This window comes from Equus przewalskii, chromosome 6 (genome assembly GCF_037783145.1).
Source record: "Equus przewalskii isolate Varuska chromosome 6, EquPr2, whole genome shotgun sequence".
NCBI lineage: Eukaryota > Metazoa > Chordata > Mammalia > Perissodactyla > Equidae > Equus > Equus przewalskii.
Genome location: NC_091836.1, coordinates 53,540,456 through 53,682,896, shown reverse-complemented (window position 1 = coordinate 53,682,896; position 142,441 = coordinate 53,540,456). Strand labels below are relative to the sequence as shown.

Here is a 142,441-nt window from a genome sequence, read left to right as displayed (position 1 = left end):
AACACCGCTGCCCCCTCACCTGCGCTGAGGGGATGCCCTCCAGCAAAACACTGATCATGTCCTAGGTGGGGCCAAACACCGCGGCTTTGACTGGTGATGTCGCCCCCACCATCTTGCACTTCCATCCTGCCTGATCCGAGCTCCAAGCACCTGCAGTCCAGGCAGTGCTGGAGGCTGAAGAAGCAGCACTACAAAGGAAAAGCACTGGAATGGCTATGGGAAGACGAACTAGCCGTGTGACCTTGAATGAGTCCCTTAATGTCTCCAGATCTCAGTTTCCACATCCATAGCATGGGACATAACAAACCCGCCCTGCCTCCATCGTAGACTTTTTGAATATTAACTATGTTAATCCATGTGAAAGTGCTTGGGAGTTCATGATTGATCATCATGCAGCCTGGTGATACGTATGGTGCTGTAATTACTAGTTTTTTCTTGGCCATGCAGGCGCAGGCACTTGAAATTGACATTATCTTGCTGAAAATAGCCCAGTACTATGCAGGAACCATCAGCTTCTAAGCTGCTTGAATTGTATGTCAAGCTGGGTGCTAACAAATATTTGAGGGTGTAATTAATACAGGTTGTTTAGAAGGGACTGGGAATAATCCAGAAAAGGCCCCCTAACAAAAGAGCTCCTCTCCCTCCACCCCGCTACCCAACAAACCACGTTGCCTCATATTCAACTATTAAGGCAGTATTTGCTTAGTCGAATTATTGTCCTTGGGAAGCTTTGAAATGCAAATATTCCTAGGAAAAGTTAACATAGTGACTGGTTACCAGTCTCTAACACCTTAGTCTGAATTAATCTAGCCACAGATTCCTCAGGTACTGCTCTTAAAGTCCCCAACCAGGAGCTCCAACCAAGGGAATTGAGGGGTAATATTGATAGTGGAGAAAAGAGAGAATTTTGGAGATTGAGTCCCTGCCTTGAGAGGCAAACGTGAGTGGAGTGCTGCAGTGGGCTCCAATAGGGCCCTGGGTGCCTCATGGGAGGTAAAAGTTCTAAACTAGTGAGATGAACACTAAACAAAGGAATGGGAGAGAGCGCTGAACCAAATTCACTTTGTTTTCTCTCAAGGTCTAAAAGGGGAAGAATTAGATCCCGTGTTCCTTTTCCTGATCTGACTTCCTCTTTGGGCCAAATATTTGCCTTTTCCTCTGTGTAGCAGAGTGTAACTTGATGTTGCTCCAGGTAATGGAAAAACAAACAAAGCTCATTTAACATCCTTGACTACTGCTCATCGTAAATCATTATTTATTCTAGACAAGTGACTATCTGCAAGGCTCTCCTAACTGTACCATCTTTTTATCAAAAGTCCTTTAAAGTGAGTTGGAAGGCTTTTGTCCAATATAAGTTACCTATTTTAAGAAAAAGCATTCAGAGTTCTAAAAAAAGATCTTCCAAGGCTGTAGACATGGGAAGTGTTCTAGAACCCTTCACTAGTGTAACATGCTGCATCAGTTTCCCCAGAATGATCAGTGCCTGGAGAGCTGAAGACAGGACAATGAGAAGACACACTGATCCAGGCAAACCCAGAATGGATAGCTCATGCTTCTCTGATGGACCCTAATCGTTTCTCTTCCCCAAAGCTGCACATCTGTGAAACTTTAAACCAGCCAGCTCATCCACATCCCAGCCAGTCACTGGTCAGTGGACTCAAACCACCCAGGGCATCTGTGGCAATCACCCTTGACCCCACCCTTGCTTCAAATCCCTGTGTTCCTCCAGTTCTGGTGGATTCTAGCCTCACTGGTCTTCCCTTCCAATTCTGGCCTTACTCTCATCCATTGCACTTGACTCCTGAATTTAGATCCCAAATTTGATGCTCAGAACTCTACTCATTGTAGTAGATTGGATTTACTCATCAGCAAATATTCTGATACTCCTCCCTGTGAGAGGATTATGAAAGCCTACCCATGGGGCTGGCCCAGTGGCATAGTGGTTAAGTTCACACCCTCCACTTCAGTGCTCTAGGGCTTGCCCATTCAGATTCCGGGCATGGACCTACACACTGCTCATCAAGCCATGTTGTGACAGCATCCCACATACAAAATAGAGGAAGATTGGCATAGATATTAGCTCAGTGACAATCTTCCTCAAGCAAAAAGGGGAAGATTGACAATCTCCCTCAGAAAATAAATAAATGAGTAAATAAATAAAAGCCTGCCCTGTTGAACTCTGGAGTAGCTATGGGCTCACTTGGCCAATGAAAAGTGGACAGAAGTGTGGCTGGCCTGGTGGCATAGTGGTTAAAGTTCATGCATTCCACTTTGGTAGCATGGAGTTTGCAGGTTCAGATGCCAGGCACAGACCTACACACCAGTCATCAGCCATGCTGTGGCAGGCATCTCACATGTAAGGTAGAAGAAGATTGGCACAGATGTTGGCTCGGGGACAATCTTCCTCAAGCAAAAAAATGGAAGATGGCAACAAATGTTAGTTCAGGGCCAATCTTCCTCACCAAAAAAAAAATTAAAGAAAAAAAGGAAAAGTGGACAGAAGTGACGCTAAGAACATGGTTTGCCATCTTTCTTTTCCCTCTGTCTCTATGACATGAAATGTTCCATGGGGAGGCTGCTCCATCAGCCTGGTCCCAGCATAGAGATACAGAACAGAGTGTCAGCTGACCATTTTAGACATAAAAAGTGAGAAATAAACCTTCATTATTATAAACATTGAGATTTGGGAGTCTTATTAGCTACTGTAGTGTAACTGATTCACACACCCTTGGATTCCTACCTCTTACAGAAACTTTAGACAGACAGACAGACTGCCAGACTGCCAGGCTGACAGACTTGACTCCGGCCCCAACACACCACAATGTTCAGAGAGGGAGGATAGACACATCAGCCAGGGAAAAGCAACATACTCTTGCATTCTACGACCATTCAGCTGGGCAGCGGGGTATAATATTCTGAGTCCCTTGATTTCATCTGTCTTTCTGGGTTTAAGGCTCTTAACAAAAATCTCATCCCAGAATCTAGCATCCCACATGATACTGGGGTCCCCTTTGGATAAACTAAGCATTATCATCTGAGAAGACCGTGATGGATCTCACAACATGGGTCTCTTCCAGCCCTTATAAGAGGAGATCACCCATCTGGCCTTGCCCAGGCCATCGACTTATCTAGAAAATTACCAAACTCTATCCAACACTACAGAATTGAATCTCTAAAAACCCAGCAATAATCATTACAGGTGTTACCTTCTATGTCAAATTTTCTTCAAGTATGGGCTTTCCTTTCTTCTCTTTATCACCTTCTCAACCATGAAAATACGGTGACAAGGTCGAAAGACCGCTGCTCTAGGGCCTGACAAACGTAGGTCCTGATTAGGCCACGTTCCCCTAGTGTAACCTTGGGAACCTTTGTACCCTCCCAGAGCTTCCCCTCCTTGCCTGTAAGTCGGGGATAACTCTTCAGAGATTGTGCTTGCCATGAGGTGGGTCTGACGCTGAGACAGTGGGCCTTCCCAAAATGGGAGTTGCTCACTCTTATCCCGTTTTCCAAGCTCTGGATTTCCTCCTATGGATAACAGATAAACGCCAGGGAGATATATTTTGGAGAGGCATTTCCTTCATTAAGTTAAAATGTTAAAATTGTATATTTCTGTGTTTTCCCTCCTACCCAACCCCCTACTCCTCCAGGAGACCATCGTACCTTGAGGATGGAGGCCATGGTAAACTCAATTAGCCACCAAATGGCTCAAACTGTGATATACATACAAAACAGGCTGTTAAATAAGGTAATGAATGAATTCAAAATGGTGAGTCTTACAAAATAAGTTACTACTACTTCTTTCCCCTTCATTCTCCTTCTGTTCATACATCTATCCTGTGTTCACTTGTGGCAACCATCAAATGAAGGGGATGTGTGTGTGTGTGTGTGTGTGTGTGTGTGTGTATGTGTGTTACACCCTGAGCTCTTTAGAAGAGGCATGTTACATCAAAAAAAATGTGTTCAAGAATGTATTCCGTTGAAGTAAAATTTGAGGAGAGCTTCTGGCCCTCTGTGGCTAGTTAGTGCTCACCGCGCTTTAACTCAGCTGTGCCCCAAGGGGTTCAGCAATGAACAGACTGGTTCTGCTGTGCTGGCTGATTTTTATTGTGTTCAGGGTGTACACAATTTATTAGCAGGAGTTACAGCCATCCAGTGATCTAAATTATACATGAAATCATAATAAAAATTTTAAAAGGTAGCCAACATCTCTGCCTGCATTCGATTTTGTAGATTGTGAAAAATAACAAGCTTTGGGTTTTGTTCTTAAATAGATCTGAGATCTTTCCCTTACCTGGCCTCCATGTCTGTCTGGTGTTCTGCTGGTTCCCTGCTTTGGTACATCTGTAGTGGGACTCCTCCACACTCTCTCCCAAAGCTTGGGATGGGTTCCAGAAGCTTCCAGGGGATTTAGGTCCATGTAGGGGGGAAAAATCTTTATTATTATCAGTCAAATCCTCATTTTGAAGTGCTTTGGAAATACAGGGTAGTTCTCTTCCCAAAAGCACCTTCAGAAAGAGTAGTAAAGTGCCGTGCTTTGCAAATAGTGTTCTATGACCACCTGCCTCACCATCCCTGGGATGGATCGGAATTTCAGAAGAAGCACAGGAATCAATATTTTTAATAAGCTCCCTAGGAAAATCTTCCATGTATGAAATTGGGAGGATCACCAGTGTATCTGTTCAGAGCATGGGTTCTAGAGTCAGATGGGTCCTAGTTTGATTTCGTACTGGCTATCTGTCCTTAGGCAAGTTGCTTCACTTCCCTGGACCTCAGTGTCCACGCGTCTGAAAAACTACCCCTGTGTGTTGGAAAGATAAAATGAAATGAGATTACGCATGTAAAGCAGTGCTTCTCATACTCCACGTGCATAGGAATCACCCGGGGGTCTTGTGACAATGCCAATTCTAATTCAGTAGATGTGCATTGGAGCCTGAGATTCTGACTTTTTCTAGCAAGCTCCCCAGTAAAAGAAATGCTGCGGGTCCTCTCTCTACACTTTGCGTAATTGCCAGATACATAGTAAATTCTGAATAAATGTTAACTATTCCATTATAAGAACTGGCTTAGCAAGGATGGAAAGAGAGAGACAGTAGTGGTTTTCTGAAATCCTGATCATCCATTATAATCACTTGGGTGCTTTGAAAGAATGCAGATGCCTGGGCTCCCATGTCTGAGGATTCTGTTTCAGTATGTTTATGGTAGAGCCCAAGAATCTATGTTTTTAAAATGCTGCAAGTGAGCCAGGATTTAGAATGACTGAATCTAAAGTAATAAACATCTTGGATGAAATTTATTTTGTAGCTGCTGAGAAAACATCAAAATGTACCCCTAGCACAAAACTTTTATTCACCATTGCTATTGACTGAATGTTTGTGTCTTCCCCAACATTCGTATGTCGAACTTCTAATCCCCAAGGTAATGGTATTTGAATGGGCTTTTGGGAGGTGATTGAGTCAGGAGGGTGGAACCCTCATGAATGGGATTAGTGTCCTTATAAGAAGAGGCCCAGAGAGCTCTCTGGCCCCTTCCACTATGTGAGGATGCCGTGGAAAGACAGCCATCTATGAACCAGGAAGCGGGCGCTCATCAGAAGCCGAATCTGGTGGCACCTTGATCTGGACTTCCCAGCCTCCAGAACTGTGAGAAATAAACTTCTGTTGTTTATAAGCCACCCAGTCTATGGTATTCTGTTATTGCAGCCCAAACAGACCAAGACACTGTGACGCCAGTCTAAAGTATACTGCCTGAGTCATGGCCATCAAAAGAGAGAAAACATTGGTCTTATCCCCTCTACTGCTCAAGCAATTCATTCCAGGGCCAGTCTCAGTCGCTCTTCCGTTCTTTACTGTATAGAGGAAGAAGGGGTTACAAGAGGCCAACACCATATGGAATCCAACTCCATCACTTACTAGCTGTGGGATCTCGGGCTTGGTACGTTAGTTCCCTCCTCCTCAAATGCATCTGTAAAATGGAGGCAACTTCTAGCCCACCTACCTCATAAGTTTGTTGTAAGAGACAAATGAATATTCAATAACCTTGCTACTCAAAGTATGGTCTATGAACTGGCGGTATCAGTGTCACCTGAGAGTTTACTTGAAATGCAGAATCTCAGATCTGCTGAATAAGAATCTGCATTGTAACAAGACACGCCCCTCTCCCCCGCTACCACTCAGTGATTCCAATGCAAAGTTTGCAAAACACTGCTTTATGGTACTAAAAGTTGTAAGGAAGTGTTATAAAATGAAATAGCCCTTACCTTTTAGGGTCCTACGGTCTCATTGGAAAGGAGCAAGCCTTATATAACACACAAACAATTAGAGATGGGTACAAAGCCAACAAAATCAAGTGATAAGTAGTCTCCATACTTTTCCAGAAACCAGGACTATAAAGAACAAGAGCAGCAACAACAACATTATTTGACATTTTTTCCTCTCTCTGATTATAATAATCAGTGCTCTCCAAAAGTTTTCATGATCAAGGAACAAATAAAGAATGATAATACTTGCACATCACAGTGGGATAAAAGGATGGGGTTGTTCAACACAAGAGGCAATTGTCTTGGGCATGGCTTCTGACACTTAAATGGGCAGACAATCACTTAGACATCTTGTGAAAAGGCAGATTCTGAGATGAGGGCTGAAATTCTGCATTTCTAACAAGCTCTCAGAGGATGCCCAAGCTGCTACTCCATGGACAGTACTTTGAGGAGTGAGGGTTGGGGGTTCAGGCCACCTCGGCCCCACACCAGCAGCCCTGAAGGCCAGGGAGGAATAAATATCTCACTATACCTTAACACATCCGTGGCACAATGGATGGAAGCACTATCCTCACTCATATTGATTTGAGTTAACCTATTATTTATTTTGGGACCAGAAAGTTGTTCCTGCACCAGGGACATCTTTAGTGCCTGCTACACACAGGTTAGGGTGGATGCGAAGACACCTGCCTCAGTGCATACGTATAGCATCACTTTGTGGTGAGATATGTGTCAGCCAGTACTACAGAGAGGAAGGGAAATAGCTGGTGATTATATGGTTCTGCAAGCTGGGAAACTTGTCAAAGTAAACCTTTCTGATTCTTCGGAACTGTGTAGTTACATTCATTTGCGTGTCTCTCCTTGGAGCAGAACAACGTGAGTGCACAGCTTCCAGGAGCTGCACAATGTTCTCTTCCTGGCACTTGCTTTATGCATACATGTTTAACAGCTGTGTCAGCTTAGCCGTCTGTGAACCCCCGAGGGAGCTGGTTTCACAGCATCTTGCCTTGGGTTAGCATCCCTATCCCCCATATTCCTGAGACTGTATGTTTGATGGGCCAGGCAAGGCTGTACCACCTTCTCTACCTCGACTCAAGATATAATCCTTTAGGGGAAAATTTATCTACAAGAAAAGAATATACTTAGTCAACATTTCTAAGAAAGCCTGAGCAAGCTCAATATTCAAAGACTCATTCACGTAACTATATTCTTATTAGAGAAATAAAAAATCACCAGGGAAAAATGAATAAATTTGACTGCATAAAATATAATTAACTTCTTTTTGGCAAGAACGAGGCTGCAAGACAAATGGAAAACTGGAAAAAATATTCACAATTTAAACAAAGATTTAATACACAAAGAACAAATCAATAAGAGAAATAATCATAATAGAAAAGTAGACAAAGAGCATAATCTAGGAATTCACACAAACAATGCATGTACAAATAGTCAATAAATTTATACATAAAATATGCAAATAATCCCAAAATGCAAATGAAAAGAAAATATTTTGCCTATGAGATTACTAAAGTAAAAAAGTATTGACAAAACCCCTTTTGGTGAATGTGAAGTCAATGGTACTGTCATGTACTCTGTTGATGGAAATACAAGTTGGTCATATGTGTCAAGCACATCTTTAAAATTCGTAACCTTGGAGTCAGCAATTCCACTTCTAGAAATCTACCCTAAGGAGATAATTGCACTAGAAGATGAATATTCGTTCATTCAACAGATTCACACTGAGCCTTTATATATGTAGGCATTAGATTAGGCATTAGGGATACAGCCGAGAACAAAACAAGCAAAATTCCTGCCTTCAGGGAGCGTACACTGTAGACAGAGGAGACAGCTGACAAACAAATAAATTGTGTGTGTGTGTGTGTGTCTGTGACGGGGGTGGTGATAATGGTAAGAAAAATAAAGCAGAGTAAGGGCAATAGAAATGGAATGTGCTGCCCCTGTCGGGGCCTGGAATTGGCCACCCCAAGATATGTCTCTTTGGCATGAGGATTATTTGGGGCTGATTGCTTTCAATAAACTGCAGACAGGAAAGGAGGCTCTGAGGGATGGAACTTGCTTGCCCTTTGTTAGGAGACATTTACATTGTAAAGGAAATCTCCATCTGTAAAGGTGCCTCCCTCTCTGTACCAGGAAAAACAGGTGGGGATGACCTTATCTCTAGAAACTCTTAGTGTCAAAGGCAAGGACTTAAATCTGCATAATAATCTTATTCCTGTTTCTGGTAACCTCCTGTAACTGACTCCCCCTACCCCCAACATCCTCCTTTGTCTTTAGCTGGATAAGACATTTAAGGTGGGGGCTTCAGCCATTTTGGTGAGTTGCTCAGCTTGCCTGAGCCTCTCCCATGTGTACATGTTATAAAGCTTTGTTTAATTTTCTCCTGCTATTCTGTCTCATGTGAATTTAATTCGTTCTCCTGCCAGACGAACCCAGAGAGAGTAGAGGAAATGTCTTCCTCCCCTAGACTCCTAACAGGGTAGTTAGGAAAGCCCTCTCTGATAAGAAGACATTGAGCAGAGGAAGGAAGGAAGGAAGGAAGGAAGTAGGCAAGCCAGGCATAGGGATACCTGTGGAAAGATGCTTCCAGGCAGAGAAAAGAGCAGGTGCAAAAATGGCAGTGTGTGGTGTCTGAGGACCAGCATGGAGGCCAGTGGGACTGGAGCAGAGAAGAGGGCAGGAGAGGGTAAAGTGGTAAAAGCTGAGGGGATGGTGCTCTGAGACCACTTAGGGTCTTGTAAGTCACAGCAAGGCCAGTGGGGCTTTCTCATCATTGAAACAGGCAGAATTGGAGGGCTTTGAGCAGAGCAGAGAAGGTCTATGACTTGAATTTGTAAAGACTCTCTCTGGGTGTTGGGTGGAGAATAGGCAGGAAGTGGGCATACGCATAAGCAGGAAGACCCCTGGGGATGCAACTACAATAATCCAGGTGAGATATGATGGGGGAGGGGGACAGTGGTGATGGTTGAATTCTAGAGATGTTCTGAAGGTAGAACCATCAGGATTTCCTGACAGTAGATGTGAGGTGTAAGAGAAATAAAGTAGTCAAGGATGACTCTGAGATTTTTGGCTAGAAGTATGATATTTATTGAGATGGGGAAGCCTGTAGAAAGAGAAGTTGGGTGAGATGAAGACAGAGAAATCAAGGGCTTTCAATTTGTCAAGTTTGAGATGTCTGTTAGACGTCTGAGTAGAGATGTCAGGTAGGCACTTGGATTAGCAATCTGGAGTTCAGGGAGAGGTCTAGGCACATGAATAGGATTTAGTCTTGAGACCAGATGAGATCACCTAAGGAAGGAATGGAGATGGAGGAAGAGAAGAGCACTGATCTGAACACTGGGATGCTCCAAAATTTGGAGGTCAGGAAGACATGGAGAAACAAGCACTGTGGCCAGTGATAATCAGTGCAAATAAAATAGGAGAAGACCAAGAAAGCGGTTTTCTGGAAGGCAAGTGAAGAATTCCAAGAAAGAAAGGAGTGGTCAAAATGTCAAATGTTGCAAGAAAGATGCAGATGGAGGACCAATTATTGGGGTTGACAACATGGTGGTCACAGCTGACCTTGATAAGAGCTGTTTATGGAGGACTGTGGATGAAAACCTGATTGAAGTGGATTCAAGAGAAAGCTGGAGGATAGAAGTAAGGCTAGCAAGTAAAAACAACTCTTTCAAGAATTTTAGGTGTCTAGGGAAACAAAGAACAAAGGCCGTAGCTGGAGGTGGAGTGACATCAAGGAAGATTTTATTTTTGAAAGATGGGAGCTATTATCTGATATCTGTTTGCTAAAGAAACGGTATGGCAGAAACAAAAAAATGACAAAGGAATTAAGGTAGATGAGATGGGATCCAATTAACAAAACAGCAGATGCCTTGGATAGAAGCAGACACACAGAATTTGTTACACAATTATTTATGATGGTAAAAAAAACTGGAAATCAATTAAAAATTTATCAGTAGGAACTGGGTACGTGATTTAAGGGATCTAAGCACAATGAATAAAACACAATCATTAAAATTGATAGCGAAGATTCTGTATTTATCTACATGGTAATATATCCACAGTAAAAAACAAAACAAAACAAAAACAGTATTGTAGAATCCTGACTAAAAATGGTTAAAAGTGATTTATCTAGATAATAAGATTTGAAGGTAATTTCTGCTTTCTTATTTAGATATTCTGTGTTGGTTAATTTTTTTACAATTAATACGTATAATTTGCTTAAAGGTATTTTCTCCACATAGAGCAGCTGCCCTGACACGGTGAGGCCCTGAAGCCCTTGAAGACACTTTGCTTGGTGATTTACCATCTAATTTTAGGCCCTTTCAAGACTCCCCCTTTTCCCATTGACTCCCTCCCCAACAAAGATCAATTCAAATCTTGCGTCTGTCACTTATTTGCTACTTGCTTTTGGGCGATATATTTAACCTTGATAAGCCCATTTCTTCACTTGCAAAATAATGATTTCAAAAATGTGCCTCAGAAGGCTGTTGTAAGGATCAAGGAAGACAATGTAGGTAAAATGCCTAGCCCCGTGCCAGGCATACAACAGGTGCTAAACACTAGGCTGTTGTTACCTGGATGTGCTACCTGTTTGCTTCCCCAGGACAGGCCCAGTCTGCTATACACACTTAGAGAAGATGAGGAGAACCTGCTCTTATCCATAGCAATGCGCTGCCTTTGCTTTTTCCTATTTCTGGTGACCCTCATCTCTCTTCTCCTGTCTAATGCAGGGGGATTTGTGACAGCAAGAAAAAAAATTCCCACGGTTTCTCTATTGCCAGCAAATATTCCAAAATTTGATTAATCTGCCCTCTAGCGGTAGATATTATAATTTCCACCAGTTTTCCCCGCAATTGGTGTTGAAACAGAAAATGCCCTTACAGGGCGGCATCTGAGGTGTTTGCCTCACCTCCCACTACTGGTCCTGCCACCATCATGTAAAGGTAGGAAAGTGACTCAAACTGGCCCATTGCTCACTTCCCTGTGGTAAGGCTTTGAGGGTCCTTCTTAAAATGCAAACCTTAAAATGCAAACCTCCTATGCCTAGGAGGCAGTATCTGCCTATGAACCCTTCAACTTGAATTAAGCCAGCCTGAGGAATGGGACTCTGAGGTGAGGATCAGGAAAGTCCATGGGAAGTTAGCCATTAAACTGAGCCATAAAGGGGCCCCCTGGCTATTTCAAGGGTGACGAGCAGAAGGTACAAGTCCCCAATATGCTTCCTCTCCTGCCTCAAAAATTGTAATCATCTATCTAGGAGTAATAACTCAAGACAGAGGTTAATGTAATAACACTGGAAATTAGGGCTTGAAGGAAGAGAATGCAAAACTTTCTAGCATGAAAGATGACTCTCTTTAAACGTTCATATGCATTCGCTCTGGCCTAAAGAACCTCACATTTTGGGTCAGAAGTCCAGGGATGGAGTGCCACTCTTGCCATTTACAAGATGTGTAACAGCAGGCAAGCTGTTTAGTGTTTCTGAGCATGAGATTTCTCATCTGTAGAATGGACACGATGGTGCTAATTCTGCACTCAGTGAAATGCTTGATAAACCATGGATCATTGTCATGGTTTTGTTTGTTATTTTAAGTCTCCCTGAAAATGATATGTTGTGACTAGTGTTGAAGGTGAAAGAGGGGCATGTGCTGAAAAGAGACATCCCTCTTCTGACCTGGGCCTGATGGTCCGATGATCAGGGGCTAGATTATGAAGTCCTTAGGCTCTTTAGTAAAAGCTGAGGAGTGAGTGCAGGATGAGTAGATCCCTATGAGAAGATTTTTGGGAAATTCTAGTAAAGTCCCAATAGTGAAGTCTTAGGAGCAAAGATGGGAGGGAAGGGAACGAAAAAGGGGAAAAAAGAACATAGAAGCTTGAAATCTGAGAAAGCCTATTGGAGACAAGAGACAATTCGCAGAAATAGGATAAGGGCTTTGTCTAAAGGAGAAAGATCAACATGAGCCCAAATGTGGAACCCACAGAGATGATCTGAGAGAGATGGAACCTGCTGGAAGGGGCTCTAGGAGCTCCAGAAAAGATGGTTTTGTAATGGATAATGTGTGACTAAAATGGTGATAAAACCATTCTCAACTGATTTGCCTTGAAATTTGGGCCATCAAGTGCCATTCAGTTAGGAATAAGTCAAGTAAATAGTGGTACACCAGGAAGAACATTTCATGGTCAAAATTTTATTACATCAGGGGCTGGTGCCATGGCTGAGTGGTTGGGTTCACATGCTCTGCTTTGGTGGCCCAGGGTTCATCCCTTTGGATCCTGAGCATGGACCTGTGCACTGCTCATCAGGCTGTGCTGTGGCAGCATCCCACATACAAGAACTGGAATGGCCTACAACTAGGATATACAGCTATGTGCTGGAACTTTGGGGAGGAAAAAAAAAGAGGGGAAGATTGGCAATGGATGTTAGCTCAGGGCCAAGCTTCTTCAGGGAAAAAAATATATATTTTACTACATCAGACATAGAGGGAAAAAAGAATCCCTGCTAATCAATGAATTTAAAGCCCAGACTTATTTTCGAAGCTAGATCATAATAATCAGAACACAGATCCGAAAAAAGAGTTTAATGTCTAATATGTGTGGCTGAATACATTCTTTCACTTGTTCATCTGCTATTTATTGAGGACCGTCTTGGTTCAAACATTGTACTCTACCCAGCCCTGAAGGAGTGTAAGATAAATTAGATGTGGCAGTTTCCTTCAAGGTGTTTACAGTCTACCAGGGGCTGTGGTATAGTTACAAAATGATTATGAATCTAGATAGAAGATGTCATTAATCTTGAGCAGAGGAAGTTCGGGATACAGTCTGATCACAACTGGCTGGAAGGAAAACACAGAAAGTAGAGAGCATTGTTCATACAATGCTCGAGTCATCGGGGTCGAGTGAAAAACAGTGGAGTGAACAGAGAAGAATGGGAAGAGTATGGACTTTAGTGTCAGAAATATCTGGGTAAAAAAGGGCTCTGTCAGTTAAGCCAGGTAACACTGGGCAATGTAAGGTCTCAATAAAATGGCACCTATTAGAATGTTTAAGATGACCTCAGCCTTGAAAGATGGGTAGGTTGTAGATGTGTGGAAATGAAAGGAAGGGCATTTGTATCCCATTACTTATCAAGCACACACTTGGCTTAATGCTCTAAGCAATCATCCTTCCCATGAAGAAGCTCACATTATAAGCAAGCATAGCAGCATGCTAGGAAAAACAGAGCAACCCTGGGAGTCACACGACATTGGTCCCACACTAGCGAGGAGCAAGGAATCCCACACACTTTGTACATCTATAATATTACGATTTTATGCTATATAGTTCTGAATTGTGAGCTGTGGACAAACGGAGTTGTTTTATGTACTTCACAATCCCCACGCTAGCTTCAAGAGGAAGTGTTAAGGGTTGAATTGGGCTCCCAAGAATCCATATGTGGAAGTCCTAACCCCACTGGACCTCAGAAGGTGGCCTTGTTTGGAAGTAGGGTCATTGCAGAGGTAATTAGTTAAGATGAGGACATACTGTGCAGAGTGGGACCCTAACCCAATATGACTGGTGTCCTTATAAACAGGGGAAATTTGGACACAGACATGCACACAGGGAGAACACCATGTGAAGCTGAAGGCAGGGATCCGAGTGGTGCTTCTACAAGTCGAAGAACTACCAGAAGCTAAGAGAGCAGCTTGGAACATCTTCTTCCCTGGTGTCTCCAGGGGAAACGAGGCTCTGACAGCACTTTGATCTCACACTTCTAGCCTCCAGAACAGTGAGATAATAAATTTTTGTTGTTTAAGCCACTCAGTTGGTGGTACTTTGTTATGGCAGCGCTAGGAAACTAATACAGGAAGGCTTTGAGGGTTTTGAGAAAGAGGAGACAATGTTTAGGGTAGAAATAAAGGTCAGACCCCTGCATGAGGAGTGGAAGGCAAAAAGGCTCATAGTAAAAATGCAGGGAAATGGCTGAAGAGAACCACACCCAGAGATGAGCGTCTGAGGCCTGGAGCAGACGAACAGAGGATACTAGCTGAGAGGGCGGAAGTACGAGAGATAAAATTTCCTGATAAGAATAAGTTTGGAAAGCAACGGGTAATACTGACTCTAGGAGCTAAGGATACAACAATGCACAAAAAGGCAGTGTAGACAGGTGAACAGGCTCTTAGGCTACTGAGTGTCAAGTCCAATAGCCTGTTCATTCCTTACATGCCTGTATACCCAGTCAGTGCCCTGTTCGAGCCTAAAGTGGGGTTCCCAAATAACTGGTGAACTAGTGAGGGGGCCACCAGAAGTCTGTAGGCTTCCTGAGGGCTGGGGTTAGCAGAAAGAAGGGGGCGGTGACTACTGGGGAGACAACTGATGGGTCTGCCACACCAGAGATCTAACGGATATGATAAACACTGGTAAAAGCTGGATCAGTTAAACCAGGTCAAATGATAGTAACAAAGAAACTGCAGTGTAGAAGTTGCCTGCCCTGAGCCTGGAATAGGAGACTGGAGCAGATGGGTCCACCACCATCCAACCAGAAAATAAGATCGCAGTTAGGAAATGCCATCAATTGATCTATCCATTCCAAAATGCAGAGTATAGCATCGAGCTTGTGTGTTTGACTTTGGAATAAAAAGTCCTAATTTGGAAGTCCATTGCTCTCACTTCCTAGCATGTGACCTCTCTGAGTCTGTTTCTTCCTTTGTCAAACGAGGCTAATAATAGTCCCTGTCATGTAGGGTTGTTGTGAGTTGTGAAAATTGAACACATAAAGCACTAGCTCAGTGTCCTGGATGTGGCAAAAGCTCAATAAATATTAACTGTTTTTGCTTTTCAGAAACTGTTGGTGATTCAAAGAAGCAAAGGAAAGTGACAGCATTCAGGTGTTTGTCAATTTCTAGTCATCTTTAAGCCTCAGCAAAAACTTTAGCAAATCATGGAAGCCCTTCTCTGCCAGCCTGAATTTTATCTCTTTTCTCTTCATTTCCATAGGAGCCCAGGCGTGCCTTTATCAGGGCTCCTATTACTTCCTGTCTTAGCCTGTTCAGGCTGCTATAACAGAATACAATAGACTGGGTGGCTTACAAACAACAGAAATTTATTTCTCACAGTTCTGGAGGCTGGGAACTCCAAGATCAGGGCAGCAGCACATTTGGTATCTGATAAGGGCCTGCCTCCTGCTTCAGAGGATGGTTGTCTTTCCACTGTGTCCTCACATGGTGGAAGGGGCAAGGGAGCTCTTTGGGGCCTCTTTTATAAGGGCACTAATCCCATTCATGAAGGCTCCACCCTCATGAAGTAATCACCTCCCAAAGGCCCCATCTCCAAACACCATCACATTGGGCGTTAGGATGTAACATATAAATTTAGGTGGACACAAACATTCAGTCTATAGCACTCCCATTGTAATTATCTGCTTGGTCATCTGGCCACAAATGGGAAAGTGATCATCTTTCCCAGGAACCATGAGTACTTTGGGAGAGGGTTCCTTGTCTTGTATCTCTTTATTCTCTCATTGTCTAGTAAAGAGCCTGGTAATGAAAGGTATTCATTAAATGTTGAGTTAATGCATCTAACCAGGGAGAACAATCATCTCATTCAGTAATAAACAAATAGCTAACCTGTGTGACACAGGCTCTAGGTGCAACATTTCCTAAGCGGGAGAAAACTATGGGAGAAGACTTCATGGAGGAGATAGGATGTGACCTGGACCTGAAAGACATGGTAGGGTGTGAAGAGCACATGCTACAACAGTGGCAGGAGCAACAGCAGCAGCAAACACAGAACACTTACTGCAGGCCAGGCGCCGTTCTAAGGGCTTTACACCAGTAACGCATTTCATCCTCACTAGAGCCCTGTGAGCAAGGAGTTACCATCCAGACCCCAGGCAGTCTGGCCTCAGGGTCTGTTCTCTTCCCACCATGCCGGGCAATGGCATGAGCACCGACTTGGAGATGGGAATGGTCACAGCATATTGTGGCCCAGCTGAAGAGCAGCAGAGGGGTGTCCTGAAATTAGGCTGGTTGGATAAGAGCACCACAATCACCATAACATCCGCATAGCACTTGGCGGTTTACGAAGCGCTCTCACACTCATCGTGTTAGACGCTCACACAGTTTGGCATGGTGGACGTTATTATTCCTATTTTACAAATGAAGAAACTAAGGCTCAAAGCTATTCGTGATAAACTCAAACCCTGAGCTCTGGTTCTTTTTAGTTCCAAATGATAGAGGATCCAGAAAGCTATTGAGACATCTAGAGTTGAAGTATTACGTGAAAGAGAACCACTGTACATTTTAAGCAGGGCAGAAATGCTTATAGAGGGATGTCTGGCTGAAAGATTGTCCCATGTCACCACTTTCTGGAATGTTGAGCAAAAAAACAAGTCCAAACAAACAGAGATTGAGGCAAGATAAATTTATTCTGTCGACTGTGCTTGGCAGTATTCTAGAAGAGCAGAATCCCCTTCAATATGCCTGCTTCACCAAACTATAATCATTTAAATAAATATTTTACGCCAACACACAATGAGGGCACATGCATTATATTATCAAGATACTGCTCCCTTTGAAATTGCTAGAATATCTTGGATCCCCAGCTGTCTTCTTCCTGGTGCCAAAGATTTATAGCTGGAGTTCCTCCTTTCTAGAAACGTGGAGTGTTTACCGTACCCGTTGGATCTCTGGTGTGGCAGACCCATCAGTTGTCTCCCCAGTAGTCACCGCCCCCTTCTTTCTGCTAACCCCAGCCCTCAGGAAGCCTACAGACTTCTGGTGGCCCCCTCACTAGTTCACCAGTTATTTGGGAACCCCACTTTAGGCTCGAACAGGGCACTGACTGGGTATACAGACATGTAAGGAATGAACAGGCTATTGGACTTGACACTCAGTAGCCTAAGAGCCTGTTCACATGTCTACACTGCCTTTTTGAGGGCAGGATCACGTCTACCATGTGCATTGTTGTATCTTTAATATCTGGTTAGTCACTTTATCCTCAACCAAAGTACCTGGCACTTAGTAGGTGCTCAGTGAATATCCATGAATGAATAAACATAATGCAGCTAAAATACTTATTAGTGGGTAATGACCATCTTATTAAGATGGCCAGGACATAGACACCTCCCAGGTTTCTAGGTGAGAGCTCCCATGAGGAGAAATATGACACAGCATAAAGATAACACCAACTCATCAGGTTATTACCCTCCTGGACACACACCATCAAGGGAGATGAAAAAACAATGGGTTCTCAGTTCTGTGCTCGATGCTTCGTGTAAATTACTGATATCATAATCCCCACTTTATAGGTGAGAAAATTGAGTCTCAGAGTGACTGATTTTCTAAATTAGTAAACGGCAGAGCTAGGGTAAGAACTCCGAATCTACTATACTCTTTCTACACCACATACCTTTACCATGAAGTGACCAAGGTCTACATTAGTAAAAGGAACCACTACCCTCATTTTGGATGGTGCCATGGTCTGCCTCTGTTACTTATCCATATTATGACCCATTTGCTTCCCCTTTTTCTTCTTATTGGATATAAATTACTCTGTCCTAAATTTACCTCACATGGGGCCTTGCGTAGAGCAGTGCTTCTCAAACTGTAATGTGTGTATGAACTGCCTGCAGATCGAGTTAAAACGCAGATTCTGATTCAGCAGATCTGGGGTGGAGCCTGAGAGTCTGCATTTCTGACAAACTCCTTGATGATGATGATGCTTCCGGTCCTTGGACCACACTTTGGGTAGCCAGTGTGTAGATGACTGTTATGTCCATAGGTAAATGGAAATAATTTTGGATGAAGAGAACTCTGACCAAATAGTGCTGATTCTTGTTGTGTAAAAGCTGGATCAGTTAAACCAGGTCAAATGATAGTAACAAAGAAACTGCAGTGTGGAAGTTGCCTGCCCTAAGTCTGCACTGGTGGGCAAATTGTACTATGATCTTTTATAGTTTTTATATACTTTTATGTGGGATATTTACAACTTTTTCTTTCTTTCTTTCTTTCTTTTTTTTTGAGGAAGATTAGCCCTGAGCTAACTGCTGCCAATCCTCCTCTTTTTGCTGAGGAAGACTGGCCCTGAGCTCACATCCGTGCCCATCTTCCTCTACTTTATATGTGGGATGCCTACCACAGCATGTTGTGCCAAGCAGTGTCATGTCCGCACCCAGGATCCGAACCGGCAAACCCTGGACCGCTGAAGCGGAACGTGTGAACTTAACCGCTGCACCACCAGGCCGGCCCCACAGCTTTTTCTATTTGGTCTTTACAACTGCTCTATAAGATAGCATGGGTATTAACATTCCTAGGATATACACTGCCCAATAAATGTTGGATATTTTTATCCTCATTTTATAGATAGAGACTGAGCCTCACAGAGGTTAATTATTGGTCAAGCAGATGTTCAAATCCACATTTTCTGACTCCAGCTGCAAAACCGTTCCCCACCCCACCCAATCCTCCTCAACTGTTATGTACTGTTCTGGGTTGTAAATAATCTCCTTTTTTCCCCGTTTTCATTTAGACTTCTGTGTCTTTTTAAGTATATAACTCACCATCTCCACACTATGGCTTAACAGATATTAATAATATGAATAAATATCATATTAGTAATGTGCTGCAAAAGATTTAAAAGATGAAACAAAATCAATTTCCCCATTCTCTCCTCTCATTTCTCACTCTCCTTCAATAAATGGTCCAATTCCTCCCCACACTTGGACCTACCCACACACCTTTAAAAAAATATTTATAGCTTTTGAAAGCCTTTCCCAGCCCATCTTTTCTCTCCTGCTGGATGCTCTTAATCTCACTCCTGATGGCAGCTCTAAATTATCCTTTTGAGATACTACCATTTGTTAAGCCCCGTGGTGTTTATGCCAGAGAGAGGGCAGGCGGCAGATGGTCAGATGGAAGTCTGAATATTTCTGTTCTTGCAGAGGTTCTCTTTCTTCTGGATTTTATACATGAGAATTATTGAGGGTCCCCTGGCCGACTTTAATGTCAGCCTCTTGTATTGGATGTGGATAAAGATTAAAGAGAGCTCAGAACAGTGAAACTGCTACCATCAGAGAAATGAGTTAAACGGCTCCAATCCCCAACACCTTCAGTTGCATTTTGAGAGGGGCAGCATTACATGGCGACTGCTCACGCTAATGTCGTTACTGCCTAGGGCAACTCCTCCTCCTGATCACTGCTTATTAATATTCTTCCTGGTGGGATAACCACACTGGAAGCTAAACATACATGCTTCTCCCTAGGCCTAAAAAGTACAAAAGGACCTAATTAGAAATTAAACCAAAAACACCAATAAACACATTTTTTTTGCCTCCCTATGGTCTAAAATGAATGTATTTAAAATAAAAGCCAAAAAAAGATAATATTTATTGCACACGTTGTGCCAGGCACTGGCTTAAGAGCTTTAAACCTCCCAACAACCTTTTGAATACTTTTCCTACATCCTTTTAAAGATGAGGAAACCGACTTTACAAGAGGTTCAGGAATTAGTTCAAGGCCACAGAGTTTCTAAGCCAGAAATATGAATCCAGGCAATTGGACTCAAGGTCCAAGATCTTAACTTTTATTCTATACTATTTCCCAAGATGCCCAGAAGTTGTTTGTCTATGAGAATTTAAATGTAAATCTAGAGCCTCTTTCAATTCGCAAAAAAGAGAAACTCCCATTCAAAGCAGCTTAAGAAGGGAGGATTTAATGGCTCCTATCAGCAGCTACAGAATGGGCTCACCTCAGGGACAGCTGGATCCAGGGACTTGAACACTGTCAGAACTCTCTCTCTGTGTTCTTGCTGAATGTCAGATTCGTTCTTTCAGACTAGCTTGTGGGGGGCTACATGGTGGGGAATCTCACTGGAGAAGCTCCAGTTCCAAATCCTAACATGAGCCCAGAGAGGAAAATATTCATCCCTGCTGGCTCCAGTAGGAAAAACTCCTGTGAAAGACTCTGATGGACCCCGTTTAGATTATGGACCCATCCTTGCATCAGTCCCAGTGGTGAGCAAGACAGGGAACTGTGATTTGCCCAGTCTGGGTCACAGGTCTATGGCCTGGAGGGCTGGGTCTGTACAGAAGAAGAGAGAAAGGTGCCAGACAGAAAATATAAAGTAACTGCTAAATTACCTAACATGGGTATATCTCTTTAGAGTTTATAAAGGGCTCTTGTATGATTCAGGCCTTTTGAGTCTCCAACCACCATGTGAAGAGGGCAGGTCAAGTATTACTAAGGAAACTGCGATGGCTGCAAATGCTTTATCACTCTCCCCACTGAGAGATGGAGTTCATTTCTCTTTCACTTGAATCTGGACTGGCCTTATGATACTTTAATAAAATGTGGCAGAACTTACTATTACTACTTTTCAGTCTCGCCTTTAAAAGAACTTGCAGCTTCCACTTTCTTTCTTGGGGAATGCTTACCCTTAGGACACTCCCTCTCGAAACTCAGCTAGTAAGAAGTCTAACCCACATGGAGAGACCAGAGGAAGGAACTTCATTCAACAGTTCCAGCTGAGCTTTCAGCTGTCAGCCAGCATCAACTGCCAGCCGTAATGAGTGAGCCATTTTGGACATTCCAGGGTGGTTTGGTTGGCACTGATACAGAACCAAAAGAGAAACTAAGGCTCATTGGCTTAGGGTCCCACAGCTAGAAAGTATGAATTGTCATGCTAAACCAGATCCTCTGACTCGAAACCTGCTATGCTTCCTTTGATTCCTTACTGCCAAAACCAGAATAGCCTTAATTCAAAATCTCCAACTGTAGAATTCCTGCCTAGGATGCAGGCTGCTGAAGTGGAGCATATAATTCATTCACTCATTCATTCATTTATTCATTCATTCAACAAACATTTGAGAAACTCTATGTGGCAGGCAACTGAACATAATGCATTCCCAGTTCTTGAGGAATTCAGAGTCTAATCAATAAAGAGCCCCATAAACAGCTCAGTTCAATAGGAACTGATAGGTTCCATGATGGGGAATGTGCAGGCTGCTCCTGGAAAACATAGTGGTCACTAAATGTAGCCCAAGACATGAAATAATGGGCACATTTTTCATTGAGTGTGGGAGGGTATCTCTGAGTCTGTGTGGAGGACGTTGAAGAACATGTTTAGAATGAATACAATTATTCATCAAGATAAATGTGACAGGAAATGGGAAGGGAGGCAGAGAGGAAGAATCTTAGTATTTGAGATAAGGACATGAATTCTAGTCCTGGTTCCACCCTTCACTTACATGTGCTCTTGGTCAAGTCACTAAACTTGTATTTTATAACTCAGCTTCCTCATCTGTAAAACCGAGGTGGGGTCACATTATTTCTTCATGTACTTGACAGTTCCTTTCTCCAATTCTTTTAAGTTTTGGTGTTCCTCAGAGTTTGGTCCTTAGCTCACTGCTTTTCTCACTTTGCAAATTCTAAGCGATCTCATGTACTTCTATAGGTTTGGTTATCACTTGTATAGAAAGTAAACCCAAGTCTACATGCTAGCCCAGTCCTGTGGGCTGTCTTATCACTGTATGCATCTGCTTACTGCACATCACTGGATGTTCCACAGGCATGCGAATTTCAACATGTCCAGAGCCAGTTCATCAACCTGCCCACTTAACTGACTCCCACTTCTGACTTCTCCCTCGGTTGATGGCACCACCACCACCATCGCTAGTGGCCTGTGAGGTTAACTTCACTCTCTCTTTTCCCTCAACTCACACGCAATTGTCTGTCAGTACGGCTAATTCTGCTTCCTAAATATCTCTGCAATTCATTCTTTTGTCTAGCTATCCCATAAACAGCTCAAATTCAAACTAGTCAAAGCTTAACTCATTACGTCTGCCCTCAAACTTGCTCCTCTTCCTTTGCTCCAGTAGGATGTTATCCCCATCCATTCAGTTGCCAAATATGGAACCCAGGCATCATGGTTGATTTCTCCCTCTTCTGTGCCTTCCAAAACCAATTCCTGATGTTTGGCCTTCTATTTGCCTCTTAAATCTATCCACTTCTCTCCATTCTCATTGCAATCCTCTTTCATTTCCAGGGGTAGTATCCTGATCGGTTTCCTCGCCTTCTGTCTTTTCTTAACTCCCTCTGACCTCTTCGCAAGGAAGCCAGATCTGGTCAGCAACTTCCCTCTTCCTCACTCCTCATTTTCTAATCTTTTGATTCCTTGTATGTTTCACCGCCTAGACTACCAAATCTAGGATAAGGGCGATAACCCATTTAGCCTTGTCTCCCCTGCACCTAGCACAATGGACTTGGCACATAATAGAAGCTTAATAAATATGAACCTGCCCTCATCTCCTCTCTGATTACAAGCTATTTTCAGTAGATAAATCCATGACATGTTCTAGGTGTGCCGGGCCTCTGGAGGCCCAGAGTATCATGCCACGGCTCCCTGTTGCAGGAGTTGGAGGTCTTTAATGAAAGCTATCGGACATAATGGCCTAATAGTACCAAAAGAATTGTGTAGTTACTGCCTAAAAGGATGCATATCCCAAGGCATCTTCATCATGGGGCGTAAGACTAAAGTCACTCTCACGGCTCTGGGCAAATACCTTCCTCTTCCCGTCTCTCTGTCTCCTGATCTGTAAAATGAGCACATTGAGACAGAAGACGTAAAACTTCAACGCCGCAGCAAGGATGAGAAATAATGGGGCCCTACGTAGGTGCTGGCAGGTGCGCGTGCGCGGGGAGCCGGCTCCTCTGGCGCGGCCGTCCCGGCGGCCTCCGGGGAGGCCGGACCGGGCGGATTCCCGCGGTTTGGCCCCGCCATTGGCGGGCGGTTTGAATGACGGAAGTGACGGCGGCTCCGCGATGGCCGCCCCGCAGGCGCACAAACGGCTGTCGGGAAGCGGATCGGCGGCGGTCGCCGTGGCCTTCTCTGGCTGAGCTGCGGGTCCTGACTGCAGGCTCCAGATTCTCCGGTGAGGGACGGACGCGCCGTGCAACCCGCGGCCCCGGCCGTGCGCGACTCCCTGAGGCCCGGGAGACGGGAGTGTGCTCCGAGGAAGGGGATGCCGCGAAGGCCTCGCGGGCCTCGGCAGGCCGGGTGGGCTGGAGGCTGTAAGGGGCGTCGGGGCGGGAGGGGCGTCCCGACCCAGACCCGCACGCTTCGGGCGAGAGTCTGCTCCCGGGCCTTTGGCGCGTGTGGCTCTGCGCGCCCTTGGGGTCGGCTCGCGCGGGGCGCCCAGCTTCCAGGACAGGGTGGCCGGGAGGGCCTCCGCGGGTGCTGCTGCAGTCGCTTCTCGGTGCGTCCTGCCCACCCTTCCGCCGGGTCACTCGCGGACGTGGCCTGACATCTAGTAGCCCTTTAAGACTGCCTGGAATCGTTTCCTGCAGAGCGCATGCTCTCTTCTGGGGTCTCTCTCTTGTAGTTTCTCAAGTATTAAGTCCTGCCACAAACTGAGCTTTTAAAATAATGGGGAACGTTTGGGTCTTTAATACTTAGAAGGTATTAATTAGAAGGTAGAAGTTTTACATTCATTAAGTCACATAATCATCAGAAAAACCTGTTGGGGTAGATATTATTATTCCCATTATATAGTTTAAGAAAACGAGAGCAAAGTGACTTAAGTGACTCAGCCAGTGTCTCCCTGCCATAAGTGGCATTGTTGGGTCTTGAACCTACATCTAGGTCCAGTATTAATTTTGTGGTTACAGTGTGCCAGGTGCCATTTAATCCTCAGGACAAAATCTTGTAAGATAAGTAGTATCATCTCTGTTTTTGAATAGTAATTATACCTAGAATTTAAAAATCCACATTGATACAAATAAATAACACATAAATGAGGGAGCAAGGGAAACTCTTCCTAACAGTACAAGTCCAAGTGTAGAAGGAATGATGGAAATAGAAAATACCTTTTGATAAATGCCGCAGTAGTTGTTTTAGACAACATTCATCAATGGATACTAAACTTAGTGGGCAAAAGTATGATGAGGAACATGATATTTATATAGCCTCAACTCTCTCTCCACCAGATACTTATAAAGAAAAAGTAGTAACTACAGTACAGAAACCTGGTAAGACACCACCTTAACCAAGTGATCCAAATTCATATCACCGGTAGTAAGACGTGTTACCGTGATGTACCTCCTGATGTGATGCATTGAGAAGGTACATCACTTCTGTGGTGTCCTTGCCAAAAATGCATAACCACAGTGTAACTACAAGAAGAGATTAAATGAATCCAAATTGAGGAACATTCTGCAAAATATATGGCCAGTATTTTTCAAAAATGTCAAGAGCTTGAAAAGAGAGACTGAGGAACTATCTCAGATTAGAGTCCAAGGAGAGATGACAACCTCGCCAGCAGCCATTAGAGTGTAATTCACAGACCCTCAGCACCTGTAGCCTGAAGCCCATTTACGTAGTTGCTTCCCTTGGGCTGCTCCTAGCCAGTTGACTGCCTAGCAGCCCTGTTGCTGAGAAACAAGGGATTTTGGCTTAAGGACTTCCCAGAGGTCTTGCTGAGCCTGCCTTAAACTGCATGGCAGTCTAAGAGCATTCACCCAACTTTCCCTCCCTCCTTCACTCAGTGTCAGATTTTCCTGGAAGTCTGTGCTCCCAGCTTTTACCAACTCCCTCCCCATTTTCCCTCACAACAGGCATTTGCCCTGATAAAATCTTTGTGGGTTTAATCCCGTCTTGGCGTCTGCTTCTTGGAGGACCCAGAGTAACACAACAATCAAACATAATGTGTTCTCTTTGGGTTGGGTCCTGGTCCAGAAAATGGACATTAGTGGGATAATTGGCAAAATTTGAATAAAGTCTGTAGATTAGTTAAAAGTATTGTGCTAGTGTTGTTTTCCTGGTTTTGATCATTGTACTGTGGTTGACATTTAGAGAAGGTAGGGAAAGAGTATGTGGGAATGCTAAGTCTGAAATTACTTCCAAATAAGTTAAAATTAAGAAAATTATATGCAAGAAGAAAGTTATTCTGTCACATTTTGGGAGGTAAAAATAACCAATGTATGTATATTTTCCTGTAATCGTCTAGCCAGTGAGATGATGGATACTCAAAACAATCTGAAAAAATAGTTTTTTATTTTCTTATTGAGATATAACACAGAATAAAATACACAAATCTAAATGTGCCATTTGAGGAATTTTTACATATATATGCACCTGTGTGACCATCACACAGATCAAAATAGAGAAGTTTCCCAGCACCCCTGCAGGCTCCTTTGTGTCCCCTCCAAGTCAGTGACCTCCAGACACGTGACGTCTGTTTTAACCTCTCTCATCATGCATTGGTCTTGCTTGTTTTTGAACTTCATGTAAACGGAATTTTACAGTCTGTTGTCTTTTTTCTTTTTGCCTTGATACTTGATCTATGAGATTTATCGGGAATTAGTCTAATAGTTTGAATATGAGTGAATTTTCAAAGACCTTCAGATGAATTCATGAAGACATACTGTGAAGACTAAATTTAATCTTGCTCATTTTTCTTCTTTGTTCAGTTCTTCTCTGTTCGTCACTCCCTCTTGCAAAAAGTACGAGCTTAAACAAAATTTTCCTCAATGCACATTTTAGCATGTCAGGTTAGGAGCCATGTGGAATAAGGAAACCAGATTCTTCCCTTGGCTCTGCCAGTAGATATTGTCACTTAGGACAGGTTCTTCAACCCAAGAGGCTTTTGTTTCTTCATGTATAAAATGAGGGAAACAATTGGCACTTTCCCTCCTATTACCAAGCGTTGTATCAGATGAGCGAGATGCATTGGAAAAGATTTTCAAATGCAAACAGTTACTCCTTTTTGGGTCAGCGTCCTATTAAAAATATTAACAATGATCGTGTATACCTGTGTAGTACTTTGCATGAATTAACTTACTGAGTGAGTCATTCTTTCAGTCCACACACTTGCTAAAGTACCTGTTTCTGTGCAAGGCACTGTTTTTAGGCTGTGGGCATAAAACTGTGAGTAAGACCATTCTTGCCCTCATGGAGCTTACGTTTTGATGGAAAATTCACTCAGAAAGTATTAGTGTCTATTAGTTAACCTTGAATTCTCCTAGCCTTTATTGTGATTGCGCCTGAGTGAAAACAGTATCCATCCATAGTATGTGAAATATTGTCTGGTAGTTGTTATTTATTAAATGAATTTGAACATTAAAATGAAATAAAACTATATAGCCTCTATCCTTCAGTTGTTAGGAGTCTAACTAGAAAGGGCAAACTAGAGGAGGGTAATACAACACAACGTTAGATTAGTCCCCATACGAATGGAAAGATAATAATGTTTTATAGGTGGGTAAGTGGGGAATGAAGGCTTAGGCGAGCAGAGCAAGAATTGCTAGGGGACAGCTTTGTGAAGTAGTGGGGCTTAAGCTAGCTTCAGAAAGATCAAGAACTGTATCCATGTTATAATCCGGGGAGGAGAGTGAGAACACTTGAGTATAAACAGTAGCACTAGAGGAACAGATCTCGGAATCTAAACAGTTGGCTCATCCAAACGTCAGAATTGTTCTTAAAGAAATTTTTCAAATGGTCATTCATTTAAAAATCAATCACACCACTGTAATTATTGAAGAATTGTTGCGGGGTTGATGTGATTCCATACAGTACAATGACACGTGGTGATTAAGTTATGTACGACAGACTAGGAGTGGAATCTAGAGACCAACAGCTCTTGAAATTACAGCAGTCTTGCTGGTTATAAACAAGTTATCAAAGTTATGAACTGTTAAATTGTAATTGTGAAAACATTCATTCTATGCTAACACATCTTTTTAAGTCTCTGCTTTTTTACGTTTAAGCTCGGTAAACTCTGGAAATCCCAGGTAAACTCTGGAAATCCCAACCGGAGTAAGTCAGGTCCCAGATAGTCTAGGTAAACAATAATCTGCTGAAGATAGGGACAGACTTCTTCAAGTAGTGCTGATTTACCCTCCACTTAACCCCTTCCCACCCATCTGAGAACCGCTGATGTAAGTGCTGAATTAATAATTGCTATTTGTAAATAAGTTGAACTTTGTTTACTCAAATTATTTTATTTGCATGTATACAGCCCTTTAAATGTCAAAGTATTAATATGTATTTTAAAAATTATTCTTTTCTACCCTAATAGACATTTTTCTTTTTTAAAATTCAGAACCTTTGTATTTAAAGTACACGGAAATGAAAAGAAAGGTAGCGAGTGCTGGCAGGCTGAGATTGAGTCCCAATGAAGAAGCCTTCATTTTAAAGGAAGATTATGAAAGAAGACGAAAACTAAGATTGCTACAGGTAAGATATATTTGGAACAAAGTTTCAAGTTCTTTGTCTTCCCCAAATTATTGGTATTTTTTACATTAGAATGTTCTAAATAAAATGTTCCTTTTCTGGCTGTACACGAGCCCTGGTTCGGCTCCTGCATATAAACTGGTTTGGGGACATTTGAAAAATAGGCTAAAATGTTAAATAGATTGAAGGAGAGTTTGAGGATAGGGATTATTTGACTCAATAATTATTGGGAAATGGTTCTTTAAATATTTTTTAAAATCATGCGTTACTGATGAAGATTAGAGCAGGAAGATTAGAATGACTTTGAAGGAGACCTACTGGAAAGATTATTAGCTGCTGAAACAAATTTATTAAGAAGTTGTAGATTATTCTTTTTAAGTAAGATGGTTAAGTCTTTGTGAAGCGTGTTTTTGGTGCCATTCTGTCTAGAATTGGTGACGATGGACCACAGATACGGAGTTTTCATCTAGCTCTGTCTGTACTCATCTGGGCTGGAAATTTTGTTGAATCATGCTTACCATTTTTAGCCTCTTCATGGGTTATTAGAATGATAATGGCAGTCCCATAAGGGCTTTGCTGGTGGGGTATATTAGCTAATCCATGAGGGAACTTTAGAACTAGTATTGAAATTTTAATTTTTTCTCTATCCCTTGGATTTTCTGCTTTACATAGGTCTTATCTAATTTGTGGATTTTGAGGAGAATTGATAGACCTAAAGAGAATTCATTTAAGTTCCTGTTTACAAATGGCTTTTCAAAAAAGTTGAATTAAGATCCTTTTCTTATAATCTGTTAAATATTCATTCTTTAGGTTCGAGAACAAGAAAGAGGTATTGCTTTACAGATAAGAGAAGATATAAAACAGAGGAGAAATCAGCAATTCACTCGTTTGGCAGAGGAGCTAAGGACAGAATGGGAAGAATCACAAACTCAGAAAATAAAGAACTTGGAAAAACTATATTTGGCAAGTTTAAGAACTATAGGAGAGGGACATCAACAAGCCAAAGAAAATGTGAGCGAGCACTTACTTGACTACCTGTCTGTGCCAGTTATATTGGTTAAAAGTAAATTTAGTTGTTAAATACTTGTCTGATAAAAATGTTTTCATGTATAGAATTTGTTTTGGGCAGCCTGAACTAATTTGTGAATTTAATATATTTTAAGAATGCTGCTAGGTTCATTTCCCACTAAGAGTCACGTCAAGTGAAATCTATCTTCCTACGACGTTTAAATTAGCGTTATTCCCAGCCAGTCCTTAGCTAGCTGGGTAAATAAAATAGTAACCTTTGGAATCAGGAGTTGTTTATTTCTAGCACTTTGGACAGATTCACTGGGGTAAATTCAGATTTCCCATGTCATTATTATTCTTCATACCTCCAAAACATGTATAGCTTAATGTATATACACTTAGATTTCATTCAGACAGTAAAAATCCTTTGATGACTTTCAGGAAGGCGAAGTAGACGTGAACTCAGTGTTTAAGATTGCTCCCTGACCTTGCTTTGTTGTTTATTGTGATTCATGATTGGAAAATACTAGATTGCAGTCCCAGAGAGAGTTGCACAAAATAAGCGAGCTGGTTCTAAAGAAGGCAGGTCATTGATATCAAACTACTAGCAAGGAAAAGAAAGATCTTTAAAGAATATGGAAGTCAAATATATTCCTTGGTCCCTAGTTTAGTCTGTGTTTTTGGGGATAGCCTTTGGGTCTGGCATCAGATTGTGGTGCTGTATTTATGCCGTGATTAACTTTGTGCTTTAGTGCAGTGTCTCCCCAGACCTCAGTCATTTGAATACCACCTTCATGGTTTTTGCCCTGACTGAGGAGCCACCCGTATTATTTTATGTTTGGCATTTAATCTTGTTTAACATGACATTTTAAGTAATATATGTATTTTAGGAACCTGATTTGAATGCTCTGGCACAGCGGGCAGCAGAAAGAAAAAGAAAAGCAGAAATGAGGCATAAAGAGGCCCTGAAAGTACAGAAAAATCAAAAAGAAATATTAATGAAACAAAAAACCTGGTAAAGTAATAATGATTTTTACGACATTCTCCACTGAAACTGATATGGCTGGAAGGCAAGGGTGCATTGGGTGCTGTTTAAGCAGATATTAAGTAAAAAGCATATGGTATAACTATTGCGTTTGTTAAACTTGGTTTAAAAATAATGCAGTGGGGGAGTGTTTGCTTAGTGAACATAGTAACAAAACGAGCTTTCTCTTCTAGTCCGGCTTCTGCAGTGATTACTTCATCTCTGTAGAAATGTACCACTAGTTCAGAATACATGTCAGCCAAAATCTTTCTACCTCTGATGTAAAAAAAGAAAATGAGTGTGATAAGAACATTAAAAGAGGGTGGAAGTCATTAGTGAGTATTTCTGTATGTTGTAAAAATGAAGGTGCCTGTTACTAGTCACCAGTGGTCATTTTATACAGTGGGCCATCTTTATCAACATTTCTAGTTTTTTTCCGCTAAACAGTTCTAAACTGAGGAACATTGGATCTTTGTTGGGTCAGTCCCCACTGTAGAACGTCATGTCTTTAGATACACCTCTTTCACTTGGTAAACATTTTCTTGTTTGTCCACTGGGTATAGACTCTTTATTAAACAGCGTAGTGATCCTGTGGGATCAGACTGGAGGATTCCTTGAGATCCTATGGCTTTCATATTTTTAACCATAAGGGTTGTACTGTAGTATTAATTAAGAGATTAATTTATGACATCTTTTGTTTTTTAAGGCATATAAAAGCTCGAAAGGAAGCACTGCTTGTGGAAAAAGAGAGATCTGCCAAAATTACGAGTCTGCCACCTCCTCCTCCAACTCTTTTTGAGGTGAATTACTTGCACTGTTGAGAAGAACTAGGTTATAATAATTCTTCTTTACCATTAAAATTCAGTGAGGTCAACATATAACAGTATTTTAATTTTAAGTTTAATGTTTAAACTTTATTGTTATTTGTACAAGTAACACATTGAGCTACTTAAAACTTATTTATAAATAATAATAATAGGTGTCATTTTACCTGTGAATACTTTAGTATGTATCTCTGATGTATAAGGACTTTTTTTCTTTCTTTCTTTCTTTTTTTTGTTTGCTGAGGAAGATTTGCCCTGAGCTAACATCTGTGCCAATCCTCCTCTTTTTGCTGAGGAATACTGGCCCTGAGCTAACATCTGTGCCCATCTTCCTCTACTTTATATGTGGGACGCCTACCACAGCATGGCTTGCCAAGCAGTGCCATGTCCACATCCGGGATCTGAACAGGTGAATCCTAGGCTGCCAAAGCAGAATGTGCACGCTTAACCGCTGCACCACGGAGCCGGCCCCTATCCTCCTCTATTTTGTATGTGGGTCTCCATCACAGCATGGTCCCTGACAAGTGGTGTAGGTCCACTCCTGGGAACTGAACTTGGGCCACCTAAGCAGAGTGTGCCAAACCTAACTACTAGGCCATGGGGCTGGCCCCAAGGACTTTTTTTTAAGCACAATAGTAAGATTGTTTCCAATATCATCTAATACCCAGTCTGTTCAGTTTTCCCCAGTTGTCTTAAAAAATTTTTTGTTTGAAAAACTATAATGTTTTTGATTTTTTAAAAACTACCAATAGTTTGGTTGGTTTTTTTGATGCCCTTTATTTATTGGAAAAAACCCTAGATTATTTGCCCTGTAGACTTTCCCACATTCAGAATTTGGGCATTGTAAATTGTTACCATTTTACAGATAAAGAAATTAGGTTCAGATAAGTTAATAAATTTACACAAGATTACATAGCGCTGAGAGGGGTTTATTTCTTTATGGGAGTAAAATGTGTGCTTTTGTGATTTGGAGCTTATTTCTGAAAAGAACAATTTATTAAGTAAAGTGGAAATTAATTTTAAGAAGTATTTTTCGTTCTCTGTTGTTACTGAAATGGTTATTTGGATAATTATCAAAATTGCATAGTTATTTTTGTCTAAAAAGTTAAGTAGAAATAAAAAACTTATATAGGGATGTCTAGTTAGTTGTATATACAAGTATATTTTATGTTTATTTGGTCAGCGTAAGTACCAGATATTCGCCTCTTAAGCCTTTCATTTTGTCAGCCTTCCCGCTTTTAGATTGAGCCATCTGCTGTGTAATATTTGATCCAACATGATTCAAATGGCAGAGTCAGATTTCAGTCACTCCCTCAGTACCGTGTTAAAAGGCAGGCAGTTTTTTATCCATGGTGTCTTTTGATTACCTTTGTCTTAATTCCTAATGTTTATAACAAGCCAAGGTCAAAAATTTATAAAACGAGCAAAACATTGCGTAAGTGATTTAGCAAATATGAATTGTATGTAAATGTGTGGTTATACTTTTTTCCCTCAACTTTTTATTATGAAAAATTTCAAAATACAGAGAAGTTGAGTCTAGTGAATGTTTGCATTGTGTATAAATTTCAGATAGTTATGTGTATATATGTATACATTTGAATGTAAGCTGTAGAGATGACATTTCACCCTAATACTTTAGCATGCTCCTTGTGAGAATAAAGACGTTCTCTTATGCAACCAAAATAAGACACCAAGAATATTAACATTAATTCCTTAATACCTTTTAATATACAATCCATAATCAAAATTCTTCATCTATCCCTAAAATTGTCTTACAGCTTTTTTTCTTTTTTTCAACCGGGATCCACTCAAGATTCACACGTTGCTTCTACTTGTTTTGTCTCTTCAATCTCTCTTAATGTAGAACATTATTTCCCCCAACCCTACCCGACTTTTCTATTTGAGACTCTTTGAAGATGCTAGACTAGTTTCTCATATTCTATATTTATCTCATTTGGTTGCTCTGGTGACTATAAGAGATCTCCATCGTGAAGATACATTTTTCTCTTTTTAATTACCAAGTAATCTGGGAGATGATACTTTGGCACCAGTTAGGTGTCTGTCATCCTTCTACATTTGTTCATTGGCCTATTTCTGTTTGAGAAAAGAACTTTCTCTTATCAGTGGGCACGAATAACTGTAGCCAAATGTTCAAACTTAGTAATAGGGGAGCAACTTGCCATTATGTGCCACCTGATGTTAATCAGTAAATTGTACAGCATCAGTTATTTAGTATTCTTTCCTAAATACAATCTAGCTTTTAAATCTAAATGCCAGTTTACTGGAAATACAGTTCATGATCCCATGTGAAAAAAACGAATAAGGATAACTGGGTAAAATACAATTATTTTTTTGCTTTGGGTCCAGCTTTAAGTGGAAATTAATGCTTTTAGCTTAACACTCTATTTTCTGTGTTCCATTTTTCAGAACATTAAAGTAAAGAGCATTTCTGATGTGAAGACCAGTAGTTCTACCTACCATCATCTTTTCAATTTTGTGAATAGAGAGATGGACACAGAGCAGGTGATTGACTTATTGTTTGTTCATGACCCTCACTGTTATTTCTCTGTCCATTGAATTGAGTTATTTCTTGATTCTAGGTATGTTGTTCTCAGATGTCAAAATTTGAACAACTCTACTAACCATCTTTGGGTAATAGTGATAAAAAAATCTTTTAAATATGTTTTGAATTATCATGTGATGTTTAATATGAATGAAAGGAGTTGGCTATTTAAATGGTTATGTTTTAAAATAGCTGACTTAAACTTTTTATCATAAAATACTACATGCTTTTTGTGAAAACTTTGGATCTCTGCACATCAGCATAAACTATAGGAAAAATACCTGATTCCATCACCAAAAGTAATGTGGTTAATACATTAATGAATTCATTATTGTCTTTCTATATAAACATGTGCACACACTTTTCAAAAACATGATTTTTAATAGACACTTAAGATTTCATCATAGCATTTATTTAACCAATCTCAATTCATTTTTTTTTTGCTTGTCTAAATAATGCAAACATAATAATTGTGTACATTTCTATCTATAACTGTATAAGTTTAGAATAGATTCCTAGAAGAGAAATTATTGATTCCAAACTGTATAAGATTTTATACAGATCATTAAATTGCCTTTTAAAAAGCATCAGCAACATGAGAAAGGCATCTTATCATACCCTTGTCTGTATAGAATATTATGGTTTAAAAATTATTGCCAGTCTTGGGGCCGGCCCAGTGGCATAGCAGTTAAGTTCACATGTTCTGCTTCTCGGTGGCCTGGGGTTCACCGGTTTGGATCCCGGGTGCGGACATGGCACCGCTTGGCAAAAGGCATGCTGTGGTAGGCGTCCCACGTATAAAGTATAGGAAGATGGGCATGGATGTTAGCTCAGGGCCAGTCTTCCTCAGCAACAAGAGGAGGATTGGCAGTAGTTAGCTCAGGACTAATCTTCCTCAAAAAAAAAATTATTGCCAGTCTTAAGAGTGACAAATGATATCTCCTTGTTATTATAATTGCTGTTTCTTTGTAACAATGAGTTGTAATTTTTTTCATGTTGAATATATCTGGCTAGTAGGAAAATAAACTTCTTCAGTGTAGCATTCATGTGAGTTTAGAATGCAACAAATACACATTTTGATTGACTGCTTAATAGCAGGTGTTAAAATAGATGTGTGGTCAAGCCCTCAGATGAATATCATCATCATAGAATTAACTTGTAAAAAACAAGAATAATCTTGAGATTCGTTTAAAATTGTAAATTATTATTACGACTTCAATATGATTAAAATACAGGAACAATAACTTCAGTCTGTTGCTAACTTGCTCTTGTGGTTACTACACTGCATTTTTGCAGTAATAAATAGATGTTTATTTCCACCTAAGATTGATGAAAAGACTTTTTTTTGCCTAGCACTAGTATAGGGTTCCACTGATGGTGTTACAGTAAGTTATTAAACTTTCCTTTTTGATAGTAACTAAAAGACCAACCTCCTCTTCAACTTGAAGATTGGATCAGTGGTTATAATGCGGTTTTATAAAAGCTGTCCCACAAACTATAGCATTCTAATATTTCCTTTTATTTATTTTGTCACTCCATCACTTATGGAAAAATCTGTCCTTAAACTTTTGGTTTAAAATGTGACAATGGAGCAATGTGATTGGTTTTCCAGATAACAAAATTACCTCTGAATTTTTATCTGCATCTAGGCTTGTATCACATGTACAGTAATTTAGCATCTTTCCTGGAGTACAACAATAGGATCTTTACAGCAGGTATCATGTGAAAAATACTTGCACTCTTGGCATTTATGTTTGGTTATTATTCAGCAGCTTTCTGCAAATAAACTACTTTCATTCTTCAGTCAGCCTTTTTAACATGTGACAGCTGCTATCCTGTTTTCTTTGAATATACTGATAAAGTAGTTCTAAAATCTCTTATATGTCATAAATTTTGTCTTTGGCTGAAAGAATGATGAAAGTGGCTGGCTATATTCCTACTTAGAACCAGTTATTCTCTGGCTTCTCAAAATTATGTTTTGTGACATTTACTTTCTATACATACAACTTAAAAAAACATCATATGCTTGAAATTCCTAAATTACTCATGGCCTTCATTGTGTTTGTTCCTTTGTCAATGACAGCTGCCTAACACTTACTACAAATGGATTTTTCATCCTGGAAATATTTTTCCAGTCAGATCCACTGTATCATTTGCTGTGAAACCCAGAAATGTCGGCAGACAAGTAAAGCAGAAACTATTTAATTCATCAAATTACTCTGCTATTGTGCTTAAAAAGATTTCTGTCCAAATATCTGATGCAAATAAAGATGCAAAAGTAGCATATTTAATAATATCACATTGTTACGTGCATTGCAGGTTAATACATGGATTATGCACAAGTTCTAGGAAGTAGATGTTCTGATGATTTGGCCTTCCTGAGGCTGAAGCCAAGCATCAGATGTTGGCTGAAAACCAAAGATAAATCTTAGTGCTTCCCCTCAATGACTTATGTGACCTTTGGGTTTGTGGTTTCTTCACTACAAGCTTTGTCAGTGTTTACCTTTCAACATTGCCATTTTAATGGAATTTCTTTACTTAACAAAAAACGATGGAGGAATGTGTGTGAGTATAGCGTAATCTGGTTTAAAATGAACTTGTAAAACTTTACACTAAGAATTTGATTCTTTTTTTTCATGGATACATTCTGTTTATAATTGTGGGCATTTAAAAATATCTCTTCTTTTTGTTTAATTTTACATAAGAAGAAAAACCCAATTTTATAGTTGTTTTATTTTTTAGTTATCACTTTGTTTCACACTTCTAAACTGTGTAAAATGTTATTGATTGCTAGCCAGATCCTCATTTGGCTGCTGAAGAAGAAGCTAAAAGATCAGAAGAACTGCAAAAACAAGCAGCGCAGGAGAGAATGCAGCAGTGTGAAAAAGCACATGTTCGGGGTTTCCAAGCAATGAAAAGGATCCGTTTGGCTCAGGTAAGAATTAAGTTCTGGCTTGACCCCTTCTGATAGCCCCACCCACAGCAGAACTGGATTAGTGAATGGGCTCAAAGGACAGAGGTGTGAAGAATGTGAAAACAGAGTCTGAGTCCTAGGATTTCAAGTTTCCTAACATTCTCTTACCTCCTGATTTAAATTCAGGTTGGGTGAAGCTATTCTCACTTAGAGTATACTGCTGTTCTAAAATTTTTACTGACAATGAATTTATTAAAAGTGTAATATTTTAATCAGTTCAAAAATAGCCTGAGAAGAAATTAATCACTTTTCCACTTTAAGTATTTGAATTGCATTTGTGCCTTGCAAATTTTAGGATTCAATTCATTAAATATTTATTAAGCAAAATACTTGTCGGTTTTGCAGAGTGTTGATTCAGAGGTAGAATTAATCCTTGCTGTCAAGGAGCCTTGAAAAAGTGACTGTGGCAGAGCTGCAAAATATGTATAATGAAACCTCGCTTTCTGGTGTTAGCTTCAGTTCTGTTGTGCTTATTGTTTAGTGGTTGTTTATTTTTGAAACATACCGTGGTATGTAATTTATCTCTTTAGAAGTCTGATTTTATTTTCTGAACTTGGCTAATGCATTTGGATGTTTTAAACGCTGCTCTGAGGAATGAGTTTTTAAGTACTTCTTTGTGAATTAAGTGCCTATTTGGTACAGGTCATTTGTGTAGTTTTAACTGAATTATGACCTTGTCCCTTAAATTTTTAGCTTTTGTAAACTGGGAGTAAATTGTGACTAAAATAACTGAATGTCCAAATTATTGCCACTAATTCTCATCTGAGGCTTAAACCTATAGAAAAAAACACATAAAAAGCATTGTAAACTGAACACATTCTTCTATAAGTCATTAGTGTTTAGTGGTTAAGAAAGTGGCCTCCACAGTCTGCCTGGATTTTCTTTCCTTCTTCACTGTTTAGCTGTTTGATCTCAGGCAAGCTACCTGACCTCTCTGAGCTCTGTTTCATCAGGATTAAATGAGTTTAGTAAAACCCCTAGAACTATGCCTTGAATTTCATAAGCTCACAGTAAGTGTCAGTGGTGGTAGTAGTTGCTACTGTAAATAATTCAAGTAGAATAATATTCAACAGTTTCTGAGTCAGAAATAGTATACTTATTCAAATAACTTTGAAGTTAATTTAATGAGATGATTTAAATTGTAAGATAAATGAAATGAATCCATTCATAATTTTCAGGGCAAGGCAAAAGAAAATTCATCTCCAAATGGCATAATATTTAGAACTTCACATAAGAATAAGTCGTGTGTGTATGTTATCACTTAACAAACACTTTGTTATACAGGCTTTCCACCTTTCTGTAGCCTTAGTGTCTCTACTCAAGAATAATCATGAAAACCATGTAATTGGAGCCAGCCCTGATGACCTAGTGGTTAAAGTTCAATTGGAGCCAGCCCTGATGACCTAGTGGTTAAAGTTCAATTGAAGCCAGCCCTGATGACCTAGTGGTTAAAGTTCAATTGAAGCCAGCCCTGATGACCTAGTGGTTAAAGTTCAATTGAAGCCAGCCCTGATGACCTAGTGGTTCACCTTCCGTACTCACTTCGTTAGTGGCCTGGGTTCATTTCCTGGTTTTAGAACCACACCCACCTGTCTGTCAGTTGCCATGCTGTGGCAGCGGCTCACATGGAAGAACTAACAACTAGGATATACAACCATGTACTGGGGCTTTGGGGAGGAGAAAACAAAAACAAACAAAAAAAACCCATGCACTCTCACTACTATTAGAGGATTCCTTTCCCCTATCTGAACCTTCTTGCTGCAGACCCCATTGTGCCCTGGGATCTTATTTCCTGCTAGTTTCTGTTGTAACTAGCATTTGGCCTCTACCTGCCTCTCTCCCTTTATCTTTTTTCCTTAACCAACCCTGCCCCCCATTCCCTACCTATAATGAACGGTGTACTCTTAGCATCCCATGCCTTCATCTGCAAACCTTTGTGCTACTGTTGTTATTTCTTACTTGTACTCCTCCTCCACCCAGTTTTATCTGGCTAAATCCTTGTCCCAAGGGGATGGGAGGTCTTCCTTTATGCCCCCTCACTGTCTTCCACCGCCAAAATTCAGTTAGATAACCTCACTGATACGTTTGCTTAAACTTTCATATTAGCAAGACTTTTTGAGCTTCAAGATACACATACAGATCCCCTTTAATCATGGGGATTCCTGTGTGTGTGAAGTAACAAGAAATAGCGTCTGTTAAGCCACAGTCACTCTGGTTCTTGTTGCTTACCTGAGACTGGTATATGCTGCTGGCTATGTGGAAAACTGGCACAAAGTACACTGCAGGAGCCGTGGCAACTTATATAGAACATCACTTCATGAGTGTCCTAAGAAAGGAAAACTGTAACTGACAGATACTTTTGAAGCTCTGTGGCCTAATCAGTACCACCGTGTTATAGTGCTTACTAACAATACTACTTACCTGTTTGTTGGTCTCTAGGCTAGGGGTCAGATTGTGTCTCTAGCATCTAGCATGGTATCTTTCATTCAGTAAATATTTTTTTTGAGTGGATAAATTAATATCTTTTTGTGGCGGAACAAATGACAGGGGAGGGAAGGTAACCCAGGTCCTGTTTCTCATAATTTCTCCATTTTTCCCTCACTGTTAATGTTACTATCCAAAGTTTGTGACTCAACTATTGTTAATTAATTCTCTTTATTCTTGAAGAATCAAGAGAAACTAATGAAAGAACTCAAACAGCTACAACAAGAGGACCTGGCTCGTAGGAGACAGACTGTAGCACCAATGCCACCACAGCTAGTTGAACTTCCATACAAACGCAGTGAGATGAAAGAAGATTGGCAGAGAGAGCTGGAGTTTGCCTTTGAAGACATGTACAATGCAGACAGGAGTAAGATATTCTTAATAAACTTTCAACAGTGCTTTTAAATATTTTGGTGGGAAAGGAACATTTGTATTGATGAAGCAGTTTTTATTTTGAAATAAGTTCTCTATGTGAAAGAGGCCCTCATATTTTAGACTTATAAACTATGATGTCTTTAAAATTTTATGCTCAAGTTCTGTTTAGTCATTCTGGAATGGAAACATGTCTCTGTATTTCTTTATTGAGAGGTGAAAGGAAACCTGATTTTGCACCTCGAACCGGAGCCTTTGCCCACTGTGACTGATCAGATCCAAGATGAAGAACTGGACCTTTCGATGGAACAAGAAAATTTAGGTGAAACTGAAAACCATCCAGTGACAGAAGCTGAAGCACTATGTTCTAGTGAAGCAGACGGTAAAAACTCCTTCTGAGCTGAATGTTACAATATTTCTTAGAAAAAAGTGCTAATCATTTGCCAACAGTTAGGAAAGTCTCATCTGATTTAAGTACAAACAATGACTAATATTAAAGGGAGTGACGAAAGGAGGAAACAATATTTTTAGATTTCCATCATTAAAGATCCTTTTCACATACATAGGAGGAAAATTATTCTATTAATGTGTACATATAGTCTGAAGATTTTCAGGTTATTTCATTTAGATGCTCAATTCTGAATTCATTTGAAAGGTCAGCAGTTTTTTCAGACTTTCATCAAATCACCGAAGAGATCCTGTGTGTTAATTACTGCCAGGCAGTTCATGTATAATGATGAATAGCACAAACTTAGATCTCTCTTCTAATCTTCTCTATCTCCACCATTCTGAACTCTTTCACTTGGCAGTCGCGTGGGTACTTAAAACTCAGTGTCTAACGATAAATTTATCATCATCTCTTGCCGACTGAAACCGTGTCTTCCCTCATCTTAGTGAATGATACCATAGTCTGCAATTAATCCAAGCTAGACCAATGTGACTTACCTCTAACACTTCCTTCTCTTTTACTCCACGTCTTCTTAGAGACCAGGTCCCCTTTGTTTTGACCACTTTTTTTCCCCATACCTACTAGTATTGCCTTTGTTCCACACCATTCCGCCCTTCTTATCATCTTCGCTCTGCACTGGATAGGTAGCCCTTTAGGATTCCAGCTTTATGTGGGTCTCCTATTAGACTCCTTGGGTGAGGGCTCTAGGCTTTATCCCTGCCTTCTATGCCCACCCTGCTGTCCAAACAAAGCGTAAGCTCACTGTGGTTTGTCATAAACTTCAGAAGATGGTTTCAGGGCTCACTTGCTTTCCAGAATTCCTGCTTAAATTTCATTTCTGGCCTCTGCAGAATCTTTTATTTTCTTACCAGATCAGCAGTGCCTTTAAGAAAAGGTTTTACTATTTCATCCAGCTTTTTTAGTTTTTTCATTGGGAATATCACTCAGATCTAGTCTGTCAGAATTGCAAGTCTTGCCTTATCTAAAGAGACCTTTACTCTTCAGCTCCTGCTGATCCCATTTGGGATTGCTGGCTTGGTGTTGCCAGCTCTCTTGATTTTTCAAAAGAACCTAGGAATCTCAGTGTTTTTAAAATCTTATTTTTAAATATTGCCAACTAATTTAGTTTATCTCTTTTTTTTATTTTCATTTGTGTTTATTCAGTTGTAGTGAGGTTGAAATATTTGTCTTTCTTTCACCTGGTCATATCCTGTGCCCATGTTTCTATTCATCCTTTCCATACTGATCTGTAAGAGCTCTTTATACACCAAGGATGTTAATTCTTTGCCTTTAATATGCATTGTAAATATTTTTCTCAGAATGCAGAAAAATGTGTTCTAAAAAATATTAAAATTTATATGGTTATTTTCCTCCTAAATTGGTCTGTTCCTCTACAAGATAGATGCAAAAAAAAAAAAAATTAGGAATGTATTGTTCATTTGTGTGAGTTCTTTATATATTATGGAGATTAACCCCTTGTCAGATATATGATTTACAAATATTTTCTCCCAGTTGTTGAGTTGCCTCTTTGTATTGATCCTAGTTTCTTTTGCATTGCAGAAACTCTTTAGTCTGATGAATTCCTACTTGTTTATTTTTTTCTTTTGTTTCCCTTGTCTAAGAGGACATGGTATTTGAAAAGATCCTTTTTAGTTCGGTGTCAAAGAGTGCACTACCAATATTATCTTCCAGGAGTTCTATAGTTTCAGGACGTATCTTCAAGTCTTTGATCCATTTTGAGTTTATTTTTGTGTATGGTGTGAGACAGTGGTCTACCTTCATTCTTTGGCATGTGGCTGTTCAGTTTTCCCAGCATCATTTATTGAAGAGACTATCTTTTCTCCCATTGTATGTTCTTGGCACCTTTGTCGAAGATTAGCTGTCCGTAGATGTGTGGTTTTATTTCTGGGCTCTCAGTTCTGTCCATTGATCTGTGTGCCTGTTTTTGTACCAGTAGCATGCCATTTTGTTCACTATGGCTTTGTAGTACATTTTGAAGTCAGGGATCGTGATTCCTCCAGCTTTGTTCTTTTTTCTCAGGATTGCCTTAGCAATTTGGGGTCTTTGATTGCCCCATATGAATTTTAGTATTCTTTGCTCTATTTCCGTGAAGAATGTCATTGAGATTCTGATAGGGATTGCATTGATTCTGTAGATTGCTTTGGGTAGTATGGACATTTTAACTGTTTATTCTTCCAATCTGTGAGCAAGGAATCTCCTTCCATTGCTTTAAGTCATTATCAGTTTCTCTCAGTAATGTATTATGGTTTTCTTGGTATAAGTCCTTCACCTCCTTGGTTAAATTTATTCCTAGGTACTTTATTTTTTTAGTTGTGTTTGCAAATGGAATTATATTTTTGAGTTCTCTTTCTGTAAGTTCGTTGTTGGAGTTTAGAAAAGCAACTCATTTTTGTAAGTTGATTCTGTACCCTGCGACTTTACTGTAGTTGTTAATTAATTATTTCTATTAGTTTTCCAATGGGTTTTTTGAGGTTTTCTATCTATAAGATCATGTCATCTGCAGACAGCGAGAGTTTCACTTCTTCACTCCCTATTTGGATTCCTTTTATTCTTTTCTCTTGCTTAATTGCTCTGGCCAAAACCTCCAGTACTGTGTTGAATAAGAGTGGTGATAGTGGGCATCCTTTTCTCGTTCCTGTTCTCAGGGGGATGGTGCTCAGTTTTTGCCCATTGAGTATCATGTGGCTGTGAGTTTGTCATATATGGCCTTTATTATGTTGAGGTAGTTTCCTTCTATCCCCATTTTCTTAAGAGTTTTTATCATAAATGGCTGTTGGATCTTGTCAAATGCTTTCTCTGCATCTATTGAGATGATCGTGTGGTTTTTATTCCTCAATTTGTTGATGTGGTGTATCACGTTGATTGATTTGCGGATGTTGAACCATCCCTATGTCCCTGGTATGAATCCCACTTGATCATGATGTATGATCCTTTTGATGAATTGCTGAATTCAGGTTGCTGAAATTTTGTTGAGAATTTTTGCATCTATGTTCATCAGTGATATTGGCCTGTGGTTCTCCTTTTTTGTGCTGTCCTTGTCAGGCTTTGGTATCAGAGTGATGTTGGCCTCATAGATTGTGTTAGGAAGTGTTCCATCCTCCCTAATTTTTTGGAATAGCTTGAAAAGGATAGATATTAAATCCTCTCTGAAAGTTTGGTAGAATTCCCCAGGAAAGCCATCTTGTCCAGGGGTTTTATTCTTTGGGATGCTCTTGATTGCTGTTTCGATCTCTTTCCTTGTGATTGGTCTATTCAGATTGTCTGTTTCATCTTGACTCAGCTTTGGGAGGTTGTAAGAATCTAAGAATTTATCCGTTTCCTCTAGGTTATCTATTTTGTTGGCATATAGTTTTTCATAGTATTCTCTTACAGTCCATTGTATTTCTGTAGAGTCTGTTGTTATATCTCCTCTTTCATTTCTGATTTTGTTTATCTGAGCTTTCTGTCTTTTTTTCTTTGTAAGTCTGGCTAGGGGTTTGTCAATTTTATTTATCTTCTCAAAGAACCAGCTCTTTGTTTCATTGATCCTTTCTACTGCCTTTTTTGTTTCAATAGCATTTATTTCTGCTCTGATTTTTATTATTTCTGTCCTTCTGCTGACTTTGGGCTTTGTTCTTTTTCTAATTCAGTTAGGTGTAATTTGAGATTGCTTATTTATTTATTTTAAAAATCGCAAATATTGCCAACTAATTTAGTTTATTTCTTAAAAATGAGTGACTCACAGACTAATGGTGAGTGAAAGAAGCCAGGCAGAAAAGAATACCTGAGTGTAATTCCATATTTATATAAAGTTAAAGGGAAAATATATAATCTTGTCTCAAGGTTAGAATAGTGATTATCATTAGGGGTGTATTGACTGGGAAAGGATATGAAGGAGCCTTATAGGTGCTAGAAATGTTCCACATAATGATCTGGGTGGTATTACATGTATATGTAAAATTTGTTGAGCTGAAAAGTTAGGTTTTGTGCACTTTATTGTTTGTAAGTTATAATTCAGTTAGAAAGCTTAAAGAAAATTGTGGGTCAGACAGAACTGCAGTCTTCCAGTTTTCAACCTCTGTAGATTTCTTAAATTTTATTCCTCATTAAGCCAGGGAACTATATATTTGTGACACAGTTTTGTCCCCTTAGAGAATTGTTAGTAGTGTACTGAGTTTTGGTGTTATACCATTAGCCCATATGGAAGGATGTTTAAGGAAACAACTTAAGACTCTTTTTTTAAACTGTAGAGATCTCTTTTTTTTTTTTAAAGATTGGCACCTGCGCTAACATCTGTTGTCAATCTTTTTTTTCTTCTTCTTCTTCTCCCCAAAGCACCTCGGTACATAGTTGTATATTCTAGTTGTGAGTGCCTCTCGTTGTGCTATATGGGATGCCACCTCAGCATGGCCTGATGAGTGGTGCCATGTCCATGCCAAGGATCCAAACCAGCGAGACCCTGGGCTGCCGAAGCGGAGCGCACAAACTTGACAACTCAGCCACGGGGCCAGCCCCTATAGGGATCTCTTTATGATGATACGTGGGAGAAATTTTCCCCAGATACTACCGGAATAATTTGGGAGCACTTGATTTGCTTTTAAGGTTATAACTAGTAATGTTTTGCTCTGTAGCCTACTAGTAGAGCCATATTTGGGACCCTTCTCTAGAATAGACTATCTTATAGTGCGTATTTTGAATGCTAGTCTTACCCGCAAATTAATTAAGAGGTATGCATTCTGTCATCATTTAGAAAGCAAAATAAACATGCTTCTGATAAGTTTTTAAGCTTGAAATTTGTGTTGCATGCATATTGTAGGAAAATAGTTGAATTTCGGTGCCTTTATTTATATTTAAGTTGAAAAAACTATTCCTGATTATAAAATTGTGATTGTGGTCAAATAGCATTATATATACTGTTAAATTAAAAATATTGAGGAAAATAAAGTGCTTTTGTTTTAACTAGTGGTCATAGTGATAACTAACTATAAAGATTGAATAATTTGATATGTAAGAGGTGCTGAATAATTTCTTTCTTTTCTTTTAGCGCCCTTGTCAATGAAGACTCACCAAGTCCCTTCAAAAATTCTTTTTAAAAAATTATTAAATAAGATCCGAAGCCAAAAATCTCTCTGGACGATTAGATCCATGTCTGAGGATGAAAGTGAAATGATTTCAACTGTTAGTGAAACTGAGAGTAAAGCACCAATGGTTGAATCAGGAGCAACTGCTGCTGAAGAGGGAGCATTATCCTCGGGGCAGGAGCAAGGTGGTTCTCTCCAGTAGTCTCATTTTGTGGTACATAACCCATTCTAAGTTCAAAAATGTGCTCATTCCTGAAAAATCAAAGAATAGAGGTCAAAAGGAAGAAGACGTGTTAAAGTCCATAATGCTGCTACTTAGAGGCAATAAACGTTGAAAAGCTTAGTGAATCTTCTTGCAGAGCACTTTCAATATAGTAGTAGTATTCATATATATTAATTCCAATGTAATTGTTGAATCAGAATTAACCAGTTCCCCATTGTTGAGATATTTAGACTGTTTCTAATTTTTCTTGTGCTACAATGAGCATCCTTTTAGCAAAATCTTCTCCTACATCTTTAATCATTTCCTTAGGAACACTCTCGAAAGAAGAGTTCCTGAATCAAAGGATCTGACACATTTTAACAGCTTTTGAGTGTATTATTTTGTGTTTATTAAGAGTTTTATCTTCTGGATTTTTTAAAAAGGTGATTGGATTTGTGTGGAAATATTTTGCTACCAGGCTTCTGAAAGAAGTGTCTTTATAGTCTGTATTTGGATTTTGGAATTTATCTTAAGTACAACAGGAAGTTGTCTGGAAATAATTTCTTCCCTTGACCTCTTGACCCCATCCTCTTTTGGTTTTCCTGCCTGGCTGGCTCCTCCTTTGTGGTTTCCTTTGCTGCTTATCCTTGTCTATACAACCACTAGTCATTGCCCCCAGAGCTTGTTCCTCAGATCTTTTTTCTTTGTATCAACACTCCCTAGTTGATCTCTGATGTTGTGACTTGACTTTACCATTACATACTGAGGATTTCCCAGTGTGTCTTTCTAGGCTTGGCCTCTCCTTTGAGCACCACTCATTTAAACATCTATTTGACATCTTCCTTGTATATCTAATTACATCTTAAACTTTTCCAAAACTAAACTCTTGATATCCCCTTGGACCCTACACCGTCTTTTCCTACAATCTTCCACATTTCAGTAAATGGTAGTAAAATTCTCTTGGTCAAGCGAAAAAGCTTGTCATTCTGGTTCCCCTGTTTTATATCCTATGTCCAAACCATCAGCAGATTGTGTTGATCCTACCCTCAAAATATATCCAAAGTTCAACCATTTCCCACCACCTACTATCCTAGTTTAAGCCATGTTCATTCTCTAGTGTAGATCTTGTAGTAGCCTCCTAACTGTCTTCAGTTTTTGCACCTCCTTGCTGTAGTCTATTCACAGAGTCATCTTGTTAAAACACACATCAGCTCATGTCATTCCTCTGGGGAAAGCCCTCCAACAACTATCCATTTCACTCAGTAAAAACCAAAGTGCTTGGAGTGGCATCAAAGCCTTCTATGGTCTGCACACACACCTCTACCCCTCCACTTCTCTCACCCTCACTCTCTTTCTGACTTCATTTTCTACCACAGCTCCCTTCCGAGCCACTGCACCCTAGGCACTGGCTTCCTTCCTTGCTATTCCTCAAACACAGCAAACGTAACTCACATGGTCTTTGCAATTGCTGGTCTTTTTTGGCCGAAATGCTCTTGGATATTTCTCTGGCTCACTCTCACGTCCTTTAAACACTTGCGGAGATACCACTTTCTCAGTAAGACCTTCTCTGGCCACTCTAAAACGTCAAGCTGCTTTCCCTCTCCCCACTCCATCCCCTTCACTCCCTATCCCCTTTACCCTGCTTTTTCTCCGTAGCTCTTATCAACATCCGAGACCCTAAATTTACTTTGTTGCTTATTTGCTTCTTGTCTTGACACCTACCCCACTCTACCCTGCCTACCCTCCAATCCTGGAATATAACCTCATGAGGGTAGGAACTTGGTTTTGTTCCTTGCTTATACCAAGAGCCTAGACTAGTGCCTTGTACATGAAAGGTGCTCAGTTAATATTTGGTGAATTAATTGATTAGCTTAGAGCAAGAGAGGTAAGTTTGGAAGTCAGACATATATATGATGTTTAAAGCCATGGGCATGGAACACTCTTAGGGGAAAGAATTCAGTGAGGAGAGGGCTTAAGAGACCCTCTGAGGCCCAGCGTTTATAAGATGGCGGGAGAAGGAGCAAACAGTAAAGGCAGCAAAAAGGAGCGGCCAGAGAAGTAGGAGAGAATGTGGTGTTGGAATTCAATAAAAGGGGGTTCTTTCATCTTCAATCCATAACCAAGTTATTTTTCAAAAGCCCTGTATGAATGAGTCGGCTTTCCCTAGCCTCATCCTCTCCTTTGTCTGACATACCCCGTATACGTTGATCCTCTTTCAGTTCTTGAATGAGCCAAGTTTTTTTTATCCTCGCTGGACTTAATACCTGCTGATCTGTCTGGAAGGTCTCCTGTGCATCCTCACATTCTTTACTTGGCTGATTCCTCCTTATCCTTAGGTGTCTGCTTAAATATCATTGCCTAAGAGACACCTCATCTGAGCCCCTTGTCTAATTCAGGTTTCCCTGGAATATACTCTTGTATAACCCTTTATTTCTCTTTTATAGTACTTACTACAATTTCTCATTCTGTAATTTTTTTCTAGGATAATTATATAATGTTTCTGTCCCCATTCCCCCTGTGAAACCTCCTGGAGGCCTTTTCTTATTTACCTCGGTGTCCCCAGCATGCAGCACATTAAATAGGTGCTGAATGAAAGAATGAATGAATGCATGCTTGATGCAGAGTTTCTGGCTACCCTGATATGATTGCTTTAACTTTCTTCTCTGGTTTCATAAATAAAAAAAATCCTAATATCTAAATATGTCAGAGATACATTTAAATTTCTTTAGCTTCTCTTTTTAAACTTTAGTGCCTTGCTTATTCTGTTCCTTTTATGCTTTTCCAGTGTGTTTAAGCTCTTGTGGGCATACCTTTTTAATCAATTGTCCTTCGTTTTTTCCTTCTTGTTTACAATTTTAGTCTTGTCTTATGTTAGGCTTGGGTTTAATGGATAAAATATATGGACATCTGGAAGGTGACTGGATCCTGACTAAATAAGACGTTCAGGTGGACCAAGATTGACTTGTTAATCTGAATGCAGATTTTCGTTATTTTGTTTAGATTTAACATTGATAATATGTTCATAATGTATCTATTACAGTTGTTGAAAGTGATTCGCTAACAGTTGACTCTGGACCACTTACTAGTGAAGATAAACCACTTTCCTGCCATATAGACTCTGAGAAGGAACAAGGTATTTCTTTTTATCGCACCCTCAAATTAAACTTGCCTGGCTCTTCATATCTTTTTCCTAATAAAATTGCGTGTAATAAATGAATAAAGGGCATTGTAGTGGTGTCAAAATTCTAAATTGTTGAAATTAATTTTTGTTTTATCATTTCTCTTAGAAATAAATGAGGCTCAGCCTGTCACAACTGTAGCTCAGAGTTCAGTTCTGCTTCATCCTCAAGAAGCGGCAGCCAGAATTAGAATGGCAGCAAGGCAGAAACAGGTAATTTGAAATTTTTCTTTTTAAAGGTTCTTTTCTACCCCTAGGTACTGTACTTTTGTGTTACCGGTGAGCTTTGTCTTAATGTCTGGCTGCTTCTGATACTATTTCTTCTACCTTGTCTTTCACATTCATCTGACAGAACGCACTTCATCTTCACTTGTAGTACTCGTTTGACCCTTACTGCATTCTGCTTTGTGATTTATACTTTTGTATGTATCTTATCTTCCCTATAAAATTTGTTGATATTTTTAAGGCAGAGAGTATCTTTTTTAAAATTCAGTTTATCCTGCATAGTTTCTGGTACAATGCCTTCTACATAATAAATGTGCAGTAAATATTTGTTGAATATCTATGTCCAGTGTGGTGGCTGCTAGTTGTATGGGCTGTTGAATACTTAATATATGGCTAATGCAACTGAGGAAGTGAATTTTACATTTTATTTAATATGAATTAATTTAAGTTTAATACTTGCATATAGCTACTGCCTACTGTATTGATAGTGTAATTCTAGAGGTACTACAGAACTGTAAATGGTCTAAATTCAGTGGCTTCTATGAGTGAGGGAAAGTAAGGAATATGAAGACAGGAACTCAGTTAGAGCCACTAGTGCCTGATTAGAAATATGTAAAGTATCAAACTGAGACATTTTTTATTTTGAAAACAAGATTATTCTTCATTATCTCTAGTAGATGTATTCCTCTTAATAAAACTTCACATACGTTCCTTTTTTTCTACGTGTTCAGTGAGTATTTATGTATTGTGTATGTTTCAGAGACTGCACTAGGTGCTGCATTTAGTAGGCAACCAGACACTCGTCCCTCAAGAAACTTACAGTTACTCTAACCTGACTTTTTATTACTCAGATCCGTGTGTATGTGTTGGTATAATATTAGAGTTTATGTGTCATCCCTCTGCCGTTGTCTTCCTATCTGCTTCATGCCTGGCAGCAAAGATATAGACTGTTGCTCATTGTATTATTTGGCTTTTAGATAACTGTACCCCTTTATGAGTATGCCTAAGAAATCAAAGTGTTTGGGGAGGTCTCGATGTTTAATTTCTTTAGTCATTCTTACTGAGAACAATGTAAAATAAAAATATGAACACAGAATCTGGCTGAACATCGTTTGCTACTTCTCTGGGGGTGAGTCTTCAGTGGTGATCAAGGTTTCCTTGTGCTCCCAAGAAATGGAAATAGCGCGTTTATTTTTTCCTCAATTTCTGCCTCTCTTTACTTCTCTCCCTCTTTCTCCTTTTCTCTTTTCCCATCTCTCACTCCCTTCCTTCCTCTGGCAATGGCAACAACAGAAATAAAAATCACCACTTTCTTCTCGGAAAATTGGTGCTTTTGGTGATAAGACCTATTTCTTTTCAATGTTATACATATAAAATTTTCTTTTGTATGAGTTTGTTGTTAATAGATCAATAGTATTTTTATTACTTAGATAATGGAAATAGAAGAGCAGAAGCAAAAGCAGTTGGAATTACTTGAACAAATTGAACAACAGAAGTTAAGATTAGAAACTGATTGCTTCATGGCTCAGCTGGAAGAAGAAAAAAGAAAAACAGCTCAACAGACTGGGGTAGGATGTAGGAAATCTCATCCCTACGTAGATCGCTGGGGGATAAGAAAATATGAGCACTCTAAGCATTCAGAAAAGTAAAAGCATTTCTAATTCTTATTTGGTAAATTTTGTACCAAGTTTGGTAATTATATATATAAGGCAATGTAGATAATGGCTTTCTTCTTTCAGTTTATAGAGGGTGCCAGTATAAGTGACCATAATTTGTATGTAATGGGCATGTTGAGCTCTTAGACTTGGCACTAAAAGAGAATGGTGGATTCATTTCTTAATAATGGAAGTGCCAGTCTTTTTTTATAAAAAAAGAAAGCTATATGGAAGTTTACAGTTATAGAACTTGAGTTTATATAAAATGATTTAGTACTTGCTCCTGGATTTGCCTTTTAATTAGTAGCTTTGTCTTTTATTAGGTTGGCACTGCTCCAGCATCATGCACCATAGGTTCTGATGAAGATAGTCATAGGCAGATGATTCGAAACTATCAACATCAGCTTTTACAGCAAAACAGGTATTAGCTAGGATACAATCTATATGTGATAGTATGTGGCTACATCTTTAGGCTTTATTTGTTTTGTATGAAGATCTAATCAGGATTCCCTCAGAACTAGGCATATGGATTTCTCAAAGAGCATTGTGAATGTTATTCCTTTTCCGCCATGATTGTGGCCAACCCTAGATTGTTGTTAAATTTAATGTATAGAAACTTGAGAATATGGGACTTTTTTAATCCAAAAAGAATAATGTATATTTGTTTTTGTGTTTCTTATTGGTAGGTTTCACAGACAATCTGTTGAAATAGCCAGGAAACGATTACTTGAATATCAGACCATGTTAAAAGGAAAGTACTCATCCATGTTAGCTACATCATTGATATCTGATTCTGTTACATCAGTACCATCGCAGAAATCTGAAAGACCCACTGTTACATCAGAGCATTGGGATCAAGGTCAGAGACCCAAGTTGAGTCCTAACAAATATCAACCTATGCAACCCATACCAATCCCCAAATTAGAACAAGATTATTTTCAGGTTCCAAGACAAAATCACTTTCCACAAAGACATGTAGAAACAACAGAAATGTTACTCACTTCAGATGTTTTAGCCAAGCAATCTTTGGACTCACAAGAACAGCCAAAGCAATTCTCACAGACTGAAACACAACAGAGAGACTATAAATTGGTCCCTAAAGATTCCTCTACATTTTCAAGGGCTTTGTCATTTGATAGGCCGCTAATAGTACATGATGCTAGACAAGTAGCTGAAACATCGAGGGCAACCACTTTTCAAACTCCAGACTCCCAGCAAATGTTCCCAGAGAACAATGAAAGTATATCTTCTAAGTTAACTGAACCTTCTTCATTCCTACCACTGGTGGCTGAGCGTTCTTTTAGTTCTCTGCCTGCTAAAGTTGAATCTGGAAAAATCCAGGAACCCTTTTCAACCATGAGCAAAAGTACAGTTTCTGTAAGCCATTCTGTAATCAGCCAAATGCAGGATAAGTCTTTGCCATCCTCAGAGAATATCACAGCCCAGCAAGATAATTTGAAGGCTCTCCAAGAGCAGTTAGACCTACAGAAGGAAGTTCTTCGGTCAAGACAGAAAGCTCAGGAACAATTGCTTTTGTGCAAACAGAAAGAATTGGAAGGACAAACTGGTGTGTCTGTATTCCTTCCATTGGTATCTCTGGGTTCATTTGCTTCATTGCCTTCTGCTAAAGCTGAATCAGGGAGAATCCAGGAATCTCCAACCACAAATGATACTGTAGTTTCCTCGGGCCATCCTGGGGTCCCACAGCTTCAGGATAGGCTTTTGAGTTTTTCACAGCCTGTCTTACCACAGCAAGATAATTTTCAATTTCTCCAAGAACAGTTAAGTATTCAGAGGGACAGCCTTCAGCCTAGACGGGAAGCCCAGGAAGTATTACGTGTACATAAACAGAGTGAATTGGATGGAAGAGTATCGTCTGAACAGACTGAGACCCCTTCTCTCCCATCTCAGGTAGCTCATAATACATTTACTTCACTACCTTCTGCCAGTACTCAATCTGGAAAACTCCAGGAGCAATATTCATCTAAGAGTGAGACGGGCCAATCTGAAATCCCAAAATTTCAGGATGGATCTTTGAGTTTCCTACAGCAGTTCCTACCTTTGCATAATAGTTTGAAGTTGCTCCAAGAACAGCTCACTACACACAGGGATGCTCTTCAGGCTAGGCATGAAGCCCAGGCAGAATTACTTTTACGTAGACAAAGGGATCTGGGGCATAATAAGTCTGGGCAGATGAGTTCTTCATTCCCACCAACGGTTGCTCAACGTTCAGTGGTTTCGCATGCTTCTGCTAAAACTGCGCCTAGAATTCAGAACCTTTATTTATCTGAGAAGGAGAGTATTATTCCCTCAAGTCGTTTGGTAATCCCAACGTTGCAGGATGAGTCTCTTAGTTTTCCACAGCATAGCCTGCCACAGCAAGAAGATTTGACAACGCTCCAAGAACAGTCATACATGCAGAAGGTAATACTTGGTGCTAAACAAGAAACTCAGGAATTTGTACGCGAACAAAGTGGATTAGAAAAAAGAACTTCTTCTGAACAGACTGGCACCTCTTCATCCCTATCCCGAGTAGCTGAATCCGATAGATTCCAGGAATTTATGTCAATCAAGAGTGATAGTACACTTCCCTTAAGCCATTCTAAGATCCCAAGATTTCAGGAAAGACTTGCGAGATTTTCACAACATATACTACCTCTACAAGGTAATTTGGAGGAACACCAAGAATGGCTAGACACAGAGAAGGAGGCCCTTCATTTTAGCCAGAAAACCCAAGGGAATACATCTTCTAAACAGACTGGCTTCTCCTCATTCATACCCCAGTTAGGACAGCTTTCATTTACTTCAATACTTTCTGCTGAATCTGGTACAACCCAGGAACCTCTTTCCACAGGGAGTGATAGTCAAATTCCTTCAAGCCGTTTGCAGATTCCACAACTGCAGGATAGGCTTTTGAGGATATCACAACTTATCCAGCCTCAACAAGATAATTTGAGGTCACTTCAAGAACAGTTAGCTACACAGAGGGAAGCCATTGTTCAGTCTAGACAGAAACTTCAGGAAGAATTACTTTTACCTAAACAGAGTGAGTGCAAGGAAAGAACTTCTCCTGAGCAGACTGGCACCTCTTCCTTATTACCCCTAGTCACACAACATTCATTTGCTTCATTACCTCTTACTGAATCTGATAGAATTCAAGAACCTTGTCCAACTGAGAGTGATAATATAGCCTCCTCAAGTCATTCTGAGATACCAATATTGCCTGATAGGCTTTTGAATTTATCACAGCCTGTTTTACCTCAACAAGATTATCTTATTGCACTTAAAGAACACTTGTCTGCACAGACAAATTCCCTTCCATTTACTGAGAAAACCCAGAAAGAAGTGGTTTTGCCCCAACAATATAAATTTGAGGAAAAGTTTTCTGAGCATTTTAGCCAACCTCACCATGGTGATTTAAAGACACTTCAACAGCAGTTAGATGTACAAAGGAAAGCCATTCGGTCTAGCCAGGAAGTCCAAGAAGAATTGCTTTTGCAAAGGCTAAGTAAATTGGAGCAAAGGGCGTCATCTGAGCAGCCTAGCTCCTCTTTATCCGTATCTCAGGTAGCACTGCCTGTTGCTGACTCTGAGAGAATCCAAAAGTCTTTTCCAACCAGAAGCAATAATGCTGTTCCCTCAAGTCATCCTGAGATCCCAGGATCACAAGACAGGCTTTTGAGTTTGTCCCAGCCCATTCTGCCTCAGCAAGATCACTTGACAGCACAGTTGGACTTACAAAGGGACGTGGTACATTCTAACGAGAAAGCCCAGGAAGAACTGCTTTTGAACAAACAAACTAAGTTGATGGAGAGTGAATCTACTGAACATGCTATGCCCTCTTTGGTTCTGCCCGAGGAAGGCGAGCATTCATTTATTCCACTACCTTTTGGCGAAGTTAAGTCTGAAAACATTTGTGAATTGTATCCATCCAAGAATGAACATGCAGTTCCTTCAGGCGACTCTATGATCCCAAGATTTCAAGATAGACTTTTGAGTTTTTCACGACCTGTCTTAGCTCAGCAAGATAACTTGGGACTTCAGAATCAGCTGAATTTACAAAAAGAAGCGCTGCACTATAGCCAAAAAGCCCAAGAAGTATTGCTTGTACAGAGACAAACAGCACTGCAGCAGCAGATACAGAAACAGAGAGAGACTTTGAAGGATTTCTTTAAAGACAGTCAGGTACGTATTAAACTTGAATATCTAAGAAACAATGCAGGTAACCCAACTCAGACAAACTAAATATTTGTTTTAATCTTAGGCCTAAATAAGTCCTTAGTTATTGAGAATAGGTGGTTTGTCCTTTTTTGTGCCTTAATTTTCTACCTTCAACAATACGGAAATTAAAACATAAAAATTGTTCTATCTTGCATGGTGTTTATAAGGTTAACAGTTATTTGAATCCAAACTAATTTCAGCCAGTAGTTTGATAGAACCAAGTGCAAACACCATTAAAACTGTAGATTGTCATTTGAAGTTTTGTTATAAAGGGTTTTGAGCTTTTTAGCAGAATTTCTCTTTAACGCCAGACCTTGTGCTTTCTGTATAGCACTTTGTTGACGTTTGTATATGAATCAAAATCAGTACCATCTTTTTCCTTAAGTGACAATATTAACACCTCTTGTAAAACTGGCGTTATTTTAGGCTGGTGGACAGCTAGACCTGCTGCTTGTTACTGAACTGTTGAGAAGACTCTGGCATGCTCATTCAGATATTCATGGTTTCTTTATATGTGAAACAAGAGTATGTTCTCAGTATGAATGTGTCTGTTTTATCTTAGAAGGCCACTTCCTAAATTTGTGATTTAGCCTAAAGAGGATTCTACAGATCCTTTGATGTTCAGGAGAAACTTGAGTTGAGTTTATGAGAACTTGAATTCTAGGGATTTACTGGTCATTTGAAGGGAAAGTAATAGGAAAAGAAAAGCAGAGGGGGATACTAAAGTATAATCTCTTATTGAAAGGTACAATGGAGGCTGAGTATTTAGGTTGAAGGTTGTGAATGGTTGTACTTATCAATGGAAATATCACTCTTTCGGTATTAGAAGCATTTCTCATTTTTCTGTTGTGCCATTGAGTCAATTCCAACTTGTAGCAATTCTGCACAGCAAAGTGGAACCCTTCTCGGTCTTTTTGCGCCATCCTCTCATCTTTCGGCACTACATCAGACAATGCTCTGCTGCTATTCATAGGGTTTTCGTGGCCAATTTTTTCAGAAGTGGGTGGCCAGGTCCTTCTTCCCAGTCTCACTTAGTCTGGAAGCTCCACTGAAACCTGTCCACTATTGGTGACCCTGCTGGTATTTGAAATACCGGTGGCATAGCTTTCAGCATCACAGCAACGTGCAGCCACCACCGTATGACAACCTAGAGACCCATAGAGTAGTTCCCTGACCAGGGAACGAACCTGGGCCATGGCGTTGTGAGTGCCGAATCGTAACCACTAGACCATTAGGGCTGGCTCTTCTCATTTTTTATCTATGAATGAAGTTGTAATAGTGTGATTAATGGAATTATTTATTTGGTTGAGGTTCTTATTTAAAAGGGAGATAAAAATCTAATAAATGCTTCATATGATCCCTGATCTTATGTCATCCCCACCCTCCTCTATCCACTGTTTTTTCAGACAAGTAAGCCTGCAGTTGAAAATGATTTTAAAACCCAGAAGCTCAGAGAGTGGCTTCCTCATCTCCACGACCTAGTAAGAGGTGATCAGGAAAACATCAGTCCTACAGATAAGAGCAACTCTGATGATAAGCAGCTGCTTTCAGAAGATAGTAGTACCAAGCAAAGTGGTAGGATAATTGTATTTTATTGTAATATTCTGCTCATTATTCTTTGTTTTCACTTCTTGCAACTTGCTGGTTGAAGAAAAGTTTGTAGTATGTTAATAGATTTGTATTGTGCCTAACTTTGTCATTGACCTGATAGGTGAGCATCTGGACAAGGAACTGGGTAGGAGAGCCTCAAAGCCACCTGTAGCAAAAGTTAAATGTGGACTGGACTTGAACCAGCATGAACTAAGTGCTATACAAGAGGTAGAATCACCAGCAAGTGCAAGAACTTCTATACTAGGTAAACAGATGGTTTGATAAAATAGGGTTTTTTAATACTTGGCCAGTTTTCTACATTTTTTTCAGGATGCTAGATGTTTTTGTTGAAGAAACTTAGGCTGTGTGTACTCATGAAAGGAAAAAAACTGTTTACATAAACAGTATTTAAAATTTGGACTTAAAGAGATGTGACATTAGGTAACTAATTTCTCCTTGTATATAGAGGGAAACCAATTTATTGTAGACAAAAGTCTTCAGTATTCCATATTCTGACACTCTTGCTTCCCTCTGCTTCCTGTCATGCCTGCCTTCTAAACCTATGTCTTTAGGATATAACTCAGTTTTTTCTCTTTTCTTTTGCTGTTTTTCTACTTTAGTACCTTCACTGCTCTTTTCCTGTATCTTTTATGGGATAATTATTATGTTTAAAATCTTGGCTTTAAGGACAATTAGATATATTTCTTTACTATACTTCTTCCTAGATCAAATTATCTAGAAAAATTTCTCCCTGTGATCCTTAGTAAATAAATAGCCTTACTTGAATTTCATAATTATTTTTAGATTCCAGACACCAAATAATTTTCTTGATCAAATTTATCAAAGCAAAATCCTTTTCTAAGGTGGAAGATTAGCTTTGTCAATATAAAGGTATGTATAAGTGTAATATTAATATTAGCTATTTTGATCTTCAGCCATAAAATATCGTACCTTTGTTTCTGGTTCAAAGAATTAAGGAAGGTAGAGATTCAGAGTAACTCTTATGAATCACTCCCCTTTCTACTTTCTTCTTATGTCTGTGGAACTTATAACATAGAGTAATGATTTTATTTATTAGTAGGCTTTGGACGCTTTTCTCCTATTTTGCCAGATTTGGCAAACCACAGCTATTCGGGAATCGATTGGTGCTTTCCCTGATTCAGAGTGATCAGTGGGAAATTCTCACCATTGATTCTTATGACTTAATGAGTCCTGTTTGAGATTGCAAAATGTTGTCTTGTCTAGAAGGGAAAGTTATATATTCCCTCACCTCCACCTCTCTATGCCTTTAGCCTTCTTTCTTCAGTGAATAGTACCCATACGGAAGTCTTGACACTTCCTTGTCTCTGCCTCTCTGACTCCCAATAAATCAATCACCAGTTCTCAGTGCTTCTTGGACAGCTCTGGAATCTGACCACTCATTTAATTCAGGCTGTCATTTCTTTCTTGAATGGCTGCTACAACTCCCAGTGTCTCCTATTTTCACTCTAGCGTTACTCTGATTCATTCCCCGTGGTATATTCAGAGTCCTCACCCTCTTTCTCCCTGCTTAAACTCTTGAGTGGTTTCCGTCTGATTCGAGGAGCAAGCCTACACTAAGTCTAGGTCCCTGGCTTCACCTACCAGGCCTTTCATTGTCTTGCTCCTCCCTTTGGGGTTGGCTTAGTGCCTCTTTTCTGATAAACTTTTTCTAAACTACCAAGTATCCCTCTCGTGTGCTTTTTGGGAGCTTTCACCCTAGCTTTTATCACCCTTCTTTGGGTAATACTTTTAATCCAAATATTACAGGCAAATAGTTTAAAAAGGCAAATAGTGCTAAAGGGTTATAACATGAAACGGCATTTCTTCCTGCCCCTACCCATTCCTTACCCCTTAATCCCACTCACCAGAGGCTTTTCAAGTCTTTTTTCAAGTCTTTTAGGTATTTCTTCTTGTATTTACATCTACACTTGGCAATGGGTTTTAGCAAAAATTAAGCTAAATTATCATGCTGATGTATAAATATTTTTCAATGCTGAGACAATTAGTATACTATGATTATGTTTCCTTTTTGTAAAACTTTTCCTGTAGTAAATTGTCTCCTTTTTAGAGTTTGCTTGAGTTTCTGTTGAATGTCTGTCTTCCTACACTAACACTTCTATTAAATACCTCTAATATAATTTGAGACCACGCCATTTTCTCTGTTTGTGGAACAGCTTTTAGTTGGAGGTTGAATGACCTATCTGATGCATTCTCTTTTTTTTTCCTCCCCACATCCCCACAGTACATAGTTGTGTATTTTAGTTGTGGGTCCTTCTAGTTGTGGCAAGTGGGATGCTGCCTCAACATGGCCCTGTGAGCGGTGCCACGTCCGCACCCAGGATCCGAACGGGCAAAACCCTGGGCTGCCAAAGTGGAGCATGCAAACCCAACCTCTCGGCCACTGGGCCGGCCCCATATCTGATGTATTCTTATCAAAGGTATCATTGCTCCCACAGGGAACGAAAACTGGTTCTTGGGGACGTGAAACAGTCTTACTCGTTTTATGTACCAAAGCACAAATGTACATAAAAAGATATGCAGTGGGGCCAGTCCCGTGGCCGAGCAGTTAAGTTTGTGTGCTCTACTGTGGCAGCCCAGGGTTTCGCTGGTTCAGATCCTGGGCGTGGACATGACACCACTCATCAAGCCACACTGAGGCAACGTCCCACATGCCACAACTAGAAGGACCCACAACTAAAAAATAGACACCTGTGTACCAGGGGGCTTTGCGGAGAAAAAGGAAAAATAAAATCAAAAAAAAGATAAGCAGTTATTAAAATTTCATGGAGAATGTAGGCAATTAGGAAAAAAAAGGTCTATAAATAGGCTCCTTAGGGGGGTGATGATAAAAGTAATGTTGAGAAACACTGATCTGTATTGCTCTTCCAATGTTTTTTTCTTCTCAATAGTTCATTTTGTTTTCTTTTGGTTTTACTTTCTAGGAGAATCTCCTCAACTTTTCTTCTAATTTTTCTTGTGAATTTGTATTTTGACTGTCAAATTGTAGTTCCTAAAATCTTGCTCTTTTTCCTGATTTTTTTTTTTCCTTTTTCATGGCATCCTGCTATTGTTTCATGGATGCAAAATATTACCTACTTTGAATATTCATAGTTTTCTGTTTGTTTGGGTTCCTGTATTTTCTGTTTGAGTTCTTTTGTTCCTTTTTGTTGTTCTTTCTGTCTGATACTTTAGAGGCTTTTCTCCAATATCTTGCATATTTGAGTAGAATGCTAACCAGCTAATTGGAAATTCTCTGGGTAGGGGCCATATTTACTGCTGAACTTCCTTAGGAAAGGTGGCTTTTCACTGGGGACCCTCAACTTAGTATCTGTAGTTCTTTTACTTTTCCAGTTTAGTTTCTTCAAAGAAAGATCCTCCAAGCCTGGTACAAGTCCGGCTGTCGCTGTTGTGGAGCCAGACCTGGGGCATCTGGATTAAGGATGCAGACTTTCTTTTAACACCCCTGATTTCCATATGGCACTCTCTCTTCCTTTCACCCTTGCCCCTCTCAGTGCCTGATCTCCCTGAATTCAGAGGGTTTCGGGTTCAATTTCTCAGAGAAAAACCTTCAGTCTCCTCTGGGGATGATGTTCAGGGACAGGGATGTCAGGAGATGGGAGGAATATGTTTCAAGTACATATTTTTAAGCATTATCCCTGTTTTTAATTCCCTGACATACACCTTCCTTTTGTAATACTTGGTGCCTTTAATTCCCAAGTTTTTCTGGAGTTCTGCACAGTAAATTAGCTTCTATTACTGGGTATCTCCCACTCCTTTGTTTGCCTGTTTGTTTTTATTTTTGTATCAAAGTATAACATTCAGAGAAGTGCACAAATCAGAAGTGTTTATTTCAGTGATTATCACTGTAATAACCAGACCCTGTAAACACTACCTGGTCAAGAACTGCAGCGTTAGAAAACTCCATAAACACTTCCCTCATACCCTCCCAGTTGCTGCCCCCTCAGTTCTCCCCAGGGTAAACCCCCGTCTTGATTTCTTATACCATAGACTAGCTGGGGCTATTTTTGAACTTTACGTTATGAATGCATATTATTCCTTATAATACTATTAATGGCTATAAATTCTCCAGGCATTTTCCTGGGATTAGTCAGTACTGAAGCATTATCTGGTATTAGGAAGTAGGAGTATCATTATAAACTTAGTAAAATAATTTAAAGGCCTGTATGAAAGATAAGCAGTTATTATTTTCTTGCTACACAGACCAAGTCTTTGAGAGTTTAGAATTTTACCTATAATCTAAATTGTCCTGTTAGTTTTAGCTAACTTTAGAGACCTAAGCAGAAATCTAATGAGTCAACTTTTTTTCCTCCCAGGTAAACCAGAATTTTATCAAGACAGAGACCCCTTGAGGGTCTCCATTAGCCGGGAACAGAGTTTCCTTGGGAGCCCACTGGACAGTGATTCATTTGGTGATCTTCATCCAGTTGCCCAGGAGAACGTGTCTGGTGATGACTCGGATGAAGCAGGTGAGAGAGAAAGAAATTGAAGGTGGAATTGCTGTGCACAAGGATATGTCGACAAAAGATATTTATTATAGTTTCATTTGTAGTGAAATATGGTAAATAACTTCAATGACTGTTGGTAGTGGAATCATTATGGTGCACCCACACTATGCAGTTCAGTGTGGTTGTTAAATGATGGGGGAAAATCTGTGTCCATACCCTGAAAATTGTCTGGAATGAGAATCACCAAAGTGTTGGTCCAGGTTTACCTTTATTGGAGGCTGGGTTTCACTTTCTCTTTTATAAGTTCACATACTGTAGTTGTGGGGGTTTTTTTTACAAGAAGCATGTATTATTTCTGTACATAAAAAGTTAAATGAGGGAAGTGAAGTTTATTTAAAGAAGAATTAATTTCACTTTTAAATTGTTTTACTAAATAAATGCTAATAGGAAGAGTATGAAGGTATGAGGTTTTTACATTTGGCAACCTCTATGAATTTTGTGTTTAAGCCGATTCATAACAATTCACATTTAATTAAATACTATTAAATATTATCTTTAAAAAATTCTGTCTCTAGCATTCTAAATGAGCTGCTTTATGTTTGCTTTTAAATATTTGGAAAATAGAGAATTACAAGGAATAAACCTTAAATCACTTAATTCTGCTACCCAAACACAACCAATGTTAATTTTCTCACTTTTGAATTTATGCAGGTCTCTAACAAGCTGCTTTATATGTGTAATATTGCTTACTGACCCTACAAAGCGTAGTCCTAGTACTGCTTCATTGGTTCTAAAGCACCTTTTAAGTAGTTACCTTTTCTAACCAGAGCTCTTTTTATTCTTGCTGTCACACATGCTTGGATAATTATCTTACTTGTGTCTATAGTTTAGTAGAATGAGAGATGACCGAGACTTATTCTGTTTTTGAGAGTTTATGGAAAAATTGACTTCAGCATCTCCTTTGTAAATTGGAGATTGAAATAACTGCAAAGGATCTAACTTCCAGTGAATTATAGTTTTGACCTTTTAAAATAAAACTGTTATCACTCTTTTAGATTTAGCCAGTGGATACTTATATTTCCTTTTTATTCTACCTGTGGATGTCCTATAGCCAAAGACTACCAGGAACACACCTGTGGGTGGACAAAGCTGGGTGTTTTGACTTGTTGCAGTGAAGGGGAATGCACACCTCAGGGAACCGTGAGGAGTCTCAGTAGGAGGATATTAGAGAGGACTTACTATAAGATTTGGGTTTGTATTGGGTGACTTGGGGAGGGTTCAAGGGAATGGGGTTTTGCTTATTAGCGCTGGACATTATCAGGAAGCAGGGATAATTCTGTTATTGGGCATCTAAAAAATTCTTACCTAGAAGGTAGGAATAATGGAGTGAGGCGAATTAAGGCTCTAATGTTAAAGCAGCAGCAGTCACTCATATTAGCCGGGATAGGGAGACGCTTGGTCATTTGTGTGGTTTGGACAAGATTCATGGTTTTGTCTATGTTCAGAGATAAGTATGGGTGGTCTGATTTTTGTCTTGATCCATCGCAGTCACAGAGTGGCCTTTTCTGATATTGATGTTCTGTGAAATTGATAATGTTTAGAACACCAAGGCCTAGCTGACAGTGCCAGGTCAGCTCCTGGCTCTCGGGCTGCTTTTCTGTTTCTCATAATCATCCCAGGTTCATATTGTTTCTCTCTTGGAAGCAAGAGCCTTAGTTTTGTTACTTCTCTATTCCCTCCCTACCACTTTATTCAGGTCCTCTTCACCTCACCTTGATTTCTTAATAGCTTTTTAGCTGGTATCACTAATTTCAAGCTCTGTACCCTTTGCTTTTGTAGGAAGGCAGGAAATGGTGCCTTCCCACATAGCATGGGAAGATTACTCTGTTTAAGGCATTGCTTTCATGCTGTTACTTCCCCTTTTTAGGAATCTCCTTAGTGGGTCCCTGTTATCAGTGAAACATTTCCAAATTAATAACACTTAACATCTTTTGCAACACTTTCAGAGACCTATTCATTGAATTCAACATCTTAAATAACTGACCTTTCTCCTTTCTCTATTCTTTTTTTTTTGTGAGGAAGATTGGACCTGAGCTAACATCTGTTGCCAATCCTCCTCTTTTTGCTTGAGGAAGATTGTTGCTAACATCTGTGCCCATCTTCCTCCAGTTTGTATGCAGGACACTGCCACAGCATAGCTTGATGAACAGTGTGTAGGTCTGTGCCCAGGATCCAAACCTGTAACCTTGGGCCACCGAAGTGAAGTGCACGAACTTAACCACTATGCCACTGGGCTGGCCCCTCCTCTCTCTTTTTTATTTTTCGCTTCTTATTACTACCCAATTGCTACCCTGTTCGTTCATCTCTCCTCTGAGGGAATCTTCTTGTTATGTGGCAGATAACAATATAGAATTGTGATTATAAATTGAAAAACCTGATTAACTTCTCATCTCCCAACTAGCTTTTGAAATGAGCTCCTAAGAAACAAATAACTCACTATATAATTTCACTGTCTTTTTCTCTTTTACTTAAAATTTTAGTGTGGATAGAAGCAACCAAATAACAGTTAATGATTACATTAATTATGTCACAATAAAATGTTTTTAAATGAACTAGAATAGGAGAGAGTAAAAAACTGTATTTTAAAACAAATTGTATTTAAATATAATATTTAGTATTAACTTTGTTTCTACTTCATTATCCATAATATAGATATTGTTTTACAAATAAATACATATATACACATACAGATACAGATAGGGGTGTGTGTCATGTGTGTGCCCTGGGTTACCTTTTAGGAAACATTTCTTACACAAACATTTAAGAAACATACTTTTAATGTGCATGATATCTTTTATTAATATAGTGATAATGAGAGAGAAATTTTTAGTTTATATTTGGTGGAGGAATTTTAATTTTATTCTGTTTCAGAGCCACAGACAACCATATGCTTTGGCCAGCTTTCTCACAAATGTTGGCTCTTGGGAGTAAGAGAAAAATTAATTCAGAATACCTGAATTATTAATAATGAGACAGAAAGGGTAATGTTTATATAGTTTTAATGTCAAATTAATTAGGAATGATAATTCATAATCAAAGCAGTATATGCTCATTGTGATTTTATAGAGAAGTAAAATTTCTCCTTGTCCTGTCATTCATAAGGAACTGCTGATTACACTTTGATGTTTTTCTTTCTTGTCTTTTTTATATGCATTTTTCTAAACTTTGAGATCATACTGTATTTGTGATCAAATATTCTTGCTGCTTCACTTAAAATAATGACAAAAGCATTTCCCATCACATTCTCTTTTCTAAAGGGTTTTATTCATAGAATAATAATGACAACTACAGTTCTCCAGGAAAAAGTATGTTGTGTTGACTAGTAAGTGTTTTTAGTGAATAATAAAATGACTGTTTTTTGTTTGTTTTTGTTTTGTTTTGAGATAAGGCAATTCTGCTAAGCAAAATAGGAATAAAAATTGTAGGAAAACAAAGGAAATGATGCTCTCTGGTTCTAAGAATTTGATATGCCATAATCTAAACTGTGTCGTGTGTGTGTCCTTCCCATCCCGTCCTCCGTCCCTGTCCCCCACCCCCACTCAGTCAAGGTCGAGGAGGCTGTGGTTGAGAATCATGCAGTAGTAAGTTCTGCTGTGGAGGAAGAAGCAGCTACATATCTGGGTCCAACTGTGAAGCCAGATAATAAGGTTAGTAATATCTTAATGTGTACTACGTTGTTAGAGTTGTTAGAGCTATTTGGCTTCACTTTGTCTTTAGTTTACAGAAATCGTGAACTATTAAAGTCTGTGTTCTCTGAGATCTGCTCTTACTGAAGTGGATCAATGATGAAAATAGCCAAATCTGAGCATCAGAAGACCTTTCAGTCTACCTGATGCATGATCTCTGTAGTTCTGAGAAGCAAAAGTATAGAGTAATTTAAAACAATAAGGGCTTGTGTGTGTGTGTATATATGTGTGTGTGTGTGTATGTTTGTGTTTATAAAGGTGACAGTGGATAACTGAGGACTTGTTGATGGATGAATGAGATTGGCAGGGAGTAACGTGTGTGTATGAAAGGCTAATCAGTTCTGAGCAATGATGAAAAAAGGTTTTTACCACTGACCTTTATAACTATGAAGGTTTCTACACTTGATCTGAGCTCAGAATTGATAACTGCTTATTTTGGTGATTTGGGCTTTCTTGGTATTACTTCCTGTATTGTGGTCTCATGTTCTCCTTAATTTTTAGGCTGAAACAAAAGAGATTTATCATGAGCCATTATCTTCAATAAGTATTTCTACTGGGAGCTTTTCAAGTTATGACAACACAGATTTGAGCCTTACAAATCCAGGTAATAATGTCAAAATGTTAATAAATAAATTGAAAGACCAGCACCAGTTGAGTTGCAATACAGTGGTGAGAGCAAACAGTGCTTTTCACAGTGTGCTGAGCAGGATTGTTTCTTTAAATCTCAAAAGTAAAGTATTCATGCCTGATAGAATATTGCACCCTATGATGTTCTAAACATGATAGGAAGTCACAGGCCTGCACACCCTCTGTGGATCCCCAACAACACTGAGAAGTATCCACTAATGTCACATTTCCCATTCAGTGGGACTCTATCTGAGCAAATTTCTTGGTTGCACTGATCCCATATCAATGTATATTGCTATGCCTTTTAACCAAAATTTGTCTCTAAGGAAGTACCCAGCCATTAAATATTTTCATTAAACTGAATTTTCAGAGTCATTTTCAGAGCATGTGGACCAGAGACGACAAGAATCTATCACCAGTAAAGAAAAGGAGACAAATATTTTAAGTTCTATACTTCCTTCATCACAACTTATTTATCAAAGGCAGGACTCTTGGGGATATTCATAAACTTCTGTAACCTGCAGTAGAAAGATTTACAACTGGCCAAACACACATTCAGCAGGTGATAGAGAAGTATATAAATGAAGCAAATTTGATGAGTGAAAAAACAGAGTTGTGGGGTAAAATTATTTTGAACAAATACTTTCATATAAACTAAATGTTTTCAACGTGTGGCTTTTTAGTTTTTTTATCCTTTTTGTAATGACTGTTTGAGCTTCATGTTTTTATGGCCTGCTGCAGCACAGTTATGACGTGGAAAACATTGAAGGCATTTAGTGAGAGAGGGGATCTGGAACTGACTAAAGAACATGTAAGAGATTAGCATAACTTCCTTTACTATCGCAAAAATAACAGCTTGAGGCAGTATTGCCAATATTGAGAATAAAAGCTCAGAAGTCAGACAGACCTGGATTCAAGTCCTAGTTTGACAGTTTTACTAGCTGTGAGACCATGGGCAAGTTACTTACTCTTTCATCTTCTATACAAGAGGGATGTTGGAGATTAACTGAGATATTGCACGTAAAGTACAATGCCTGGCCCATACCAACTCTCAGTACAGTGAGCTTTTCTTTTTTTAATCATTGATCCTAAAATGAGCTAAGTGAGAATAACAAACCTTATAGCAAAGCAGTGTTCCTAATAGCCTCTTACTCCCAATTAACCTCATTGGACTTTTGGCCTGTTAGAAATGGAAACATATTTGTCAAGGTTTTGATCATTAAGAGTATCCTTATTTTTTTTGTACATCAGAAATAATGATAGGAGTTAATTTGAAAGCAGCTGCTGGTAATGAAAAAACTGAAGTAATCTCGTTGAATTGGAGTTTCCTAAAAATAAACTTTTACAAATATGTTCTTAATACTACTTTTCTATGCTTTATTTTTTTTTCTTTTTCTTTTTTCTTGTGAGGAAGATTGGCCCTGAACTAACAGCTGTGCCAGTCTTCCCCTATTTTGTATGTGGGATGCCACCACAGCATGGCTTGATGAGCAGTGTGTAAGTCCGCACCCGGGATCTGAACCCACAAACCCCAGGCCACTGCCGAAGTGGCAGTGCGAACTTAACCACTACACCACTGGGCTGGCCTCTAGGTTTTATTTTTAAAATAAATTTAGCTTTTTTTCTCAAAATTCCAACAGTTGACCTCGACTTTCCAGAACTGGAACACACTTTTCCAAATTTGCATCATCAGCTGTTTAAACCCTTAGAACCACATCCAGATTTTGATTTGTCATCATCCTCTGGGATTTCTCAAGACAGCAGAGACTTTTACCAGGTATATTAAAGTAGATGTTTCATTGCAGTGAATTTCCAAGAACAGTCTGTCTTTTCTTCTGTTGGAATAATAGTTCCTTATAGTGGCTGCCAATTAGAATCCATTTGGAGAGCTTAAAGATTCCATTGCCCAGGCTACACTCCGACCAGTTGTTAGAATCTCTGGGAGTGCTCAGACACCAGGATTTCTTTTTTAAGTTCCCCCAGGTGATTCTGATTTGGAACCAAGATTGAAAACAGCTGCATTAGAATTTTGTCCTGTTAGCCTTATCTCCAGCTAATGAGTGTAACCCATAAAAGGCATGAGAATATTTTTATTGCTACTTTTTAGTATTTTGTTTTTTTAATGGAATTCAGCCTTAAACAGTTCAAGTAAATAGAATTTTGCAAGTCAAAGTCTCTCTCTTCCTATACAGTATGTACAGGAGCTAAGATTAAAACCTGGGACTTTCTGCTCCCACAGGCTGACATCCTGATATTCCAGGCTGCTCTCCATAGTTTCTGCTTATCAGAAAATGATGTTATCATGTTCTAAACTCTAACTGGTTAATTCGCAATTTCTTTTCTAAATCTTTTTTAAAAAGTTATTTTCATATTAACTGAAATGGAAGAATTGGGTTTGAATAGCAAATTATTAATGGGATAGTAAAGTAGTAATTAAGGAAGAGTAATCTCAAAGGAACATGATTATTGATTCAACCAGTAATCCATAATCAGTTTTTCAGCCTTTCCCTATTATTTTCCATCAGAGCTCAGATTCTTTGTGTGGAAGCCACCCTGCTACTGTATCACCCAAAAGTATACCTTTTATGGCACTGAGGAGGCCCAGCCTACATTCTTCTCTTAACCCAGGCCTCAACCAGCACCCTGACACTAACTTGGCTCTCGCTGCAGCTCTGAGTTTTGCTACAGAAGATATTGAGGGTATGTATGATTAAGTTAGAAAAACTTAATTAAAATCCATTACTTTTTTTCATGGTTGTTTACATCCATTTTCCTTGGAAATTGTGCTTAACAGCTCTTGATTTGTCTCCACTCCTGTTCTTACCCCTGTCCCCAGCATTAGAAGTGCTATTTCTTTGTGTATTTATTTAAGTAACAGAAGTAATACGTACTCAGTTTGCATTTTTACGGTACTGAACTTGATAAAATAAAAAGCAAAAGTGCTGCATCTTGCTCAACTTCCCTACCTCAGCCCTACAGTTAGCAGTTTAAGTATCCTTCTAAAACTTTTGTACAAATTTTATATATATATATATATATGTACACACACATACATATATACCTATATGTGATATACATGCACATTTAGTCTAAGTCCTGTTAAAATCAATATTCTGTTCTCTTATGGGGGGGATGTTCTCATCGTGTCTAACAGCCATATTTTCTTTATTAAATCATATTAGGAGAAAATACATAGTGTGAGCAGCAAAGTTACTTGAAAATCAGGACGACGATCCTTTAGCTTTCTATTCATGTTTACATACATCACTTTCACTCCTGAATTGTAGGAAGTAACCTGACTTTATTATTTGCAACTTACTCAGAGACTATTAGAGACTGTATGTGTATCGAAGTTTTACAACGTATAATTATGATGAACTGATTTCTTACAGGATGTGAACAATCTTTTCAACAGCTCCTGCCAGAATTTTCTTCACAGGAGGGGAGCCAGCATGCTGATCTACCAAGTATTTTTAGCATTGAAGCAAGAGATTCTTCCCAAGGCATGGAAAATCAGAACTGCTCTTCTGAACAGACTGAAATATTACAAAATAAGAAAAAAAGTGTTCATTTCCAGCTCTCAGTAGAAAATTTGCAAAGTTCAGTCTTCAGTTCATCTGATGAAGCTAATGTATTTCATCAGTTAAGTGTACAGCATAGCACTCCATGTGGTTCTACCTCTAGTGAGTGCTCACTACAAGACCAACTCGAAGGCAGAGGACAGGGCTTTGAAGAAGTAGCAGAAAGGGGGGTTGATACAATGTTACCAAGTCAAGGAATAACTGAAGATGATAAAAATGAAACCTGTGGGATTTTAAATATAAATCCAAATGTAGGGGAAATTGACTCTCAATTATGTGTAAGAACAGTGGAGATGGGAACTTCAATTCAGACACCATATTCATTATCTGTTCAGAATGAAAAATATTTTGAGAATTCAACTAAAGCAGAAACTCCAGAAATCATAAGAAACCTTTCTCAACTAACACAATCAGAGTTCTCTGTAAGTTCTGGATCATTTTCATTACAGAGCTCTATTCCAGTATGGGTAAGTGAAGTCTGTGTTGTCTAAGTAACATTTAGATTCATTTTCAGGAAAGACTTTTGAAACAATTGAAGGGAAGCAACAAAGCTACTTGTTAAAAGTTCCTGTTTGAGATGGTCAATCTCGTATCATTGGACGTCTCCAATGAAATGAGATAACTCCATATTTTAAGCTGACCTGTGAATTGTACAAAAGATCTTCCCTCCCATCTGGCATTGCCCTTCTCCAGCTTCCCTTTGGAATGGTGGCTCTGCCTGTGCTTTAGTACTTAACTGTTGATCCACATTTCACTGCATTGGATTAATCTGCTTGGTTTGAACTCCAGTGACCTGAATATGGTTTTTACCTTCTAGTATTGTTTATCCTTCTACAGATAAACCTTTAAAAAGAGATTGACATAAGGGCAACATCTAGACCACAGATCTGTTTTATTTGGTTGCTTTTAGATTTTTTTTGGTGAATTCTTGTTCAGTGTTTAAAACTAAAGATATTTCCCTTAAAAAATGTAGTCTGGCAGCAGTAGCCTACATTTGGCTGCAGCACAATAGCTCCTGCAGCCTTTAGCCAGGATACACCATGGGTTCTGCACAGCTCTCAGTCAACGGACGTTTCTATTATCTGCCTAGTTTTCCTTGCAGTAGATACTTTGAGACAATTATCCCATTATCTCTCCCATCCCCAAAGTCCTCTCAGTACTTCTAAAAGTGGGTTGGAGATGGAGGCAGCACCACCTTGGTCTTCACCAACTGTTGTTCTTCCTCCATAATGTACATTATTCTCACGTTTTGAATGTTATAAGGCTATTATTTTTGGACATGGTTTCCTTTTTAATTTTACTATGCAGGAGACAGAGTCTGGCCATGGCATAATGGAAGAACCAGAACTTACATTAGTAAGCACCAGTGATATCAGTATTGCTGAAATGGATTTTGCAAATTTAAGCCTGGAAGAAAAGAGAGAGAATGAGGCAAAAAGCTGTTTTCAGGTAAATTTCATAGGTCTCATTAACATAAACACACCTCAGTTAAATAGCAACCGATAACTATTTATGAGAATTAGGGAACAGAAAAAGATAGTTTTTCACTTATCTTTCCACATGGCATTGTTTTCCTTACATTAGAATTGTTTGCAAACTAATTTCCTTCCCCTATATTAGATGTAAATGCAGTAAACTACATAGTGAGCAGCTTACTGTGCTCACACTAGACATTGAGGGCTGACAAGAAAAGCCTCTCAAACCTCCCTGATGGCCTTGTTTTATACCCTAATAGTCCTAAATACATATTATTTATAATGCTCTTGATTTCACTAAGACTTGGGTTGGTACTCATGCCTTCCATTCCCCAATGAAAGAAATACTTTATTCCAAAAAATTTACATGGGAGGCAGCAGAGGAGCTCTTGAAAGGTAGGTAAGGAAATTCAGATCTGAGGTGGATACAGAGCAAGTGCTATTGCTTTGGATGGAAGTTTATTTTGCACTTTTCAGTCAGGTTGCTGCCATGTTCCTTCTACATTTTTCCACTAAACTATTCCTGCCTGGCTCACAATTTAAAATCTTATAAGGTAATCATTGAAGGGAGTTCTGCCATGAATTTAATCCTAATTTAGTAAGAACTTTAATAGATGAATTCATTGATTTTAACAACACTGCAATTGAAACTTTGAGACAAATGCAGGTCACCCTCACCAGCTGTTTGATTTAATTGCATTTTGTCTTCAATCCCCACAACTTTGCAGATTAGTCCCAGATACTACATTTGTACATTGTGCTACACAGTACTATGGCAGGACCAATTGGCCTGATGCCATTGGAACGGAATTCACCTAAGACTATTCCAAGATGTTTAGAAATGGTTCTACACCAGAACTAGTAATTCTTTTTATGATTACTGACAAAGATAGTGAAGACACAAAACACACAAGTAGTAAAAATGCAGTAGAGGTGGTAGCGAAGAAAAAAGTTTCTTAATTACCAGACTTGACAGGACTCAGGTGAGGAAAAGCTTTTTGGCTAGCGTAGGAGGACAGGAAAGCAGGCTGGTTCTCTAGTAGTCAGTCAGATAAAGCATTTTAATAGGAATAAAACCATTCTAAAATCTTCCCCTTGCCAGAAAACTCAGTCCTAGTTACTGAGACATCAGGGCAGCACAAAGCAGTGAACTAGTTGAGAATGGAAGCCAAGTCAACTGGACATAGATCCCTGTATTGCAACTGGGGCCTGAGTAGTCACTCCCAAAGGGAACCAGGGTTTAGAACCTTAGCAGTAAGTCTGTACAATGAGGTGAAACATGGTAAATTCATCTGACTTTCTTGCAATTAGGTGAGTGAATTTCTGCCTCTTGTATCAGAAACATCAGAACATTCTGTGGACAAGCCAACAACAGTGTCAGCAGGTATGCCTTAACCATCTGAAAAGGTCTGAACCCAGGCACAGTGGGACTTCCCTACTCAAGTTCTCAACCTCCACATTTCTAGGAGGGAAGGAGGAACCCCATAATCTTCACATTAAACATTAAAAAGTTCAATGACATGAAAAAAGAGCTTTTGTGCTTTTTTTAACAGAAACCCTCCCAAAGTTTCCACTTATACCAGGCAGCTTGCAAGAAGCATTTGTAAAACGAAAAAAATCATTTATAGAGCGATCCTCACAGCGACAGAAAGAAATAAAAAATAAAATCCATGTCTCTGAGAATTCTCAAAGCAAAACAGTTAAGGAGAAATCTACAGGTATGTTCCTCACATTTGTGTTTTCACAAAGAGAATCTGGCATTATGTATTTAATCAAATCACTTGTTCTCTGCTCAGGCTCATCTGTGAATTGCCTAAAGGGGGTGAATAAAGTCAGAGTGTCTCTTCCTGAAGATAGAAAGACTGCACAAGCCCTCATGCACCAAAGGGCTTTAAGGTACACACATATATGTATGTATATATGAATAGTAATGCAAATTTAGGAAGTGTTTTATTCCATATAAATTTCTTACAGATTATACAATCAGTTAGCTGAAGTGAAACAGCGAAAGGAAGAAAAAGCAAAGCAAGATGCTTATGCCCAGAACAGAGCAAGGGCAAAAGAATTTCATAAGGTGAGCAGGGCCCACTACAATTTTTCATGTCTAAGGTACACTACAACTATAACTGCTCAATTTTATTTCTCTTCCTTCCACAGAAAACACTAGAGAAACTTCGAGCCAAAAGTTCAACATGCTGACTTTCTACAAAAAGCATAAAGGGTTTTTTTTTAATTAAATGTAATAGGCAAAATTATTCCAGTCAATAAATTTTTATTTAAGTAATTTCATGTTGTGATTCCTTCCATTCCTCCAAAGTTTGAGTCATATCTTCAAGACAGCCCTGTAGAAGAGAGTAGGCAGTGGTTAAACTTCAGGGACCCATCACGGATGTATCTCCTCAGGAAAACATAGCACTACTGAGTGACTATTATATCCTATGGAGAACTTCAATCTTTGGTCACAGCGTTAAGAGCTCCTGGTTTTGGTCCCACAAGCCCTCTTTGAGATGACCTACAAATTATCTTTTTCTAATATGTACATACCTTTTAAAAAATTTTGCTCAATCCATGGTTGTCATGTCAGTCAATTCTATAAGAGAATATAAACAGTAAGGTTCCATTTCCAGAGATACTCAAGTAAATTCTGAAGCCAGCCCTCCCTGTTAGTTCTATTACATTAGAAGCTGCCTGGTTTCTAGGAACTCAGAAAGATTAACCAGGCAAAAGATAGTTGCCAACACTCGAGAGATCCAGGCATGCACTGAACAACCGCCACTAGGCATGAATGGTGAGAATTTGAAAAATGACTGTCATCCAGTCTCATTCATTACCTTTGGCTATTAGATGGTGTTGTATTTATATTGGACAGTGCTGATCTAAGCAATGGAAATAAAACAAGGTTAACAAAATGTTCCCAATAGGCTGCAATGCTAGCAAGGTAGCAGGAGAAAAAGCCCAGTGGGAAATTTTTTTTCTGGTCATGTCCACAGCAAATGAGAAACTGCATTCTAAAAGCCTTGGTAATGACCATTATCCCTGACAAATAACATGCTGTGAAGATAAAAAACTAACTTGCCACAATTCTTTCAGTTGGGATTCTTTGATCTCCACTTGAATATGGACATACTTTAAAAATTCTCCACCTGCGGAAAAAGTTTGTAAAGTTTACATTGGAATACATTTTTCAAAATGAGGTTGATTAGGTTCCAAAGTATCCTGAAACCCAGTTTCCAACAAGTATGTATTAAAAACTCCAGGTTTAAAATTGCAAACAGTTGCCATAAACATCTTCTAAATCCAGTTCATTTAAACGAAATGTTGGGAACAAATATATGTTCAAATCAAGACAGATTTTAACCCATTTCCATTCACACCTGAACGTATTTGAAAAATGTGCTGATTAGCAACTCCAATGGTAGCTATGTGGAAACATGCATGTGTCCAGCTAACTTTCACCTTAGAGCTTTAATGTTTTAAAATATAGCACATATTTAATGTAGATGCATGTTCAGAAAGGCTATTTTCATTCAGCCCATTCAGAGCAGTTGAACATTTTGCCCATCATCATAACAACATACATCATTGGTAAGCAATATACACAACACAGTGTCCTTTTTAACATCTATATTTTTTTTCATTTTCTCCTAAGTGGTGATAGTAACCAGGATTATCAGCTATAAGAAGTAAAGAAGTTAAAGTCTCCTATAAAATAAGGAATAAATTAAAATCTTACCTCTAATCTTTAGGATCCAATTTCTTCAACCAATTTACTTTAGGGCCCTAGGAGTTAAATTGTAGGAAGTTCATTCCTATTTTACCAAATGATCTAATATATATATATATATATATTTTTTTTTTTTGTAAGATTGGCACCTGAGCTAACAACTGTGGCCAATTTTTTTTTCCTGCTTTTTCTCCCCAAAGCCCCCTTGTACATAGTTGTGTATTTTAGTTGTGGGTCCTTCTAGTTTTGTTATGTGGGACGTGGCCTCAGCATGACCTGATGAGTGGTGCCATGTCCGTTCCCAGGATCCGAACCAGCGAGACCCTGGGCTGTCAAGGCAGAGTGCACAAACTTAACCACACAGCCACAGGGCCAGCCCCTAAGAGATGATTCCTTAATCATTTCTAATATTGATAAGTCTTGTTACATCCAATTTTTACTCATTAGCCTAGCAAATAATGTTACAGGTCTCATTGTCACCACTGTAATACACGTACTGTGATGGAAGCATAACCTGTGTCTCAATATAGCCACATTAACAATTTCTGGACACCATGAATAAGAGTGCCCATTTTCATCTAAAATGAGGCCTCATAAAAGTTTCTCTCAAGTTTACATATACACTATACAAAAGGTTTTTGCATCTTCCTAGAAGTTCTCTTTTGCTGACCATGCTCTCAATAAACAGGAGGCTAATAGAAACAACAGAAATACAAAGCCTTACATGTTTAGGATCAGAGTCCATGGATGACTGGTTCTCCATGTCACACACCCTAGAAAAAAGAGAAGCATTAGTTCCTACTCAAGATTAGGTCCAACTAACAGTATGAGAAACTACAGAAATACTGTATCAATAAAAATACCAGGTTTAACATGCACGAAGCAAAGAAAACCAACGATGCCAGATACTGAATTTATATCGCACTGTCCTTTGAACACCCAGCAGGAATACACTGCTGAATGCAGATACCATGCAGTGCAATCAGGACTGAACTGCTATAAACTTATGTTTACTAATTTCTAAAACTTGAAGTTCCTATTACAGGTAAAATAATTTCACCTTTATTCCTAATTATCATTTCAATAAGGCAACTACATTAACTGCATTTTAAACTATAAACCTAGTTGTCCTGATCTTTGCCCTCTGTTTATATACACTTACAGATGTAATTAAGTCAAATCACTAAAACAAACACCACACCAGACATAAGGATCATGATTGCTCTTATGGGCAGAATTTCTTATAAAAAATTCACAATCCCTATTCTAACATATCCAAGTATACAGGTTATTAGGATGAACCATATGGATTTGTCAGATTAGTAAAAGGGTGCAAAAAAGTAGGCATTTCATCTGGAAGCCCTAGACAGGCACTCTCCTTTTTCCCCAATTCTATATATAAATACAAATATGGCAAATATTTTGGCCAACATCTTAATAATTGTTTTGTACCTAAATAACTACTAGTCACAACAGTAATGGAGTGCTGTAGTCATAATTTACATTTTTTCAGCACTTTTGAATCCTTAATAAATTTCAATAGAAATCAATTATTCTACTTACCTCTACACATGAGTAAGTTCAAATCATATTCACTCCTACAGATAAAATGACAAATAAAAGATTAAGGACAACTTAAATGTGTGATTAAAAGCTAACACCTATACAGAGCTGAATACAGCTCTGTCAGAATTAAGTTTTAGTTCATGTCTGTATCATTCAGCAGTTGAACAGTTAAAATTCATCATATGAACTGTAATGGTACCAAGATTAACTGTCACCAATTTAAACTTACCTAAGCTGTCTCACCCTAGAACAGTATAGACCTTGGGATAGGCCAATACCTACGATAAAAAAAATTGACTATTACGTCTTTCATACTTTTAGCAGCTGTCTTGTAGTTCTTTCCCACAGATCTAACACACAGTTCTGTGAGTAAAGGAAACCACATAATTACTCTATGAGGCGTTTCCAACGATGTGGGTCTACAGAAAAAGCCCCATCGGGATAGACCTCAACCACTATTTACACCTTTTAAAAAATATAAATAAACAAAAGTCTAAATTTTCAATTATTACCAGAACTGTAATTTGCTCTAGCCTTTTGGATGAATTCAAAATTGCATAAAAACAAACATCCATTTAAAAGAGATTTAAAGAAATCATCCCATAAATTAATCACTTGGTAATGACTTTAACAATGCTGCTTAGGAACAGCTGAGTATATACTGATGAAAATATGCCAACTACCTACTACAGATGATCCAAAGGAAAAAATTTACCTGTATAAACTGAAGTCTCGATTTTTATGAACTTCAACACTGCAATGTTTTACCTTTGAAATTCCCAGATTACAGCGAAATTTTTACTTCAGCTGAACTTTTGCTTCAATTTAATAACTATATAAAATATTTTCTCATTTGGTATCAGTTATAAAAACCAAGAAAAATATTAATGTGGCTATATTTGGAAATAAGTAGAAGACAAACATATTGGGTGCTTTTTAATGAAACTTTATCATTGAGGTTTATGAAATCTTGTATCCTAGCATTACACTATTGTATCTTCTACCTCGTTAGATTATGCATTAATTAAAAATAATGTTGTATATGCTTCAAGTGGCAGCAATATCCAAGATTCTGATTATTGCTATAGCCTAAGATTGTTTTGGGACCCTTTACTCCAAAAGGGAAGATGGCACAATATCACTATAAAATGTGTGAATCCTAAGATTCATTTTCTGAAATGACATCATAAACAGAAATTAAAAGTTGGCAAAAATGTCTTTCAATAATGAGACCTGTGGACATTTAAATTACGTGACAACATACTACACTTCAACAAATCAGATACAAAAACTCACCTAAAGCATAAGACATACCTTAAGTCCAGACATTGTGTTCTCAAAATAAAAGCCTAATAAAAAAAAGGAAGCCATCTTTCATGTCAACATCAAAAACCAATAGGGCCAAGATTCCCCTTATATGCTATTTTAATTATCAATTCTATAGCCTGGAAGCAACCTTTGTTTATCAATACCCCACCCTCATCACTTTATTCTGCTTTAGATACAATGTTCCTTCTTATCTGTATCAAAACTCATACTGAACAATGAGCTCTGGGTTGCAAAAGAGGTTTTATTTTCTGCACCTGTCTCTAAGTCTTTGTCCACAAATTAAACAAAAACAAACACAAGTGCTATCATAAAATGCAGTATATATAGTAGCATAATTGACAAAATACAATAGTGAAGAAAATGGTAGTCGAAATATCCTAGGTAGTTAGGAAGGGAAAATTAGTAAGTTCTTACTACAGTATTAAACATTTGATACTAAAGGTCACTTGTCTGAATAAAACTGGGATAAAAATGGGGGGTTTCACGTACCCTAAAGAGGGTGGTTGGTTATGAATCAGTGTTTATTATAACTAACATTTCACTTTTAGGATTACAATCTCTGTACTACTTTGATCCAGTGCTCAATTGATGCCTGTAAGCTCTCTTACCCTGAAATAAACAAGTATAGGCAAAAAAAGTAGTATCTTCTCATTACTTCTTATTCTTTAGGAGTTTCTTTCAAATTTGTTCAAGTTCTTTTTATTTTCTCCTTGAAAGGTTCTTTTTCATCACAAGGATGGCGCACGCGCATGTGTATACGTATATATACATTCATCATCTTTACTTTCTCCAAATGTTCCTTTTTCTCAATTCTGCTTACCATGACATTTATATACCTATTTTCTTTTCAGGCCATTCTGTCCAATGTTTTTGGACTTTGATGCCCTCTTTTTAGACAAAGCATCTTCTCCAGTATATTCCTCTTGTTCTAAATATGCACTCATCTTCTTTGGTAATTCAGAACTTATTATGAAACAACTGTCCTCCTGCATAAGAAATATAAATATTAAGCAATAAGTAAAACTTTATTGCTTTAGTAATTATACATAACTGAGCTCTAGGTTATTTCAAATAACATGGAGACTACATCGAGATGTTACAAATCCAAATTAAGTTCTGCTTATTTTCTCATTGGATATACCAGTAGCAATACCACATCTTACCTTACTTAACAATAGTATTGAAAAGTCCGTGTTCTCAACTATCCAAAAGTTCATTTTTATTTTTTCATTTCCTGTACCAAATGCATGGAGTCTTTCAAAAGTTAAATACAGTCTAAGAGTAACTTTTGGATAAAATTCTTCCTGTACCAACTGCTGCTGTGCCTACATGAAATGGGATAAAAATGTCACTTACCACCAATTTGATATCACACTCATCATCATGTTCAAGATTTGCTGCAACCTCATCCTCTGCTCTGTAATAGTAAAATGTATCACTCAGATGACAGAATCTTCTAGAACCCAATTAGTAGTATACTGTCATGATATACAATTCAAACAGTAATACTAGTCAAGGAGAAAAATTATGTTATTTCTAACACCCCAAAATGGGTATCTCATGTGCCAAGCTTGTAGCTCAACTGTAAATAACCCACATGGCCTACTATATCTTTGCTCCTCACTATTAAAGTATAAACAAATCAAAAGCATAATACGGAGCACTTAACATTAACTTTAAAAATTTGCTAAAACATGATCAAAATTATTTCACAATTAAACTTACGCCAACTCTTCAATAGGAGAGAGAGATCCATCGTCATCCAAGTATTTATATCTACGACTATCAAGGTCATCTTTTTCTAAATCTTCACCAACATTCATTTGTTTCAAGGATTCCTTGAGGTGGTACTCATACTTCAGTTTTTCAAGGTAGTTGAAAAATCCTCTTGCGACTGCTTGCTGTATGTAAAAAACACCAAGACATGGCCTTACAAAATAAATTTTCTCACTCAGCAGATGCCCATATTCCAAAAGGGCAAGGATTCCCTTACCAAGAAGGCTTAGTGATACTGATTTAACTACTCTGCCACATGCAGAACACACATAATTTATCAAACGCTGGTTGTAAAAAGAATTCACTCTTCTACCTAGCAAGTTAATCAAACCTCCCTAATTAGTACCAAGGAAAATTGAAGCATAAATCTTGTATTATTTGGGAATTGCTAAAGACATTTTTAAATGCAAAAAACCAAATTTCTGACGTTTATTATCATCAACTTAAAACATAAAAGGTTAACGAGTAGTAACCCTTTCAAATAAATCAGATTCTAGAGCAAGGGATTGTAAATTCTGCGAACATTTAACTCAGATATTTGAGTCTACTACTAAGCATTAAGGCGTTTATCAGGCAAATCTGTCAGGAACTGAATATTCAACATCTGTAAGAAAATGAAGTCTATTTTTAAGTCACTTAACACGAAAGGCAGGTATGGGTTTGTCTTAGGTGACTGTAAAACATGTGAGAATCGTTTGAGTTTTAGGGATGTTGTGTAAAGACCTGATAGGATAAAATCAAGGGACTTGATAGACTCTGCCTTGGAGCACTTCATATATAGGCACGGTCCCTGAATATACACTAGTGAATGAAGATTCCACCCAGAAGCCCAAGTGAAGTTTGAGCTGAAGGACTGGATGGTCTTTAAGTGGTAAGTATGGAAGAGTATTATCAAAAGTTGCAGACTATATATTCCAGGCACATCTAAATTCTCAAGGTGACCAACAATTCACTTCGCACATTTTAGCTTTAAGTATCAGCAAATATAAAATACTGACTCACCTCAAAGGTTAAAATTTTTCTCCAAGGTAATGGTCTTCTTCCATTCTTTGATTCTAAAAATGGGAACCCAGGTCCTCTGTCTCTAATATGTTTCTTAGTTATTTGCGAGCATCTCGTGCTTCTCCTTCCTTTTGGTCTTCCCCTTGGTCTTCCTGTTGGCTTATATTTCCTCTTCTTACGTTTCTTTTTTTTGAATCTTTCAAAAATAGCTTTTAAAGTCAGTGGTCTTGGTTCAAAAGATGAGTCACTAGATGAATCTCTTGCTTGAACACTTTCAGGCGAATGAACAAATTTTCTAATAGAGTTTCTTTGCCTCCGTTTAGGTGAGTAAGGAACACACTGAGTTTTAAATAAGCTGCTACCCGAGGAAGAGTTATCACTAGAAAAAGGGGAGATAAATTACATCCTTTTACATTACTGAATGCTTATTATCAGCAGAGTACTTTTCTTCCAGCCCCAAAACACACTCAGGATAATTCTGAGAGATGGGCTCAGTCCCAGCCAACCACATAGTTCTGACCACTCTAGTAAAATGGCACATGCCACAGCACTTAAAAAAACTTCTGAGAGAAATACAAGTTCCACAAAGGCAGTCTTGTTCACTGCTAGAGCCTCCTCTAAATAAAACAAGAGTGGCCTAATAGCTACTTCCTGTGAATACACAAGAAACGCTGATTTTGATTTCCCAGTGAAATCAATAGGTGAGGTAAGTGGACATCTCCGTCACATACATAAAGCCAGCATCCTTCATAAGGCAGAACATCAGAACAAGTTGATTTTTAAGCAAGATTCCCCAGTGATGTCCATTTTCTTGTAATAAAACTAAGATAATTTAGTTAGGAAGAGATGTCAAATTGGCCGACCTAGAGAATATACTTCTGTTCCCCTGGGTTAAGAATGTGTCCCACTGTTAACCATATAACTTTCAAGGTCTGTGGACACCAGGTTTTCCCTTTCTTTCCTATTTCTTGAAAATTATATTTACCGCCACTCATTATCTACAATGGTTTATGCTTTCCCAGTTAATTCAAATACAGTAAACATTATCATCGATTCTGTTTTCCAGTATAAATCTGGTGGTGGTGATGGTGAACACAAGAAAACGCACCTACCTTTGATTTTCAATTTGCACAGCTGAATCAGATGCTGTTGCATAGTCAAGAGAATCCATTCCAGATACGTATTCTCCAAGTCCTTCTGAAAACTGTTTTATTCGTCACTGGTTCTTTGCTTTTAACAGAATTGACGATATAAATTTGTCAATGTGGTAGTTTCCCTGAACATATGAATGCCAACACAAACAGCTAGTATCCAAGTAACGCAAAGTTCCAGGTAGTCAGATTGTGCCAATATATGTAAATTAAGGCAAAATCATATACAAAGCCTTTAACACGTTCATGTAGGAACTGTATCCAAGTAACGCAAAGTTCCAGGTAGTCAGATTGTGCCAATATATGTAAATTAAGGCAAAATCATATACAAAGCCTTTAACACGTTCATGTAGGAACTGTATCCAAGTAACGCAAAGTTCCAGGTAGTCAGATTGTGCCAATATATGTAAATTAAGGCAAAATCATATACAAAGCCTTTAACACGTTCATGTAGGAACTGTCCATTTCAGATCAAATTCTAAAACCTAAAACTTTTATTCACCAGTTCACTTTCTGACTTGTGCCTCCTAAATCTATCCAACGGAACAAGAGTCCAGAAAAGCAGTGTCATTTCCAAAGAAAGTATCCGTTTTTCCGTAACAGTAAGAAACATAATTTTGTCATTAGCCATATAGTAATGTACAATTATGAGTATTATTGTACAATTAGTGGCCAAAATACAATTTCCCAAGAGCAGATAGGAACTCGGAAGAAAAATTTTTACACAGCCAGAAGGTAGACTGTGGCCCCAGTATACCAGGAAAAATCATCATCACGATTTATCATCTCAATCCAACAGGCCACTTTAAACTCCTGGTCTGGGATTTTCATTTATGGCCTCTTCCCATTCTTCCTGTGATTCATCAAAGTCACTGTGAAACTTCGTCCTCGGCATATTATCTCCATATTACCCCTTTACCACTATGCGTAGTAATTTAAAAGTTCTGAATTCTCAAACTTCTGAATGAAAGGCTAACAGACTACAACAGTGGTGCCCTTTGTGTTCCTTTCTATCTCCTTCGAAAATTTTACAATATCTTGAGCAAAATAGAAAAAAGACGATGCCTCATTTTACTACTGCATCTCCCTTATAGGGGAAGCTATCCTTCTTCCATTTTCCACTTTTCTTCGTCTTTAGCATACTTGAGAATGACAAATGAGTAAAGAAGAAAGGAGTCCTAGGATAAAATACCAAATATTTCAAATATAGGACATCAGTAAGGTCATACAGATCTTAGACTTGCAAACCGCCCAACGGGCTCGCGGTAATTTCACGGTGTTTTATTGCAGTTTTTTAAAATACAAAATCTAAGAAATAAGTCATGAAAAAACTGCTCACAAACGAAATTCAACAAAAATTGGGTCCAATGGCACTGACGGTATACCTAAGGTTAAATATTAAATATCAAAACATTGTCAAAATAGGGGCTGGCCCCGTGGCCGAGTGGTTAAGTTCGCGCGCTCCGCTGCAGGCGGCCCAGTGTTTCGTCAGTTCGAATCCTGGGCGCGGACATGGCACTGCTCGTCAGACCACGCTGAGGCAGCGTCCCACATGCCACAACTAGAGGAACCCACAACGAAGAATACACAACTATGTACCGGGGGGCTTTGGGGAGAAAAAGGAAAAAATAAAATCTTTAAAAAAAAAAAAAAAAAAAAAACATTGTCAAAATAAAGTGGAGTTAACTCAAATATCACTTTTTCGGAAACTGTTTAGAAACCATTCCTACGTTAAGGGTTGCTTCCCATTCCGAGACTCAGCGATGAGAGGCCACGTGGCCAGCTAGAGCGCTCTACCTGCGCTGACAATACCTCTTCAGGCCCTCACGGGGAGTGACCTTGGGGCGAGCGTCCCCAGGAAGCACCCAACCTCATGCATGGTTACCTCGCGCTCATGAAGATTCACTCAGAAAACATGTATTTGTCTATAATACATCTTAACTTTTACATCCTAGACCAACTGACCGCGCCCACACTATAATCGCGTTAAGTGTGGGCCGCAGTCCAGGCACGAGGCCTGAAGCCCACAAGAGCGAGCCCTCCAACCTCAGGGCCTGACTTCTGCTGCTCGATGCTCCCGAGCAACGCGGGGGTCCCTGGGAAAGCTAGATGGGAAGCCCTCCCTCGCCCACCAGGCCGGGACGCCAAGTCCTCTTCCCTACCCATCCAGACTGGCAGACGGCTTGCACCAACAAGCGTTGGTTCACTACGGGCCTCAGCCCCATACTCGCTGCCCGCAACCCAGGGCTCGGTGAGCTGGGTCCATCAACCTTCCGCCCTCAGCATACCAATACGCCAACAACGACCTACCTCTACAGCCGCGCGGAACAAAAGAGTAGGCCGCCCACGCGACTCGGCTAATAGTGGGGCCGAGGTCTCGCGATAACAACTTAACTCCCGGAAGAAAATGAGAGGTGGGAGGAGGCCAGATAGCAGGGCGCCATTTTGATCGCCGCGAGAGGAGGAGCAATTAACAGGGGGCGGAGCCTGAGCGCCCTAACTCAGAAGAGGCGGAGCTGACGGAGGCAAGATCGCGTTTCAGGTGTGAGCTTCCCTGACAGATTAGGTAAGTGGAATAACCAAGAACTTTCCCGCAAATGACAAAAACGAATTTTGGGGTCAAGTGAACGGAATGTATGTAACTGCGAGAAAACAGCCCCTCAGCCTGATTTGTTTCCCGTGGTCTCGCCTTTGCTGCGCTGTCATCCGCCTTTCTGCAGCCTGGTTCTGCGTGTGTGGTGCTGGGTGTCTTTTGTCCTATTAGGTCTAGTTTTGCCTTCAGAAATCTCTTCCGTATGAAAGTATTAAAGGATCCTGCTTGCCCGTGATTGACACGTGTAACCTTTGTCCTGGAAGCCGTGCTCCCCCGAGCACACCCGGTCCCCGCCACCGTCTGGACTTGTTTTGTTAGCTCGCTCTCTCCCCCTCAGCGAAGGGTCGGCCTCCCAGAGTTGGCTCACCTGTCACAAGAGAGCCAGCAGTGGATTTTTTTTTTCTGAGTGTTTTTCCCCCTTAGTTCCCAGAAAGGTTACTAGTGAGTGTTAGGATTCAACAGTTTAAACTAGTTTAGTTTGGGGGGAGGCTGTTCCCTCCGAAGTAGTTACAAAAATGAGTGAGCTGGTTTGATTTGTCGGTTTTCAGACTTCTCGTATCATATGATCAATCCTTAGGGTGTCTAAAGTCTTAGTTTCTAGTCTGTGTCATCTCGGGATTGGACAGACCTTGGAAAGTAATCTGGCGTCTTTACTCAGCTTTGCTCTAAATATTGAACAATTCCAGGCATAAAACGTCTAATCGTGTCGCCATTTCCAGTGTCTATGAAATACTGTAGGTTCCAGGACAGGCATCCTGTCTCGTTCACTGTCCCGCTGGGAGCAGGGCCGCCCTGCCTCCCGCTCACGCGTCTACACCCTCACACGCGCTATGGGGCAGTCGGCTTGCATTTTTCTAAACCGGTTCAGGCTGTAGCCTCCCAGGGTTGCGCTTTGTTTACATTTCTGTGAGGAAAGAAAACAAAATAAACCTGAGCTTTTAAAGCTAATAAAGGATGTAAAATTAGGATTGTGTTTGAATTTAAACTTGAATCTTTATTATTCCTTCTGTAAGAAATATCTAGAGTGCTTCTATTATCCTTATTATAAATAAATACGGTATTCAGTGAGCAGATTTTGACATGCTCTTGATTAGTACTTGCTGGTTTCTGATGAAGAGAACATGATGTTACCATTTGGAAAATCTAGGTGAAGACTATATAGGAATTATTTATGTGTATTTTCTGTGCAACTGAAATTATTTCAAGTGAAAAAGTTAAAATATCTCATTCCTGAACAACTATAGATTAGTCAATTCAAAAATATGTTTGAGATAATTGAAATATGATTATATAGGTCTTGGGGCCTATTATCAACAGTTTATATTTTATTTTGGAGATCACATTATGCATATTAAGTAACTAAAGGAGAATAAAAGTCAGTATTTGGTAAAGTACTAAAGTAAATGTCAAGTCCTAAATGTATGCAGTAGCATGTGTATGGAGGATGTGTTGTTTCACATTATCAAAACTAGACACCCACTTTCTAAGAAACCTGTAAATCTTGGGAAAAAAAATTTTTTTAGTTGCTTTTGGAAGAATTTTTCAAGTGATGCTGAAGAATCATCTTTCAGTTACTAAGTAAGCATGTACCAGAGACTATTCAGATTAATGAGGTGTTCCATTAACGAATTTAGTGAGAACTCCAACGGTGCTCTTAGAAACCCTTAAAACTTTGGTCTTCATTGCTTGTTGCGGTTGGCCTACAGGGCATTCCCTGCCCACCTCGTATTACTTTTATTTGGGGTTTTTTTGGCATTTATTTTATTCATCTACCTCTGCTTGCACACCTCATCACCTGGACGCTTGAGGTGAGATACTAATTTCTGTATATATATATATATATATATATAGCCTACTTATTGTAAAATATGCTTAACATCTTTATTTAAAATATCAAATTATAAGTGGTTAGATTATCAGAATAATTGAACATTAAAGCTGCTTACCAAGAAAGTATGTTTGTTTGTAAATGAAAATAATCATTTCAATTTCAAGAGCTAGTCATTTGTAGAAGTTTCCATTTCTGTCATTAATTTTAATTTTCTTTTGTGAAAGTGATAGTCTAAGAAACTTGTTTTAATTTATAGCTTAAATGTCAAAGATAGAATAGAAAACATAAATGATCTATTGTAGAAGTGCTTCGGCGTCCCATACTGTTATCTACACCATTTAAACACTTTTTCATAAACCTTAATAACTACCTTTTGCTGCAGAACCTATAGTCCTTAGACCAACCATCCGAAAACTGCCATGTTTGGGCCCGGCCGGGGTTCAGAGGCCTGGGGTTCACCAGTTCGGATCGCTGATGCGGACATGGCACCACTTGTCAAGCCATGCTGTGGCAGGTGTCCCACAGATAAAGTAGAGGAAGATGGGCGCGGATGTTAGCTCAGGGCCAGCCTTCCTCAGCAAAAAGAGGAGGATTGGCAGCAGTTAGCTCAGGGTTAATCTTCCTCAAAAAAGAGAACTGCATGTTTAATCCAGATATATGACTAAAGAAAATGAATCAGGTGCCCTCTTGGTTTGGATTTTCTTCTTGTCTATTTTAACTGTCAGCTGTTCAAAGTATCAGTATTAAAAGAGGTGTTAAAAAGAAACAAGTCTCAAAATGGAGTTATTTGTCCTAAGCCCCCATCTCAGTGAACCAAGACTTAATTGCAGTTTCAGCTTCTCCCAGGAGTGGAATTTTAAACCAATCAGTCTGGAGTTTCCTGATCAACTCTAGTGAGATAATCTGCATGCCAGAACGCCGCCCTTCCCCAAGGGAAGGTGACCTAGATTAATCCATTCTTTAGAAACGTCCTTTTTGAGCCCCCTTCTTGCTAGAAAGCCTTCCATTCTGTACAGCTCCCTGGAGCTCCTCTCTATTTGCTAGGTAAGATGCTGCCTGATTCATGAACCATGGAATAAAGCCAATTAGATCTTCAAATTTACTCAGTTGAAATTTGCTTTTTAACAGAGGTTGCTTGAGTGTTTCTCACTTGGACTTTTAATACTAGAAGCTGTGATTGCCTTCCTGGGAGGGCAGAAACCTAAATGCCCCTTTTTTTTTAAAGATTTTATTATTTTTTTCCTTTTTCTCCCCAAAGCCCCCCAGCGCATAATTGTATATTCTTCGTTGTGGGTCCTTCTAGTTGTGGCATGTGGGACGCTGCCTCAGCGTGGTTTGATGAGCAGTGCCATGTCCGCGCCCAGGATTCGAACCGACGAAACACTGGGCCGCCTGCAGCGGAGCGCGCAAACTTAACCACTTGGCCATGGGGCCAGCCCCCGCTAAATGCCCTTTTGCCCTCTTTATATAATTAAACTCTTAATGTTCATTTCCAGAGCAGCAGCTGTTCATGCTTGGTGCACGGTGAACTCTGGTGATAATTAGCCTGCAATAGCTTTAGTTGTACGTCCTCGAACCAAAAGAAGAAAGAAAATGACTTGTGCTGAATATTCTTTCCATGTGCCGAGTCTAGAGGAGCTTGTTGGAGGTAAATACAATACTTACTTTGAGTTTTTAAAATTATTCTAAGGAAAAAATTAAAAAATAAGAATATTCTAAGATATAATTTATGCACTAGTACTTTTCGACACAGAACTCATTTTCCTTTTCAATATCTATTCTGTACTATGTTTATTGACAGTCCAAAATTCTGCCCCTCCAAAAAAACTAAACTCACCATTTAAAGATTCTTGATATGATACCTACTTTACAGAATGAAAATAAATTTATTAATACAAGATTTAAGTATCTGGAATGCCCAAAGTGTCGCACATTTTGCTTTATTAACTTTTTACCAGTTACAATATTCTGTCTATAATATACTGTGGTATATTAACCATGTTCCCAATATACAACTTTTTCCCCTTCTGATATGCCAATGAACTTGCTTAGATTTCTCTGTCTGTGTGTATTTTTATGTATTTCACCTTGTTTGAAAAAGAATTTAAGGCAGCTTCACAAGATTAATTAGAAGGAGAGGAGATAGATAAGAAAAAGAAAGTAAAGATAGGAATATAAAATGAAGCCAGGAATGGTACTAATCCAAAACTGTATATATAGCCTGTCATAATGCCAACCTTTGTGTAACAGCCTTTAGTTCCATTCTGATGGTGACTATAAAACCTACCCTTACTTCTCAAAAGTGTCCTGGTAGTTCATCTGTCCTCCTTATAAGATTAAGTCAAGAAGTGTACTCACGTTTTGCTTGGTTGTAGTTCATCTCTCATAACCTTCCTATTTTTTCCTAAATTGAGTAGCAGCTAGTAAACAATCTGTATTGCCCATATGTCTTTTCTATCAGTCTGTCTGTCTTCCCTGATATGACAGGACAGCTAGGAATCTTTCTGGGTGCCTTCCTACAACTTTTTAGCTTAAAAGTTATTTTCACTTTTTATAGAAAAATCTTATAGCAAGAACTTGGTCCCTTTGTAATTGATAAAAAACAGATTTTACTATATTTCCACACACTGAATCTTAATTTCTATTTTCAGAAGTCTGCACTTATTAGTCCAGGGAGGGGAATTTTCCATTTGCTTTGGCTTCGGTTTTCACATAGATAAAGATCTGGTATAGAATATCCATCTGGCTAGATTGAGGCTGACTTCATGTTTTTAGAAAGTCTGGTTCTACAAGACTTAAACTGATGGCTGACACTGCTGTGAGAGAAATTTTTATAAGAACTTTTCATCCTTAAAAGTACGTTGCTCTTAGATTTATAACTTTGAGACACCTATGTTTCTTTTTTTACTTTTTTTATTGAGTTATAACATATATACAGTAAAGAACACTAATCTTAAGTGTGCAGCTTGGTGAATTTTAACGTGTTTACACTCATGTCACTACCATCCAAATCAAGATGTAAAATATTTCTAACATCTCAGAAGGCTCCTTCATGCACTTTCCCAGTCAATGTCTCTACCCCAGCAGGTAAGCACTGTTCCAACTGCCGTCACCTTAGATTAGTTGCCTGTTTTTGAAATACCTATAGGTGAGGTCATATAGTATGTGTTTTTCTGTATCTTGCTTCTTTTGCTCAACATTTTGTCTGTAAGCGTTTAATGAAGTTGTTGGGTAATTGCTTACTTTCTAGCAGTTTAAATATTTACATTTCAGTAGACCTTTGGAATCCTCTCCCCAGAAGAAAGGCAATCCTCACCTGAGTGCAATGTTTATCTTCAATGGTTTATAATCACTATGATTTATAGTGGTATTAATGGAGGGATTTAGGTGTCTTAGTTTACATTATATCTTGTGATTAATTATGTGTCTAATGTTATTATATTCATTAATCAGACCATTTCCCCCTCTTTTTTAATTACATTAGTTTAGGTTGGGAGTGTGACACAAAACAGTTGAGGGAAGATTTACTATGTGGTGGCAGATTTTCCCTAATGTTGAATAAGCCTTTTCCTTGTCTTTACTAGTTCTGCAGAAGGGGCTAAAGGATAACTTTGCTGATGTCCAGGTCTCTGTAGTTGATTGCCCTGATTTGACCAAGCAGCCATTTACCTTTCCTGTAAGAGGTAAGCAATTTTTGCAGTTAGCTTTTGTTTTTCAGTCCTAATCTTTTTCTAAAACTAGAATTATTTTTAAGGGTTGTCTTAAACTCTACAAATAAAGGATATTGTCCCAACTTTTAGGTTAAATTGTGCTTAATTTCTGTGCTCACTGTTTTCTTATATTGGTTAAATTTCATTTTATACCCTTGTGGAAAAATACTGTGTTTTATGCAGTTTTGTAGCTTTCACAGGTTACATAGTAGATATTCACTAGGCTAGAATCCTTGATATCACGTGAGAGTTTTGTTTTTAATTCCTCAAGTGACTGTTACAGGAACTTACTTTAATTTTTATGTTTTCATTTATTTATTCAAGACCAGAAGGGATCTTAAAAGCCTTGTATTTGAATTATCTGTTAAATACTTATACCCCTTCAACAAATTTGCCAAATGATCATCCAGCCAATGTTTAAAGTGAGAAAGAAGGGAAATTAATATTGGTTGAGTAAATATAATTTGTCAGACTATGATAGATAACCTATGTTTGATGTCTTCATTTTTACAGTAACACTGCAGGGTAAGTACTGCTCCAGTTTGTAGTTGAGAAAACTGAGGCTCAGAGAGGCTAAGCAAGCTCAGTGTGAATCATAATCAGGAGCAGTCCAGGTATGGCTGCTTCCAGCGTCCAGCATTCTCCCATTATACTCTACTGTGATGAGGAATTTGGAGAGAAACACTCACACTCACTCACTGTTTTATTACATAACTGACAGCTTTGTTAAAAAATAGTTTTATGGAGAAGTCCTGGACTCTAGCTCTTTCTCTCCCACACACAGATTTCATTACCCTGGTTAAGCCAGTTAATGTATCTTGGCTTCAGATAGATGCATTAAAATTGGGGGGCATTTGGGTTAAATGTTCTTCTTGGGTGTGTCCAGTTTAAACAGTCTTTGATGTTAAGTAGACCTGTAAATACTGGAAGTTTTGTGTACCTAATGGCAATTTCTCTTCACATCTTGAAAGCATTTAGCATAATACTTTTTTATAGCCATGTTTCTTTCAATTATAAGAGTAATATATTCTCCCCCACTAAATAATTAATTAAATAATTAAAATAAAAATCAGAAAACACTGAAGAGTATGAGGAAAAAGGAAAAATGATTAATCTCAATTCTGTCCTCCAAAGGGTTATACTTTGAAAAAAAGTTTTCTGGTCAATAATTTTGAGTCTTTAAATTACAATACTAAGGAAGCCAGATATGTATGTATATGTATATGTATGAGCTTTCATAAACATGGTTAGGCACTTTCTACATGAACTGGTGTTCCTCAAGTCACCAGTGAGTTGGTATTATTTTATCCCTCCAAATATTTTATGCTGTTTGGCCATTGCTACCTAACATTCTCTCTCCTCTTGGTTCTCCTCTACTCTCCTTGGTTCTCCTGCATCTTCTTCCTGGTGCCTTTCCTACCTCCATGATATTCTTTCTTCCTCATTTTTTCTGGCTCCTTTCTCTTTCTGGAAGGCTTTTAAATGTTGATGTTTCCCAGAATTCTTTCCTCCGCCTCTTCTTATTCTGTAAAGTCTCTCTGGACTATTTCATCTACTCCTGTTGTTTTAGTTACTGCTTGGACACAACAAATTCGAAACCTGTACGTCTCACCTAGAGCTCTCTTTTTCCACTTTTCTCCAAGACATCTCCACCTCTGTATGCTAAGAACAATTTGAGGACGACAAGTCTAAAATTTAACATATTACTTCACCATAGTTGCCTATGCTCCTTTCTTTGTTCTTTTTCTTAATTTCTTCTACTCCATCTCTACAAGTCGCTGTTTTTAGCTCATTACTTGCCTATTTGCTGGACTGCTAAAATAGTCCTCTAATGGTTTCTCTGAACTTAAACATTATCACTTAATGAGAAAGAGTCTTAACCATGAGTAATTTCTGCCGATCCCATGGAAAACACTTCCAGAGTCCCTAATTTTAAATGGGACCTAAAGAAATTTTGTACATTTACCCTCTGCATAGCTGAAGAAATAGAGCAATTTAATCTACTTTACTATAGAATAATATTAGTATGAAACTGACAAGACTACCTTTTCACAAAGTTAATTTTCCACCCTATGTTTAAAAAAAAAGAATATGCTTTCTCCCAAATTGTATCTAGCTGTACCTGTTATGTTAATGAAAAATGTAAGTAGAAAGTCCCTAGCATCTGAAGTTACCTCTAATTACTTGTCATTTTTATAAACAAGCTTGGGAATAAACAACTTTAACAAGAAGATTTTCCAATATGGACTTCTAAAAGAACTAATATTCCGTGAGAGCAAAATATTTTAAATTAAAATATAATTTTGGCTAAACCCTGTCTCCACAAATGATTTTTAAAGGAATAAGTCATTATAGGCTAATTCTAGAAACCTCATCCAATCCATACTTTAGCCCCAGGTCTAGCCCTTGCCCTGTCATCAACTTTCTGTTGCCTTTATGCTACTAACTACATCAAATCATGCTAGGTTATGACAATACTGGAGATGCAGGTAGTTAGAATAGGACAGGGGTCCCAGCTACTTAAATCTTCCAACCCCTGCTATTTTAAAACTATGAGAATGGAAAAGTTTTATACTCTTAATAAATTAAATTAGTATCTTCTGGCATTTTCTATTAAAATTAGATGTTTGCCTATTTTTAAGATGGCTTATTTTTTTTAGGCATCTGTGGGAAAACTAGAATTGCAGAAGTAGGAGGTGTGCCTTACTTAATGCCTCTTGTAAATAAAACAAAAGTAAGTATACTTTTACTCTTCACATTCACGTGAAGATTATAGAAGTTGGGTTGATTCCTCTTTTTGTTATTAGAAGATCCATTGACCAATGTGGTAAGGAAGTGTTAATGGACTCAGTAATATAAAGTAAAACAGGGAATTTGATGAGTTATGATTTAAAAGTTTAAATATTTTTTCCTCTTGTATAGGTTTATGATCTAAATAAGATTGCAAAAGAAATCAAGCTTCCTGGAGCTTTTATTCTTGGAGCGGGGGCAGGCCCATTTCAGACTCTTGGGTTCAATTCTGAGGTTAGTATATATATAATTATTTTCTTATATTGATTTGACATTTGGTTTGCCTTTTTCCTTTTACTGACCTATCAGAAATCCTGCTTTCTGAATGACTTGTCAGTGGTTGATGTCATCTCTCTCTACAGTTTTGATACTGTTTCATATAGATTTGGACCATAGCACATGCTCCAATTGGTCCAACTCTAATGGAGCATTAACCTCTCATTTCAGATTGTCTTAGCTCATACTCAGTCTTAGATGAGTCTATCCAAGCTCCTACTGTGGCCTGCTGAGGACCTTGGATTGTGAAAGATTTTAATCCTTATACGTCAGAGGATTCCTAGCTTCTTTTTAAATCTTTGCTTTTCATATGAGGGCAGCTTTCAATCAGAAGATGAAAGGAATGTTTAATAATCTAGTCAACTCCCTCTTTCAGACCAAGTAGTAAGAACCTACCCCGGTAGTATGATGATTATTTATAAGAGGAAATATCTATTACTGTGTATGTCCGTTTATTTCCAACATAAAAATATCAACTGTTTGTCTTCACATCTCATGAATGGAAGAGTGAATGACCTCTTAAGCCTGCCCATTCTCTCACAATCTCTACAGATGTGACCATTAAGTCAAAAACCATACAAGTTCTTTTGCAGAAATATGGGTATAATTTGCCTAGTGTTCAAGGTAGAAAAAGAGTTTAAGATTTAAAATTAGACATTTTAAAGCAAGTGTTACAATGTTATAGAAACACTATAAGAAATACTGTGAACATTTTATAAAATGTTTTCAGTTTTTTGATATTTGTAAATCTTTTAAAATTTTGACTCTAAAATTAATATTTCCTATTTCATGTTTTCTTATTAGGTCTTGAAATAAAATGTTTTAAGTCTAGGATAAAATATTTTGTTACATTATTCAAGATACTCTCTTTGCGTAGTGATACTAGGATTGACTAATTACCTTATTTACTTTTCTTTTCAGTTTATGCCAGTTATTCAGACAGAAGGTGAACACAAACCTCCTGTGAATGGAAGTTACTTTGCCTATATTAACCCTGCAGATGGAGGGTACCTTCTAGAGAAATACAGTGAGAAATATCGTGATTTTGGGTGTGCATTACTGGCTAATCTTTTTGCCAGTGAGGGCCGACCTGGAAAGGTGATTTTGTTCATAAAAACACAATATTCTCCAAAAGTTCTCAGCTAAAAATTTGAACTTTTATTGCCACAAATATGGTTTTCTTAAGAAAATCCAAAGCTACTTAAGTCCAAGCTCTTTAAATAACCTAGTTATGAAAGATTCAGAGAGTACTACAGGCAGAATGAGTCTCATTTAAAACTGAGGTTAAGAATAATACTTAGTAAGCAATACCCTTTTTTCTGAGGAAGTAAAAGATGGCAGGATATCCATGTTGGTTGTGAGTTAGTCAAATAGATGAACCATGCAGCTGAAGTAAATAGATAATGTCTGCCTATAGTTCGTATATATGCAATTTGTTCATTCCTGACTTAAAAGACTGATTGAACTAGATAGAAATGATGGTAGCAAAACTTATAGCAAGAAGGCAGTAAGGAGAATTAATGCCTCACTTCATATTTATTTCCTCTTAGTGCACAAAAAGATGATTTCAGTTTTACCAATTGTGAGAACTCTCACATTTTGTAAATAGAGATAGCTGCTTCAGTTACTTTGAGAAATGAGGTAGTGAAGTAAAAATACCTAATAAAGTGGAGGTAAAATAAATCCAGAATTTTCAAGGAAGTGAGAAAATGTAATCATTTCTTCTCCCCTCCAATTATCAGAGGTTAATCACTTTAAGTCAAGAAAGTCTCAAGTTTTTACCACCCTGACATATAATGCTAAGAATTTCTAGAGTTCAGTGCAGGCTTTAGCTATAATTCTTTCTCAGTCCAAGAAAGCATGAATAAGACTTTTATTAGAGTAAATGATATATAACTCATATATATTATAATATATATTACAATATGTGTATTATTAATCAAGACATAGAGGATTGAGACGCGTCAACTATCTGCGTGCTCTAAGCAAAAAAGTGAATATTTACTTGATGGCGTTAGATTATATAATGTTTCACTTGGTATTTAGTTACATTAAAATTTTGCAGCTTGGAACAGCGGTATGCATTTTTATGTCCTCTTCTAGGTCATTGAGGTGAAAGCCAAAAGAAGAACTGGAAAACTTAACTTTGTGACTTGTATGAGACAGACTCTTGAAAATCATTATGGAGATAAGCCAGTAGGGATGGGAGGCACTTTCGTAATTCAGAAAGGAAAAGTGAAGTCTCACATTATGGTAAGGGCCTGTGTGTGTGCACATGTGCTTAAGATCTTAGGATTTTTTGATATACATTGAGAAGTCTACCTTTAAAGACACCCTGAACAAATCCTTTTACTATGATGGTATTACTTTAAAATTTTAATGACAACCAACACTGTAAATCATATTGTGCGATAATGTCGTCTACCTAGAGTACTTCTTTCATGTTAATAGTTAGAACTTTGTTTTCAGTATGTTTCTTTTTGAGATCACAATAGATGTGAGTGTAAGCCTTAGAAACTGATTATTATTTTCATTGCCAGAATCCCAAACTCAATACAAAGATTTTGCTATTAAGATGGTTGTGGTTTTGGGGGAAAGAACTCCTGAAAATTATAATCTTATGGGCTAAATATAATAAGTTTATAAGATATTAAGGATGGAATACCATATGAAGACAGACCCAGGGCCTTCAGGACTTTTAAAATAATTTTTAGTAGGTGAATGAATGAAGTGTAAAGTGATTACAACTTAATTTCCTTTTCGCTTTATCCGTAAAGCTATCAGGGAATGTATTGTTTTAATGTTTTTTATCCTGATAATTTTAAATGGCAAGCCAGCTGATCCTGTATAGAGGGACACATGTGTAAAACGACTTCATTACTTTTCCAAATTATTTACAACAAAATTATAAATCTATTTGTAAATACCAAATTATTATAGGATATTTTTAAATTCAAGTACACAATACTTATTATTATCTATAGTTACCATGATGTACATTAGATCTGTAGAACTTATTTATCTTATAAGTCAAGTTTGTACCCTTTGACAAACATCTCCCCATTTCCTCCAACCTCTGGCAACCACCATTCTACTCTCTGTTTCTCTAAATTGGACTTTTTTAGATTCCACATATAAGTGATATCATGCAATATTTATCTTTCTGTGTTTGGCTTATTTCACTTAGTATAATGTCCTCAAAGTTCATCCATGTTGTTGCAAATGGCAAAATTTCCTTCTCTTGTAAGCCTGAATAATATTACATATATATATCACACTTAGATAGATACGACAATTTCTTTATCTGTTCATCTGGTGTCAGACACTTAGGTTGTTTCCATATCATGGCTATTGTGAATAACGCTGCAATGAACATAGGAGTGCAGATATCTCTTCGAGATACTGATGTCATTTTCTTTGGATAAATATGCAAAAGTAGAATTTCTGGATCAGATGGTAGTTCTATTTTTAATTTTTCGAGGAATCTCCATACTGTTTTACACAATGGTTGTACCAGTTTATATTCCCATCAACAGTGTACAGGGGTTCCCTTTTTTCCACATCCTTGCCAACACTTATCTCTTGTCTTTTTGTTTTCCTTTTTTTTTTTTTTTTTGAGGAAGATTAGCCCTGAGCTAACATCTGCTGCCAATCCTCCTCTTTCTGCTGAGGAAGACTGGCCCTCAGCTAACATCTGTGCCCATCTTCCTCTCCTTTCTGTGTGGGACCCCTGCCACAGCATGGCTTGATAAACAGTGCATAGGTCCCCGCCCAGGATCCAAACCAGCAAACCCTGGGTCACTCAAGTGGAGCACACGAACTTAACCGCTGTAGCACCAGGCCGGCCCCTCTCTTGTCTTTTTGATAAAAGCAATCCTCACTGGAGTGAGCTGTTATCTCATGGTTTTGATTTGCATTTCCCTGATGAATAGTGATGTTGAGCTCTTTTTCATATACCTGTTGGCCATTTGAATGTCTTGTTTGGGGAAATATCGAATTCAGTTCTTTGCCCATTTTTTAATTGGGTTGTTTTTTTTGCTATTGAGTTCTGTGAGTTCCTTATATATTTTGGATATTAACCCTTATCACATATGTGGTTTGCAAATATTTTCTCCCATTTCATAGGTTGCCTTTTCATTTTGTTGACTATTTCCTTTCCTTACAGAAGCTTTTTAGTTCGATGTAGAACTACTTGTTTATTTTTCCCTTTGTTGCCTATACTTTTTTTAAGTTAATTTTTATTGAGTTAATGACAGTTTACAATCTTGTGAAATTTCAGTTGTACGTTATTGTTTGTCAGTCATGTTGCAGGTACACCCCTTCACCCTTTGTGCCCACCCCCCCACACCCCCTTTGCCCTGGTAGCCACTAATGTGTTCTCTTTTTCTACATGTTTAAATTCCTCTTATCAGTGGAGTAATACAGAGATTGTCCTTCTCTATCTGGCTTATTTCACTTAACATAATTCCCTCAGGGTCCATCCATGTTGTTGCAAATGGGACGATTTTATTCTTTCTTACGGCTGAGTACTATTCCATTGTATATATATACCATATCTTCTTTATCAGTTGATGGGCATTTAGGTTGCTTCCATGTCTTGATATTGTAAATAATGCTGCAATGAATATTGGGGTGCATGGGACTTTTGGAATTGCTGACTTCAAGTTCTTTGGCTAGATACCCAGGAGTGGGATGGCTGGGTCATATGGTATTTCTATTTTTAATTTTTTGAGAAATCTCCATACTGTTTTCCATAGTGGCTGCACCAGTTTGCATTCCCACCAGCAGTGTATGAGGGTTCCTTTTTCTCCACAACCTCTGCAACATTTGTTACTTTTTGTTTTGGTTATTTTTGTCATTCTAATGAGTGTGAGGTGATATTTTAGTGTAGTTTTGATTTGCATTTCCCTGATGATTAGTGATGATGAACATCTTTTCATGTGCCTATTGACCATCCATATATCTTCTTTGGAGAAATGTCTGTTCGTGTCTCCAGCCCATTTTTTGATTGGGTGGTTTGATTTTTTGTTGTTGAGTTATGTAAGTTCTTTACATATTATGGATATTAACCCTTTGTCGGATATGTGACTTGCAAATATTTTTTCCCAGTTAGTGGGTTGTTTTTTTTTTCAATCCTGTTTTCCTTTACCTTGAAGAAGCTCTTTAGTCTGATGAAGTCCCATTTGTTTATTCTTTCTATTGTTTCCCTTGTCTGAGAAGACATGGTGTCCAAAAAGATCCTTTTAATACTGATGTCAAGGAGTGTACTGCCTACATTTTCTTCTAGAAGCCTTATGGTTTTAGGTCTTACCTTTAGGTCTTTGATCCATTTTGAGTTTATTTTTGTGAATGGTGAAAAAGAATGGTCAATTTTCATTCTTTTACATGTGGCTTTCCAGTTTTCCCAGCACCATTTGTTGAAAAGACTTTCTTTTCTCCATTGTATGCCCTCAGCTCCTTTGTTGAAGATTAGCTATCCATAGATTTGTGGTTTTATTTCTGGGCTTTCAATTCTGTTCCATTGATCTGTGCACCTGTTTTTGTACCAGTACCATGCTGTTTTGATTACTGTAGCTTTGTAGTATGTTTTGAAGTCAGGGATTGTGATGCCTCCAGCTGTGTTCTTTTTTCTCAGGATTGCTTTAGCAATTCGGGATCTTTTGTTGCCCCATATGAATTTTAGGATTCTTTGTTCTAATTCTGTAAAGAATGTCATTGGGATTCTGATTGGGATGGCGTTGAATCTGTAGATTGCTTTAGGTAGAACGGACATTTTAACTATGTTTATTCTTCCAATCCATGTACATGGAATGTCTTTCCATCTCTTTATGTCATCATCTATTTCTTTCAGAAAAGCCTTGTAGTTTTTGTTGTATAGGTCTTTCACTTCCTTAGTTAAATTCACCCTGAGGTATTTTATTCATTTTGTTGTGATTGTGAATGGTATTGTGTTCTTGAGTTCTTTTTCTGTTAATTTGTTATTAGAGTATACAAATGCTACTGATTTATGTAAATTGATTTTATACCCTGCAACTTTGCTGTAGTTGTTGATTATTTCTAAAAGTTTTCCAATGGATCTTTGGGGTTTTCTACATATAAGATCATGTCGTCTGCAAACAGTGAGAGTTTCACTTCTTCCCTCCCTATTTAGATTCCTTTTATTCCTTTTCCTTGCCTAATTGCTCTGGCCAAAACCTCCAGAACTATGTTAAATAAGAGTGGTGATAGAGGGCATCCTTGTCTCATTCCTGTTTTCAGGGGGATGGCGCTCAGTTTTTGCCCATTGAATATGATGTTGGCTGTGGATTTGTCATATATGGCCTTTATTATGTTGAGGTTATTCCCTTCTACCCCCATTTTGTTCAGTTTTTATCATAAATGGCTGTTGGATCTTGTCAAATGCTTTCTCTGCATCTATTGAGATGATCATGTGGTTTTTATTCCTCAGTTTGTTGATGTGGTGTATCACGTTGATTGATTTGTGGATGTTGAACCATCCCTGTGTCCCTGGTATAAATCCCACTTGATCATGATGTATGATCCTTTTGATGAATTGCTGAATTCTGGTTGCCAAAATTTTGTTGCGACTTTTTGCATGTGTGTTCATCAGTGATATTGGCCTGTTGTTTTCCTTTTTCGTGCTGTTCTTGTCAGGCTTTGGTATCAGAGTGATGTTGGCCTCGTAGAACGTGTTAGGAAGTGTTCCATCCTCCCTAATGTTTTGGAATAGCTTGAAAAGGATAGGTATTAAATCCTCTCTGAAAGTTTGGTAGAAGTCCCCAGGAAAGTCATCTGGTCATGGGGTTTTATTCTTTGGTATGCTTTTGATTTCTGTTTCAATCTCTTCCCTTGTGATTGGTCTGTTCAAATTGTCTGCTTCTTCTTGAGTGAGCTTTGGGAGATTGTAGGAGTCCAAGAATTTATACATTTCCTCTAGGTTGTCCATTTTGTTGGCATATAGTTTTCCGTAGTATTCTCTTATAATCCATTGTATTTCTGCAGAGTCTGTTGTTATTTCTCCTCTTTCATTTCTGATTTTGTTTATCTGAGCTTTCTGTCTTTTTTTCTTTGTAAGTCTGGCTAGGGGTTTGTCAATTTTATTTATCTTCTCAAAGAGCCAGCTCTTTGTTTCATTGATCCTTTCTACTGCCTTTTTTGTTTCAATAGCATTTATTTCTGCTCTGATTTTTATTATTTCTGTCCTTCTGCTGACTTTGGGCTTTGTTTGTTCTTCTTTCTCTAATTCAGTTAGGTGCAGTTTGAGATTGCTTATTTGGGATTTTTCTTGTGTGTTAAGATGTGCCTGTATTGTGATGAATTTCCCTCTTAATACAGTTTTTGCTGTATCCCATATGAGTTGGTATGGCATGTTATTTTCATTTGTCTCCAGATATTCTTTAATTTCTTCAATGATCCATTACTTGTTCAATAGCATATTGTTTAGTCTCCACATCTTTGTGCCTTTCTCAGCTTTTTTCTTATAATTAATTTCTAGCTTTATAGCATTATGATCGGAGAAGATGCTTGTTATTATTTCAATTTTTTTAAATTTATAGAGGCTTGCCTTGTTTCCCAACATATGGTCTATCCTTGAGAATGTTCCATGTGCTCTTGAGAAGAATGTGTATTCTGCTTTTTTAGGATGAAGTGTTCTATATATGTCTATTAAGTCCAACTGTTTTAGCTTTTCGTTTAGCTCCACTGTTTCCTTGTTGATTTTCTGTCTGGATGATCTGTCCATTGATGTGAGTGGGGTGTTGAGGTCCCCTACTATTATTATGTTATTTTTGATATCTTCTTTTAGGTTTGTTAATAGTTGCTTTACGAACTTTGGTGCTCCTGTGTTAGGTGCATAGATACTGATAAGCATTATTTCTTATTGATGAAGTGTCCCTTTGATCATTATATATTGGTCCTCTATGTCTCTCTTCACCTGCCTTATCTTGAAATCTGCTTTGTCTGATATAAGCATTATGACACCTGCTTTCTTTTGTTTGCCATTAGGTTGGAGTATTGTCTTCCACCCCTTCACTCTGAGCCTGTGTTTGTCCTTGAAGCTGAGGTGTGTTTCTTGGAGGCAACAAATTGTTGGATCTTGTTCTTTAATCCATCTTGCCACTCTGTCTTTTTATTGGAGAGTTCAGTCCATTTACACTGAGGGTGATTATTGATGCATGAGGGCTTAATGCTGTCATTCTGTCGCTCTTTTTCTGGTTTTCCTGCATTTCCTTTGTTTCTCATCCTGTGTGTTTTAGCCTACCCATTGACTTCTGCAATTTCTTATGCTGGGTTTCTTAGCTTTTTCCTTATTTATGTTTTGTGTCTCTGTTCTGTTTTTTAGTTTAGTGGCTACCCTGAAGTTTGTATTCAGAATCTTATGCATAACACAGTCCATTTTCTGGTGGCCTCTTACTTCCTTAGCCTAAAGTGATTCAGTCCCTTTCCTCCTACCCTCCTAAATTATTATTTTCATCTCTTATTCCAACTTGTGTTGTGAGTTTGTGGTTAAAGTGATAAGATTGTCTTTGTTTTTGCTGATTTCCTTACCTTTATCCTAATGCTACTGTTGAATATTTGCTATCCTATTCTGATTCTATCTATTTGTCTCCTTACTCTTGTGTTTGGTGACCCCTTTCTCCCTTTTTTTCTTTTTTCAGGTATGATGGCCTTCTTGAAGATTTCTTGTTGTGGGGAGTGGGTCTTGTGGCTATGAAGTCCCTTAGCTTTTGTTTGTCTGGAAAAGATTTAATTTCTCCCTCATATCTGAAGGATATTTTTGCTGGATAGAGTATCTTTGGCTGAAGATCTTTATCCTTTAAAGTTTTGAATATGTCGTTCCAATCTCTCCTAGCTTGTAAGGTTTCTGTAGAGAAATCCGCTGAAAGTCTGATAGGGGTTCCTTTGTAGGTTATTTTCTTCTGCCTTGCTGCCCTGAGTACTCTTTCTTTGTTATTCATTTTTGCCATTTTTACTACTATATGCCTTGCAGTAGGTCTTTTTACATTGACAAATCTAGGCAATCTGAAAGCTTTCTCCACACACATTTCTCTCTCAATCCCTAGATTTGGGAAGTTCCCTGCTATTATTTCTTTGAGCACACTTTCTGCTCCATTTTCCTTTTCCATGCCCTCAGGAATACCGATGATTCTTAAGTTGCATTTTCTCATTGAGTCAGCTATTTCTCGGAGATTTTCTTCAGTTTTGTTTACTCTTAGTTCTCTTTCTTCCTCTGTCTGGAGCCATTCAACCTGTCTATCTTTGATTATGCTAATTTTCTCCTCTATGGTGTCCACAGGGGCATTCAGGGAATGCATATTCTGTTTTATTTTATCCATTGTATTTTTCATCTCTAGTATTTCTAATTGATTCTTCTTTATAGTTTCAATCTCTTTTGTGAAGTAACTCCAGAACTCATTGACTTGCTTCTCTATATTTCCCTTTACCTCATTGAGTTTTTTGATGATAGCTATTCTGAATTCATTGTTGCTTAGTTTACCTATTTCCAAGTCCTCAGGACATAATTCTGTGTTTTTATTGTTTTCCTTCTGGTCTGGAGCTTTTATAAATTGCTGGACAGTAGAGGAACGGTTTTTGCACATAATGCTATTATTTGGTTGCAGTTACAGCCTGTCACCACTAGATGGGGGTTGAGAGCCGCATGTTCTTAGCCCTCCGTCTTCAGCTGTGGCCACAGCACAGGTTGGGAGAGGAGGGGCACTTTCTTTTGTGTGCATACCCAGTTTCCCATCAGCTCTCGCTCTTTGGTTTCCTGGGGCCTTGGCTTGATGGGGTCCTCCCACGCGAAAGCTTTCCCCCATTAGAGGGCTTCCATCTGAACTGCAGGGGCAGTGGGAGTCCTGGAGGATCCCCCGGATGCGCAGCCCCTCCCCGACTCCTTCCCTCATGGAGCCTGCCCCAGCAGTGATCCCAGTCTGTAGGGGAGGGAGCGGAGTTCTCTCTTACCCTGTTCCAGCTCCTCCAAGGGGGGGGGCTCCAGCCTCTCCGCCCTCCATTGTTTGGCTACTGTGGGTCTCTGAGGATACCTGTGCTATTAGGATATTTTTTCGTGGAATGTGGTTGCTCCTTTTTGTTGTATGATGGAGGGGAGAGAGTCCCGGGTGAGCTCACTCCACCATGACTCTAGCTCTTGTTGCCTATACTTTTGATGTCATACCAAAAGAGTCAAATCCAGTGTCATGAAGCTTTTCCTCTATGTGTGCTTCTAAGAGTTTTATAGTTTTAGCTCTTACATTTAGGTGTTTGATCCATTTGATTTAATTTTTGTATGTGGTGTAAAGTAACGGTTGACTTCATTCTTTTGCATGTGAATATTCAGTTTTCCCAGCACCATTTGTTGAAAAGACTACCCTTTCCTCTTGGATGGTCTTGGCACCCTTGTCAAAAATCAGTTGACCATAGATATATGCAAGGGTTTATTTCTGAGATCTCTATTCTAGTCCATTGATCTATTTGTCTGTCTTTATGCCAGTATCACACAGTTTTGATTATTATAGCTTTGTAGTTAAGTTTGAGATCAGAAAGTATGAGACCTCCAACTTTCTTCTTTTTCAGGATTGTTTGGGCTTTTCACGGTCATTTGAGATTTAATATAAATTTTAGGATTGATTTTTCTATTTATGCAGAAACATCATTAGGATTTTGATAGGAATTGCATTGAATATTTAGTTGTCCAATTCATGAATACAGAGTATCTTTCCATCTATTTGAGTCTTTTTTAAATTCCTTTCAGCAATGCTTTGTACTTTTCAGTGTACAAGTCTTTCACCTCCTTGATTAAGTTTATTCCTAAGTATTTTATTCTTTTTGATGCTTCACCTTCCAGTAGTAGTAATGACATTTAAGATTAGGATAAGGAGATATGCACAGGAAAACTGAGAGGCTATGAGAAATAAAAAATCTACTGATAGACTCATTCCTTCATTTATTCATTCATACTTTTTAGTGTGTACACATTGATTGGTGATCTTTTTGAAAACTAAGGTGTATAACTCCTTTTGATGTCAAAAATAGTGAATAGAATGTATAAGAAGGCTTAAAGTTTTTAACTTAATGAAATTATATATAATTTAAATTTTTGATTCTCAGTAATATTCAGTATGTTTACATGTTTAATGATCTTTTATTGTAGCCTGCAGAGTTTTCTTCCTGCCCATTGAACTCTGATGAAGAGGTGAATAAGTGGTTGCATTTTTATGAGATGAAGGCTCCTTTGGTTTGTCTGCCAGTTTTTGTCTCCAGAGACCCAGTAAGTCTACCTCCGTCTTTTATATTGCAGTATACTACAATGATAATGCTCAATTTTTAGAATATTCTTTTAGACTTAGGCACTTTTTGTGTTGCTGTTTGAAAATTAAGATAGTCTCTGGAATTATCTTGAAAGATAAGGGAGCAGGTGGCTAACCACCCTACAAGTTAGGCAGAGCAGATTTTACCTTTGAGGAAATGAAGGCACAGGCATTTTAAATAACACCCAGAGTCAAGTTATTAAATGGTAGAATCATGACAGGATTCAGGTCTCCTGTCATCTTATTTGCTGTTCATTATATTCTAACTATGCATTAGAAAAAAATATAACATAGACCCTCGCTCAGAGAAAATATCTACCAAAATACTGATTAGTGTTATCTTTTGATTCAGTGATTACATATCTAGGAATTTATCCTTAAATATATGCATAAGTGTGTAAAATGATTAGTTAAAAGGTTATTCATGACAGCATTGCTGTAACACCAGAAGAATTGGAAATAATCTAAATGTCACTTGGAAAGTGGTATGTACATACAATAGAATACCATGCAAATGTGAAAGAATGAGAAAGGTCTCTTATGACCTGATACACAAAGATCTGAAAGCTATATTGTTAAATGAAGAAAAGCAATATGCAGCACAGTATGTATATAGTGCTATAGCATTTGAGGGGAAAAAAAGAAGTAAATCTTTCTGGAAGGATATAGAAGAAACTGCTTACATTGTTTGCCTGCAAGGAAAGGAAATGAGTGGTGAGGGCAGGAGATGGAAAGATACATTTTACTGAATATATCCTTTTGCACCCTTTGAATTTTGAATCATGTGAACGTATTACCTTCTTAAAAAATAAAAATAAAAATAAAAAGTATTATAAATAAAAAAGCTCTCCCTCTCCCTTAAACAAATTCTATCCAAAATTAATTTGAATATTAACAGATAGTTTGTCTATTGTCCTAGGGGTTTGATTTGCGATTGGAACACACTCATTTTTTTAGTCATCATGGAGAAGGTGGACACTACCACTACGACACTACCCCAGATATAGTGGAATATCTTGGATACTTCTTACCTGCAGAGTTTCTCTATCGCATTGATCAACCGAAAGAGACCCATTCATTTGGGCGAGATTAAATCAACTGATATTCATTTAGAAAAAAGAAATAACTAAGGTTAATTAATTGATTAACTCATTAATTGATACTAATATAAAATCCAATAGAAAGGATCTTACTACTTAAACCCTATTTTTTTGGTCTTTGAACTGAAAGGTGTGTTGACATTGTACTCTATTATTTCACAGATCTATCTGAAAAAGATTATTGGGAACAAAGATAATGGAGATGTTCTTCATTACTTTTTTATTCTAAAAATCAGTCTCATGTTTATAGCTTAAATATAAACATGATAAGGAATCGTGATTATTCCTACTGTCTAATAGTAAAAACTTACATTTGTGCAACATTATTAAATTTTTCATATTAGTCTCACAACTGCTAAGTGGATGTCTCTGGGTATTAGAAAAATCAGTGTTGGAAATGCTGATAGTTGTTGAATCTTTGTATTGAATTTTAAAAATCCATTTTAGAAGTCAGAGTACACTTTTTTCATGGAATAAGGTAGTCAGAGGGAGAAACTTCACACTTTTTGGTTAAGTTGAACCATACTCAGAAGTTCGCAACTTGCCTTTCACAGACATTAGCAACTAGGTGGTTAGGTATGATTCCTCCTCTGTTTGGATTGCCAGTGGGAAACAGTTTGTACCTTGTTGGTTATTTGTAAGAAGAGAAGGGAAAGGAAACAGCATCAGAATACAACATTGGAGTGAGTATACTCTAATTTATAAGTGAGGCTATTGCTAAACATGACTACTGTCCTTCATGAAATATAAAATTATACTCTCACCGATGGGAATGGTTGAAATTTTCCTCAGTGTCCTTTTATAATCATCATTAGCCAGAAATCAACTCTCTAATCTTACTAATGCCAACAGTGTGCAAATTAGGTACTCTTTGGTACATAATAAATCTTCAAAAAATATGCTTTGATTGTCTTCGAATGTTAACTATAATATGTCCTATGAGTATAAATTCCTAAATATTATTTTTAAATAAACACTAGTTTGTAGCAAAAAAATGAATAAAAATTTTATATTCATGATATGATATTCTGTTTCTTTTTAATATCCTACCTCCAGACAAAAATAATATTAGTAGTCATTCATTTAACAAATAGTATTGAAGACCTACCCTGCCCTCTAGAATGTAAGCTCCATGAGGGCAAGGGCTTTGATCACCACTATAGCACTGGTGCTTTTAACAGTGCCTGGCCGAAGTAGGCACTCAATAAATATTTGTTGAATGAATGAACGGGTGGATGATTATGCTTGACACTTCACTAGATGCTGGAGATCTGTCATTCAGTCACTTATATGGTAGGGGAGGAGAAATAATAAGCAGATCCATAACATGTCAGATAGTATTAAGTGCTATGAAGAAAAATAAAGGAGAGGATGGACTGTAGAGGAGGATGCTATTTTGTTGTGGCCTGGCTAAGACAGGATGGACTCCCCACCCACAATTTGGTTCAGAGGTTGAGACTGGTGAAGCCACACACACATACCAACAGGGTATTAAAGAGTTTATTACTCACATAATGAGGTTTTCTGAGGAAAGAAGGGTCGCTCCCAAGCAAGTCCAAAAATGACTTGAGAGAACAGGGAAAGGAGACTGGCTTGGGGGTTTTATGGTGTTAGGGGATAGGGCCAGGGTGATGGTTCTGCATGCAGTTTGAATTTCCCATAGGTGTCAAAGGAAGGAGCAGCCAAGCTTTCTTACAGCTTCCCCAAATGCAGGGCAGAAGGGGAAGAAGGAAGAGTAAGGCCTAATAGCTGTCAGCAGTCAAACATCCAAAATGGAAAAAAAAAATGGAATCAGACTCTACATTACTCATTTTATATAGGGAGATCAGGGAAAGCCTCTCTGATAGAGACACTGGAGCAAAGACCTGAAGAAATAAGAAAGTGAGCCATGAAGTTATTTGGAGAAACATCCTTCCTGGCAATTCAAAGGCTCAGAGGCAGAAGACGACTTGGTGTCTTGAAGAAACAGCAAGGAAGCCATTGTTAACAAAATAGGATCACCTGACTCTATGGGGCTAACATCTAGTCCATGTTCTGAGAAGCAATTTTTTAAATTATATATATATATATATATATTTTTATATATATTGTATATATTCACAAAATTATATGTTAATGCCATATTCACTTTAAAATTAGGAATGTGTCAAGGATGCCAAATATCATGAACTATTAGACTATCAACCAGGAAAAAAGACAAGACAGAACAGGTATAACAACTGAAAAGGATAAAAAAAATTTTTCAGCAGAAAACATGATTGACTTCTTAGAAAATCCAAGATAATCTATGATGAAATTATTAGACTGAGTTCAAGAAGGTTCCTAAATATAAAATCAATATACAGTACAGTAGTCCCCCCTTATCCACAGGGGAGACATTCTAAGACCCCCAGTGGATACCTGAAACTGCGTTTTTTATACCATTTTTTCCTACACATACATACCTATGATAAAGTTTAATTTATAAGTTAGGCACAGTAAGAGATTAACAATAATAACTAAAAATAAAATAGAACAATTACAAAAATATTCTGTAATAAAAGTTACCACAGACCTTAGCAACCTCAGCATATGATTATTATTAATTCGAGAACTTGCACCTTTTCACTTAAAGTAAGCACATTATGGCTTTCCTTTGGCACATCAGAATTGCCAACATCACTACTCTTGCTCTTTGGGGTCATTATTAAGTAAAATAAGGGTTACTTGAACACAAGCCCTGTGATATTGTCACAACCTGATAACTGAGAGGGCTACTAAATGACTAACAGGCACTAGCATAGACAGCGTGGATACACTAGACAAAGGGATGATTCAGACCCCCAGCAGGACAGAGTGGGATGGCATGAGATTTCATCACACAACTCAGAATGGTGTACAATTTAAAACTTACGACGTGTTTGTTTCTGGAATTTTCCATTTAATATATTCAGACCAGGGTTGACCACAGGTAACTGAAACCATGGAAAGCAAAACCATGGATAAGAGGGACTATCATACAGTTCTTCCTTGACTTACAATGGGGTTACATCTTGATAAACTCATCATAAGTTGAAAATACAAGTTGAAAAAGCGTTTAATACTCCTAACCTACCGAACATCATAGCTTAGCCTAGCCTACCTTAAACGTGCTCAGAACACTTACATTAGCCTACAGTTGGGCAAAATCATCTAACACAAAGCCTATTTTATAATCAAGTGTTGAGTATCTACTGTAATCTATTGAATAGTGAACTGAAAGTGACAAACAGAACAATTGTATGGGTACAGAATGGTTGCAAGTCTGTCGGTTGTTTACCCTCATGATCGCATGGCTGACTGGGAGCTCCGGCTTGCTGCCACTGCCCGGCATCACGAGACAGTATCATACTGCATATTGCTAGCCCGGGAAAAGCTCAAAATTCAAAATTTGAAGTATAGTTTCTATGGAATGAGTATCACTTTTGCACCAGGGTAAAGTCAAAAAATCCTAAGTTGAACCATCCTAAGTTAGGGACTATCTGTGATGAGCTGTATTTCTGCATACCAACAAGAAACAGAATGTAAATTTGAAAATGCTGTTAATTCCAAAAGTACATAGAATATTTTTATTTAACAAAAACTATAATTTTTATGAAGAAAATTATAAAATTGTTGAAAACTTAAATAAGTGGTAAACAGTTATATCTGGGAATAAGTAATCTCATAGAAGTATCAATTCTTCTCAAATCTATAAATTCAATTCAACGACTGTCTAATCCTAGTAGTGCTTTTCATAGAACCTTACCAGTTAATTCTAAAATATATGGGATAGCAATGGGCCAAGATAAGCAAAGACAATTTTCAAGACAAGATCAGGGGTATTTGATATATAGATATCAAAATTTATAAACTTATTATAAGACAGTGTGGTTTGGGAACAGTGATGGACAATCAAACCAATAGAACAGAAAACCAAAGCCAGAAACAGATCCTCACATATGCAGATACTTGATTTTTTTTGGCAGAGGTGACATTAGAGATGAATGAAGAAAGGAAGATGCATTCAAATAGTGCTGGCACAACTAGTTAATATGGAAAAGTAAAATTGGATTGGGCTCAATATGAGGTGAATTAAACACCTAAATGTGAATATGAAAAGTTTAAAAGCTTTAGAAGAAAATATAGGAGGATGTCTTTATGACTTAGGGGTACAGAAGGATTTTCTAAAGAACGTAAGGCACAAACTATAAAAGGAAAAGATAAGTCTGATCTTACAACCTTAAATATAAAACTTGTTTGACAGACTATAGCTCAAAAAGGAAGAAAGCAGACTAGAGTCTGGGAGAATATATTTTCAAAACATAACTGATGAAGTTCAGTTTGTATTCAGAATGCATTAAGAACATCTACAAATCAGTAAAGAAAAGACAAACACCTAATAGAAAAATAGGCAGAAATTATGAACCAGCATTTGACAGAAAAGGAAAAACCAATGGCCAATGTTAAATCTTAAGATCTCTATTTCCATTAAAAGTGGATTAGACAATTCAGACAAATCATCTCATTAAAGACAATTTTAAGAGCTGGAAAAATATAAAAAGTATCTTCTTGAAGGTACTGAAGAGTTAACAAGATAGTGAAGGACTCTGGGCCAGTGTCTGGGAGAGAATGGAAGCCCAGCTTAGGTCAGCCAGCCCCCAGGACCTACAGATGCTTCAAGTATGCGTGATTATTGCTTTAAGCCTGTGACTTTGGGGGTGCTTTGTTACACAGCAATAGGTGAGTGATTTAACAGTAAATACATGGAAATTATAAGTCATGGTTATTTCTAGGAGGACGGAGATGTGAACTAGGAAGAGTACAAAGGGACTTCAACTATATCAGTAATGCTTTATTTCTTAAGTTGGATGTGAATACACAGATGTTTGTTGTAACCTTCTTTTTAACTCATTTTTTGTCGTTGTTGAGGAAGATTAGCCCTGAGGTAACATCTGCTGCCAATCCTCCTCTTTTTGCTGAGGAAGACGGGCCCTGAGCTGATGTCCGTGCCCGTCTTCTTCTATTTTACATGTGGGATGCCTGCCACAGCATGGCTTGCCAAGCAGTGTGTAGGTCTGCACATGGGATCCGGGATCCGAACCGATGAACCCCAGGTCGCTAAAGCAGAACATGTGAACTTAATCACTGTGCCACCAGGCAGGCCCCTAACTCTTAAATATAAAGTTAAGGACATAGTATGAATCTCCTTTTAGGAGGTATGTTCTTTTGTACTTCATTTTTCACATATTTTCTTAAAATATCTTTAAGTTTACACTAAAGAATTATGGTGCTTTAGTAATTAATGTTTTAATTAAATTAATGTTTTAAATTAAAAAAATATTTCCCTTTTGTTCTCTTGAATTTGGTTAGAATTCTTCTCTGACATATTGACACCCTATTCCTATATATAATATCACTTCTTTCCTAAGGAGTTATCCTTTGTATGTCAGTGACCTCCATTCATGCTATGTGGGAAGTGGTGAGCAGTACTGGGAAGGGATGACTACGTTGGATGGGGATATCCTATTTGCCTTTGGGAAAGATGGGAAAATGTCAATGACATACTATGCATTATTTTTCCATGAAATGTATAGGAATATCTATGCATTAAGATTGGATAATGAGGGGCTGGCCTCATGGCCAAGTGATTAAATTCACACACTCTGCTTCAGTGGCCCAGGGTTTTGCTAGTTTGAATCCTGGGCGCAGACATGGCACTGCTCATCAAGCCATGCTGAGGTGGCATCCCACATAATACAAACAGAAGGACCTAGAACTAGAATATACAACTATGTACCAGGGAGCTTTGGAGAGAAGAAAAAGGGGAAGAAGAAAAAAAAGAAGATTGGTAACAGATGTTAGCTCAGGTGCCAATCTTAAAAAAAAAAAAAGATTGGATCACGATATACCAACTTCTTCGTCTTAGATACTAGTGAATCCCACGGAGGTATATTATGAAATGACAAGCCTACTTTTCAAGTGTGCGCTCTGGTGCAGTGACATGAAAAATGAACACAAATGGAGGTAAACAGTGAAGAGGATTTAGCTCTGAAAAAAGAGGATCAACAGGCCGAGGGTTCTGCATTCAGTAGGGGAGAAAAGTGAAGTGTAAAACTGCAGAGCGGACTAAGAACGTGTTCCAAACAGGAAGCTGTGAGATGGGTTGAGCTACTAAAAAATCACAGCCCTTGGGGAAGTGAGCTGTCCTCCTGCAGCTTGCCTGTTAAGTTCGCACCTGAGGTCTCTGGAAGTTGCCCGAAGAAACTAAGCTGAGAACTTCTACTATGTTAAAATAGTTGTAGAGTGAATAGCTTGGGTCCCACTCTATGGCTGCTTCCCATCTGATTTCAGATTGGGGGTGGGGGGCGCTCTGAAAAAGCCCAGGGTCTCTTCCCCTGACTAAAGTTTATGAATACCACCTCTGCCCTTCCATCAGCGTTCTCCATAGTGGGGTGCATGAACCGCAGCAAGTGCACAGCCCATTCCAAGGGCTGCAGGAGTTTTAGAATGTCTGTTTGCATATTTTATTTCATCCTTTTTAATTTCTATTTTTGTGTACATTTCTTAAATTATATTATGTTAAAGATGCCAGCTGAAAATTTTTTTGCTGATAGACACAGTTCAAAGAGCGTGGAGACCAGATATATTGACATCATCTGTCCAAACCTAAAATGAGAACAAAACTGACAGCCAGAAGGGCAATTATGTGACTAAAGTAATAAAATAGTAAAAACTGAGTTTTCCAAAGAAAATCTGGTATATTCATTGGTCAAATGTATGGTTACTGTTCCTGGAACTCCTACCTTAGACCCCATTTCTCTGATACAGCCTGTTTTTCTGAAGTGTATTAACTAAAGTAAGGAAGACTGACATCTTTAAGTTTAGAATAATGCTTGGGATTAGTTACATTAGTAACCTAATATTTGCCACTATAGTAGACATCTAAAAGCAGACTCTCATTTGCTTTTGGTTTTAAAACCCCCGTTTCCTTTCAGGTTATCTGTGAAGCCTCTTTGTGGCCTATCATTCAATAGCAATTTACTGAGCATCATCAATGTGCCAGGCACTGTAGCAGGCACTATGAAAACAAAGACGAATAAGACAGGGTCCCTGCCCCAGAGGAGCTCAGTCTAGTGGGGAGACTGACTGACATATGAACAAATAATTAAAATAGAGTAAGTCCTATTAATATTACCCTATAAGGTACCATACCTTAGAGGAAACTGCATATCACAAACACAAAAATAAATTTACTAAAGAACACATGCACTTCCGGTACTGGCCAAGATGGAATAAGCCCACAACAGCCTATTTCGCCCACAATTATACAACACAAAACTTCGCATAAAATACAAAAAGCAACTCCCAGAACCACTCTTGAAAATTAAACCATAGTGGGTAAGTTGAAGAGGGAAGTCAAAATTTGAAGAATGAACAATATGGTGATGAGTTTCCTGATTTTTCTTTCCTCTTTTATCTGAGGCAGTCTGTCACAGAACTATGCCATGGATATGGACAGCAAAAACTCCCAAGAAAGTCCTGTGTGGCCAGAGAACCAGGAAAGGGAGCCCCAGTAAGCCACAGTGATACTCTCCATTTTTTCCCTTTGTTTCCTTTGTTTTCTTTGTTCTCTCTCAGCCCCACCCAGGGGCTGCACACTACATCAGTAGCATCAGCAGAGCTGTCACCTGCAACACCAAGAGAAAAATGAGAAACATGACTCCAAGGGAATCAGGAAGTGGGCCTCCTGTGGTCCCATTTCTCTCTTTTCTCTTGGTGCTTCATCTGGAGGGTGGCCCCCGTTGTGAAGAATTGCATTGCGGTGTGGAGTCTGGGGGGCTAAAACTAAGAAAAACTGATATTTGTGGCCAGAGGAAGCAGGAAAGGGTGTTATTCAGAGTATTCCCTTATTAACCTTTTAATGTCTATAAAAATTTTGAATATGTACCCCAAAGTATCTTACACTCTGTTCTGTTCTTTCCGCACTTTGGTTTGGATTTTTCCATTGACCCGTCTTTGAGTTCACTAATCCTGTTCTGTGCTGTGTCAAATCTCTTAGTAAACCTATCCTATGGGTTATTAATTGCACCAATTTTATTCTAAGATGTACATTTTATTTTTTTATAGATTGAAATTTTCTGTTGAAACTCCCCATCTTTTCATCCATTTTGTCCAATTTCCTCTATTTTCAGTTATTTTAAAGTCCTTGCCTCCCATCTCCAATGTTTTCCTATTATGTGTTTTTGCTTTTGATTATCGGTCACTCTTTCTTGCCTCTTTACATATCTACTACTACTACTATTATTCTATGCTGGAGATTGTGTGTTCTAGCTGATATCTTCCACCAGTGAGGGTTTCCACCTTTCTTGTGTAAGAGAGATAAGGTGACAGGCTGATTACCTCAATGTCATCAGAGATTGAGCTGGGTTGGGGTTGGCTTGCCTTTTAAATAAGACTCAGGCCACTTCTGCTTACAGCATGTTACTCCATGTGTTCCTTTTGGAGTTTTAATTGAGAACCTGGCAGATCTCTGTCTCTGCAGCCCTGAAAGGTGGTGATGGATTCAGTTCTTCCCATTGGAAGATTTGAGCTCCATGAGCCCTCAAAATCTGACAAAAATTTTTCGTAGAACACTTCCCTGTCAGCAGGACTTAGTATCATGTGTCTGAGTCTACAGAAGACTTTATTTTTTATACTTAGATTTTAATCCATTTGAAATTTATTTTATTTATGGTGTCAGACAGGGCAGTGTAACAGGATTATTTTCCATATGTGACAGATTGTTGGCCCTGCTCTTCCCTTTATCCATACTCCTTTCCATGTAACTGCAGTTTCTGCAACTACAAAGGCTGAGCGTAGCCCCACTCCCACCTGTGACTTCTGGGCTTGGCCATGGGACTTGTGGATGTTAGACACGAAAAGCAGGCAAGGCTCACCTCTTGTACCTCTGCCATCACCATGAGAACAAGACACCCTGACCAGCCTGCTAGTACAAGAATGAGAGACACATGGTACAGAGTCATCTGAATGACCTGTAGACCAGTAACTTGAAATAGAACCAACCAGCTGAGCCCAGCTTAGATCAGCTGACCCTCAGGTGTGTGAGCAAGCCCAGCTCAGACAGCAGATGCCCCAGCCAAACTGCACAAGTATGAGCACCTTATAAAGATTAAATGAGAAATACGTTTAAAACACTTAGCACAGTGACTGGCACAAATAGAGCCCATGATAAATATTAATCAAATTTAAAAATAAAGTATTAAAACTTTTTTAAAATTTACACATAAAGACTAGGTACAGTAGTTCTCAAACATGACTGTGCAACGGAATCAATGTTGAGCTTGCCAAAAATAGGTTCCTTTTGAAAATTCATATCCCCCAACACACACCCACATACATTCTATTTCGGTAGAGACTGGTACCAGGGCAACCGTATTTTCCTAAATATCTTGGAAAAGTAGTTCAAAAACTTAAGTAAATCTTGGTCAGTACAAAACTCGGAAAGACTCATGATAAATACATAATTCCTTAATTAAGTAGAGTTTTGTAACATAAAATAATCCACCGTTCCCTTTGGAATTATTACTAATGAAACACTTTCTCGGGGACTCAGACTGAAGTTATACCACTGCTTCTTAATCTGTTAAAAATTATTTATTCTCAGTCACTCAGGTATGAAGTAAATATTTACTAAGCGGTTATTACGCACCAATGTCTATTATGCTTGCTGGAGATAGTCGCCGTCATGGAGTTTACAACTAAGGGGAAAACGGATTAATTATGTAGTATCATTTTAAGTAGGGATAAGCACAATAATTTTCCTCAAACTACGCCCTTACTTTACAAATCTTCAGACATGCTGTTTCTACTCTAGGTGTAAGCCCTCAGATCTCAGCATTCTCAGAGGGACTCTCATCACTAAGATCCAGGGCCCATTTATTTCCTTATCTCTACCTCTTCTCGGCCTTCTTCAGCTTGCCTTCCTCCACTTTCAAGCAAGTTAACTTTTAAAACGCAGACAGACACCCTGGACCAGCCTCTCCCGCTCTGCACCCGCCCCTCGCTCCCACCGCCGGCCACGCCTCCTACAGGCCGGGAAGTTTTTCGCGACGGGGAGCTGGGAGTCACCGGAAGGGCTCGCCCGGAAGCCCGGGACGCCGGCGCCTGCCAGTTTCGTTCCAGAAGACAGCGAGGCGAGAGGGTTGGGTCGGGTACGGGGTGTGTGTATATCTCCTGCGGTGCATTCTGGGAAAGTCGCTGCGGCCTCCGCTTTGGTTCTGGCCGAAAAGCCGCGTAGGTTTCCTGACAGTCCTCAGCGGCGCCTCTGCTTCCTCCCTGGGTTTTCTGTTCGCGCGGGCGTCCTCCCGCCGCTTGTCGACGCCGCCAGCATGTCCGGGGTGCGCGCTGTGCGGATCAGCATCGAGTCGGCCTGCGAGAAGCAGGTCCAGGAGGTGGGCCTGGATGGCACGGAGACGTACCTGCAGCCGCTGTCCATGTCGCAGAATCTGGCGCGTCTGGCCCAGCGGATCGACTTCAGCCAGGGGTCGGGTTCCGAGGAGGAGGAGGCGGCGGGGCCCGAGGGCGACGCGCAGGACTGGGCGGGCGCCGGGTCCAGCGCGGACCAGGACGACGAGGAAGGTAAGGCCGTGTCTGCTGCTCGAGTCCGCGGGGCGGGTGTGGGGGTGCCGCACCCGCCCGGGTCCTGTCATTCGGCCTCCCGCGCTAGGTGAGATGCTGAGCGTGGGAGTACTGTGAAATACGCCCGCGCGGAACAGCAACTGTGCTCGTCGTCGTTTTTTGTTTTATGCTGGACGTATAGGGGACCGCCTGACTCAATACTCCTTATCCTTCTGCAAGTTTTTCTGAGTGGGAGCGTTGGAGACACGGTCACTGGTGAAGTGTTTAAATAAGTTTTTAATAGAGCGTCTGTAACGTGGAGCATTCTGTTTAAGAGCCCTGTAATTCGCATCGCCGCTTACCTCTTACTAGCCTGTGATCTTGGGCGAGTTGCTTGCTTCCCTTAGCAATGTGGCTGATAGTAACACCCACTGAAAAGAGATCTTTTTTGAGTGGAGTGTGAGATAAGGTCTGAGATAGAGGAGGTAGGCTGGAGCCAAATCATGTAGAGCCATTAGGCCAGGATAAGCATTTCGCTTTTCTTAGGAGGACAACTGAAAGCTTTTGAAAGATTTTAAGTAGACAGATTTAAAAAATTACTCTGAGTGCTATGTAGTAAACGAATTATAGGGAAAACAAAACGAGAAAGAGGGAGGCTAGTTAGAGAATTGTAGGAGAAGTATGAGTGGTTTTTGGATTCTCAGTCTTGTCAAGGATAAAAAATACAATTGTTGATTTAGTTGTGTGCACCAAACTCTGTGTAAATGGGAATTTAAAGATGTCATTTCAGGGGCCGGCCCGGTGGTGCACTGGTTAAGTTCACATGTTCGGCTTCTCGGAGGCCCGGGGTTCGCCGTTCGGATCCCCGGTGCGGACATGGCACTGCTTGGCAAAAGCCATACAGTGGTAGGCGTGCCACGTACAAAATAGTGGAAGATGGGCATGGATGTTAGCTCAGGGCCAGTCTTCCTCAGCAAAAAAAGAGGAAGATTGGCAGTAGTTAGCTCAGGGCTAATCTTCCTCAAAAAATCAAGATGTCGTTTCAAGCCAGTGGTGGTAGGACAGTTAGGGGTCCGTTTGGGAATAAAAGGTAAATACTACCTCATGCCATACACAAAAATTATTTCCACAAGGATTGAAATGCAAATGAAGAGAATAAAGCAATATTGGAAGGAAGTTATAATCCTATAATCTTAAGAGTAGAGAGACCTTAAGCAACATAAACAAAAGTTATAAAGGAAAGGATAGATATATTCATCACATAAAATTTAAAGATAATAATGGAAAGATGCCATAAACAGAGTAAAAAGATAAATGACAGACTGGGTAAAGAATTTGCAACCCCTATAACACACAAGTGCTTGATATCCCCTGTGTTCCAAGAATCGCTTCAAACTGAAAAGAAAAAAACAACCCATTGGAAAAATGGGCCGAAGATAGAAACAGTCATCTCACGGAGGAAAGACTTCAGATCCCCCTAGTAGGGAGAGGCAAATGAAAACATCGTTAAGATACTATGTTCATGCATAAGAGTAGCAGAAATTTAAGAGATTGTTAGTATCCACTGTTGGGAGCGTGAATTAGTAGAACCTTTTTGAAAGACAGTTTGGCAGTTTAGTATGTGTCACAATTTTTAAATGTGTCTCTCTTTTGACCCATTAATATCATGGCTAAGAATTTAACCTCCAGGAAAGGTTCTACATGTACACAGATGTGTGTTCCAAATGCTGACCGCTGCTAGCATTGTTGGAACCAATATACATGTCTGTTAAATAGGAGTGCTTAAACTGTTGGACATTCATGCTCCAGAATATCATACACTGTTCAGGAATGAAGTAGATCTGTAATTGCTGACGTGCAAGTGTCTCTAGGACATATTAAGTGGGGGGAAAAGCAAGTATTGGAAAATGGGAGTATATGTATGTAAATGCGTAGGAAAACATTTGGAACGGTACTTCCCACCTGTTAAAAGTGATAACCTCTCAGGAGGGGAGAGAATTAAGGGTAGAGAATGAAGGAAAACTTTCACTTTTTACTCTGTAACTCTCTATTGTTTGAACTCTATATAGTGAGTATGTGTTTGTGAAATTTAATTCAAAAAATAAATTTAAAAAAATTAAGAGGTTGGAAGATACGTTAATAGTGTTTACTATCTGAGTGTTGCCATTATAGGTCATTTTTATTTTTGTACTTTTCTCTATTTTGGAAACTCTCTACAATTATTCAAGTTTTAAAAGCTGGAAGAAAAAAGCTTGTTAAAAAGACTTGCATAAATTTAAAAAGATGTTTGAATGCCTATCATGTTGTAATGTTGGATTTAACCTACAGAAGTTAGCTATCATATTTGTTTTTCCATTGTAGGAATGCTAACTTAAATGTTAAAGATTCAAGAAAGGGTGGGGAGCATGGGATAAAAGAGGGAACAATTTGAAATAAAATTCATTATTTTTTCTTTTAGTGCTTTTAAACCTCTAAATGAGCTTTCTGTCTTCTATTCAGTGTAACTAATACATTTGTATTTCTTTTTCTTTCTCGTTTCAGGGTTGGTAAAATTTCAGCCTTCCCTTTGGCCCTGGGACTCAGTGAGGAACAATTTGAGAAGTGCCCTGACAGAGATGTGCGTTCTCTATGATGTTCTCAGTATTGTTAGGGACAAAAAATTTATGACTCTTGATCCCGTCTCTCAGGATGCAGTTCCCCCAAAACAGGTATTTTTGGGCTTTATTTGAATGATGATACCATTTTATTAAGTCTCAGGACCATTTTTTAGATTGTGTCCCTATTATTCCATTTCCTTTGATGCAAAATTAAGTCCAGATGGAGATTTAAAAACTAACTGGGTCAAAACAAATGCATAAAACTGTATCTCCTTCATCTGTTATTTTATTAATATACCTGTGACTCTCAGAAAAGTTAAGTTTCATTAATAATGTAATACTTTAAAGAGCCTGGATTCTTGATCTGTAATATATTACACAAAAATGCGATGGTTAAATGGCTTTGGAGTCAGACAGACCTGAGTTTAAATCCTGCCTCTGCCCTCACTAGCCCTGTGACCTCAAACAAGTTATTTTCTCTCTCGAAGTCTCAGTTTTCCCCCTCAAACTCCCTCTGCCCCCCTTTTAGGGCCAGCTTAGAAAAGTTAGAAAAGCCAAATTACGGAGGATATTGAAAGCCAGGTAGAATTGTTGAGATTTGATGAAGAGTATATGTAATTTTTGAACATGAGAAGATGAAACGGAGGCAGCAGAAGGATGGATTGGTGAATGAAGAATCTGAAATTAGGGAGGCCACTTAGTATGGCCTTAAGAACAGCAAGCATCGGGACCAAGACCAAGTTAGTGGCATGGAGAGGAAATAATTGTTGTAAGAACCCTATTAATTGAATATAATTGCTCACATGATAATAGTTTCAGAATCTAGAAGCATTGTGCTGGAAGACTTCTTAGAGATCGTTAAGCCGGCTTCCTTCATTTTACAGAGAGAAAAACTAAAGCCCAGAGCCATCTGTGATGTGTTCAGATTGCAGTAAAGCCAGTGGTTAGAGAGCCAAGATGAGAACTCTGGCTCCTCACTGATAGCCCCCTGCCTTTCCCACCATTCTGTTCCTTTCCCAGAGAGGAGTCTCCAGGAATTTCTTGAGCTCTCCAAGAACTTAGAATTAGGTTCCCTAATATGATCAAAAGATTATTGTGACATTTTTTGAAATTTTATGATTTTGACTCTTATACAACCAGAAAACTTTCTTTCATTAAACCTGGCTCTTTGGAAATATATGTGGTTACTAAATATACAAATTGGTGGTGATTATGGATATTGATGTATGTATATATAATACATAGATTTTGATTTCTCATCAGTTTTCCAAAAATTAGCATTCAGTGAAGTACTTTTAATATTAATGCCACATGGCTTCAGTGTTAATTCCAAAGGCACTTTGGTAGCTTGCTGTAACACAGGATAATTTTACAGCTATACTCATTGGAGTCATTCATTTATTCATTAAATCAAATATGATGTGCCAGGCATTGTTCTAGGGTCTGTGGATATAGTGGTTTCTGCCATCATGAAGGTTACATTCAAGCAGAGATTATAGACTTTAATCAGAAGTGTATTGAGTGCCACAAAAGAGTGAATATACACATGGGTGGGAAGTGGGGACTGGTGGTACATAAGAGCGGGACCTAACCCACGCTGGCCAGAGTTGATGCAGTGGTAAGTTCTGATCTATAGTCCACTGTAGTGTGTGTGGTTTAACATCTTAACCAAAGAAATAGTTTAACGTTATTATTTTTAGAAAAAACATTATTATGTGTACTTTTTCTCCCTTCTCTTTGCATTTCGTTAATTTCTAAATTTTCTCTTGAATAATAAGTATTTTATTATTGAGAAAATGTATAATTTTAAAATCACTTAAAAATAGTACAGAAGTGTACTTTTGAATTATTTTTGATAGAATCCTCAGACATTGCAGTTGATATCTAAAAAGAAGTCACTTGCGGGAGCAGCACAGATCCTATTGAAGGGGGCAGAAAGACTGACTAAATCAGTGACTGAAAACCAAGAAAATAAGCTACAAAGAGACTTCAACTCTGAGCTTTTGAGATTAAGGCAACACTGGAAACTTAGAAAAGTTGGAGATAAAATTCTTGGAGATCTCAGCTACAGAAGTGCAGGTATAGATTATTGTTAAGAACTATGCTGTTAAACTGGAGTTTGTCAAAAAACTATACAGGGTTGAGTGTAATGTTACATGTTCTATAATCTGTTGTTTCTCAGTTACATGCTACATTTTGAAATTTTAGTTTCTGTACACGTAATGCTGAAGAAGCTGAAATTACTCTTGTCATAGCCTTATATATATATATATGAATATTTTAGATTCAATTTGAAAACCTTTTAGGTACGTTAAAAGAAAGTTCAGAGACAGGGTTTATGTGCTAACGCACCCTGACCACAATTGACATTTTAGTCAGAAAGCAGGAGGTAGGGCTAGACTCTTCAATCAGAAGCTTACCTGTAACCCTTAAAAACTGGGCATAAAAGGAGAAAAGAGACATTTCTATTCTTCCTTATTCTTTTTTTCTCCTTTTAGTCTGCTGAGCTGTTTTCACATCCTGGGTGAAGAGAGGATGGTGAAAATACTTTGCCTTTCTCTTCCCCATTCAACCAAGGCTGCACACTAACTTAAGGAATGTATTTTCTTGGAGTATACCAAAGTTTGATCTTGAATTCATATCATTTGGTATAAATTCTTTGTCGCATTGAGCTGTAATAGCAGGTTCTCAGGGTAGTCATGGTGATGTCTTTATATGAGCTGCTCAGATGTATTTAGAGGAACTATCTGGTAGGAGTTTATAAGATTCACAGATCAATGGGATAAAGGCTTTGAAAGCCAAGGGATAAAGCGAGGAGGCCTGGCTGTGATCATGAGATAGCAATAGTAGAGTGATATTTCAGAAGGATTCATTTGCCAGAGCAAGCCATCCTCATCCTGAAATTAAAGGAAGGTGAGTTGAGGTGGTTTGGTCAAGTACTGGCGGGCCTCTGTGCCTCAGCATTGATGAGAATTGGGAAATTTTAAATTCTGGAGGTAAAATCCCCTTACAAAGATGAATTCAAGATGAAAGAGACATTTTTACATTTTAATAAGTGGTCTGTAGAAGCGGTACTTTCTGGCTCTGGACGTTATAAGTTCTTGCCAACAAATAATTATGTACAAGTACTTTACCTAATTTCTTTCCATGGGACAGTCACCCACAGTTATACAGTCATGCGCTGCATTACGTTTTGGTCAACAGCAGACTGCAATATGATGGTGGTCCCATAAGACTAGTACCTTATAGCCTAGGTGTGTAGTGGGCTATACCATCTAGGTTTGTGTAAGTACACTCTATGATATGCGAACAATGATGACATCGCCTAACGACACATTCTCTGGATGTATTCCCATTGTTAAGTGATGCATGACTGGACAAGGATTTGATTATATTTCTGTTTTTTGGTTTTTTGGGTTTTTTTGGTGAGTACGTTGGCCCTGAGCTAACATCTGTTGCCAGTCTTCCTCTTTTTTTCCTCCCTCCCCAAAGCCCCAGTACATAGTTGTGTATCCTAGTTGTAAGTCGTTCTAGTTCTTCTATGTGGGATGCTGCCACAGCATGGCCTAATGAGCAGTGCTAGGTCCATGCTCAGGATCCGAACAAGTGAACCCCAGGCCACCAAAGCGGAGCATGGAAACTTAACCACTCAGTCATGGGCTTGGCCCCTAGATTCTGTTTTTAATTACAAGAAGATCTTGAACATCTTCTCTTGTTACAAAACAGCAGTTACATTTAAGTGCCCATTCCTCATATAATTCAGCAGCCCAGAACAACTTCCCCAAACTTCTGCACTACACAAAAAGATATCACATAAAAATCTAGGAACTGCTTGAAAAAGAGGTAGTGTATGTTCTGTCCTTTTGTTCTTCTCTTGCTGGATTCAGAACACTTCAGTTTAAACCTTATTACAGATGCTGAGCTCCAGAAGTATTTAATCTCCAAGGTTTAAATCTGAGGAAATATTTTCTGGAAGTACATTCATTTTATCGAAACTCCATTGGAATAAAACAGTTTGGATGGCCCATGGAGTTCCTTTATAATAGTGTTACCATTAGACTAAGCAGTGTTATTTTTTTAAGGTAAATAAGTCTTTTCTCCTGCCTTCTCTCTACCCTTTGCCCACCACCCCTTCCCCTTTCCTCTGAACACACGTGTTTGTTGGGGACTTAATTTATGATTCAATGATGTGGATATGAGTTATTATATTTTTAATAATGTACTTAATGTGTTAACTTTTTAATTTTCCTATTTTTTTAAGTAGCCTTTATTTTATTTTTTTATTTATTTTTCCTTCTCCTCCCCAAAGCCCCCCAGCACATAGCTGTATATTTTAGTTGTGGGTCCTTCTAGTTGTGGCATGTGGGACGCCACCTCAGCATGGCTTGATGAGCGGTGCTAGGTTCACGTCCAGGATTGGAACCAGTGAAACTCTGGTCTGCCAAAGCATAGCACGTGAACTTAACCATTCGGCCACAGGGCTGGCCCCTAATTTTCCTATTTTTAATACTCCATTAGGATCTCTGTTTCCCCATCACGGTACATTTGAGGTAATAAAGAATACAGACATCGATCTGGATAAGAAGATACCTGAAGATTACTGTCCCCTTGATGTTCAAATTCCTAGTGATTTAGAAGGGTCTGCATATATCAAGGTATTTGTCAGTGTATTTTTCAAGTAATTTCTTACTAATAGCCCAGAAGCTAATTGGCTAACTTTTTTCTTTCATGTTTTTATTGTCACATAGGTTTCAATTCAAAAACAGGCTCCAGACATAGGTGATCTCGGCACAGTTAACCTCTTCAAACGACCTTTGCCCAAATCCAAACCAGGTGTAGTTATGTTCCATCCTCTAACATCTAGTCTTACCTAAGCTTACATTTACAAATAAACTGAAGATAAATATAAATAGGAAAAATAGGTACTTTGGAGTAAGAACAATTGGAAATGTACTGTTTAGAATTTGTTAATTAAGCATTAGTGAATAGCTGTAGAATCTTTTTTTTAAAGATTGAGCTTACTTACCAGTTTTTTCTGTGTAAAAGAAGAATTTTTATGTTTTGGAAAGGATATGCTGTAATACAGTGTTTTCTGAACTTTTGTCATATGTATTCAGATCACCATTAAGCTAGTTAATACATAATATCATCAGGTAATTAACACATATTTATGTCCACTGTCTTTCAGGTTCCCCACATTGGCAGACGAAATTAGAAGCAGCACAAAACGTTCTCTTGTGTAAAGAAATTTTTGCACAGCTCTCTCGGGAAGCTGTTCAATTTAAATCACAGATCCCTCACATTGTGGTGAAAAACCAGATTATCTCTCAGCCCTTTCCAAGTAAGAGCAGCCAACCCTTTGAGATTTATAAACAGGACTTTGTGGTTTGGGGAACAGGATAAACTGGGTAGCTGTTAGGGTGTGTTGGAGGAACAGGCAGAGCAGAGAGGTAGTGCGCTGTCCGTAGCGGCAGCCTGTACAGCAGGCAACACAGACTACGCTGCTAACTCTAGGTCCTGAATAGTGTAACTCCTGGATTTTAAACAGTCTATGTTAAAAATTCGCAGTAGCAAGGCCATTATTCAGCAACAGTTGCTTTCAGGTGTTTATGCTACCACCATTGTGGAGGATTTTTCAAGGATCTTGCCTTATTGTTTAAATGAGATATCAATTAGAAAATGCTTAATTTATTAAATACCCATATATTCCTAAATTTTTGGAAGTTGAATTTTAATTATATTATTCAGAAGCAGTTAGACTTCCCTGGAGATCGATTTGTAGTTAGCTGTGCACTTGTTTTCTCCATAAATTCTGAGGAGTATCTTCATAGATGTTGTCAAGGGATTGGGTTTTTGGAGTGAAAAATTCTGTCCTCGTTCTCATGGGGGCAGGGAAGAGTGTCTGTCTTGTAGTCAGTAAGATCAGATACTAACTCTCTGTGTTTTCCTTAAAAAAGGTATTTTTTTTAAATTTGAAGGCAAGAAGGAAGAAATTAATTAATATATCGTTTCTGTTCACCTCAAGGTCAGCAGCCACATCGTAGGTCAACAGAATTTGAATTGTTAAAGTACATGGTAGTTTATTATATTCATGAACAGTCTTTTTGGTTCAAAATGTTAATCATGAACCCCCTTCTTCAAGTTTAGAATGTATCTTTTGAGAATGGGCTATGACTATGCTTTATGTGTTTCTGCCTTTCCATATTTTAGGTTATTTATGTCTGTGCTACTTATTTTTATAAATAGGCTTGCAGTTATCTATTTCTTTGTGCCATTCTTCAAATGATAAGAAATCCCAAAAATCTGCTACTGAGAAGCAAAGTCCAGAGGACCATCTTTATGTCCTAGAGCATAACTTGCATCTATTAATGAGAGAGGTAAGCATACCCTGGGCAGTGAATATGCACAAGCTCCCATCTGCTGAGTCCTCATTATTCTCATAGCAGTGACATTCACTATCTGTGATGGGAAAGATCCTTGTTGTATGCTGGGGGGATACAGACATAATCAGAATGCAACCTCTGTTCCCATGCAGAGCTTCTAGTGGTAGAAATAGACCAGAAGGTTTTTGGGATTTTTTTTGTATTTCTTAGGGAAACTTTTTATCTTTTGATGAGGAAGATTGACCCTGAGCTAACATCTGTACCAGTCTTCCTCCACTTTATATGTGGGTCACCACCACATCATGGCTTGGTGAGTGGTGAAGGTCTGTGCCCACGATCCAAACCTATGAACCCAGGCCACCAAAGCAGAGCACACCAAACTTAACCACTATGCCACTGGTCCCAGCCCCTAGAAGTTTTATAGAGAGAATAAGAAACACGTGGTAAGGGTGCAGACGGATTCTGATTGGGTGTTCAGGGGAAATGTCTTGCCAGAGCCTGTGAACAGGATGGCTATTTTGGGACTAGTCTACTTACAGGTCATCTAGAACTGTGTTTCCAGAGTGCTGGTTCACAGTTGAGGCTAATTTCAAAAGAATCCCCTGGGAAACTTAATATATTCCAGCCTCCCCTGCCTCACCCCCAAATCTGGTTCAGTCTTTTGAAGATTCTTTGCGTGGTTCTGATAGGCTTCCAGGTTTGGGAACCCCTAATCTAGGACATAATGGAATAACTATGTACTGATTGCATATGTTCTGTCAATGAGACTTACTGAAGAATATTTGTTTTTGTTCTTTAAAATAAAAATGACAGCTTGAAAAGGACCCTTCTCTTAACAAACTCGCATTATGCATGGCCTAGTAGATATTAACGTTTATCTGTGTGCCAGGATTGCCTTTATATTGGTTCACGTCCATTGCTTTTGTTTCCAAAATGTGAGCCATGCTTTGAGTGAACATTGTGTAGTATTTCACGTGTGGGTATCGGTCATTTAAAAATGGCTGTTCTTGTTACAGTTTCATAAACAGACCTTGAGTTCCATCACGATGCCTCATCCAGCAAGTGCACCTTTCGGCCACAAGAGAATGAGACTTTCAGGTCCTCAAGCTTTTGATAAAAATGAAATTAATTCATTACAGTCCAGTGAAGGGCTTCTGGAAAAAATAATTAAACAGGCAAAGCATATTTTTCTGAGGAGCAGGTAACGATGAACAAAGTTACTGGTTTTTTAGAAACTGCATTCCTGTTTCCTTTATTAGTTATCTCCTAGACATTATTTTTGGCATGCTTTAACCCTTTTTTCCAGGGAGAGGAAGGTGGCTGCAGTGTCAGAATTTATGGTCGTAGACAGTCTTGTCAAGTTCTGGAAGACTTAGACCCCTGGTCCATGTAACTTCAGATAGTGTTTGTAACACTGGCACTAAAACTTTGAAAGACGACTGACTTGGAATGTCCCTTATAATACCATACTTTCTTCTGGAAGCTGTCCCTGAGATACTTATTGCTGACCTGATGTAAATCTTTTTTTGAAGTTTTCTATGTTTTTTGGTTGTCACACATTTTAGGACTTTGGAAGGCACTTTCCCATATGTTGACTTACTTAATCCTTATTCTCTGGGGTAGATAGCATTAACCCATTTTTACTGATGAGAAAATTGAGGCTTAGAGAAGTTATGCATCATGCTCCAGGTGACAGAGCTAAAAAGTAGCAGTAAGGATTTATGCCAGGTCTGTGTAACTCCAAAGCTCCTTTTCTTTCTTCCATACGCATTGTTTACAAAAGAACTTGGCATGATTGAGCCTAAATAAATGTATCTTTTTCAAGTCGTAAAGGATGTTCTCCTGTTTTATTTTTGGTACTTAGTGAAGAAGTCTGTTTTCACTTCATTCGTAATTGTGCCTTGGTAGGTAGTACTCCAGACTTTCAGGCCTGGGCACACTGTTGTTCTGTACATGATACTTTATTTTTGATTTTCAGCTTTTTCCTGTTAATACAGTCATGGTTTTATTAGCGCATTATCTTGTCGTCTTAGAATTGAAACTTTTAGTAAAATTAATTAGGCAGACATGTTAGAGAAGACAGCATGATTCAGTGAAAGGTGTAAGGAATTGAGGGTAAAAGATGAGTTCAAGCCAGGGCTCAGCCACTTGCCAAGTAACTTTGGGCAGGTGACTTACTACCGACGGCCCCCGTCTATTCCTCGGTCAGCTGGAGATAAGGAGTCTGGGCTTAGGAGCAAATTAAATAATGTATGCGGAAGTTCCTTACAAACAACGAAAATATTATAAACAGTAGGTTACTGTTGTTACTTTCCTTTTGTACATTTCAATTATAAAAGCTGTTAATTTGAGTATATTGTTAATCTTGCAAATTTGTGATTAAGCATAAAGTTAAATATTCCTTGAAATAAATGAGGGGCATGGATATAGCTATCTTGAGAACCATTACAAATTTCAGAGTAGTAGTTATAATCTTGGAAGCAGCAAAGCTTTCAAAAATGTCCCCTTTTTTCCCTTAGGTATAGAAATCACGTTCCAATGTATCAAGCCCATCTGTGTAACACCATATCCAGTGAGATGTACTGTTAACATGCTCATATATTTTGATATATGTGTGTCAGGGTGTGTGTATCTTTTTTAAAAACAAATCTGGGATCATTAAATTTTATACACTTGCCTTCAAAGATATTTTGATAGCTATGTAATATCCTATTATATGAATATTCCATGATTTCTTTTACCAAGTCTCAATTACTAGATATTTTAAATTTCTAGTTTGTTGATAATTGTAATGCTGAGATGAACATTCTCACATGTTTATCTGCTGTCGGAATTTTTGAGACACTGTCAGGAATCACAGAAAAAGAATAGAGAAAGTTAAGTATGGATTGAAAGAAACCAATACTCAGAAGCAGGGTCAAAGAGCAAATTCCAAACCCATTTATGTAACAGCCCTTGTCCTTCCTTACCGGCGAGTCATTTCCTCCCATTTCCTCCAGGCTTTGCCTTCTCTTCCCAATAAAGTGCTAGAGTCGGCCCCTTAGAAACTGAGGACCTCCAGCAGTTTGGTTAGCTTCCATGGTTTAAGCTTTGTTCTAGGCAGTGGCTGATGATTAGCATATATAAAATATAAAGGAAAGATTACTGGCTCTGGAGTTAGGTTCCCAGGTGCTGTACCCCAGCTTACAGCTCTATAACACTAAACATTGCTCAACTGCTTTTTTGTCTTCTGGAAAATGGAGATAATAATGGTACCTACTTCACAGGGTTGTTATTAAGATAAATGATGTAATTCAGGAAAGCACTTGCTACAATATTTGGTACATAATTAGCACTGATGAATCTTATTTCTCACTTATCATGTTTATCTTTCTTGGAGTATAAGGTTTTAATTGTACAGAAAGTCTCTCCAGCTTCTCTCTTTTTTTCCCTCCTTTTTTTAATTGAAGTATAGTTGACATACAATATCCTATTAGTTTCAGCTGTACATTATAGTGATTTGACATTCTAGCTTCTCTTGAGAATGATAATTCCATTACAGTAATCGGCCTCAGCTGTGGGTGTGTCCCAAGTCATTGGTTCCCAGGGATCAACTATTGATATTTATGAATGATTTATATTCTTTATAGAGCTGAGGTTATTACCTTAGAAGTGTCCTTCTCGCCTGTGTTCTCATAAGATTTCCTGAGTGGGCGAAAACAAATGGAGTTAAAAGAGAATAAAGCTGTGCATGAGAGTGTGCTGTAACAGGAAGCTGAGAACCAGCACATCAGAGCAACTTGAAGGAGGGTCTCAGAACTACATCTGACCTTGCTTGAAAATCTTTGCTTTTCAAATGGTGGTATTTCCAAAAAGTAGTCATCTGATTTTCAAATATCCATAAAATTGACGTGATTTATAATCTTATTATTTTATATGGTGACTTTCTAAAAATTTTCATTTCTTTTCTTTAAAAGAACTGCTGCAACCATTGACAGCTTAGCAAGTCGCATTGAGGATCCTCAGATACAGGCTCATTGGTCAAATATTAATGACGTTTATGAATCTAGTGTGAAAGTTTTAATCACATCACAGGGTTATGAACAAATATGCAAGTAAGTGTCAAAAAAAGTTACTCATTTAATATATTAAGCTGTTTTTTATGTATTGAGATTTTGGGTTTTTGCTAGGGTGGCATAACATTCCAGTAAATTATATCAACTGTAGAGTTTTTGTAAGAATTAGAGGTAAAAATGTCTAAAATAGTCTCTATTAGGTAAATGTCACATTTTTAAGCTATGGTGGAAAATGAACCTCAGCATTGAGCAGAAAGCTGCCATGCCTCCTGAGACTGTGTTCTGCTTCCGTTCTTGCTGTTGAGGCTGTGCTGAGTCTAAGACATTTGAACGGAGTAGGGTCATTTATATTAGAGCCTATACTCTCCATATGGTGCCTAAAACAGCCTCGGTGTTTGTTTTTTTTTTCCCAAAAACATATGCATTTATTTTAAATTCAAAAAAATTCTTATGTATTATTACTTGTCCTTTTAAATTTTTTAAATTATTTTATTGAGGTCATAATAGATTATAACATTGTGAAGTTTCATTTGTACATTATTATTTGTCAGTCACCATATATATGTGTCCCTTGACCCCAACCCCCTTCCCCTCTGGTAACCACTAATCTATTCTCTTTTTCCATGTGTTAGTTTATCTTCCACATATGAGTAAAATCATGCGCTGTTTGTCTTTCTCTGTCTGACTTATTTTGCTGTTGCTTTATCCAATCATCAGTCGATGGGCACTTGGGTTGCTCCACGTCTTGGCTGTTGTGAATAATGCTGCAGTGAACATAGGGGTGCATAAATCTCTTTGAATTGTTGATTTCAAGTTCTTTGGATAAATACCGGGAGTGGGATAGCTGGGTCATATACTATTTCTGTTTTTAAATTTTTGAGAAATCTCCATACTCTTTTCCATAGTGGTTGCACCAGTTTGCATTCCCACCAGCAGTGTATGAGGGTTCCCTTCTCTCCATATCCTCTCCAACATTTGATATTTTTTGTCTTGGCGATCACAGCCATTCTAATGGTGTAAGGTGATATCTTAGTGTAGTTTTGATCTCCCTTGCCCTAATAATCAGTGATGTTGAACAACTTTTCATGTGCCTGTTGGCTGTCTATCTATCTTCTTTCAAAAATGTCTGTTCATATCCTCTGCCCATTTTTTGGTCAGTTTGTTTTTTTGTTGTTGAGATGTGTGAGTTCTTTATATATTTTGGAGATTAACCCCTTGTCAGATATATGATTTGCAAATATTTTCTCCCTGTTGGTGGGTTGTCTTTTCATTTTGATCCTGGTTTACTTTGCCTTGCAGAAGCTCTTTAGTCTGATGATGTCCCACTTGTTTATTTTTTCTTTTGTTTCCCTTGACCGAGTAGTCATGGTATTTGAAAAGATCCTTTAAGACCAATGTTAAAAAGTGTACTGCCTATATTTTCTTCTAGGAGTTTTATGGTTTCACGTCTTACCTACAAGTCTTTAATCCATTGTCAGTTAAGTTTTCTGTATGATGTAAGATAATGGTCTGCTTTCATTCTTTTGCATGTGGCTGTCCAGGTTTCCCAACACCATTTGTTGAAGAGACTTTCCTTTCTCCATTGTATGTTCTTAGCTCCTTTGTCAAAGATTAGCTGTCCATAGATGTGTGGTTTTATTTCTGGGCTTTCAGTTCTGTTCCATTGATCTGTGTGTCTGTTTTTGTACCAGTACTGTACTATTTTGGTTACTATAGTGTTGTAGTATATTTTGAAGTCAGGGATTGTGATACCTCCAGCTGTGTTTTTTTTTTTCCCCCTCAGGATTGCTTTAGCTGTTCAGGGTCTTTTGTTGCCCCATATGAATTTTAGGATTCTTTGGTCTATTTCTGTGAAGAATGTCATTGGGATTCTTAGTGGGATTGCATTGAATCTGTAGATTGCTTGGGTAGTATGGACATTTTAACTATGTTTATTCTTCCAATCCATGTGCATGGAATCACTTTCCATTTCTTTGTCATCATTGATTTCTTTCAATAATGTCTTATAGTTTTCATTGTATAGGTCTTTCACCTGTTTGGTTAAATTTATTCCTAGGTATTTTATCCTTTTTGTTGCAGTTGTATATGGGATTGTATTCTTGAGTTCTCTTTCTGTTAATTCGCTATTAGAGTATAGAAATGCAACTGATTTTTGTAAGTTGATTTTGTATCCTGCAACTTTGCTGTAGTTGTTAATTATTTCTAATAGCTTTCTGATGGATTCTTTAAGGTTTTTTATATATAAAATCATGTCGTCTGCAAACAGTGGGATACCTTTTATTTGTTTTTCTTGCCTAATTGTTCTGGCCAGAACCCCCAGTACTGTGTTGAATGAGTGGCAAGAGTGGGCACCCTTGTCTTGTTCCTGTTCTCAGAGGGATGGCTTTCAGTTTTTCCCCATTGAGTACAATGTTGGCTCTGGGTTTGTCATATATGGCCATTATTATGTTGAGGTACTTTCCTTCTATACCCATTTTATTGAAAGTTTTTATCATAAATGGATGTTGGATCCTGTCAAATGCTTTCTCAGTATCTATTGAGCTGATCATGTGATTTTTATTCCTCATTTTGTTAATGTGGTGTATCACATTGATTGATTTGCAGATGTTAAACCATCCCTACATCCTTGGTATAAGTCCCACTTGATCATGCTGTATGATTCTTTTAACATATTGCTATATTTGATTTTCCAATATTTTGTTCAGGATTTTTGCATCTATGTTCATCAGTGATATTCACCTGTAGTTTTCCTTCTTTGTGTTGTGCTTGTCTGGCTTTGTGATCAGGGTGATGTTGGCCTCATAGAATATGTTAGGAAGTGTTCCGTATTCTTCAATTTTTTGGAATAGTTTGAGAAGGAAAGGTGCTAAATCTTTGAATGTTTTGTAGAATTCTCCGGAGAAGCCCTCTGGTCCTGGACTTTTATTTTTGAGGAGGCTTTTTTTTTCTGAGGAAGATTGTCACTGAGCTAACATCTGTGCCAATCTTTCTCTATTTTATGTGAGATGCTGCCACAGCATGGCATGATGAGAGGTGGTAGGTCTGCGCCTGGGCTCCAAACCTGCGATTCCCGGGCTCCTGAAGCGGAGCATACAAACTTAACCACTATGTCATGGGACCGGCCTTTTCCAGGGTTTTGATTACTTTTTCAGTCTCTTTACTTGTGATTGGTCTATTCAAATTCTCTGTTTCTTCTTGGTTCAGTTTTCGGAGGTTGTATGAGTTAAAGAATTTATCCCTTTCTTCTGGATTGTCCAATTTGTTGGCATATAGTTTTTCATAGTATTCTCTTATAATCCTTCGTATTTCTGTGGTATCCATTGTAATTTCTCCTCTTTCATTTCAATTTTATTTATTTGAGACTTCTCTCTTTTTTGCTTAGTGAATCTGGCTAAAGTTTTGTCAATTGTATCTTCTCAAAGATCCTTTCTACTGTTTTTTGGTTTCAATTTTTATTTATTTGTACTCCAATTTTTATTATTTCCCTCATTCTGCTGACTTTGGGCTTTGTTTGTTCTTCTTTTTCTAGTTCTCTTAGGTGTAGTTTAAGATTACTTATTTGGGATTTTTCTCATTTGTTAAGGTGGGCCTGGATTGCTATCAGTTTCCCTCTTAGAACCACTTTTGCTGCATCCCATGTGAGTTGGTATGGTATATTTTCATTTTCATTTGTCTCCAGATGTTTTTTGATTTCTTCTTTAGTTTCTTCATTCGTCCATTGGTTGTTCAGTAGCATGTTGTTTAGTCTCCACATATTTGTCACTTTCCTAGCTTTTTTCTTGTAGTTGATTTCTAGTTTCATAGCATTATGGTCAGAAAAGAGCCTTGGTATGATTTCAGTCTTCTTAAAATTTATTGAGGTTTGCCTTGTTTCCCAACATATGGTCTATCTTTGAGAATGTTCCATGTGCACTTGAGAAGAATGTGTATTCTGCTGATTTTTGATGGAGTGTTCTGTATATTTCTATTAAGTCCATCTGGTCTAGTTTTTCATTTAATTCCACTGTTTCCTTTTGACTTTCTGTCTAGATGATCTGTCTATTATTGTAAGTGGGTATTGAGGTCCCCTACTGTTACTGTATTTCTGTTAATTTCTCCTTTTAGGTCTGTTAATAGTTGTTTTATGTACTTTGGTGCTCCTGAATTAGGTGCACATATATTTATAAGTGTATGTCCTCTTGGTGGAATGTCCCTTTTATCATTATATACTGCCCCTCTTTGTCTCTCATTGCCTTTTTGATCTTGAAGTCTGCTTTGTCTGATATACGTATGGCAACACCTGCCTTCTTTTGTTTAACATTGGCTTGGAGCATCATCTTCCATCCCTTCACCCTGATCCTATGTTTGTCTTTAGAGGTGAGATGTGTTTCCTGGAAGCAGCGTATTGTTGGGTCTTGTTTTTTAATCCATTGAGCCACTCTGTCTTTTGACTGGAAAATTCAATCCATCTACATTTAGAGTGATTATTGATATATAAGGTCTTAATACTGCCATTTTATCACTCATTTTCTGGTTGTCCTGTATTTCCCTTGCTTCCTGTGCTGTGTATCTCCGACTGCCACTTCAGTTTGGTGTTTCCCTATGATGGTTTTCTCAGTTTTCTCTATATTTTACATTTGTGTCTCTATTCTGATTTTTTGTTTAGTGGTTACTGTGAGGTTTATATAAGAGACATCATAGATGAGATGGTCTGTTTTCTGATAGCCTCTTATTACCTTAGTGTAAGCAGGTTCTGTCTCATTGCTCTTCCCTGTTTAAGTTATTGGTGTTACAGACTTACTCGATTTTGTGTTGGGAGCTTGCAATTTAAATGAAGTGATTGTAGTTATTTTTGATGAATTCCTTCCTGTTTTCTTTAATGCTATAATTGTTTGCTAACCTGTTCTGATAGAGAGCAGCAATTTTCTGATTTTGTCTACCTGTTTATTTCCTTTGAAACTCCTTTCTTTATTTTTCAGGTATGAGGGCCTTCTTGATCATATCTTTGCGGGGGAGGGCTTGTGGCAATGAACTCTCTCAGCTTTTGTTTATCAGGGAAAGTTTTTATTTCTCCATCATATCTGAAGGATAATTCAGATCATATCCAAGGCTGGGTAGAGTATTCTTGGCTGAAAGTTTTTGTCTTTCAGAATTTTTTAGTATATCATTCCACTCTCTCCTAGCCCGTAAGGTTTCTGCTTAGAAATCCACTGAAAGCCTAATAAGGGTTCCTTTGTAGGTTATTTCTTCTGCCTTGCTGTCCTTAATATTTTTTCTTTGTTATTTATTTTTGCCAGTTTTACTAATATATGCTTGGAGGTCTTTTTACATTGACGTAATTAGGAGTTCTGTTAGCTTTGTTTACATGTAATTCCAGCTCCTTCCCCAGGTTTGGGTTGTTCTCAGCTATGATTTCTTTGAACGAGCTCTCCGCTGCTTTCTCCCTCTGAAATACCTATAATCTTTATGTTGCATTTCCTCATTGAGTCAGATGTTTCTTGTAGAATTTCTTCTTTCTTTTTAGTCTTAGTTTTCTCTCCTCCTCCGTCTACAGCATTTCTGTATTTCTGTCCTCTAAACTACTGACCCTGTCCTCCATAATATCAGATCTGTTTTTTAAAGACTGCAGATTTTTCTTTTTTTTTTTTTGAGGAAGATTAGCCCTGAGCTAACTGCTGCCAATCCTCCTCTTTTTGCTGAGGAAGACTGGCTCTGAGCTAACATCTGTGCCCATCTTCCTCTACTTTATATGTGGGATGCCTACCACAGCATGGCTTGCCAAGTGGTGCCATGTCCACACCTGGGATCCAAACTGGCACACCCCGGGCCACCGAGAAGCAGAACATGCGCACTTAAGCGCTGTGCCACTGGGCTGGCCCCCAAGATTTTTCTTTCTCTTTCATTGTTTTTTCATCTCCAACATTTCTGATTGGTTTTTTCTTTTATAGTTTCAATCTCTTTTGAAGAATTCCTTCTGTTCATTAATTTTATTCCTGAGATCATTGAACTGTCTTTCTGAGTTTTCCTGTAACTCACTGAGTTTCTTTATGATACCTATTTTGAATTCTGTCATTTAGATTGTAGATCTCTGTGCCTTCAGGATTGATTTCTAGGTACTTGTCATTTTCCTTCTGGTCTGGAGTTTTAATATACCTCTTCATGCTATCTGATGGGGTAGACTTCTCCCATAGCATAATGATAGTATCTGGCCGCAGATTCCACCTGCCACCACTGGGGGAGGCAGGAGCTGTGTTTTCTGACCACTCTGTGACCCCTGGCAGATGTGCCTGTCTCTTGGAAGCTGTGCCAACAGGGCTCATCTGCATTTGTCCACTGGTTGCTACTTCTCTACACATGTATGTGGAGGTGCTCTGGCAGGGATCCCCTGTTCTGGCTGACCAGCTGAGCTGGTGCGCCAGTCAGGATGGGGAGGATGAGCGCTTTCTTTCGCATGCACGCACACCCCTGCTCTGCACTCACTGTCTGCCCACTTGGGCTGCCTGGGTAGGTGTAGACACCCCCACAATTGCTTACCTGCCTCTGTGTGGAGCATTCCCACAGGCTGGGTGGCAACTCTGAGAATGCAGGTGTTTTCTCAGAGGGCTGCCTTTTTTCCCTTCTCCTCTCAGTTTTATGTACTGGCTGCCATGCAAGGTCTCACACCCTAGATCGCTGCTGCTTGGGAGGGAGAGGAGATCTCCTTACATCCTTCCACTGCTTCCCAGGGGAGGGGTCCAGTGCTCCCACCTTCAGATAATGGCTGTTTGGATCTCTCAGGCATCTGTTGTATTGTGTGAATGTCCTCTGTTGGTTTATGAATGTCCTTTTTTTGTATCTTAGGTGGGAGAGACTAAGGGGAGAGCAATCACAAATTACAGATTAATATATGAAGAAGAGATTGGTGGTTGCCAGAGGTGGGGCTGGGTGAAATGGGTGAAGGTGTTCAAGGTACAAACTTCCAGTTATAAGTGAGTGCTGGGGAAGTAATGTACAGCATGATGACTATGGTTAATAATACTCTATTGTAGATTTGAAAATTTCTAAAAGAGTAGATCTTAGAAGTTCTCATCACAAGGAAAAAAGGGTGATATGTCAGGTGATGAATGTAAACTAATTGGAGTGACTTGAGAGTGTGGTGGGAGAGTCAGTGTTGAATATAGATGAAACAAGTTTGGCGTGAGTTTTTAACTGTTAGGCTGTGTAATGGGGTCATCAGCTTTCGTTGTACTCTACTTTTGTTTGCGTTTAAAATTTCCTGTAATAAAAAGTTAAGAGAGTGAGCACAAAGGAGAGGGGAACAGAAGTTACCAGCATTGAGTTGTTTGCATCTAGAACTAAGACCAAACAATTTATTGGATTATGGAGTTATGGTTACAGGACTCAGTGTAAATGTTCTAAACTTCTGTGAAGAAAGGTTAGAGATGATGTAGCCTTGATAGAATCAGGAGGGAAGAGGAAGTAGAAAGAAGTAGTAGAATGCCCTTCCTCATCTTTTGTAGCTGGGGCATCTTATGCTGTTTAAAGTTGGAAGTAATTCTCTTTCTTAGAACACCCCAGAAGCAAGCCTTGAAAACTGTTTCTTACACATCCTTCTAGGAAAATCTATACATTTACAAGCATATATATCTTACCTGCACCCTGCCTCCTTTACACAATATTGCATGCTTTTAAAAAATGAATTATAGTTTATATAACATAAAATTCACCGTTTTAAAGTTTACAGTTTAGTGGTTTCTAGTATATTCCCTATGTTGTATAACTATCATCGCTATCTAATTCCAGAACATTTCCATCACCCAAAAAGAAATCCTGTACCCATTAGCAATCATTCCCAATTTGTGTGCTTTTGTTACTTGGTAGTATTGTATTGGTGAATAAGCGTTCCTTATCAGCACATACAGATCTACTTCATTCTTTTTTACAGCTTTATTGTGTTCCATTGTATGTACCGAGACTTTTAATCAGCCTTCTATTGATGAACATTTTAGTTGGATGCCAGCAAAATAATTTGTACAAGTGCAAGTATATCTACAGGATAAAGTCCTACAAGTGTAATTACTGGGTCAAAAAATAAGGACATTTAAATTTTGATTAATGTTACCAGATTGCTTTCCAAAGTAGTTGCCACAACTCTGCTGTGACAAGAATTCCTCTTCCCTCTTACCCTTGTTTTAAAGAAGAATTTTAAAAATTTGATTAAAATTATAAGTTTCTTTCTTTCTTTCTTTTTTTTTTTGGTGAGGAAGATTGTCCCTGAGCTAACATTGGTGCCCATCTTCCTCTATTTTGTATGTGGGACGCCTGCTACAGCATGACTTCACAAGCAGGGCATAGCTCTGTACCCGGGATCCGAACTGGCGAACCCCTGGCCACCAAAGTGGAATGTACGAACTTAACTGCTGCACCACCGGGCCGGCCCCAAGTTTTTTTCTTTAAGCTTTCTGAATTTTGTGTTTTTCTTTGAAAGAAATATGTAAACTTTAATTCATCAAAATTACGATTTTACACAGACAATTGCCAAAGTGTTTTATTCCTAAATATTTACTGTAAAGTAAAGTTAGAAAAAATAGGTACTATCAAATGTGGAAAGATATAATGCTTTTTTTTTTTTGCATTTGTTCATCTAGATTATTTGATTTGGGGGATTTTGTGTTTCTGGTACATGTCATATGCTAAAAATTTGTAAATTGGTTTGAAACACTGTCATGATCTGCATGTTATTCGTTGGCTGTTTTACAAGTTTGTTTGACCTACATCAAGTTTAAATAGAGTGTACATACACTGACTTGTTTGCTGATTATTTCAGGAAAGGGTGAAAAGATAACAAAACTGCATTTCTGTGTGAAAAGGGAACTCTCTAGCTCTGGTCCCTTAGTAACTGGGTGAGGAAAGATGCCATCTGTGTAGTATACTAGGTGACATTGCTTATTACAAAAATGATCCCAAATTAGTAAAATGGATCTAGACTGGGAGGAATTATAAATACCTGACAGGGATACTTTTGTGCTTTCCCAGATAGGGGGACTTCTAAAACTGGGCAGTGTCTCTTTTGGGGATCCTGGAAACCACGCCTCTAGAGTTGTTAAAAGAGCATGCGGCTCCTGTGAGGAATGCAGTTTCTAAGTCAAGCCGTCCCACACATACCCACTGTGGATCTCCTCTCACTGCACTGCTGCTGTGTAGACAGCTGCATGTCCTGCTGCAAGGACTGCCATAGAAGAGGAGCAGATGGTGTTGGCTGTCTGGCAGGCTGTAGCTCCTCTGCTATGTCCTTCTGAGGAGACTGGTGCCCGGTGTGGCCTGTGGTAGTCTGGTGGAAGTCTGACGGTTTAGCTGAACCTAAGAAAATCCTACTCCGTCATGGGTGTTGGTGTAGGTTATTAAAACTCTCTGTTACCTTCTTTTTCTTTGATATTAAGTTTTAATGTTTGTGGCATCGTATAAGGTAATTTTGAACATTTCTGATTTTAAGTATGTTTGTCTGTAAAGGTCCATTCAGCTGCAGTTGAATATTGGAGTTGAGCAGATTCGAGTTGTACACAGAGATGGAAGAGTAATTACACTGTCCCATCAGGAGCAGGAGCTCCAGGATTTCCTGCTGTCTCAGGTAATAGTTGCAGACCACAAGTCCTGAGTCCCTTCCTCTCATGACCATTAAGAAGTAAAATATAGTAAATTATAAAAAGAAACCATTTTTTCTGCCATCTTATTTATTTTCCAGTACACATTTTGCAATCTCTTGGTTAATTGAAAATGTCGAGAAAGTATCCTAGATTTGTTTCCACTTAGTTTCAGATGAAGGACCAGTTCTGAGACTAGAAAACTTTTTTTATTTCTCGTTTTGCCAATGTTTACAACCCCTCCAGGACCACACGAAAGTGGACAAGTATTAACCCAAGAAAGCCAGAGAAAGGGAGATCAGATACAAAACTGTAGTGACCATTCTCCATAGTAAATGGAATATTTTCATCTTAAGCCCTAAGAAAGAGTTTCTCCTGTTAAGGGCAGTATGGAAAGTGCTGGGTTCTAGTCTCACTCCACCACAAACTTGCTTTGTGACATGGGACAAATTTCTGCACCTGTCTTTCCTCATCTGTAAAGTAAGAGCAGTATTTTTCTTGCCTTCTTCATGGAGTTGTGATGATCCACTGAAATACTGAGTTATGGGAGAAAGGGGAGGTTTTGAAATGCTAATGTATCTTTCACATAAAACATATATTTATATTTTACATAAAATTAACAAAAAATACTGACAGTCTCCATCCTACAGGCGATAATCTTTTATACTGACCTGCTTTGATGCCAGGTAAATAAAATGCATTTGTGAGGTATAGCACCTCTTGGTTGATTACACCTAAAATGGCTTTGGTCGACTTAAGGACACACACAAACACACACTGTATTGGAAAGCAATTGAGTAGCTCCCAGAATTGATGGGAAGTCTAGAGAACAAGGCTTGCAGACGGATGGGGATAAAAGGAAGTGAGATGGTGAGAACCACAACCAGGGGGATGCCACTGTTGCCATCCTGGCACTGCTGCCTTCACTCTGAATTGCCCCTGGGTGTTAGTCAGGGTCTTAACATGAAGTAGTGGCATATGCAGGATAATTTCAGGAGGGTCTATTTACAAAAGTGTGGGTGTAGGAGAACCAACAGGGAAAGTGTGGTAACCTGCTGATACTAGTAACCAGGCCTGAGGGGTTTAGTAGTCAGCAGTCCAAAGCCAAAGGGATATGGGTAGGGACAGATTATAGGTTACCTAAAGGGAGAGTCACATAGAACAGGCCACCTTGAGAAGACCAGCAGCCTTTTATCAGGGATACAACCAGCCTAGATAACCTCACAGGGAGGGTACCAGGGGAATAAATGCCCTGACCTCACTCTTCTCCTTGCTGTCCTACTGGCCCCGGTGGCATGGCTCCCATTACCTGGGTGGCTCCCATTATCTGAACCCAACCTGAAGCCAGAGGACATAGAAAGCTGTTAGTGTAACTATACGGATCAACCTGCCAGGGCAGAGTAGGGTGGAGGGTGGATTTGAAGGGGTCACTGGAAGATACTCAGCACACCTTGCTGCTTTTAATGTTGTTCCATGTTCACTGATCCAGGTGGGAGTTTCCAGTTGGCCAAGTTTAGGTCATATGCCCGTGCTCAAGCTGCCAGTGGACAGGGAGAGCATCGGACTATTTTAGCCTCTGTAGTGGAAGGTGGGGTCCTGCTCCCCCCCCGGCAGTATTCACACAGGGGAGGGTTCCTCAAATGTAAGATGGGGTTCCTGTGCCAGACAGTGAAAAACCCAACGAAAGTTTACTTTACATTCATGATGTCAAGTCACTGCAAAGTAAAAGTCCATGCTGATTGTCAGCAAAGTTTCCTTTTCCATTCACAGATGTCACAGCATCAGGTGCATGCGGTTCAGCAGCTAGCCAAGGTTATGGGCTGGCAAGTACTTAGCTTCAGTAATCATGTGGGACTTGGGCCCATAGAGAGCATTGGCAATGCCTCTGCCATAACTGTGGCCTCCCCGAATGGTGACTACGCTATTTCAGGTAATACTTTCTGCTTCTTTGAATGTGAAGAGAGCTTTGGGAGTTTGGCCTTAACATGTAGCTTTAATTTATCTCTACAATAAGTGAGTTCATGTAGTAGGTATGCTGAGCATTTATCTGACCATGGCGGTTATTCAGAGCAACAGAGTATTACCTCTTTCTAGTATTTATAACAAATGTTTTGCTTAGCAACATATTTTCCTAGGAGATCATCTGAACACTGCCATCAGCATTGTTCCTCCTGCAGATCAGAACATTTAAGGGATACGTGCTTTTAAAAAAGTGCTGCTGCAAATAGGCAAGAATATTACCTGATCCTAAAGATGGCAAAGGAATGGAGCTGCGAGGAAAGGTGTCTTATGAAGCACCTGCTATGAACAGGGCACTTTAATAGGCACTTACACATATTATCTAGTTAAAAATTATATTTGGAGTGCTTATGGTTTTAGTATGGTCTTTTCTAATACCTGCTCTAAATACTTGAAAAATTGGGTAATTAGAAATTGTTCCCCACAGGATCACAGCTTGTGAATGTGTAGGCTTGGTCATTGCCAGGTCTTAACTGATAAGAATTTCAAAATACACTTTTCTCCTATCCTGAGTAATAAAGCCTTATTGAGCCCTGCAGTTCTTAATGCAAAATAACCTTTCCTTCATCCCTCTCAATCCTGATTCTGAACATTTGAGTTTCATTGGACGGTAGGTGTACATTAACCAACTCAGTGAATGACTGGGTTATCAAATAATGTTTTAGAAAAACTAAATTGGTGATTTTCTGAAAATATATAGGACATTTGCCTTTCCTAAGCCAGAATTCATCTTGCCTCATTTTTATAGCACAAACAGAAATTCATGAATATTTGTACCAGCCTAGAATATGTAAATTTTTTTTTTTTTTTTTTAGCATATTGTAACTGAAAAGCAGTTTTAAACAAAAACTTTCAAGTTGGTAGACTGAGAAGGTTTTTGTATTCATGGTAGAATGAAGTGGGATCTACCCTTGTTTCCTAGTTTGAAAAATGAGTGGGTTGATATTTTGGTTTTGTTCCACAGTTCGCAATGGCCCTGAAAGTGGCAGCAAGATTATGGTTCAGTTTCCCCGTAACCAATGTAAAGACCTTCCAAAAAGTGACGTTTTACAAGATAGCAAATGGAATCATCTTCGTGGACCATTCAGAGAGGTTCAGTGGAATAAAATGGAAGGTCGAAACTTTGTTTATAAAATGGAGCTGCTTATGTCTGCACTTAGCCCTTGTCTGCTATGACTTTTTCCAGAACAGTTTTCAGAATTTTTTTTCCAGTGAAGTTTCCAGAAACTTTGATTTGAGATGTCTGCAGATCAACTATAAGCACAAGGAAAAGAAATCTTCCAAAGGAGTATTGTTTTAAAAAAATAATAATTAGCAAATGTTTACCAAGCATTTTGAAACCTTTCACTTTATAAGTGACAAGTGCTTTGAAATGCGGTTTACATACAGTTATAGGGTATACATATGGAGAGATGTAAAATAATACTTTTTTTTATGCAGTTAACTTGAAATGTTACTAACTTACGGGTTTGAATTTGCTTTTTAAAATATTCCTTCGATGTTGACATCAAATAAAGCATATGGTTAAAAATTCCAGACGCTTTCTGAACTCTTAACAACCTAAGTGAGTTGTGGCTTTAATTGACCCGTCTCATTCCACTGTTTGTTAAAAAGATTGCTTAAGAATATGTAAACACTCTTATAACCCAGCTTTCATGCAAGAACTCACTCACACGGAGAGAAGGAGATCCCTTCCCTGAAATGTAACGAAGTACATGCCCACAGAAGGAGCTGAGCTCCCTTCCCTGCCAGAGCTGTGAAAGCTGCTCTTGTATAAATAAGTGCAGTACTCGCCTCCAGTTGTCTTTGTGCATGCCGGAGCCTCACCTGCACAGGTACACTGAGAACTTCCTCGGAAAGCACCAGCTGAAGGCGAGGAAGGCAGCAGATTGTCTTCAGGGCTTCCTCGGGTCCCCTTGGTCTGTTCTCCCATCTGAATGACGTCACTCCCCTTGCTACAACACTTAGTGCATGCTCCTGCCTCACCCTGCCCCTGGGATTCTCCGGCCTCCACCCAGGGACCTGGGATTGCTTCTTCCAGTTCAAGACTCCATCCTGTCTTATTCCATTAGCTCTCTGCTTTCTCAAGGGGAAGATACTAAGAGGTTAATGGATTACATTTTGCAATTAACATGTTTGAACTTCTTGGAAATAGTGCCCAATCCTAAAATGTGCCTGAGAAACTTCCCTTAATAAGAGATTTGGGCTTATCAGCCCAAAATGGTACCACTATCAATAATATATTGATAGTGGTTTACTGATGAGTAAGGTTTTCAATTTTTAAAAGATAGCCTTCTAATAATTTATAAGATGACTGAAGTAACTTTTAAAAAGTCCTTTGTATTTCTCCACCTTTTTTCTTTTAAAGGAAAAATGGAGCTTGTAAGCCACAAAGCACTAACACCTTTGTGTTTTTGTTTGCTCTTTTTCCCTTCTGATCAAGGTTCTGCAACTTTCTATCCATGGAAATTAAAAGAATTGGTATGAATCTGCAATTAATTATTTAAAAAATCATTTCTAACTCCGATGTCTTGGTAGCCCACAAAAGTTGCCTTAGTCATTTTACTAAGCTAATCTGTACAGTTCCACTCACATTTGGAGTCTCTTAGTCACTTTGAAGGCCCACACTGTAATACAGTGAATCTCAAATTTTCGCCAAAGGACTAGTTTTTGTTTCTTTAAATTTGCATTTGTTGTAGATTGATATTTTGGTAAAATATAAAAATGAATTACTAGAAAAATTAAATTTAAAAAAGATACAAAATAAAAGCCCCCCTTTAACAGACATAAATTGGCTGTCAAATATAAACATTTTTGAATGCTTTATTTTCTGTTTCCATGATTATCTTGTCAGGAACCAGTAACAGGACCACCTTTTGAGTAGAACTGAGGAGAACACATGCACAGACACTGCCACCTGTTCTTTTAAACTTCATCTGAGCATCTGGAATAACTGAAGACCAACATCTTCATATGCCTTCCTTTCGCCCTTATTTTAAGTCACTGTTTAGCGAAGAGCCATTATCCACTGAACGAAGAGTGGAAACTCAAGTAAACGTGGGGAAAAATGGCAGCTCAATTGCTGTGCAGCAACTCTTGTGCCTTGTGTTTATTTACATTTTCCAGCTTAATGTTTCAACCTGAGTTCCCTGGCGTTGGAAGGGTGTGCCGTGGAACTTGGGAGACAGGTTGGGGAAAACCACTTAGTCCCTCAACCAAGTAGACAGGTTGGTAAAAGCTGTTATGGAATGTTGGCTCCATTACTGCTTAGCTCTATCAGCTTGGCAAGGGCACCCTCTCTGACCTGTTTCCTTGTGTATCAAATGGGGACAGGGATCCCTCTGCTAACCTCAGTGGTGATTCAAAGGTTTCAGTGAAGGTTGATAATGGATGTTAAATGCTAAAGTGCTGTGCAATGTAAAGCACTAAGTAACTTTTATAAAAATCAAGCCAGTTAGAAGCTGGAAAAACAGTTAAGACACCAGCTTTACTTTTATTTCTTGTTAGGAGAAAGCATTTTAGAAAGTCTTGTAATGTTCACATTCACAGATGTAAAGACAATGAGTGCATTTGTGGGTGTGAAGATTTCAGTTTTTTCTGGTTCATTTTTAAAGCCATGCTCTGTGGTCGACCACTTTCCATATTCCCTGCCTTTGTCTTTTTTCTTTTTTTTTTTTTTGAGGAAGATTAGCCCTGAGCTAACATCTGCTACCAATCCTCCTCTTTTTGCTGAGGAAGACTGGCCCTGAGCTAACATGCATGCCCATCTTCCTCCACTTT

The 142,441-nt window shown here is 38.6% G+C and overlaps 4 protein-coding genes and 10 non-coding genes across 73 annotated transcripts; 5 read left to right on the top strand and 9 right to left on the bottom strand.

Annotated features, from left to right (window-relative positions):
• Positions 1 to 22,929: 22,929 nt before the first annotated feature.
• Positions 22,930 to 71,521, top strand: CEP295 (centrosomal protein 295). 7 transcript variants are annotated; one of them, XM_008525708.2, is made up of 29 exons: positions 22,930 to 23,174; positions 27,342 to 27,475; positions 28,283 to 28,483; positions 29,371 to 29,495; positions 30,211 to 30,304; positions 32,756 to 32,851; positions 35,686 to 35,826; positions 38,533 to 38,716; positions 38,936 to 39,103; positions 44,214 to 44,435; positions 47,493 to 47,585; positions 47,740 to 47,843; positions 49,286 to 49,423; positions 49,834 to 49,931; positions 50,197 to 53,695; positions 55,138 to 55,306; positions 55,443 to 55,586; positions 59,677 to 59,829; positions 63,412 to 63,515; positions 64,056 to 64,158; positions 65,822 to 65,958; positions 66,707 to 66,881; positions 67,574 to 68,229; positions 69,071 to 69,211; positions 70,549 to 70,621; positions 70,791 to 70,955; positions 71,034 to 71,133; positions 71,212 to 71,311; positions 71,395 to 71,521. In XM_008525708.2, exons 1-29 carry the CDS (start codon positions 23,039 to 23,041, stop codon positions 71,434 to 71,436), a joined length of 7,695 nt encoding a protein of 2,564 aa, XP_008523930.2. In that variant the 5' UTR covers positions 22,930 to 23,038; the 3' UTR covers positions 71,437 to 71,521. The 7 variants fall into 7 exon arrangements, 6 of the variants coding, with proteins under 6 accessions (XP_008523930.2, XP_008523929.2, XP_070479952.1 ...); XM_070623853.1 differs by having other exon boundaries at positions 22,953 to 23,174; positions 35,690 to 35,826; XR_011541096.1 differs by lacking the exon at positions 70,549 to 70,621.
• LOC139084390 (small nucleolar RNA U2-19) lies at positions 63,646 to 63,725 on the top strand. The gene has a single exon (XR_011541733.1). It is a non-coding gene; the product is annotated as a small nucleolar RNA U2-19 (small nucleolar RNA).
• Positions 63,898 to 63,970, top strand: LOC139084389 (small nucleolar RNA U2-30). Its single transcript, XR_011541732.1, has one exon. It is a non-coding gene; the product is annotated as a small nucleolar RNA U2-30 (small nucleolar RNA).
• TAF1D (TATA-box binding protein associated factor, RNA polymerase I subunit D) lies at positions 71,493 to 82,235 on the bottom strand. 50 transcript variants are annotated; one of them, XM_070623883.1, is made up of 15 exons: positions 82,096 to 82,235; positions 79,747 to 79,864; positions 78,635 to 79,013; positions 77,582 to 77,757; positions 77,213 to 77,273; positions 76,677 to 76,842; positions 75,842 to 75,876; positions 74,757 to 74,805; positions 74,525 to 74,559; positions 73,686 to 73,734; positions 72,971 to 73,017; positions 72,310 to 72,380; positions 72,069 to 72,113; positions 71,782 to 71,827; positions 71,493 to 71,579 (listed from the first exon to the last, which is right to left on the bottom strand). In XM_070623883.1, exons 2-6 carry the CDS (start codon positions 79,803 to 79,805, stop codon positions 76,693 to 76,695), a joined length of 825 nt encoding a protein of 274 aa, XP_070479984.1. In that variant the 5' UTR covers positions 79,806 to 79,864; positions 82,096 to 82,235; the 3' UTR covers positions 71,493 to 71,579; positions 71,782 to 71,827; positions 72,069 to 72,113; positions 72,310 to 72,380; positions 72,971 to 73,017; positions 73,686 to 73,734; positions 74,525 to 74,559; positions 74,757 to 74,805; positions 75,842 to 75,876; positions 76,677 to 76,692. The 50 variants fall into 50 exon arrangements, with proteins under 50 accessions (XP_070479984.1, XP_070479986.1, XP_070479997.1 ...); XM_070623885.1 differs by having other exon boundaries at positions 72,314 to 72,380; XM_070623896.1 differs by having other exon boundaries at positions 76,693 to 76,842.
• On the bottom strand, positions 71,625 to 71,751 carry LOC139084382 (small nucleolar RNA SNORA25). The gene has a single exon (XR_011541725.1). It is a non-coding gene; the product is annotated as a small nucleolar RNA SNORA25 (small nucleolar RNA).
• LOC139084386 (small nucleolar RNA SNORA32) lies at positions 72,144 to 72,267 on the bottom strand. Its single transcript, XR_011541729.1, has one exon. It is a non-coding gene; the product is annotated as a small nucleolar RNA SNORA32 (small nucleolar RNA).
• On the bottom strand, positions 72,739 to 72,812 carry LOC139084380 (small nucleolar RNA Z40). Its single transcript, XR_011541723.1, has one exon. It is a non-coding gene; the product is annotated as a small nucleolar RNA Z40 (small nucleolar RNA).
• On the bottom strand, positions 73,418 to 73,552 carry LOC139084384 (small nucleolar RNA SNORA1). The gene has a single exon (XR_011541727.1). It is a non-coding gene; the product is annotated as a small nucleolar RNA SNORA1 (small nucleolar RNA).
• LOC139084381 (small nucleolar RNA SNORA8) lies at positions 73,805 to 73,942 on the bottom strand. The gene has a single exon (XR_011541724.1). It is a non-coding gene; the product is annotated as a small nucleolar RNA SNORA8 (small nucleolar RNA).
• On the bottom strand, positions 74,643 to 74,715 carry LOC139084347 (small nucleolar RNA SNORD5). Its single transcript, XR_011541695.1, has one exon. It is a non-coding gene; the product is annotated as a small nucleolar RNA SNORD5 (small nucleolar RNA).
• LOC139084387 (small nucleolar RNA SNORA18) lies at positions 74,850 to 74,980 on the bottom strand. Its single transcript, XR_011541730.1, has one exon. It is a non-coding gene; the product is annotated as a small nucleolar RNA SNORA18 (small nucleolar RNA).
• Positions 76,033 to 76,160, bottom strand: LOC139084392 (small nucleolar RNA SNORA40). Its single transcript, XR_011541735.1, has one exon. It is a non-coding gene; the product is annotated as a small nucleolar RNA SNORA40 (small nucleolar RNA).
• On the top strand, positions 82,170 to 104,410 carry C6H11orf54 (chromosome 6 C11orf54 homolog). 4 transcript variants are annotated; one of them, XM_070623855.1, is made up of 9 exons: positions 82,220 to 82,351; positions 85,711 to 85,857; positions 87,794 to 87,892; positions 90,580 to 90,653; positions 90,842 to 90,943; positions 91,907 to 92,083; positions 93,089 to 93,238; positions 102,135 to 102,251; positions 103,211 to 104,410. In XM_070623855.1, the coding sequence occupies exons 2-9, from the start codon at positions 85,803 to 85,805 to the stop codon at positions 103,382 to 103,384; spliced, it is 948 nt and encodes a 315-aa protein (XP_070479956.1). In that variant the 5' UTR covers positions 82,220 to 82,351; positions 85,711 to 85,802; the 3' UTR covers positions 103,385 to 104,410. The 4 variants fall into 4 exon arrangements, with proteins under 4 accessions (XP_070479957.1, XP_070479956.1, XP_008523927.1 ...); XM_008525705.2 differs by having other exon boundaries at positions 82,229 to 82,351; positions 85,706 to 85,857; XM_070623856.1 differs by lacking the exon at positions 90,580 to 90,653 and having other exon boundaries at positions 82,170 to 82,351; positions 85,706 to 85,857.
• A 6,661-nt stretch (positions 104,411 to 111,071) lies between these two features.
• Positions 111,072 to 140,195, top strand: MED17 (mediator complex subunit 17). 2 transcript variants are annotated; one of them, XM_008525704.2, is made up of 12 exons: positions 111,072 to 114,029; positions 116,550 to 116,716; positions 118,465 to 118,684; positions 121,124 to 121,260; positions 121,354 to 121,438; positions 121,794 to 121,946; positions 122,852 to 122,982; positions 124,005 to 124,189; positions 126,945 to 127,082; positions 136,512 to 136,629; positions 138,413 to 138,572; positions 139,626 to 140,195. In XM_008525704.2, exons 1-12 carry the CDS (start codon positions 113,780 to 113,782, stop codon positions 139,835 to 139,837), a joined length of 1,956 nt encoding a protein of 651 aa, XP_008523926.1. In that variant the 5' UTR covers positions 111,072 to 113,779; the 3' UTR covers positions 139,838 to 140,195. The 2 variants fall into 2 exon arrangements, with proteins under 2 accessions (XP_008523926.1, XP_070479955.1); XM_070623854.1 differs by lacking the exons at positions 121,124 to 121,260; positions 121,354 to 121,438 and having other exon boundaries at positions 112,103 to 114,029.
• Positions 140,196 to 142,441: the final 2,246 nt, after the last annotated feature.

Excerpts from the sequence above, each read along its gene's own strand:
- C6H11orf54 (XM_070623855.1), top strand. The coding sequence starts at position 85,803 with ATGACTTGTGCTGAATATTCTTTCCATGTGCCGAGTCTAGAGGAGCTT. Across the intron at positions 85,858-87,793 it reads TCTAGAGGAGCTTGTTGGAG|TTCTGCAGAAGGGGCTAAAG; the intron begins GTAAATACAATA and ends TGTCTTTACTAG. Across the intron at positions 90,654-90,841 it reads CTCTTGTAAATAAAACAAAA|GTTTATGATCTAAATAAGAT; the intron begins GTAAGTATACTT and ends CCTCTTGTATAG.
- MED17 (XM_008525704.2), top strand. The coding sequence starts at position 113,780 with ATGTCCGGGGTGCGCGCTGTGCGGATCAGCATCGAGTCGGCCTGCGAG. Across the intron at positions 121,947-122,851 it reads TATCTCTCAGCCCTTTCCAA|GCTTGCAGTTATCTATTTCT; the intron begins GTAAGAGCAGCC and ends TTTTATAAATAG. Across the intron at positions 136,630-138,412 it reads AGGATTTCCTGCTGTCTCAG|ATGTCACAGCATCAGGTGCA; the intron begins GTAATAGTTGCA and ends TTCCATTCACAG.
- TAF1D (XM_008525711.2), bottom strand. The coding sequence starts at position 79,805 with ATGGATTCTCTTGACTATGCAACAGCATCTGATTCAGCTGTGCAAATT. Across the intron at positions 77,758-78,634 it reads GAAAAATTTTAACCTTTGAG|CAAGCAGTCGCAAGAGGATT; the intron begins GTGAGTCAGTAT and ends TTTTACATACAG. Across the intron at positions 77,274-77,581 it reads TCTCCTATTGAAGAGTTGGC|AGCAGAGGATGAGGTTGCAG; the intron begins GTAAGTTTAATT and ends TTACTATTACAG.
- CEP295 (XM_070623850.1), top strand. The coding sequence starts at position 23,039 with ATGACGGAAGTGACGGCGGCTCCGCGATGGCCGCCCCGCAGGCGCACA. Across the intron at positions 39,104-44,213 it reads ATGTTCTAGTGAAGCAGACG|CGCCCTTGTCAATGAAGACT; the intron begins GTAAAAACTCCT and ends CTTTTCTTTTAG. Across the intron at positions 59,830-63,411 it reads TGATGACTCGGATGAAGCAG|TCAAGGTCGAGGAGGCTGTG; the intron begins GTGAGAGAGAAA and ends ACCCCCACTCAG.